Source organism: Mustelus asterias, unplaced genomic scaffold (genome assembly GCF_964213995.1).
Source record: "Mustelus asterias unplaced genomic scaffold, sMusAst1.hap1.1 HAP1_SCAFFOLD_120, whole genome shotgun sequence".
NCBI lineage: Eukaryota > Metazoa > Chordata > Chondrichthyes > Carcharhiniformes > Triakidae > Mustelus > Mustelus asterias.
Window position 1 is genome coordinate 719,152 of NW_027590159.1, and position 126,266 is coordinate 845,417.

General features: G+C 45.9%; 1 protein-coding gene and 1 non-coding gene across 4 annotated transcripts; one reads left to right on the forward strand and one right to left on the reverse strand.

Moving 5' to 3' along the window:
• Positions 1-17,432: 17,432 nt before the first annotated feature.
• On the reverse strand, positions 17,433-89,773 carry LOC144484613 (NACHT, LRR and PYD domains-containing protein 3-like). 3 transcript variants are annotated; one of them, XM_078203088.1, is made up of 10 exons: positions 89,625-89,773; positions 79,643-79,737; positions 78,350-78,513; positions 70,371-70,542; positions 70,216-70,281; positions 52,530-54,267; positions 46,058-46,144; positions 33,818-33,988; positions 27,739-27,906; positions 17,433-19,314 (listed from the first exon to the last, which is right to left on the reverse strand). In XM_078203088.1, exons 2-10 carry the CDS (start codon positions 79,704-79,706, stop codon positions 19,227-19,229), a joined length of 2,718 nt encoding a protein of 905 aa, XP_078059214.1. In that variant the 5' UTR covers positions 79,707-79,737; positions 89,625-89,773; the 3' UTR covers positions 17,433-19,226. The 3 variants fall into 3 exon arrangements, with proteins under 3 accessions (XP_078059214.1, XP_078059213.1, XP_078059216.1); XM_078203087.1 differs by lacking the exon at positions 89,625-89,773 and adding an exon at positions 85,389-85,436; XM_078203090.1 differs by lacking the exons at positions 17,433-19,314; positions 27,739-27,906; positions 33,818-33,988 and adding an exon at positions 39,524-39,703 and having other exon boundaries at positions 89,625-89,769.
• Positions 89,774-113,870: 24,097 nt separating this feature from the next.
• Positions 113,871-114,060, forward strand: LOC144484620 (U2 spliceosomal RNA). Its single transcript, XR_013496098.1, has one exon. It is a non-coding gene; the product is annotated as a U2 spliceosomal RNA (small nuclear RNA).
• The last annotated feature ends 12,206 nt before the right edge of the window (positions 114,061-126,266 follow it).

Here is a 126,266-nt window from a genome sequence, read left to right on the forward strand (position 1 = left end):
GAAAGACAGAGAAAAAGAATCAGGGAGAGAGATAGAGCGGGTGGATGTTGTGTGTTAGAGGCAGAGGGAGAGGTACAAGCTGCTATTGAGGTGCGGGGTTCTAAATGGGGGACAGGGTCTCCATTTAATACTGAGGCTCCCGGGATGTGGATTTCACTGCCCCAGCCTCACTCTGCCTCACTCTGTACCTCTGTATAAAAACTGACCACATTTCAATCACACTCCACACTGTTGACTGCATCTTGTGGGATCTTTCTCAGCAAGATCAGGGGCTTCGTTATAAAAACCGTCATGCTTTTCATGAAGGACGTTTACCCTTTCAGGAATGAAGGGATATACCCAGACTTGAGAAAATGCCCACAGACACAGGGGTGTGTGTGCGTGTGTGTGTTTGTCTGGCTGTTGTCTTGGTGTGTTTCTATGTATGTGCGTGCGTCTGTGTGTGAGTGTTCATGTGTTTGTGTGTGTGCATGCGTGTGTCTATGTCTCAGTTTGTTTTTCTGTGTGTGCAGCTTTGTGTGTTCCATGTGTTTGTGTGTATGTGTGTCTTGTGTGTGCCTATATATGTGTGTGTATGTGTGCGAGCGTGAGTGTATGTGTGTTTGTTTGTCTCAGTGCGTTTGTGTGTGCATGCATGTGTGCATGTGGGTGTGACGGGAGACAGAGTGAGGGAAGACAGTGAGGGGCGACTTTGAGGCATCGCACAGTGCGGGAATAATGCGAAGGGAAAAAGAGTGAGGGGGGAGAGAGTGAGATGGAGAGAGCAAGGCGGAATAGTGCAAGAGGAGGATAGAGCGACGGGCAAAGTGTATAACGGGAAAAGAGTTGGGGAGAATGTGAGGGAAGAGAAAGTGAGGGGGAGAGTGAATGATTGGGAGAAGGGTTTCAGGGTGCGAAGGAATAGTGTGATAGGACAGAGTAAGAGGGGGAAGGAATAAAGGAGTTGAGGGAGTGAGATACTGGGTAAGAGACGAGCAGATGGGGTGAGAGAGAGAGATTGATGAGGTGAGAGGGGAGTTAACAGAAAGCAGAATATACTGGCCAGTTTGAATTTAATCTCAATTCATGAATTCTAACTTTCTATCTGAAGGAATTCACATCTGAGGATTCCAGTTAAAAATCCCAGTGACCCTCCCACTGTGATGTTGCTGAAAATGCTGTATTTAGTAAGTGGAAATATTATATCTCACAATGAGAAAATAAAATTTAATCAGATTTCTAGAGCAAGCAAATCCTAATTGAGGTAAGAAGAACAAAACTGTACACAATGCTCCAGGTCTGGTCTGGCCAAGGTTCTGTGCAATTGCAGCAAGACATCTTTACTGCTTTACACAAATCCCCTTGTGACGAAGGCCAACGGACCATTAACCTTGCTAAATGATTGCAGTCCCTGTATGCTAGCTTTTAGAGTCCCATGAACAAGGACACCCAGAACTTTCTGGACATCATCTATTTCCAATTTTGCACCATTGCATAATTACTTTGTTTCCCTGTATTTTCTACCAAAATTGGAGAACTAGACACTTATCCACGTTATATTCCATCTGCCCTGTCCTTGCCCATTTACACAGCCTGTCCAAATCCCGCTGAAGAACCATCACAAGTGTGTGTGTGTGTGCGTGTGTGTGTGTGAGTGTGTGTGGGTGGGTGGGTGTGTGTTTGTGTGTGTGTGGGTGGGTGGGTGTGTGGGTGGGTGGGTGTGTGTTTGTGTGGCTTCAAGGTGATTTAAACAAGTTGATTAAGTGGGCAAATACACAGGGAATGCAATGTAACGTAGATAAAAATAGTATCATGTAATTAAATGTGAATTTATCCATTTTGGATGGAGAAAGAGAATTGTATAGTATTCTTTAAATGGTGACATAATAAATTTTAGAAAATTCAGAAATCAAATTCACAACAAAGTGTTGGATTGGACATAGAACAAAGAACAACAAAGAACAAAGAACAATACAGCACAGGAACAGGCCCTTCGGCCCTCCAAGCCCGCGCCGCTCCCCGGTCCAGGATTGAATCCTGAATCCAGGATCCCCGCCCAATTTCCCAGCCTATCTACATCCTAATATCCTATCCACCGAGCTGTCCCTCACAGTTACGATGCTTTGTTCATCACAACCTATTAACTCACCCCCACCCCCCCATTCCAGACCATGTGATCTCCAGGGAGAGGCGAAAACCCAGAGTGAAAACCCCAGGGCCAATGTGGGGAAAAGAAAATCTGGGAAATTCCTCTCCGACCCCCTGTGGCGATCGAAACGAGTCCAGGAGATCACACTGGCCCTGATCAGAAAATGCTTCCCAACCCTATTCATTTCCACTTCTGCTTTACGAACACCATCTGAATTCCCTGCCCCCGAGACAGGCTCCCAACTATCCGCAGTCTCGCACTGTACTGGCACCAGCAAGATGATCATAGAATGAAGCCTTGAAACGAGAAACAAAGAACAATTAGCCCGCGCCGCTCCCTGGTCCAAACTAGACCACTCTTTTGTATCCCTCCATTCCCACTCCGTTCATACAGCTGTCTAGATAAGTCGTAAACGTTCCCAGTGTGTCCGCCTCCACAACCTTGCCCGGCAACACATTCCAGGCCCCCACGACCCTTTGTGTAAAATATGTCCTTCTGATATCTGTGTTAAACCTCCCCCCCTTCACCTTAAACCTATGACCCCTCGTGAACGTCACCACCGACCCGGGGAAAAGCTTCCCACCGTTCACCCTATCTATGCCTTTCATAATTTTATACACCTCTATTAAGTCTCCCCTCATCCTCCGTCTTTCCAAGGAGAACAACCCCAGTTCCCCAATCTCTCCTCATAACCAAGCCCCTCCATACCAGGCAACATCCTGGTAAACCTCCTCTGTACTCTCTCCAAAGCCTCCACGTCCTTCTGGTAGTGTGGCGACCTGAACTGGATGCAGTATTCCAAATGCGGCCGAACCAACGTTCTATACATCTGCAACATCAGACCCCAACTTTTATACTCTATGCCCCTTCCTATAAGGCAAGCATGCCATGTGCCTTCTTCACCACCTTCTCCACCTGTGACGTCACCTTCAAAGATCTGTGGACTTGCACACCCAGGTCCCTCTGCGTCTCTACACTCTTTATGGTTCTTCCATTTATCGTGTAGCTCCTCCCTACATTATTCCCACCAAAATGCATCACTTCGCATTTATCAGGATTGAACTCCATCTGCCATTTCTTTGCCCAAATTTCCAGCCTATCTATATCCTTCTGAAGCCTCTGACAATGTTCCTCACTATCTGCAAGTGCTGCCAGTTTTGTGTCGTCCGCAAACTTACTGATCACCCCAGTTACTCCTTCTTCCAGATCATTTATATAAATCACAAACAGCAGAGGTCCCAATACAGAGCCCTGCGGTACACCACTAGTCACAGGCCTCCAGCCGGAAAAAGACTCTTCCACTACCACCCTCTGTCTTCTATGACCAAGCCAGTTCTCCACCCATCTAGCCACCTCCCCCTTTATCCCATGGGATCCAACCTTTTTCACCAGCCTACCATGAGGGACTTTGTCAAACGCTTTACTAAAGTCCATATAGACAACATCCACGGCCCTTCCTTCGTCAACCATTTTGGTCACTTCTTCAAAAAACACCACCAGGTTAGTGAGGCATGACCTCCCTCTCACAAAACCATGCTGACTATCGTTAATGAGTTTATTCCTTTCTAAATGCGCATACATCCTATCTCTAAGAATCTTCTCCAACAACTTCCCCACCACGGACGTCAAGCTCACCGGCCTATAATTACCCGGGTTATCCTTCCTACCCTTCTTAAATAACGGGACCACATTGGCTATCCTCCAATCCTCTGGGACCTCACCTGCGTCCAGTGACGAGACAAAGATTTGCGTCAGAGGCCCAACGATTTCACCTCTCGTCTCCCTGAGCAGCCTTGGATAGATTCCATCAGGCCCTGGGATTTGTCAGTCTTTATATTCTCTAACAAACCTAACACTTCCTCCTTTGTAATGGAGACTTTCTCCAACGGTTCAACACTCCCCTCCGAGACACTCCCAGTCAACACAAGGCTTTCTACAAATATGTCAAGAGTAAAAGGATGAGATGTGAAGGCATAGGACCCTTAAAAGGTGAAGGGAGAAAAGTTTGTGCGGAACCGTTAGAAATGGCGGAGATGCTTAATGAATACTTTACCTCGGTATTCACGGTGGAAAGGGATCTGGGTGGTTGTACTGCTGGTTTGCGGTGGACAGAAAGGATCGAGCATGTGGACATAAAGAAAGAGGATGTGTTGGAACTATTGAATGGCATCAAGGTTGGTAAGTCGCCGGGACCGGATGGGATGTACCCCAGGTTACTGTGGGAGGCGAGGGAGGAGATTGCGGAGCCTTTGGCAATGATCTTTGCATCGTCGATGGAGACGGGAGAGGTTCCAGAGGATTGGAGGATTGCAGATGTGGTCCCTATATTCAAGAAAGGGAACAGGGACAGCCCGGGAAATTACCGACCGGTGAGTCTAACCTCAGTGGTTGGTAAGTTGATGGAGAGGATCCTGAGAGACAGGATTTATGATCATCTAGAGAAGTTTAGTATGATCAAAAGTAGTCAGCACGGCTTTGTCAAGGGCAGGTCGTGCCTTACGAGCCTGGTTGAGTTCTTTGAAAATGTGACCAAACACATTGACGAAGGAAGAGCGGTGGATGTGGTCTATATGGACTTCAGCAAGGCATTCGATAAGGTCCCCCATGCAAGACTTCTTGAGAAAGTGAGCGGGCATGGGATCCAAGGGGTTGTTGCCTTGTGGATCCAGAACTGGCTTGCCTGCAGAAGGCAGAGAGTGGCTGTGGAGGGGTCTTTCTCTGCATGGAGGTCAGTGACCAGTGGAGTGCCCCAGGGATCTGTTCTGGGACCCTTGCTGTTTGTCATTTTCATAAATGACCTGGATGAGGAAGTGGAGGGATGGGTTGGTAAGTTTGCTGACGACACCAAGGTAGGTGGTGTTGTGGATAGTTTGGAGGGATGTCAGAAGTTGCAGCGAGACATAGATAGAATGCAAGACTGGGCGGAGAAGTGGCAGATGGACTTCAACCCGGATAAGTGTGTAGTGATCCATTTTGGCAGATCCAATGGGATGAAGCAGCAGTATAATATGAAGGGTACCATTCTTAGCAGTGTAGAGGATCAGAAGGACCTTGGGGTCCGGGTCCATAGGACTCTTAAATCGGCCTCGCAGGTGGAGGATGCGGTCAAGAAGGCGTACGGAGTACTAGCCTTCATTAATCGAGGGATTGAGTTTAGGAGTCGGGAGATAATGCTGCAGCTTTATAGGACCCTGGTTAGACCCCACTTGGAGTACTGCGCGCAGTTCTGGTCACCTCATTACAGGAAAGATGTTGAAGCCATTGAAAGGGTGCAGAGGAGATTTACAAGGATGTTGCCTGGATTGGGGGGCATGCCTTATGAGGATAGGTTGAGGGAGCTTGGTCTCTTCTCCCTGGAGAGACGAAGGATGAGAGGTGACCTGATAGAGGTTTACAAGATGTTGAGAGGTCTGGATAGGGTAGACTCTCAGAGGCTATTTCCAAGGGCTGAAATGGTTGCTACGAGAGGACACAGGTTTAAGGTGCTGGGGGGTAGGTACAGAGGAGATGTCAGGGGTAAGTTTTTCACTCAGAGGGTGGTGGGTGAGTGGAATCGGCTGACGTCGGTGGTGGTGGAGGCAAACTCGTTGGGGTCTTTTAAGAGACTTCTGGATGAGTACATGGGATTTAAGGGGATTGAGGGCTATAGATAGGCCTAGAGGTAGGGATATGATCGGCGCAACTTGTGGGCCGAAGGGCCTGTTTGTGCTGTGGCTTTCTATGTTCTATGTTCTAACACATCCCTCTCCTTTGTGAATACCGACGCAAAGTATTCATTTAGGATCTCCCCTACTTCTTTGGGCTCCAAGCATAAGTCCCCACTTTTGTCCCTGAGAGGTCCGATTTTTTCCCTAACAACCCTTTTGTTCCTAACGTATGAATAAAATGCCTTGGGATTCTCCTTAATCCTGTCTGCCAAGAACATTTCGTGACCCCTTTTTGCTCTTCTAATTCCCCGTTTGAGTACGTTCCTACTTTCTTTGTACTCCTCCAGAGCCCCCTCCGTTTTTAGCTGCTTGGACCTAACATACGCCTCTCTTTTCTTTTTGACCAGTCCCTCAATTTCCCTGGCTATCCACGGTTCTCTAATCCTACCCTTCCTATCCTTCTTTTTTACAGGCACCTGCTTGTCCTGTAGCCCTAACAACTTTTCCTTAAAAGACTGCCACATACCAGATGTGGATGCACCCTCAAACAGCCTCTCCCAATCAAGAGCTGCCAATTTCTGCCTGATCCCACTAAAGTTAGCCTTCCCCCAATCCAACACCTTACCCTTGGGACACCACTCATCCTTTTCCATCACTATCCTGAAGCTAACAGAATTGTGGTCACTATTTGCCACATGTTCCCCTACCAAAACTTTGAAGACCTGACCGGGCTCATTCCCCAGTACCAGGTCCAGTGTAGCCCCCTCTCTAGTCGGCTGTCTACATATTGTTCCAACGAACCCTCCTGTACACATTTTACGAATTCCTCCCCATCCAGAGTCCCTGCCCTCAGCGATTTCCAGTCTATACCAGGGAAATTGAAGTCTCCCACTACAACAACCCTATTTTTCCTGCACCTATCCAGTATCTCCTGACATATCCATTCTTCCACTTCCCTTGGGCTGTTGGGGGGCCTGTAGTACACATGTTCAATTATAAACCCAGGATTAAAGTTCAAACATACAATATGTTCACACTCTTCATTAGTTTCCTCACAGTTACTTCCCTGCCTACCTTAATATCATTAGCAAATTTATAATTGATTGATATCGTTCCTTCATCCAACTTACAGATATAGGAACAGCAACACTGATCATCGTTACGTATACCATTAAAAAGTGGATAGAGAAAATCACAAGGAACACCAATCAGAGCGAGAACAGGATAATAAAAATACTGAATAACATAAAGTGCGTATTCGATCCGTGTATCCATCCATCTGGCTGTCGTGGCAAGGTGAAGCCACACTGGTAAACCCCTTTCCAATGTTGTAACATTCGAATCTATTGTTCTGAGATCCTGATCCATTGCTTTATCATTCCAAACTATTATTCTCAGATTCTCATCCATTGCTGAACCGTTCCAAATTATTGCTCTCAGAATTGGATCAATTGTTGTCATCTTTCAAACTACAGTTCCAATCCCTCCCATAACTCTCACTTGAGCCACCGTTTCCTGTTGCTGCTGTTACCAGTTCATAACTTATCGAGGTGACTCCCTTATAAATGAAACAATGACGCCCTCCCGTGAGACATAATTGTCACGAATCCATGGAGAATGAAATTAATTTCTGTCACTAAACAAACAGGTTACGTTAACCCGTTTTGATTTTTGGATTCCGGGGCTTCAAAAACAACAATGGTCAGTTGACTGGCCGTGACTAGTTTAACATTATTTAATATAGTTATTGATAACAAACAGTTTGGCTGTAGCAAATTATCTGCATTGCCGAGACAAATCGACAGTTGACAGCTGATCACTGATCCGAGAGGAGCACCGAGAGAGTGGCAAGGAATGCACATTTTTTTCCTGCATTCTCCAGGCTCATCATGTGTCACCACTTTGATATTTGACAGTCAAAACGGTATATTCCCTGAGACAGGTTGGACAGCCAACCGCATTCGGGATCAGCATATTTGAATCATCGACTCTACCCACCATCATGTAGCCCCCACCCCCCAACGTCCCCTCCCACTCCTCCCCCCCCCCTCCCACCCCGCCCCCCCCTCCCCCCAACTCCCCCCCCACGAACAATTACCATTCACTTTCCCCTTGCCCTATCGTATGTCGCCACTCGGGCTGAATCTCTAAGCCTGGTTTGTCGCAAACCTCAATCCAGACATCCATTCACAAAGGTCACCTAAAAATGGGGTGTGGGGTTTCTTTTGGAGGGGGGTCCGAGTGTAAGTGAGTTGATAGAGTGGAAGTAAGATGACAGAGACTGAAAGTGCATGTGCATTAACACAAACTAGCGGAAATGTTCGACGTAGAGGAATATGAGAGGGGCGATTAATTCTGGGGCCGAATGGCAAAACGTTGGAGTGTCAATTTGAGGTGAATTGAGACCAATTGAGACCAGGATCCTTCAGCAAGATAACTGATGAGAGTTCAAATAATTAACAAAAAAAACAGAGTCAATTGCTTCGAGATACGTTGAAGTGAAATTCAATGATATTCAATCCCACAAAGGCCCTATCCCTGTAACCCCATATGTTTACCCTGCTAGTCCCTCTGATATTCAGTGGCAATTGACCATGGCCAATCGTCCTAACTCGCACATCTTTGGCACGTGAGAGGAAACCGGAGCACCCGGAGGTAACCCACGCAGACATGGGGAGAATGTACAGACTCCATACAGACAGTCACCCGAAGCCGATATTGAATACTGTGCGGCAGCAGTGTTATCCACTGTGCCACCGTGCCGCCCATATGAGAATGCAAATCCCAAACTTAACCGGGTGAATGGCTTCCCAAAAGGAAAACCAAATGTGAAACTTCGATTCTGCAAGGACAGAAATATTTTTTGCAATGTATGATCTGGTACATGTAAGGAATTTAGGGGATGGTTCCGATGAGTCCATGGCATTGTTATGAAAGAAAAAAACATGACCAGATTCTTACAAGGCAAATTTCAGGCAAAAGCGCTAAACAGAGAAATATCGAAACCAAAAGTAGGAGTACGCCATTCGGCCCCTTGAGCCTGCCCCGCCATTCATTTCGATCATGGCTGATCATCAAATTCAATATCATGATCCCCTCCCCCGCCCTCCCCCCCTCCCCACCTCCCTCCTCCCCCCTCCCCACCTCCCTACTCCCCCCCACCCTCCTCCCCCCCCTCTACACCTACCACCCCCCGCCCTATCAATATACCTTGTCCCCTTCAGCTGCAAGAGCTGCATCTAATTTCTTCTTGAAATCAGATAAAGTTTTGGTCTCAATTACAATCGGTTGTACTGAACTCCACATGCTCACCACCTTCTGGGTGAAGAAAATCCTCCTCACCTTAGCTCTGAAAGGTTTAAGCCGTATCCACAAACTATGACCCTAGTTCTGGACTCCCCCCGCCATTACAGAGATTCTTTCGGAATCAACCCTGTCTAACGCTATTTGAATTTTATAAATTTCTCTGAGATCCCCTATCACTCGTTTAAATTCAAGGGAATCTAATCCTAACCGGCTTAATCTCTCGTCATACGGCACACCTGTCATAGAGCCATAGAGGTTTACAGAATCGAGACAGGCCCTTGGGCCCAAATTGTCCATGCCGCCAGTTCTTAAACCCCTAAGCTAGTCCCAATTGCCCACATTTGGCCCATATCCCTCTGTACCCATCTTAGCCATGTAACTTCCTAAACGCTTTTTAAAAGACAAAGTTGTACCTGCCTCTACTACTAACTCGGGCAGCTTATTCCAGACACCCACCACCCTCTGTGTCAAAAAAATGTCCATCTGGGCCCTTTTGCATCTCTCCCCTCTCACCTTGAACCTATGCCCTCTAGTTTTAGACTCCCCTACCTTTGGGGAAAGATATTGACTATCCAGCTGATCTATGCCCCTCATTATGTTATAGACTTCTATTAGATCTCCTCTAAGCCTCCTACGCTCCAGAGAGAGAAGTCCCAGTCTAACCAGCCTTTTGTTATAACTGGAAACATCAAGTCCCGTTGCATCCACGTGAGGTTTTTCTGCACTCTTTCCAGTTTAATAATATACTTTCTAGATTTGGGTGACCAGACCTGTACACAGTGTTCCAAGTGTGGCCTTACCAATGTCTTGTCCAACTTCAACAATTCGCCCCAACTCCTGTATTCAATGTTCTGACTAATGCATACTCTGTGACTCCGCTGCCACACACACACTCACTCCCTCATTCCCACACACTGTAACACTCACACACCCACTACAGTATAAACTTACACTCTCCAACCGCCCCCCTTCCCACCAAATACAAACTTACCCGTTCACGCACTCTCTCCCTCACTCCCACACACAGCAACACTCACACCCTCACTCCAGTATAAATTTACACTCTCCAACTCCCCCTCAAAATGCACACTCATCCGCTCTCACATTCGCTCCCTCACTCCCACACACAGCAGCACTCACACTCTCACTACAGTATAAATTTACACTCTCCAACTCCCCCATCAAATTCACACTCACCCGCTCACAAACTCAGTTGCTCTCTTACCCCACACGTAATCACTCACTGTCTGACTCAGACAGATGCACACGAACAATCTAGAGACTCACTCTCTCTTCCAGTTACTGTCACACTCAAGCTTTCTCTGCAACACACTCACTTCCTCAATGCAACACAACCACAAACCGAGTCTCTCATTCCGACACACAAATATAGACTAACCACCTCACTCACTTACATAGATACACTCAAACAAGCACAGACAAAACAGCAAGTCTATATCCCTCTCACATGCATGCATGCACTCCCAATTTCACATGCAAGCCAACATTCACAAACACACGCAAACACTGTCTTTGTCTTTTCCCACGCTCACACACACACACACATTTCTCTCTTGCACACCTTTCTCTCACACGTACAATCACACTCATTTTCACATTCCCACAATCTCTCACCCACACTCGCACATGTCCTGTCGCTGGTCTTTCTGACACAACACAGACACACACACACATGCACGCACACAGGCAGAGTTTATTTTCTTTTGTTCAGGTGCAATATTCCCAGGCAACAGTGAATGGAGCAGTAACGCTGAACGTTAAAGTAACTTTTTAATTCAAGTGTTTACTTTGTTCTATGTCCATTGTCTATGTGACTGTGTATTTCACTTTCTTGCAACTAACCTATTTACTGGTTTGATACTAACACGTGGAACATGTGGTCTCTCCAAATGTGTCACCTGCTAGTTAGTGGCCATGGCAACAGCAGAAATATTTGTCATTATTTTCGACGTGATAATGAAGCAGATTCCGCATGTTTACCTTTTACATTTTTTATTATTTGCTGCACTCTCTCAAAAGGTGCAATATCCACAGTAGAATTCTTCGCACAGCCACGGACTGTTCTGTTTGGTTCACCGTGACTGTCACCTTTGATAGATTTGTGGCCAGATGTTGCAGAAAGCTGAGAAGTAAACACTGCACCGTGAAATCCGCAGCGGTGATTCTGGGAACAGTAACTGGGTTGAGCTGTTTAAAAAACATGTTCTGGTGTTTTACGTTCACAGGTTCATCTGCGTTTATGAAAAGACTATGGCTTTGTAGACTTACAGGCGGCTTTATAAGCTCCCCTATGTGGGCATCAATCGAATTGCGGCAATATATTTTAACACCTTGTATTCCATTTATCCTGATTATAATGCTCAATATCTTCACCGTCAGAAACATTTTAGTGACCAGCAGAGCCCGTAGGAGACTCCGTGCTCAGAGCACTGAGAAGACTCACCTAGACCCAGAAATGGAGAATAGGAGGAAATCCATCATTTTACTGTTTGCTATATCAGCGAATTGTATTCTGTTATGGGGATTGTTGGTGTTTTCTTCGATACAGACACGCATGACATTTCTCCAGATTACGGATATTGCTGTGGGCTATTTTATCATAAAATTGGGCACCATGCTTCAACTCCTTAGTTGCTGCACAAACACTTGCATCTATGCAATAACACAGACAAAGTTCAGGCAGCAGGTGAAAACTATGCTAATATATCCCTTCAGTAGAATTGTGAAATCTATCCAATGATTCAAATAGATGAATAATTGAAATTTCCCATGAAGTCAAGATCTACTTTTACTTGTAAATGGACCAATTCTTTAAAGTTGTAGACAGTGTGTGGTTGGTTCATGTCACTGTCCATGTGCAGCAACTGTCCCTGAACTAATAGAACATGTGGTACATCTTAATCTAGGATAGGAAAGGTTGGCTGGGGGGGCGGGGGGGGGGGATGGTAGGGGAATGACAGAGCGGGGGGTGGGGGGGGTGGTAGTGGGGTGCAGAGCCTGTCATTATGGCAACAGAACTGGCTGAAGAATATCCCTGTTGCAGTAGAGATGGAATGCAGGCAAAATGATGGTAGCAGAGCAGGGCGGAGGATTGCCGCTAATCAAACAAAGCATGGAAGGTGCCAGCACTGTGCTGGCAGAGTATGGGTAAGAGCACTATGTGTTTTCACAGAGCAGGGATGGGACCTATAACTAGGGTAACACATTGATGAGCATCTGTTTTGGGGCACAATTGTAATGATGTTAATCTCTTAGTAACACAATACAAATTGTGCTGCCATTGTGGTGAAACGTGCAGCCATGGGATATCTCTTTAGTTGCAGCGATGTGGTGTGGCAGTTTTCAGCGAGAATTGGAGGATCTGTTTATGTTAGTATGCGTTAACAATATTTCAGTGTCTATGTTAGATTTTCTGCCTCTTATAGAATCATAGAAATCATAGAAACCCTACAGTGCAGAAGGAGGCCATTCGGCCCATCGAGTCTGCACCGACCACAATCCCACCCCACATATTTACCCGCTAATCCCTCTAACCTACACATCCCAGGACTCTAAGGGGCAATTTGCCGCTCTTAGATTCAGGACCCCCATTAATTTCAGGGTCTTTGTCAGTATAAAGGTATCTTTCAGTTGCAGCAACCTTAATTGCAGTCTCACTGAAGAGCCCCCATTCCAGACCCCTCCCCCTTCAATCACTGCAAATCACAAACACTTTTAGAACAGTACAATTGCATCTAATGGGAACTCTCTGCTTGGACATTGTCATGTGATTGTACATTAAAGCAATGTAAATGCCATGCAGCTTACAGCTTCAGCTATGTCATCGGGGAGCTGCAGCTAAGCTGTGGCAGTCGGGTGATAGGGTTCTTTTCCTTTGGGCTTTCAGTTACATTTTTGGAAGCAGTTTATCTGCAAGCTAAGAAGCAGACTGATTTTCTCCCTGTTTTTTTTTCTCTTTGTTTGGTTCTGCCTTAAAGGATCTGTGTTTTGGAAAAATAGATCCGACTACAACCTCTTCTGACTTTCTTCACAAGGAAAACGTGGCAAATAGGAACAGGAGGAGACCATTCAGCCGATCACAGGCCTGCACCGACAACAGTCCCACCTTATCCTGTAACACCTCACACTTACCCTGCTGATCCCCCCGAAACTAGGGTCAATTTGTCATGGCCAATTCACCTAACCCTCACATCTTTTGACTGTGGGTGGGAACTGGAGCACCCGGAGGAAACCATGACCAGCCATGATCACAATGGATGGCATAATGGATCACAATGGATCACAGGCTTTGAATTGAGGCCTAGTCACATCAGCCTTGAATTGAGGACTTGTGACATACAACTGGAATTGAGGCCTAGTCACACAGGCCTTGAATTGAGGCTTAGTAACGCAGGCCTTGAATTGAGGCCAAATAACACACAACTTCAATTGAAGCCTGGTCATACAGGCCTTAAACTGAGGTCTAATCCGCAGGTCTTGTATTGAGGCCTAGTCACACAGAAATTGAATTAAGAACAAGTCACACAGGCCTTGAATTGAGGCCTGGTCACACTGGCCTTGGATTGAGGCCTTGTAACATAGGCCTTGAATTGATGCCTGGCCACACAGGCTTTGAATTGAGGCCCAGTCAGGAAGGCTGTATTATACCTCAGGTACAAAGAACAAGTCCCTTTCCCACTGCCCTCCCCCCCACAGCTCACCCACCCCCAGTGAAACTGAACAATCCTTTCCATCCACAAATCCCACCACCCTGTCTAAAAACACAAGCAGTACTCTGCCTTTCCCCAGGCTCAGGAATGTGAATTTCAGCTCCCTCTCCCTCCCGAGTACTTCGCAGTGAGAGAGGCAGACTGAGAATGTTATAAAGAGAAACTCAGTAAAAGTAGATTGAAGCGCTGCCCTGGGCTCTCACACAGCACCGTGACATTACTGAGAGTAAAGCACAGGCACTGTCCAATTGGCCAATTAAACCGGGTCCCAATCACAGCCTTTTTCATTCCAGGCCCTTGTAAGAACTCGATCAAAATGTCCTCTCTACAGCTCTGTATCACCCTGTTCCTATCTATATCCCACCCTCATTTCCCTCAGTCTTTTATGTTTAAAATATAGACACTGTTGTAGTGTGAGGAATATGGGGCGGGGTTAAGGAGGCACAGAGCATGAGTGCACAGCAAGATCCCACACAGTCTGAACATGTCCAGATACAATGTGATATTTAAGTGAGGATTGAGGTGAAGTCAGTGGGCAATGAGGGACCACACCTCTCCCTCTCTCTCCCTCCCTGCCTCTTCCTTCCACCCCTCCTCAGTTAAAATAAGGGGACATCACTCCAGGTTTGGTGCTGTTTGTACATTTGACATGAACAGGGAACCTTCCACTTCTAGCACAGTCACGCCTCTGATTCCCTCTCTCTTTTACCTCCACCATCCCTGTCCCTATCCACCCCCTCCTCTCTCTCTCTCCTGCACTTGATGATCTATCTCTTTTCTCTCTCTCTCTGTCTGTTTATCCCCCCCCCCCCCCCCTATCTCTGTACGCACCCATCGCCCTCCTCTCTCTCTCTCGCCTGCTCTGGATAATCTCTCTCTCTCTCTCGCCTGCTCTGGATAATCTCTCTCTCGCTCTGACGATGAATCTGGATTGAAATGCTCTCTGAAAGGTTTCTGTCTGACCATTTTAAATCATGTCACCCTGTGACCACTGTTTGTGTTGATCACTGATTCACATCGAGAAACGAGGCTGGGGGCAGTGGTGGGAGATGGAAGCAATAGTGTGTTAGCTTTTATTAACAGGGGGTTGGAGTTTAAGAGCCGTGGGGTTATGCTGCAACTGTACAGGACCTTGGTGAGACCACATTTGGAATATTGTGTGCAGTTCTGGTCACCTCACTATAAGAAGGATGTGGAAGCGCTGGAAAGAGTGCAGAGGAGATTTACCAGGATGCTGCCTGGTTTGGAGGGTAGGTCATATGAGGAAAGGTTGAGGGAGCTAGGGCTGTTCTCTCTGGAGCGGAGGAGGCTGAGGGGAGACTTAATAGAGGTGTATAAAATGATGAAGGGGATAGATAGAGTGAACGTTCAAAGACTATTTCCTCGGGTGGATGGAGCTATTACAAGGGGGCATAACTATAGGGTTCGTGGTGGGAGATACAGGACGGATATCAGAGGTAGGTTCTTTACGCAGAGAGTGGTTGGGGTGTGGAATGGACTGCCTGCAGTGATAGTGGAGTCAGACACTTTAGGAACATTTAAGCGGTTATTGGGTAGGCACATGGAGCACACCAGGATGATAGGGAGTGGGATAGCTTGATCTTGGTTTCAGATAAAGCTCGGCACAACATCGTGGGCCGAAGGGCCTGTTCTGTGCTGTACTGTTCTATGTTCTATGTTCAATCGCAGTCAGTTGTCAGTACACTGAATTTGGGGAGCGGAACCATGGTCTCCCAGCAGGATAGGCTGCAGGGAAAATACACACAGCAAGATCCCACAAGCAAACTGCTCTGTTACCCTCCCCCCACCACCCCCTCACTGTTACCCTCCATTTCCCATTTCTCTCACTGATAACTCACAATCAAAGGAGAACGATGGGAGACACAGAGAGAGCCGGAAAACCCACAATCACATCCTGAATTAAATGAATTATTTTGTTTTTAACCACCGAGTTCTCCCACTTCAGCACAGACACTGTTCGGGAATGAAGCAAATACAAAAGGACATTCTGAGGGCCCTCTGAGATTAGGCCTTGAATTGAGGCCTAGTCACAGAGGCTGCATTAAACCTCGGGGACAGAGAACAGTTTTCTCCCCCCTCCCGCAGTGAATGAGGACAATCCTCTCCAGCCCCGAAACTGTCCCAGACACCACTGGAAGGAGTGAGAGGGAAAAGGGAGCCAGTGATCCCCAGACCCTGCCCCTTCCACCCTCCCCCCACCCTGCCCCTTCCACCCTCCCCCCACCATTAAAACAACAAATCACATTGGGATTTTCCTCGACTTTATTATAAGATGCAACACAGAAGCAAATAGGTGGAGCAACGGGGAAAGATTGCAGGGAAGTGAGTGAAAAAACGCCCTCGCCCTCTCTCTCCCTCCCTCCTCCTCCACCTCATTCTCTCCCCCTACTCTTGCCCTCTCTCTTGCTCCCCACATTCTAGAACCTTTGATCTCACCCCCTTGCACACTCTGCCTCCCTCACACTTTCCCCTCTTTTCCACTCCCTCTCCCACTGATTCTCTTCCCCTCACCCTCTCTTCTCCTCACTCCCTCCCCCTCATGCCCTCCCAGTCACTTTCCTCCTCACTTAATTTCTCCCTCCCCCTCACTCCCTCCCTCAATTCCTTCCCTTTCACTCCCTTCCCCCTCAGCCTCTGCCCTCACACTCTCCCCTTTACTTTCCATCCCTTAGTCTCTCTCCCTTCACACTTCCCCACTCGCCCTCCCCTCTCTCTCCTCCTCACTCTCTCCCTTCCCCCTCAGTCTTTTCCGTCACACTATTCCACCTCAGACACTCCCCTTCACTATCCGTCCCATCAGCCTCTCTCCCGCTTATGCTCTCTCCCCTCAGTCACTCTTCACTTACTCTCCCCTTCTCTCCTCTGACTCTCTCCCCGTCAGTTCCTCTCCCCGTTCTCTCCCTCCTCTCTCTCCCTCATTCTTCACCTTTCTCCCCCTCACTCCGTTCCTTCACTCCATCTCCGCTCACTTTCTCCCCTTCACTCTACCTCTCATTCTCTTCTCTCTCTCCTCACTTTCATCCCCCTCTCTCCCCCTCACTCCCTCCCGTGTATCTCTCCGCTTCACCCTTCTCCTCCCCCTGCGTCCCCCGCACTCCCCTCTCATTCTCTTATCCCTCATGCGCTATCTTCCCGTCACTCTCCCTCCCCTCCTCACAATCTCCCTCCCCCTCACTTTCCCTCCCCCATTCTCTCCCTCACTTTTCACCTATTCTCCCCCTCATTTGACCTCTCATCACGCTCTCCCCTCACACCATCTGCCCTCAACCTCACTCGCTCTTCACCTACTCTCCCCCTCACTCTTTCTGCTCACTCACTCTCTCATTGAGTGTATTTAAGACAGAGATAGATATGTTCTTGATTGGTAAGGGGATCAAATGTTATGGGGGGAAGGCGGGAGAATGGGGTTGGAAACTTATCAGCCGTGATTAAATGGTGGAGGAGACTCGATTAGCAGAATAGCTGAATTCTGCTCCTGTATCTTATGGTCTTTTCAGTTTCACGCTCACTGTTAGCTACAGTATTTACACTAGTCCCCCGCTCTTTATTAGCTTGTGTACGTATTAGTTTCAGCATTCCAATGATTCACAATTAGCATTTAACTAAATAACCAGTATGTATTTAATTGTAAACAACTAGTTATACAGATGATAAAATTAGGAACATTCATTACAATTACAGAGCAGCAGCATTAAGCCTTTCTCTTCCAAGACTCAATAACACAGATCATGTCACATACTGAGCAGTATTCAGTTAAAACTAGCACAGACCAGAAAAGTTAGTTTACATTAATTTACATTGAAATAACAGATAATGCGAGGAGATTGTTCTGACGAAATGATACTAATTTGAAAGTGATTAATTCATAGTCTTTGAAGAATTTCCCTGATTCAATGTGATGCTTTTAATGGTATAGAATATCTACCCACTTTTCAGCGCCGGCATCTGCAACTGTAGATGGATGAAAAGCAACAATCTGACAAACACCAGGTAATATCTGTCATGGTAAAATAAACAGTTTGATAAATAATGGTAATATCTGACATCATGCATCTGTCCTGAGATCTTTGGGATAATCCAAAATAAATCATACATTCAGAAATTAAATAGAGCTGAGGTGAGTGTGCAGGAACAGAGTGAAATTGTGAATTCTAGCTTTCTATGCTCTCGCTCTGCATCTGCTCAGTGAGATATAAGGAACAAGGAAAGAGGAAACTGCATTTCCGAGGCTCCGATCCTGTGCAATGCTGCTCCAGTGTTCCTGTGTTGCTTTCGTTCTAGGGATGACGGTTTCAGAGGAAATGTTATCACTTGTTGCCCAACTTAAATGTTATTTGGTTACAGAGCGCTGCGATTTCATTAACCTCTGCAATGCATGGGTTTGTTGCTTGATAGTGGTTTGTGATGTGCGTTTCTGTGGGTTTATGGCTGCGTGTTGAGAGTATTTAAGAGAGATTCTGTGTTTCTCTCTGTGTCAGTACGTGGATAAGAGTGTACAATTGTCTGCGTTTGTGAGTGTATGGGTGTCAGTTTGTGCCTGTGTGTCTGGAAATATGTGCAGATGTATTATCTTGGAAACAGGAATTACAGAGTGCAGCAGAGTTTACCCACTCCCATTCTGAATGGGATTAGTGTCTGATAACTGCACCAAATGTACACATTACAGTCTGAGATCATCCCCAACTACAATCTCCAGACAATATCTCCCATAGGGAATGAGGGAACAGAGTTCATGTACAGTGTCTGGTGATAAAAGGGTTAATTCACCAGCCGGGGTTCCTGCTACAAACTCCAATCCCTGTCAATATTGTTCAATATTCACGCTGCAGTAACCGGTTCCCAGATGCAGACATGGAACTCACTGAACTTGTCTGAGGCTCACGGAGAGCAGCGCCTGCAGTAGCTGTGAGCCGCTAGCAGATGGTGGCATTGTGTCACTTTAATCACCAGATAGTGAAAGAGGTTTTGAGGAGAGGCTGGTGGAGCCTTTAATTCATTCACAGAGACAGAGAGGAAACTCTGACAAGATTGACCAATCTGCCCTCTGCTGGGTACTGTCAGAATCACACACACACTGTTCTCTCTCTGGGGAATTATCTCTGCTGCTCCATTTTGAAAGGAGGTTGAAGACTCTGTTGCTGAGAACACTGACAACACATTGCTGCTTAAACAATGGTTTGCAGCAATCTTTCCTTCAATGTGGAGACTAAAACTACAACAGTTTTCCAGCTGGGAAACCAGGTAAGCAGGGAAATCAGTGCCAGGCTGGAGGGGCTGATGGAATAGGGAGGGAGAGGGGCAGGAATGAAGGGTTTGGAAGGAGCTGTCGAAGATCTTCACAATTCAGGATTTCACTGTAACCGGTGGAGCAGCAATGTTCATTGGTTGAAATGTTCACACTTTCGCACTCAGTCCCGATCTGGATCCCTGCAGTGACTCCAGATGTCTCTTCCCATTTGGACTGAACTGATTTCGCCACAGCCTGAAACAGATTAAAGATGAAACAGGAAATAAACAGATTGAACAACAGAGTAAATAACAGGAGACTGGAGTTAATGGGACAAATCTTCTGGTCTCTGGATCGCCAGAGGCCAGACACACATCCGAAGATGAGCATCGGGATCCTGTGGATGTCCTGACGCACTGATCTACCTGGGAATTGTCCCAGAGGTATTAACTACTATTGGGGAATTCCCCTGCTGCAGTTAGAGTCAGATACTTGGGACAGATTCACAAAGTTTACCTGGATTATTACTCAGGTAATGTTAGACAGCTCACCACCTGGGCTAATACCTGAATAGCACACCCGAGTCCCCCAATCACTTCCCACTGATCCCCATACTCCACCTCCCACAATCTGACTAGACCCACTCATAGAGTCATAGAGGTTTACAGCATGGAAACAGGCCCAACTTGTCCATGCCACCCTTTTTCTTAAAACCCTAAGCTAATCCCAATTGCCCACATTTGGCCCATAACCCTCTGTAGCCAACGTACCCATGTAACTACCTAAATGTTTTTTGCAAGATAAAATTGTACCCGCCTCTACTACTGCATCTGGCAGCTTGTTCCAGGCACTCACCACTCTCTGTGAAAAAATTGCCCCTCTGGACACTTTTGTATCTCTCCCCTCTCACCTTAAACCTATGCCCTCTACTTTTAGACTCCCCTACCTTTGGGAAAAGATATTGACTATCTCGCTGATCTAAGCCCCTCATTATTTTATAGACCTCTATCAGGTCACCCCTCAGCCTCCTTCGCTCCAAGGAAAAAAGTCCCAATCTATTAGCCTCTCCTTATAACTCAATCCATCAAGTCCCAGTAGCATTCTAGTAAATCTTTTCTGCACTCTTTCTAGTTTCAGAATATTCTTTCTATAATAGGGTGACCAGAACTGTACACAGTATTCCAAGTGTGGCCTTACCAATGTCTTGTACAACTTTAACAAGACATCCCAACTCCTGTATTAAATGTTCTGACCGATGAAACCAAGCATGCTGAATGCCTTCTTCACCACTCTGTCCACCTGTGACTCCACTTTCAAGGAGCTATGAACATGTACCCCGAGATCTTTTTATTCTGTAACTCTCCCCAATGCCCTAGCATTAACTGAGGAAGTCCTGCCCTGGTTCAATCTAGCAAAATGCATTACCTCGCATTTGTCTAAATTAAACTCGAACTGCCATTCGTCAGCCCACTGGCCCAATTGATCAAGATCCCGCTGCAATTGGAGATAACCTTCCTCACTGTCACTATGCCACCAATTTTGGTGTCATCTGCAAACTTACTAACCATGCCCCCTATATCCTCATCCAAATCATTAATATAAATGACAAATAACAGTGGGCCCAGCACTGATCTCTGAGGCACAACGCTGGTCACAGGCCTCCAGTTTGAAAAACAATCCTCTACAACCACCCTCTGGCTTCTGTCAAGGAGCCAATTTTGTATCCATTTAGATACCTCACCCTGGATCCCGTGAGATTTAACTTTATGCAACAATCTGCCATGCAGTACCTTGTCAAACGCCTTGCTAAAGTCCATGTAGACATCAACTGCACTGCCCTCATCTACCTTCTTGGTTACCCCTTCAAAAAACTCAATTAAATTTGTGAGACATGATTTTCCACTCACAAAGTCATGCTGACTGTCCCTAATTAGTCTTTGCGTCTCTAAATGCCTGTAGATAGAACATAGAACATTACAGCACAGTACAGGTCCTTCGGCCCTCGATGTTGCGCCGACCAGTAAAACCAATCTAAAGCCCCTCTAACCTACACTATTCCAATGTCATCCATATGTTTATCCAGAAACCATTTAAATGCCCTTAATGCTGGCGAGTCCACTACTGCTGCAGGCAGGGCATTCCACGCCCTTACTACTCTCTGAGTGAAGAACCCACCTCTAACATCTGTCCTATATCTTTCACCCCTCAATTTAAAGCTATGTCCCGTCGTGCTAGCTATCAAGATCCGAGGAAAAAGGCTCTCACTATCCACCCTATCTAATCCTCTGATCATCTTGTATGCCTCTATTAAGTCACCTCTTAACCTTCTCTCTAACGAAAACAGCCTGAAGTCCCTCAGCCTTTCCTCATAAGACCTTCCCACCATTCCAGGCAACATCCTGGTAAATCTCCTCTGCACCCTTTCCAATGCTTCCACGTCCTTCCTATAATGCAGCGACCACAACTGTACGCAATACTCCAAATGCGGCCACACCAGAGTCTTGTACAGTTGCAACATGACCTCCTGGCTCCGAAACTCAATCCCTCTACCAATAAAAGCTAACACACCGTACGCCTTCTTAACAACCCTATCAACCTGGGTGCCAACTTTCAGGGATCTATGCACACGGACACCCAGATCTCTCTGTTCATCCACACTACCAAGTATCTTACCATTAGCCCAGTACTCTGTAATCCTGTTACTCCTTTCAAAGTGAATCCCCTCACACTTTTCCGCATTGAACTCCATTTGCCACCTCTCAGCCCAGCTCTGCAGCTTATCTATGTCCCTCTGTAACCTGCAACAACCTTCCGCACTGTCCACAACTCCACCGACTTTAGTGTCATCCGCAAATTTACTAACCCATCCTTCTACGCCCTCATCGCATTTATAAAAATGACAAACAGCAGTGGCCCCAAAACAGATCCTTGCGGTACACCACTAGTAACTGAACTCCAGGATGAACATTTCCGATCAACCACCACCCTCTGTCTTGTTACATTTAGCCAATTCCTGATCCAAATCGCTAAATCACCCTCAATCCCATGCGTCCGGATCTTCTGCAATAGCTGACCGTGGGGAACCTTATCAAACGCTTTACTGAAATCCACTGCTTTACCCTCATCCACCTCTTTGGTCACCTTCTCAAAGAACTCAATAAGGTTTGTGAGGCACGACCTACCCTTCACAAAACCGTGCTGACTATCCCTAATCAAATTATTCCTTTCTAGATGATTATAAATCCTATCTCTTATAATCCTTTCCAAAACTTTGCCCACAACAGAAGTAAGGCTCACTGGTCTATAATTACCAGGTTTGTCTCTACTCTCCTTCTTGAACAAGGGGACAACATTTGCTGTCCTCCAGTCTTCTGGCACTATTCCTGTAGACAATGACGACATAAAGATCAAAGCCAAAGGCTCTGCAATCTCCTCCCTAGCCTCCCAGAGAATCCTAGGATAAATCCCATCCGGCCCAGGGGACCTATCTATTTTCACACTTTCCAGAATTGCTAACACCTCCTCCTTATGAACCTCAATCCCGTCTAGTCCAATAGCCTGTATCTCAGTACTCTCCTCGACAACATTGTCTTTTTCCTGCGTGAATACTGACGAAAAATATTCATTTAGCGCCTCTCCTATCTCTTCAGACTCCACGCACAACTTCCCACTACTGTCCTTGACTGGCCCTAATCTTACCCTAGTCATTCTTTTATTGCTGACATACCGAGAGAAAGCTTTAGAGTTTTCCTTGATCCTACCTGCCAAAGACTTCTCATGTCCCCTCCTGGCTCTTCTTAACTCTCTCTTTAGGTCCTTCCTGGCTAACTTGTAACTCTCAAGCGCCGTAACTGAACCTTCACATCTCATCTTTATACAAGTCTCCTTCTTCCTCTTCACAAGAGATTCAACGTCTTTTGTAAGCCACGGTTCCCTCGCTTGACCACTTCCTCCCTGCCTGACAGGTACATGCTTATCAAGGACACGCAGTAGCTGTTCCTTGAGCAAGCTCCACATTTCAATTGTGCCCATCCCCTGCAGTTTCCTTCCCCAACCTATGCATCCTAAATCTCTCCTAATCGCATCATAATTTCCTTTCCCCCAGCTATAACTCTTGCCCTTCGGTATATACCTATCCCTTTCCATCGCTAAAGTAAACGTAACTGAATTGTGGTCACTATCACCAAAGTGCTCACCTACCTCCAAATCTAACACCTGGTCTGGTTCATTACCCAGTACCAAATCCAATGTGGCCTCGCCTCTTGTTGGCCTATCTACATACTGTGTCAGGAAACCCTCCTGCACACATTGGACAAAAACTGACCCCTCTAAAGTACTCGAACTATAGCTTCTCTAGTCAATATTTGCAAAGTTAAAGTGCCCCATAACAAGTACCCTGTTACTTTCGCTCCTATCCAGAATCATCTTTGCAATCCTTTCCTCTACATCTCTGGAACTTTTCGGCGGCCTATAGAAAACTCCCAACAGGTGACCTCTCCTTTCCTGTTTCTAACCTCAGTCCATACTACCTCAGTAGACGAGTCCTCATCGAACGTCCTTTCTGCCACCGTAATACTGTCCTTGACTAACAATGCCACACCTCCACCACTTTTACCACCTTCCCTGCTCTTACTGAAAAATTTAAACCCCGGAACCTGCAACAAGCATTCCTGTCCCTGTTCCATCCATGTCAGCCAGATAGCCACAACATCGAAGTCCCAGGTACCAACCCATGCTACAAGTTCACCCACCTTATTCCGGATGCTCCTGGCGTTGAAGTGTACACACTTCAAACCACCTTCCTGCCTGCCAGTACACTCCCGCGATGTTGAAACCTTTTACCCATGACCTCACTACTCTCAACCTCCTGTACACGGGAGCTACAATTCAGGTTCCCACCCCCCTGCTGAATTAGTTTAAACCCTCCCGAAGAGCATTAGCAAATTTCCCCCCCAGGATATTGGTACCCCTCTGGTTCAGGTGTAGACCATCCTGTTTGTAGAGGTCCCACCTACCCCAGAGTGAGCCCCAATTGTCCAGGTATCAGAATCCCTCCGTCCTGCACCATCCCTGTAGCCACGTGTTCAATTGCTCTCTCTCCCTATTTCTCTCCTCACTATCACGTGGCACGGGAAACAAACCAGAGATACCAAACCCTGTCCCTCAATATATCTTCCAACAATTTACCCACCACAGATGTGAGGCTCATTGGCCTGTAGTTTCCCTGCAGCCCTTTTTAAACAATGGCACAACATTTGCCCCTCTCCAATCTTCAGGCAGCTGACCCATGACCATCGATGATTCAAATATCTCGGCTAGGGGACCCGCAATTTCCTCCCTAGCCTCCCACAACGTCCTGGGATATACCTCACCAGGTCCCGCAGATTTATCGACCTTGATGCGCTTTAAGACTTCCAGCACCTCCTTCTCTGTAATATGTACGCTCCTCAAGACATCAATATTTATTTCCCCAAGTTCCCTAACACCCATGCTTTTTTCAACAGTAAATACAGATGACAAATATTCATTTAGGATCTCACCCATCTCTTGTGGATCCGCACATAGATTAACTTGTTGATCCGTAAGAGGCCCTACTCTCTCCCTTGTTAATCTTTTGCCCTTTATGTATTTGTAGAAGCTCTTTGGATTCTCCTTTGCCGAATCTGCCAAAACAATTTCGTGTCCCCTCTTTGCCCTCCTGATTTCTCTCTTAACTCTACTCCTCCACCCCCTATACTCTTCAAGAGATTCACTTAATCCCAGCTGCACGTCATGTGCCTCTTTCTTCTTCTTGACCAGGGCCTCAATATCCCGAGTCATCCAGGGTTCCCGACTTCTGCCAGCCTTGCCCTTCACTCTAAGAGGAATGTGTTTACCCTGAACCCTGGTTAACACACTTTTGAAAGCATGCCACTTACCAGACGTCCCTCTTCCTTCCCACAGACTCCCCCAATTAACTTTTGAAAGTTCCTGCCTGATACCATCAAAATTGGCCTTGTCCCAGTTTAGAATATTAACTTTTGGGACAGACCTATCATTCTCCATAGCTATCTTAAAACTAATAGAATTATGGTCACTGGTCCCAAAGTGATCCCTCACAAACACTTCTATCACCTGCCCTTCCTTATTTCCCAAGAGGTGGTCAAGTTTTGCCCCCTCTCTCGCTGGGCCATCCACATACTGAATGAGAAATTCCTCCTGAATACACTCAACAAATTTCTCTCCATCCAACCCTCTAATACTATGCCTGTCCCAGTCAATGTTGGGAAAATTAAAATCGCCGACTATTACCGCCCTATTTTTCTTGGAGCTATCTGTAATCTCCTTACATATTTGCTCCTCTGTTTCCCGCTGACTATTTGGGGGCCTATAGTACAACCCTATCAAAGTGATTTCCCCCTTCTTATTTCTCAGTTCTACCCATATAGACTCAGTGGCCGAACCCTCGGATATATCCCCTCTCAGTACAGCCGTGATGCTTTCCCTAATCAAAAGTGCAACTCCCCCTCCTCTCTTACCTCCTGTTCTATCTTTCCTATAGCATCTGTACCCTGGAACATTAAGCTGCCAGTCCTGTCCCTCCCTTAGCCATGTTTCAGTAATTGCTATAATATCCCAGTCCCACGTACCCATCAATGCCCTGAGTTCATCTGCCTTGCCCGTCAGGCCTCTTGCATTGAAATAAATGCAGTTTAATCTGGACTTCCCTTGCTCTGTCTTGCTTCTGTCTGATCTGTCTGGTACTAGGATTACTGACACTGCCTTTACTAATTAATGAGCTCTCTTTAACTTCTGAAACATGGCTAAGGGAGGGACAGGACTGGCAGCTTAATGTTCCAGGGTACAGATGCTATAGGAAAGATAGAACAGGAGGTAAGAGAGGAGGGGGAGTTGCACTTTTGATTAGGGAAAGCATCACGGCCGTACTGAGAGGGGATATATCCGAGGGTTCGGCCACTGAGTCTATATGGGTAGAACTGAGAAATAAGAAAGGGGAAATCACTTTGATACGATTGTACTATAGGCCCCCAAATAGTCGGCGGGAAATTGAGGAGCAAATATGTAAGGAGATTACAGATAGCTCCAAGAAAAATACGTTGGTAATAGTGCTGTCCTCAAACTTCTCTTCTGTCTCCCTACTGCTTTGGATCCCACCCCTCTGCCAAACTAGTTTAAACCCTCCCGAGCGGTACGAGCAAATCTCCCCGCCAGGATGTTAGTCCCCCTCCAATTCAAATGTAACCCATCCCTCTTGAACAGATCAGCCCTTCCCCAGAAAAGATCCCAATGATCCAAAAATCTAAATCCCTGCCCCAGCTCTCAAGCCAGTCATTCATCTGCCTAATCCTCCTATTCCTACTCTCACTAGCACGTGGTACCGATAGTAGTCCTGAAATTACTACCTTCGAGGTCCTACACGTTAGCCTTCTGCCTAACTCACTGTATTCACATTTCAGGACCTCATCCCTTTTCCTACCTATGTCATTGGTACCAATATGTACAACAACCTCCGGTTGCTCACCCTCCCCCTTAAGAATGTCCTGCAATCGCTCAGAGACGTCCTTGACCCTGGCACCAGGGAGGCAACACACCATCCTGGAGTCTCGATTGCAGCCACAGAAACGCCTGTCTGTGCCTCTAACTAGCGAGTCCCCTATTACTCCTGCTGGCTTGCTCTTTGCCCAACCCTGTCCCACAGCAGAACCAGCTGTGGTGTCACAGGCCTGGCTACTGCTGGTATCTCCCCCTGACAGGCTATCACTCCCGTAAATCATCTCTCCCTCCCCTCCAGCCCGACTACCTCCCACTAGCCCTTGAACAAATCTGACTAAACCTCCCAACTTGGCCTCATCCGTCCCAACCTCTCCTGACCTGACATATAAACATGGAAGATAGGAGCAGGAGGCGGCCATTTGGCCCTTTAAGCCTACTCCACCATCCATCACAATCATGGCTGATCGTCCAACTCAAAAGCCTAATCCTGCTTTCGCCCCATAACCTTTGATCCTGTTCGCCCCAAGTGCTATATGCAGCCGCCTCTTGAATACATTCTTGACGATATCTCCGACTTAAACTGATTACTCAAGAACCAAACCCCAACCCACTACTCTCCAAAGCTAGAAACCAATCCCAACCCCCGACCACGCAACCACATCGGACTGGACACCCAACAACATTACCAACTCCCAGCCACCATCCAAACTGCTGATTAACCCTCCAACCCAACACAATACAACTCGACCACCCTCCCGACACCCAGAACTAATCCTTGAACCTCTCCTCAGCTCCCTGACTAACCATTTATCCAGTGACACACCAACCCATTCACTCCCACAATCAACTAACACTTATGGAGCTCCCCGGGGTCACTGTGCTGTAAATAAGGTGTGATCGCTCTACCGCGACTCCACTCTGCTCTGATGGAGATCGCCGGGGTCACTGTGCTGTAAATAGGGTGTGTGCTGTCTTTTCCCCGAATCTTGTCTGCTCTGATGGAGCTCCCAGGGTCGCAGTGCCGAAGATCCTGGGAGAAATATTCAGCAGTTTCAGGTTGGGAGAATTTTAAAACATACCGGCAATCTGCTTACCATTGCTGCTGTTTGGAAGGTTCAGGCCCATTTATATTTTAAATCCATTTATATTTTAATTGTTACACTAAAAATTAGCACAAACACTCACGAGATCCACTCCAGACTCCTGCAGGTCAGTATGAGGCGGCGGAGAGCAGGGACAGATCGATCTGTGAAGGAGTTTAATCCCAGGTCCAGAAACCTCAGTGACTGTTTTGTACAGAGAGCGGAGGCGAGATCCTCAGCACAAGAATCTGTCAGAGCGTTCTCATACAGACTGGAGACCAGAGAGAGAAATAACAGGAATCACGCTCAATCCCCAGTGTTTTAAATAATACCGTTAATAACAATAATAATGTATTGTATCAGACATTCCAAAAACACAACCTGCATTTCTGTAGAATGAGGAAATACTCAATGCTGAAAATGAAATATAAATAAACTGGAAATGCTCAGCAGGTTAGCTAAGTGTTTGTGAAGAGAGAAACAGGGGTAAAGTTTGAGCTTCCATTGGAACTGGGAACAGGCAGTGAATTGACAGGTTTGAAGTGACAGCGGTGGGTGGCTGGGGAAGAAACAAAGAAAGGACAAACTGGAATTACAGGAGTGATTAAATGATAAAAGTGATGATGGGACAGGACCATAATCACAGGATCCCCATGTCCTTACTCGGAGTGGTTCGGGAGGGACATGGGATGGTCAGTGGTTTGGGAATGCAGTTTGTGGCGAGGTTGAAGATAATGGCTGTGACTTTACCAGAAGCTCTGAAGTCCCAGCATGGGGATTGGAAATGGGTGGTGTGTCCGTGTGTGCAGGATAGGCAGAGTTATGAAGGTGATATTGTCAGAGGCGGACAATTAACGGCTGGCAGGCAGGGGGAGGTGCCCACTGAGGCAGCCCGGGCACGGGGCAGTCCCATTTCAGGCAATGCTGGCACCATCTCCAAAGGCAGCAGGACTTTCAAACACAGCAGCTCTGGAGGGAGCAGCGAGGGAGTTCTGCTTATTGAATGAGGGGCTGAAATGTCAGAAAGCAGAGCAAGGCTTGCCCCCCGCCCCCCTCCCCCTCCCTGGAGGGGGTCCTCCCGGGTGCTCAGGCTCAGAGGGAGGTCCTGTTCCCTCAGGATGGGAGGAGATTATCCCATCGGTACAAGCCAGTCTGGATGGAGATTGCTGGGAGGTGAGCAGGTTTCAGACACGTGGTTATAGAGTGGAAAAGGATCAATGTCCTGATGTGTTCTGCCACGGTGAGTGTAGCACAGCCTGATATGTGAATAAGGATGAGAGGGAAATTGTGGAAAGAACATCTCCACCCAGACACTGGCAATGCAAAGCATTTGCAGAATCTCACTGGCTGTCCTGTCTGGAGACAATACACATCTCTGTAACCTGTGCTTAATGCTCCCTTCTCTCACATTATCTGTCTTTTTAAGACCTGGTTGGCTGTAGAGATTCGCATTCTAATCAGTATTCTGTAACTTGATTTTGTGTCTCTGTGTCCTGTTTGAGAGCAGATTTCCACTCCATCTGACGAAGGAGCAGCGCTCTGAAAGCTAATGGTATTTGCTACCAAATAAACCTGTTGGACTTTAACCTGGTGTTGTTAAAACTCTTACAATGCAAAGGCAGCAGCATTGACTGTCAGAGACATGTCCGTTAGGCTGGCACCAGCATAGGCTCGAGCAGGGCTGACCAACATATTCACTGGGCAAACACACGTCAATGTTTTTCTCACTCAAGGGGCCGATGAGTAAATTTCAGAATGATAAAGTTTGGCACAGCAGAAATTTCAATTAAAAACTAAACTGAGGTATGAAAAGAAACAACTTGCTGAGCACAATAATGAGTAATAAATAAAGATGATTATTAGAGTTTAATCCTCATCAATCACAAATTGTTTCTCTCCCACATTTGCTGCAGGTTGGCTCAAAAACCCAGCAGCAGCAAACATGGGAAAGAAACGGGATGTGATTGGAGGAGCAGCTCCATGCAGATTCTTCCATTCAAACTGAACTGTGTGACTGAGATTCTGGAAACTCGCTCCGGGGGCCGCATTGAGGGGCTTCGAGGGTCACATTCGCCCCTTGGTCCACACGTTGGACAACCCTGGGCTCATGCATGTGTTTGATGAGTGAGTAACAATTTATGTGTTTGGAAAGAGAGCAAACATCATCAGGGAATGAGTGAAGAAGAGTGGAGACATCCAGGTCTTGCCATCCTTACACCAATGGACGATGAAGTGCTGGATCAGGAAGGCCTGGGGGCAGAGTGGGTAATTACTGCTGGTGAGATGGGTTGAGTGGGTGGCCTAATGAATGGACACAGGAGAGCGTCTGGTGAGGACAAAACATAGAGCTTGTTTATCCATCACTGGTCACAGAGAGCAGTCTGAAGGACATATTGGGATAAGAACAAAATACCTAGGAGCAGCAGAAAGCCATTCAGCCCCTCGAGCATACTCCATCACGGCTGATCTAATTATAGTCTCAACTCTTTTCCCTATCGCTCCCCCGGAACCCTTGATTCGCTTCTCAATCCAATATCATTCTTAACTCAGCCTTGAATATATTCAATGACTCTGCCGCCACTAGTCTCCAGGGAAGAGAATTCCACTGACCAGCCACCAACTAAAAAAATAAATTTCTCCTCATCTCAGTCTTAAGGGACTGACAATTACATTTTAAAATTGTCCCCTTGTTCTGGTCTCTCTTACAAGAAGAAACAGCCTCTCAGCAACCACCCTGTTTCATCCCCTCAATGCGATCACCTTTTAATCTTCTGAACTTTCATAGATATTGCTCCAATCTGCTCACATTTTCCTCGTAAAATAAACCTCTCCATCCCAGGAATCAGCCGAGTGAACTTTCTCTGAACTGGTTCCAGTACAATTCTATCCTTTTTTAAGTAAAGAGCTCAACATTATACACATTACTCCAGTTGTGATCTAATGAAGGTCGTGTAAAACTGCAGCAAAACCTTCTTACTCTTACCTTCCATTCCTATTGCAATAAGAACGTTAAGAAACAGGAGCAGGAGTCATCCATTCTGTCCTTCAAATCCACTCCATCATTCAATGTGACCATGGCTGATCCTCTGCTTCAACACCATTTCCAGCATTATCCCTGCATTCCTTGATTCACCAGCATTCTAATGGGAAACAAATACTCCTCATCTGAGCTTAAATAACTGCCCCTTATTCTCAGACTGTGTCCCAGATTTCGGACCCTCCAGCAAGGGGAAACATCCTTTCTACATCTGGCCTATTGAACCCCGTAAAATAGTGTAGGTTTGAAAGTGACCCTTCTTTACATGCCAAGTACATCTTTGCTTCGGTCAGGAGACCAAAACTGTACACAATACTCCAGGTTGGTCTCAGCAAGGCTGCATATAATTGCAGGAAGACATATTTTCCCTCAACTCAAACCACTTAGAATAATGGCTAACATACCATTTGTTATCTTAATTGCTCGCATCTTAGCTTTCAGTGCCTCATGAACAAGGACATCAAAATATCTTTGGAATTATCTTAATTTCCGTTTTTTCTACAAAATTAGCTAACCTCACATTTTTCCACCTTGTAGTCCAGCTGGCAATCCTTTGGCCGCTCCCTGAGCCTCTCCACATCCCCTTGAAACATCTTTGCATCCTCCTCACAATTCAGATTTCCACCTAGTTTTCCATTTGATCCCCACATCCATATCATTGATATAGATTCTGAATAGCTGAGACCCAAACACTGATCCCTGCCGTACTCCACTAGTTAGAGGCTGTCAACCCAAAAGTAACCCATTTATTCCAACTCCATGTTTCTGTCCATTAATCAGTTCTCAATCCATGCTGGTATATTCCTCCCAATCCCACGTGCTCCAATTATCTTTATAAACTCTTGTGTGTGAATCATGCAGCTATAGAATCCCTAGTGTAGGGGGTCGTCATTCGGCCCATCGAGACACTCTGACAGAGTAACTTACCAAGGTCCGCTCCCCGTGACATCACAAATTTACTAGGGCTAATCCACCTAACCTACACATCTTGGGACACGAAGGGCAATTTTACCATGACCAATCCATTTACCATCCATATCTTTGGAGTGTGGGAGGAAACCGGAGCACCCAGAGGAAACACACACAGACACGGGGAGAATGTAGAAACTCCACACAGTCACCCAAGGCTGGAATTGAACCCGGGCCCCTGGCTGGAATGCAACAATGTTAACCACTGTGTCACCGTGCCAGCCTTTCATAAATACATGTTGGCCCTGTCTAATCCTGCCATTAATTTCGAAGTGTTCTGTTATCACTTCCTTTATTATAGATTATTATAGGATTTCCATGCCATCAATGTCAGACTAATAGATCTGCAGTTGCCCGGTTTCCCGTAACCCCACATATTTACGCCGCTAATCCACCTAAACTACACATCTTGGACACTAACTGGCAATTTAGCATGGCCAATGCACCCAACCTGCACAGTTTTTTTGGACTATGGGAAGAAACAGGCGCAGCCAAAGGAAACCCACACAGACACGGGGTGAACGTGAAAACTCCACAGTCGCCCAAAGCTGGAATGAATCCGGGTCCCTGACGCTGTGAGGCAGCAGTGCCAACCCCGGTGCCACATCTTCACTTAATCTAATACAGTCCTTGAATTAGCAACGGTTGGAACACTTCTGCTGCTGTTTTTCAAATGAAAGGAATCTATTTTTGTTGGAAACGCCACACATTTGCACATCACCATGTCTAAAACAGCTTGTTGTGTGATTGGCACTGGAACGTGCTTCTCCAAGAAATTGCTTGAATACATTCTGTGAACGAATCTTCTATTCAACTTTTGACAATCTGAGCGATTTATACAGTAAATGGAAGAAGCCACAGGAGCATTGACCTACAGAGGGATCTGTGTGTACAAGTCTACAGATCCCTGAAAGTGGCAACACAGGTGGATGAGGTGGTCAAGAAGGCAGACAACATGCTTGTCTTCATCGACCGGAGCATCAATTATAAAAGTTGTCAAGTTATGTTACAGCTGGATGAAACTTCAGTTGGCCACATTTGAATATTGCTTGCAGTTCCGTTTGCGACACTACCAGAATGATGTGGATGCTTTGGAGAGGGTGCAAGGAAGGTTTACCAGAATGTTGCCTGGTCAAGGACGGTTAGGTTATGAGGAGACGATGTATAAACACAGATTGTTTCACTACAAAAAGGGAGGCTGAGGGGTGACCTGATGGAGGTGTCCACAATTATGAGAAGCATCAATATGGTGGATAATCAGAGACTTTTCTCCAGGGTGGAATGGTCAACTACAAGAGGGCACAGGTTGAAGGTGAGAGGAGCAAAGTTTGAAGGGAGGTGTGTGGGGTAAGTTTTCACCCAGAGGGTGGTGGGTGCCTGGAAGGCACTGTCAATGGAGGTGGCAGAAGCAGGCACGTTTCCAATGTCCAAGGTGCATCTTGGTAGATACATGAACAAGAGACAAACAGAGGAATAGAAACCGCAAATTGGCAGTAAGTTCTGGGTCTGAATAAGCGTTAGGAGGCGCCACAGGCTTGGTGGGCTGAAGGGCCTGTTACTGTGCTGAGCGGTTCTTTGTTCTTCTTTGTATATGAAGATTAAAGTCACCCGTGGTTATTGCAATATGTTTTTACAAAGGCCCCATTATTTTTCCTGTGTATTGTGTCGGAGATTGTGACTGTTGTTAGGAGCCTATCAATGATTCCCACAAGAGAACTTTTAACTTTGTTAAATCTTATCTCTATCCAAACTGATTCTGCATCTTGAACTAAGTTCACCTCTCGCTACTGTACTGACATCTGTTACTAACAGAGTGACTCCACCACCATGTCCTGTCCTCCATTTCCTGTCATCTATTCACTCTCCCCCTTTTCACAGATCAATGGATGCTGTGTCCTGGGAGAGCTGTGAACATCTGAGGAGGAGGAGAGGACCTCAGAGGGTGAACCATAACATTATTCCCCCACTCCCTCAACATAAGGATTTGTGGGACTGACATCCCATTGCTCAGGGATCAGAGAGAGAAGCAACAGGAGTCAGAGGAAAAGCAGTTTTCCTTATTCATAACTGACGCCAATAGTGATGGGCAGTGTTTTTTATACAAATACCAGTGGTGAAATTATATTTTTGAACATTCAGTTATTATAAACACAATCTCTCACAGTCTGCTACTTACTCCAGTTTCTGTATTTTACAATCTGAATTCCTCAGAGCCACAGACAGCAGTTTCACTCCAGAAGCTCCCAGTTTATTGCCACCCAGATACAGATGTATCAGTGAGCGGTTTGTACTGAGAGCAGAGGCCAGGTCCTCGGCACAAGAATCTGAGAGATCATTATCATGGAGACTGGAGATCAGAGAGAGAAAAATAACAGGAATCAGGGTAAATCCACAGTGTTTTTAAGAATAAGATCATTAACAATAATAATGTACAGCGCGGGACATTCAAGAAACACAACTTCAGTTGATACAGAAGGCAAAATTATGTTGATGCTATCAGTCTGAAATGTGAATAAAATATGTGGAAAATCGCAGCAGGTCAGGCAGTATCTGTGAAGAGAGAAACAGATTTAGTTCCAGTTCAATTCGCTAAAATTAAAACTTGGGAGGAGCAGTGAATTAAATTGTTTTAAGTGACAGGGAGCTGGGGATGGACGGGTGACAAGGAAAGAACAAAATGGAAGTGCCGGAGTGTTTAAATGACAAAAAGGATGATGGTGAAAAGAGAAAAGTACAGGATTCCCATGTCCTTATCCTGAGGGAGGGACATGGGATGGTCAGTGGCTCAGGAATGGATTCAGTGGTTTTGTTGAAGATGATGTGCGAGAAACTTTTTTCACAATGCCAGTGGTTCGGGTCTGGAATGTACAGTCTGGAAGTGTGTTGGAGGCAGGCTGATTCGAGGCATCACAGAGGGCAATCGATGAACAATCGAATGAAACAATGTGCAAAGATACGAGGAGAAGGCAGTAGAATGAGACAAATTCCTAATCCTAGCTTGGTGAGCCGGTGCAGACACATTTCGCCTCGTGGTATTCCGCAATAATTCTGTGAAGATAATTGTTGGAAATGTATCGAGATTTTAACTGGAAGCTGGTGATGTTGCAGTGTCAACAGGGTTAGGTTATTTAGCCAGTGTCCACAAAGGGCCATTGGTATCTCTCTCAGATAGAATCAGAGAATTGTTACAGAGCAGAAGGAGACCATTCGGCCCATGCTCTCTGCACTGACTCTCTGAATGAGCAATTTACTCAGTGTCATTCCCCCAAATTCTCCCCGTAACCCTGCACAATCTTCCTTTTCAGGTAATAATCCAATTCCCTTTGGAAATTTTCAACTGAATGTGTCTCCACCACACTCCCAGACAGTGAACTCCAGCCCATAACCACTGGCACGGGCAGCACTTTGATAGGCGGCAGTGCTGGAGAGACCAGTGAGGAAGACCTGGTTAAGAACACAGGGCTGGAATGGGAGGAGAATGATGCACTTGGCAACACTTGTTACTCTTCCCCAAGGCTACGTGAGTTTGGAGCAAATTTCTGTTCTCTCAGGACTGGACAGTATCTGCCACATCAATCCAAGTATATCGGGATGGAGATTACTGGAGACCTGAGTAGGCATGGGTTATATGGTTGCATGAGGCAAAAGGATGAATAACTTGCCAAGTTCTGACAAGGCGGTGAACCATTTTATAGCATATAATCCAAGGCATATGGGGTTGAATGAGAATGAAAGTGAAATGGTCGAAAGGTAATTCCCACACAGACACAGGCAATGCCCAGAAAGCAGCATCAACATGTCAGAGACATGTGAGCCTCTCTCTGCAGGGTTCTGGTTTTAACAACACCAGGCTAAAGTCCAACAGGTTTATTTGGTAGCAAATGCCATTAGCTTTCGGAGCGCTGCTCCTTCGTCAGGTGGAGTGGATATCTACCCTCAAACAGGTTCTGGTTAGTCAGATAACTCTAGCACTGAGAGAATGGGATGGTCAAAGGCAAGAGTTTTCCTTGCGTAGACATGGTGGTCAGTCAGGTTGTCACCAGCATAGGCTTGTGTCTTTGATGGGAGAGTAACAATGGAACTTTATGTGTCTGTTGAAGAGAGCACGAAACGTCAGGAAATGAACTAAAAATCGTGACAGCGTCCAGATTTTGTAATCCTCACACCGAGAATTAGCAGCTCTGCAGTTAGGAGAACAGCACATAGTGTGGGAAATCGCTGATTGTGACACTGGTTTTAGAGCTGAGAGTGTGCGGTCGAATGGATGGACACAGGAGACTCTCTGGCAACACAGAGCTTGTTTGCCCATCACTGGTCACATGGAACCGTCTGAAGGACGTGTTGGAATCTATACTTCATTACAAGCTATGCCTTGAAGAAATATACTGAATATTGAAGGATATTGAATTCGATGACCAGCCATAAACAAAATGAATGGTGGATCAGGCTCGAAGGGCCGAATGGCCGACTCCTGCTTCTAGTTTCTATTTTAATCATGTTTCTATGCAGGTTATGTTGTCGGCACCGTGCTATCTGTAGCCGGTTTCCTTTATTGTTACTGAAGCAGTATAATTGACATCATGTTGATTTTAATCTGAACTAATGCAGTGTTCTGTTGTTTCAGTGTTTCCCCTGGGATGGCAGAGTCGAGCTTGATTGCGGGTGATTGACAGGTTATGTCATGTGACTGAGGGACAGCTATTTTTCACAGAACATTCTAGTTTCAATTCTGCTTTCAGAAGCTGCTTGAAGTTAAGACAAACAGCAGTGCTGTTTCCCTCTCTGAAGTTGGAGTTTTTGCTGTTTAAGTGTTGCTGTGTTGGAAGCTGTCAGAGACTGGGGTGACCTCTCTGCGGTTGGACTGTTCGGAGGCGACGTCCTTCTCTGAAAACAATTGTCTGTTGGCACTCCGGAAGTGGTAACAAGCTGGAAATCGGCATCACGTGAGCATACTTGTTTTTGTGCTAACTAATGTTGGAGAAGGGTGTATGTCTGTGGGTATTGCTTTATATTGGAACAACAGAGATAGCTAGCTGTTAAGAGTTATATTGTGTCATGTCTAAGTCTTGCAATTGGTAAAGTTTATGCCAATTCTTGTTGTTATATTCTAACTGCATTCTTAAATAAACTGTGTTTGATAAAAGCATCCTAGTGGGTCACTTCATTCATACCTGGAGTGAAACACCTCATGCTCATCAATGCCAAAATCAAATGTAAAACCAAGGGTCCAGGCTAACTTCACAAAACACCTTGGAGTTTCTGGTCTGCATCTTAACAATTGCCTCCATTCACTCTGTACTCTTCCTCACAAATCAAGGGTTGTGTGACTGGGTGACGTGTGTCCCCCTGTAAGCATGTGAACGGGTCCTCAGAGTCACCATCACATTATTCCCCTACACCCAGAGCACAAAAATCAATGTGATTGACATTCCACTGCATTGGGATCAGAGAGAGAGAAATAACAGGAATCAGTGAAAATTCAGGTTCTGGTTCATAACTTCCAACCCCTGGGCCTTTATAGAGATTTTCAGCACAGAAAGAGGCCCTTCAGCCCATCCTGTCTGTGTCAGCCATCAAGCAGCAATCTATTCTAATACATTTCCAGCACTTGCTCCATAGCCTTGTATGCTGCGACATTTCAAGTGTTCGTCTAACTGCTTCTCAAATGTTGTGAGTGTTCCTGACTCCACCACCCTTTCAGATAGCGAGATTCAGATTTCCATCACACTCTGGGTGAAAAAGCGTTTCCATAGAACCATAGAATCCCTACCTGGACATTTACCATGGCAAATCCAACGCCACTACACATCTTGGGACACTAAGTGACAATTTAGCATGGTCGATCCACCTAACCTACACATCTTTGGACTGTGGCAGGAAACCAGAGTACCTGACAGAAACCCGCACACACAGGAAGAACATTCAAACTCCACAGGCAGTCACCCGAGGCTGGAATTGAACAAAGGTCCCAATGTTCAAGGTTTATCTTGATAGAAACATGAACGGGAGACGAACAGAGGAATAGAAACCGCATACGAGCAATAAGTACTGGGTCTGAATAAGAATGAGGAGTCGCTGCAGGCTTGGTGGGCCGAAGCGCCTGTTACTGTGCTGCATGACTCTTTGTTCTTCTTTGTCCATGAATGTTAAAATCACCTGTGATTATTGCAGAATGTTTTTACAAGACCCCATTATTTTTCCTGTGTACTATGTCGGAGATTCTGAATATTTTTAGGGGCCTATTAATGATTCCCACAAGTGATCATTTAAGTTTGATAATTCTTATCTCTACCCAAGCTGATTCTGCATCTTGATCATTGGAACTAAGTTCACCTCTCGCTACTGTACTGACATCTGTGACTAACAGCGAGACTCCACCACCATGTCCTGTCCTCCATTTACTGTCATCTATTCACTCTCCCCCTTTTCCCAAATCAATGGATGCTGTGCACATCTGAGGAGGAGGAGAGAACCTCAGAGGGTGCACCATAACATTATTCCCCCACTCCCTCAACATAAGGATTTGTGGGACTGACATCCCATTGCTCAGGGATCAGAGAGAGAAGGTAGGGCAGTTGATGTCATATACATGGATTTTAGTGAGGCGTTTGATAAGGTCCCCCATGGTCGGCTTATGATGAAAGTAAGGAGGTGTGGGATAGAGGGAAAGTTGACCGATTGGATAGGTAACTGGCTGTCTGATCGAAGACAGAGGGTGGTGGTGGATGGAAAAGTTTCGGATTGGAGGCAGGTTGCTAGCGGAGTGCCACAGAGATCAGTGCTTGGTCCTCTGCTCTTTGTGATTTTTATTAATGACTTCGAGAAGGGGGCTGAAGGGTGGATCAGTAAATTTGCTGATGACACCAAGATTGGTGGAGTAGTGGATGAGGTGGAGGGCTGTTGTAGGCTGCAAAGAGACATAGATAGGATGCAAAGCTGGGCTGAAAAATGGCAAATGGAGTTTAACCCTGTTAAATGTGAGGTGATTCATTTTGGTAGGACTAATTTAAATGTGGATTACAGGGTCAAAGGTAGGTTTCTGAAGACTGTGGAGGAACAGAGAGATCTTGGGGTCCATATCCACAGATCTCTAAAGGTTGCCACTCAAGTGGATAGAGCTGTGAAGAAGGCCAATAGTGTGTTAGCTTTTATTAACAGGGGGTTGGAGTTTAAGAGCCGTGGGGTTATGCTGCAACTGTACAGGAACTTGGCGAGACCACATTTGGAATATTGTGTGCAGTTCTGGTCACCTCACTATAAGAAGGATGTGGAAGCGCTGGAAAGAGTGCAGAGGAGATTTACCAGGATGCTGCCTGGTTTGGAGGGTAGGTCTCATGAGGAAAGGTTGACAGAGCTCGGGCTGTTCTTTCTGGAGCGGAGGAGGCTGAGGGGAGACTTAATAGAGGTTTATAAAATGATGAAGGGGATAGATAGAGTGAACGTTCAAAGACTATTTCCTCGGGTGGATGGAGCTATTACAAGGGGGCATAACTATAGGGTTCGTGGTGGGAGATATAGGAAGGATATCAGAGGTAGGTTCTTTACGCAGAGAGTGGTTGGGGTGTGGAATGGACTGCCTGCAGTGATAGTGGAGTCAGACACTTTAGGAACATTTAAGCGGTTATTGGATAGGCACGTGGAGCACACCAGGATGATAGGGAGTGGGATAGCGTGATCTTGGTTTCAGATAAAGCTCGGCACAACATCGAGGCCCGAAGGGCCTGTTCTGTGCTGTACTGTTCTATGTTCTAGAAGCAACAGGAGTCAGAGCTTATTCATAACTGACGCCAATAGTAATGGGCAGTGTTTTTTATACACATACCAGTGGTCAAATTATATTGTTGAATATTCAGTTATTATAAACACCATCTCACACAAAATAACAGGAATCAGGGTAAATCCCCAGTGTTTTTAAGAATAAGATCATTAACAATAATAATGTACAGCGCGGGACATTCAAAAAACACAACTTCAGTTCATACAGAAGGCAAAATTCTATTGATGCTGTAAATCTGAAATATAAATAAAATATGTTGGAAACTCTCAGCAGGACAGGCAGCATCTGTGAAGAGAGAAACCGATTTAGTTTCAGTTCAATTAGCTAAAATCAGAAATTGGAAATTAAATTGTTTTAAGTGACAGGGAGCTGGTTGGACGGGTGACAAGGAAAGAACAAAATGGAAGTGCCGGAGTGATTAAATGACAAAAAGGATGATGGTGAAAGGGAAGAGCACAGGATTCCCACGTCCTTACCCTGAGTCACAGGGAGGGACATGGGATGGTCAGTGGCTCAGGAATGGAGTGTGTGGTGGGGATGAAGATGATGAGAGAGAAACCTTTTTCACACTGCCAGTGGTTCAGGTCTGGAATTCACAGCCGGGAAGTGTGGTGGAGGTCGGCTGAATCGAAGCAGTCAAAAAGGAATTAGATGATTATTTGAATATAAACAATGAGCGAGGATACGAGAAAAAGGCTGGAGAATGACACAAATTCCTAATGCTAATTTGATGAGCTGGTGCAGACACGATGGGCCAAATGGCCTCATTGTGCACCGTAAGAATTCTGTGAAGATATTGGTTGGAAATGTATCGATATTTCAACTGGAAGTTGGTGGTGTTGCAGTGTGGACAGTGTTAGAAGCCATAGTCCTCAATGAAATATTAATATTTCTCTCCAATAGAGAGAGACAATTTGTTACATGTAGCTTCAGGGACACAACTTAGTAAATGTGGGGCAATGGGAGGAGGTGGGACTCCATGAACCCCACAGCGGTAAGAGGACCAAACCCTCAACATTAGCGTCATTCTACATCACACTCGAGACACCGAGCCAACTGAACTAACCAACTCCACACTATTGCCAGAACGGGCACATAAATATCTGACAGGTGAGGGGAATCCGTCCACTCAGGCAGCACAGGCAGAATCACAGAATTGTTACAGAGCAGGAGGAGGCCATTCGGCCCATTGTGTCTGCACTGACTCTCCGAATGGGCAACTCACTAAGTGTCATTCCCCCACCTTCCCCCAAAACCCTGTGCATTCCAGAGCTTAACCACTGTCTGCAGGGGAAGGCCCCATTCAGGCAAAGCTGGCACCAGATTTAAAGGCAGACAGCAGCACTTTTAAAGGCTCTGAAGGGAGCAGTGAGGGAGCCCTGGTTAATGAACAAAGGGCTGAAATGGCAGAAGGCAGATTAAACCCAATACGCTGACACTTCCCTGGAAATTCTCACGGCTATATCGGTTTGGAGGGAGGTTCTGTTCCCTCAGGACTGGAGGAGGAGGAGACCGGTCACATCAACCCATGCAACTCTGGATAGAAACTGCCGAGGGCCAGAGCAGGCAGCACGTGGCTGCAGTGAGGCAAAAGGATCAATAACCTGATATGTTCTGACAAGGTGAGCGTTAAACTTACAGGCTGATGTGTGAATAAGGATGAAAGAGAAATTGTGGAAAGAACATCTCCACCCAGACACTGGCAATGTCTAAACAGCAGCATCAATCTTCAGGAACATGTCAGCCTCTCTGAGAAGGGTTCCGGTCGGTCAGAGATGACTGCTGCACTGCCGACCCTGAGTGACCATTCTGGTGGTCCCATGATGGGCAGTCTGGCAGCACCATAGGCTTGTGTGTGTCTCTGATGGGTGAGTAACAATGGAAATTTATGTGCTTGTAAAAGAGGGAACACAGCGTCAGAGAAGGAGCCAAGAGTGACAGTGTCTGGATTGTGTCATCCTTATGCCAATGGAAGATGCAGTGCTGGAGCTGGGAGACCTGGAGGCTGGGTGGGCAATCGCTGATGGTGAGATGGGTTGTGGATCCAGAGAGAGAGTGAGTGAGTGAATGGATAGGCACAGGAGAGACTCTGCTGCTCTAGTCCATAATTTGGCAATTGTTTTTTTCACCATTGATCACATGGAGCTCTGGATGAGGAACAGTCTCCAGGACATGTTGGAATGTGCATTACCCGCTAACATTCTTCACTCTCTCACAAATCAACAGCTGCTGCGAGAGGGAGACAAGTGTCCACCTTGGAAGAAGAGGAGGTGTTCACAGAGGGTGCTCTGTCACATTATTCCCCATAACCTCCACCAGAGCTGATACTGCCTCACACGATTAGCGAAGAGATTGCAATCTGGCAGCACAGAGCAGTACACACAAACCCGAGCAGCTGATGGAGGCAGCAATAGCTGAGTTCTCTCACACTCTTGAATGGACAGGTCATTGTCAGCTTCAGGTCGATGAAATGTGACTGGAGTCTTTAACAAGGTGGCAGATACTGGAGCTGCAGTGTAAGATATTTTAACATCCAGTGGAGTTTCCAAAGGCTCTGTGTATCCACACACAAAGGATGGAGTCAATCCAGGCCAGCAGTGTTACCATGTCTCAGGTATGAGCACAAATAGCATCCTCCACAGAGAGATTGGTGACCTTCATGGAGAGTCACATCCAGCCTATCACCCACAGGAAATACACATGAACCTGCAGGTTCTCACCAACTCCATGAGCTCTGTGGAACACGGTCTGCGGGAGGGGTGGGAAAATGTGCCTGGAGTCACTGTCAGGACCTCCCCAGCTGAGCAGGGAGGGTCCAGTTTGCCCTGAATGGATAGAGGAGCGGCTGCCTGCAGCATTGGGGAGCTCCTCTCAGGATGCCCCTGGTGTGGGCAGTGGGTCCTCTTCTGCTCCGACTGGAGGTCTGTGACCAGTGATTGTCGAGCGGTGTTCATTCATCCGTTGTCTCAGCGTCTGCATAGTTTCCCCAATGTACATTGTACAGCGTCTGCATAGTTTCCCCAATGTACATTGGGGAAACTATGCAGACGCTGTGACAACGGATGAATGAACACTGCTCGACAATCACCAGGCAAGACTGTTCTCTTCCTGTTGGGGAGCACTTCAGCGGTCACGGGCATTCGGCCTCTGATATTCGGGTAAGCGTTCTCCAAGGCGGCCTTCGCGACACACGACAGCGTAGAGTCGCTGAGCAGAAACTGATAGCCAAGTTCCGCACACACGAGGGCGGCCTCAACCGGGATATTGGGTTCATGTCACACTATTTGTAACTCCCACAGTTGCGTGGACCTGCAGAGTTTCACTGGCTGTCTTGTCTGGAGACAATACACATCTTTTTAGCCTGTCTTGATGCTCTCTCCACTCCCATTGTTTTGTTTCTTAAAGACTTGATTAGTTGTAAGTATTCACATTCCAACCATTGTTCATGTAAATTGAGTCTGTGTCTTTATAAGCTCTGTTTGTGAACAGAATTCCCACTCACCTGAAGAAGGGGCTTGGAGCTCCGAAAGCTTGTGTGGCTTTTGCTACCAAATAAACCTGTTGGACTTTAACCTGGTGTTGTTAAACTTCTTACTGTGTTTACCCCAGTCCAACGCCGGCATCTCCACATAATGCAAACACTTGCAGCCCATCCCCAATTGCCTTTGAGAAGGAGGTGGTGAGCCATCTTCTTAAATTCTGCAGAACATCTGGTACAAAACCGTTAGGAAGGGACATCCGGGATTATGATCAATGATGGAAAAGCAATATATTCCAAGTCAGAATGGTGTGTGGTTTGGAAAGAAATCTGAAGCTGGTTGGTGTTCCATCCTTCTGATATCCTTGCCCATCTCGGTGATGGATAGTGCCTGTTTGGATGATGCTGGCTCAGGAACCTTGGTGAGCTGCTACATTCCATCTTGTATGTGGTAAAATACTGCCACTGTGCGTCAGTGGTAGAGACAGTCAATGCTTAGTTTGGTGAATAGCCAGCTGATCCAGTGGGCTCCTTTTCCATGGATGAGCTTCTTCAGTGTTTTTGAAGCTGCAGTCAATCCAGCAAGATGAGCAGATTCCATCACACTGCTGACTTGTGCCTTGGAGATGGTGGGCAAAAATTTGGGAGATAGGACGCGAGTTCCTCATGTCCGAATTCCCAGACTGTGATCTACCCTTGGAGCCATAGTGTTTAGAGTTCAGTGACTGTTCAATGGTCCCAGTGCGCCCCCACCACTCGGGATGGACGAGGATTCAGCGATGGTGCTGACATTCAATGTAAAGGGAATATATTTAGATTCCCGTCTGTTGGAGATGGTCCTTGGCTGGCATTTGTGTCGTGAAACATTACTTGCCATTCATCAGGTTAAGCCTGAACGTTCTTCAGACCTTAAGACGCCTGCTCTGTTGAAGAGTCATCCTGATTCGAAGGGTTAGCTGTTCTCTCTCCACAGAAGCTGTCAAACATGCTGAGCCTTTCCAGAATTTTCTGTTTTGTTCAGATCTTGCTGTTTATGGGCATGGACTGCTTCAGTCTCTGAGGAATTGTGAACAGTACTGAGCATCGTGCAATCATTAGTGAGCATCCTCACTTCTGACATTATAATGGAAGGAGGGTCATTTATAAAGCAAATTAAAGGTGGTTGGGCTTTGGACATCACCCTGAGGAACTCCTGCAGTGATGTTCATGAGGCACTGGAAGGATGACACCTTTTCTGACGATCAAGAGCAGACTGATGGAGTAGCAATTCATCAGATTGGATTTGCCCTGCTTTGTTCCACATTGTCCGGTAGATCCAGTGTTGTAGCTGTACTGGAACAGTTTGGCCAGGGGAATGGCTAGTTATGGAGCACAATTCTTCAGTACCATTGCTGGGCTACTGCCAGGCTGACAGATTTTGCAGTACGCGGTGCCTTCAGTCATTTCCTAACCTCACATGCAGTGAATTAAATTATCATCTGTAATGTTGGGGACCTCAGGAGGAGGCTGAGATTAATCATTCTACTCAGCACTTCTGGCTGAAGATGGCACTGATGCTCTGGGTTCCCTCATCAGTAATGATGGAATTCTTGTGGCATGTTTATAGAATCATAGAATTCCCACAGTGTAGAAGGCGGCCCTTTGGCCCATCGCGTCTTCACCAATTCGTTGAAAGAATATCTTACTCAGGCCCTATCTCTGTAACTCCACATATATGGCCCACTAATCCCCTAACCTACACACCCTGACACACCTAGGGACAACTTAGTGTAGCCAATCAACCGAACGTGCACATCTTTGGACTGTGGGAGAAAATAAGAGGACCCTGAGGAAACCCACACAGACACTGGGAGAACGTGCAAGCTCTACACATAAAGTCACCCAAGGCCGGAATTGAACCCTGGTCCCTGGCGCTGTGAGTCAGCAGTGCTAACCACTGTGCCACCTTGTCACCTAATGTAACCGGCATGTCCAATATTTGTGGCATGTCTAACACTACTTATGACTGGATATGGCAAGACAGCAGATCTCTGATCTGATCCATTGGTTTTGGTGTGATTGAGCTCGGTCTATCACATGCTCCGTCCGGTCTGTGGTCTGGTGGCCGTGTGCTGGAGCTTCACCAGGTTCACATCTCATTTTTAGATAAACCCAAGTCTAATTTGTTAGTATATATAAAGAAAATTAGTTGTAGTAACACAGTACTGGTTGCTGGAGAAAGCCACTGTCAGCTTCCTATAAATGAAAAGGTACAGTTCACCTCTCCTGCCGGTTTCCTGTCACTTCGATAACTTCATATCCAGGCTGCCTTTGTCTCTTTTATTTCATGGTCTCCAACTTTGCTGCCAAGCTTATTATGTGTCTACTAATCGCGGACAGTGTTTTTAATAACAGGAATACTGATAGCAATGGTATATTTAGTATCATTATTTGTGTTCTTAAAAACAATGTCCATTATTAATAGGGACATCATTCAGACTATTCTGCACTGTGATTATTGCCATTGCCAGCTGAGCCTTGAACTGCTGAGCTGTAAGCTCTGGAATTCTCTTCATAAACCTCCCCACCTCGATCGCTGCATTCTCTTTTAAGATGCTCCTTAAGCTCCGTTTAACACAAATTTGAGTGTGGATCCCTCGGGATAAAACTCATCAGAATTCCATGTAATTTGTAATCTGCCTCACCGATATACTGCAGTTTTCCATGTTTAATCAAACTGAGAAGCCGACAGACATAAACATCGATAATCTGAATGACAAATTAAACTAAACTGAACATGCGACCAGCCATGTCGGTTAATTCTATAAACATTTAATTGTTTTGTCCATCTTTTTTATTCTCATGAATGGTTTTGAGAATAATTATAACTGATTAGTTAATTCTTTCACTCCTGAATCTCACAGTTTATTGTAACTCAGGTTCAGACACATGACTGGTTTGTACTGAGAGCAGAGATGAGAATATCTGAGGCTGTTACTCTCCAAACTGGAGATCAGAAAGAGAAAGATTTCAGGAATCAGAGTGAATCCGTGGTGTTTAACACGCACACTGACAGGAATGATGTGGAATGGTTATTAATGACACTATTACTGACACTGATAATAATTTACAGTGTCAGACATCAACTGATTATTAACAATCTCGCACAGTCTGATACTTACTGCAGTTTCTGTGTTTTACATTCTGGATTCCTCAGAGCCGCAGACAATAGTTTCACTCCTGAATCTCCCACTTTATTGACACCCAGACTAAATGGAGAAAGTGGGAAACACATTAAATTCAGATTAATGTTCAGCAGAAAAAATAGCTGGATCTATTTTTGTGTCAGAAACGTAGCACCAGTGGTGACCTGATTCAAGTTACGATATTATATCTCACCCAAGTTGATCTTTCTCTACACCCCAGCTGTGACTGTAACACTGCATTCTGGACTCTTTCCTTTCCTTCCCTATGTACGGTATGTTTTGGCACTAATAAATGTGACAATATATTAGACAATATCAAACCCTTTCTGTTGAATGGAAAAGGCAATAGTCAGCATTGAAAAATGATGAACAATTAACTCCCACTGGTTTGCCTACTGGGGGAAACCACTTTTACACCTCTCAAAATGTATATTTTGTTTAATTGTCCATGGGATATGGGTGTCGCTGGCTAGACCAGCATTTATTTCCCACTGCTAATGGCCCAAGAGGAGGTGATGCCGACATCCTGTGAACAAGCAAGGAACGTTTAAACATGTCCCACATTCTGGTCTCATTTCCTGATCATCAGAATTACCCTCCTGAATCTCACTGACCCTGCCAAGTTTCTGGAAATTCAAATCATTTCTGCTGTTACATAAATCCAGGATTTTATGAGAATTGTACATTTTACTGAGAGTTAAATGATAAAGCTGTGAGAGTGGATCCCTCGGGATTCCCTGCACTTCTTAACTATTGACATTATAACATCTGTATAATATCTCAGGGTGAGTTAAAGTGTGAAACTGTGCTAACTGTTGCTTTAAGATCCATCCCCTAGATTTTATACAACCAGGAAAGATTATTCTCCCATTTGAAAGTTGAAATGTTTCTGTTTGATTAGTTTATAGGGGAGGGGTGTCTCCCGCTACATTCCACAGTAAACAGGCTCTACATTTTCTGCAGGTATGGCTAGTGTTCTATCTCCGGGAAATACCGGGAGTTCCCTCTTCCCAGTAGATCCTCACATAGGAAAAGGATTATCCGAAAATCCTGTTTCATATCACTGACGGGTTGACTGGAGATTTTCCAGCAACAGGTTTCCTCATTCAGGAAATTCTGGTTTCCTCGGCTCAGATGTAAGCTCTGCAGTCCTGCCACATTTAGTTGTGAATGATAGTGGACGATGAAACAACAGAAGGAGGAGGCTCCACAAATATCCCATCCTCATGATGGAGGAGACTCGCACATCAGTGCAAAAGATATGGTTCAAATATGAGTAACTAACTTCAGTGGCTGAACCATCCAAAGGGCCACAACATCACAGATATCAGCTCATTCCATTCACTCCACGTCAAGAAATAGTTAAAGATAATGGATACTGCAAAGACCACAGATCTTGACAATATTCCAGTAACTGTACTGAAGATTACTGCTCCAGAAGTTGCTCTGTTCCTCGCCAAGCTGTTCCAGTAGAGCTACAACACTGATGTTTACCCAAAATAGTGGGAAATTGCCCAGATATGACCGTAAACAAAAAGGAGAGAACAAATCCAATCTGTCCATTTACCACCCCACCAGTCTACTCTCGATCATCAACAGAGGAAGGCGTCATCGAGACTATCAAGCAGCACTTAATTAGCAATGACCTGCTATCTGACTTGAAGCTAGTGCTTAATCAGGGTCACTCAGTCCCCTACCTCATTACAGCCTTGATGCAAACACGGACAACAGAGGTGAACTCAGGATGTGAGATGAGAGTGTCTGCCCTTGACATCAAGGCAGCAAATGGCTACATGTAGCAAAAAGGAGCCAGAGGAAAACTGAGGTCAATGGAAATGAGAGAAAAAACCTCCCTGCCGGTTGGAGCAACACCAGCACAAAGGAAGTTAGTTATGGTTGTTGGACCATCTACAAGATGCAGTGCAACAACTCACCATGGCTCGTTACACAGCACTGTCCAGTCTTGTGATGATTTCTATCCCTGGAAGGACAAGGGCAGCAGATGAATGGAAACATCACCTGGAAGTTCCCTTCCAAGATACACACCATCCTGACTTGGAAACATATCACCGTTCCTTCACAGTGACCGGGTCAAAATCTTGGGACTCTCTTTCTCACAGCACTGTGGGTGCACCTACACCACAGGAGTCCCGAAATGCAATTCTAGTGATATAATTGTGAGCATAGTTGCTTTCCAAGCAGTTGATAGGGGTTTAATTCCCAGATATTTCTGTTTGTTGGAGTGTGTGAAGAGAGGGTCATCTCAATTCCAGGAAATCACAGCAGGAATTTCTCAGGGCAGTGTCCTCGGCCCAACCATCTTCAGCTACTTCATCAATTAAATTTCATCCATCATAAAGTCAGAAGTGTAGATGTTTGCTGATGTCTGCACAACGTTCAGCACCATTCTCAACTCCGCAAGACAGTGATGCAGGACCTGTCCATATTTAGCAAGGCTTGAACAATATTCAAGGAACGCTGACAAGTGCCAGGCGATGACCATCTCCACCAAGAATGAATACAATCAACTCCCTTTACATTCAATGGGATTATCATCACCTGAATCCTGACGATCAGCACCTTCGATGCTACCATTGGCCAGAAACAGACTAGACATATCATTACTGTGGATTTTAGAGAAGATTAAAGGCCAGGAACTCTGCGCAGAGTAACTCACCTCCTGACTTCCAAATACATTTCCACCATCTACAAGACACACGTCAGGAATTTAATTAAATACCATCCACTTGTCTGCATGAGTGCAGCTCAAGATTCAGGAAGCTCGCCACCATCCAGGATAACTCTGCTTGTTGACTGGTGCTCCACGCTCAACATTCATTCCATCCACCAGAGAGGTACAGAGCGAGCAGTGTGTACCATATATAAGATGCAGTGCAACAACTCACCATGGCTCATTACACAGCACCTTCCAAACTTGTGATTTCTATCCCTAAGGACAAGGGCAGCAGATGAATGGAAACATCTCCACCTGGAAGTTTCCTTCCAAGATACACACCATCCTGACTTGGAAATATAGCACCATTCCCTCACAGTGACTGGGCCAACATTCTGGAACTCTCTTTCTCACAGCTCTGTGGGTGCACCTACACAGTAAGAAGTTTAACAACACCAGGTTAAAGTCCAACAGGTTTATTTGGTAGCAAAAGCCACACAAGCTTTCGAGGCTCTGAGCCCCTTCTTCAGGCCTACACCACAGGAGTCATTAAATGCAATGACAGTGATATAATAATGAGCATAGTTGCTTTCCAAGCAGTTGATACGGGTTTAATTCCCAGCTATCTCAGTTTGTTGGAGTGGATGAAGAGAGGGCCAGGAGGTAGTAACCACAACATAAAAGATTGGGTCAATCCAATTTAGTCAAGTCTGCGGCTCCAGCCTGGAGCAGTAGTGTGAAACTGAGCTGAGGGTCCGAGAGTCAGTTGTTCATTTAACTACTCTGAGCCGGCCCACGCTGAGTTCTAAAGGGAAATGGTGAATCTAATAGCGACACAGAGGAAACAAAATTCATTGGTTGGTTAAAAAAAATGCCGTTTGTGACTGGCTTTATATTGCTGTGAATTGGAGGAAGCAACAGAAAGGGTCAATGATGGTTCTGCTGTTGATGTGGTGCACATGGATATTCAAAAATCATCTGATGCAGTGACGCAACAGACTTGTGGCATAAGCTCATAAAATAAATGGGAAAGTCGCAATGTGGATACAAAATTGGATGAACAATGAATAATGGGTATTTTTCAGGCTGGAGGATGTCAGTAGTGGAGAACCCGAGAGGTCAGTATTGGGATCCTTGCTTTTCCCTGATATATATGAATGATCTAGGTAACTGCAGTATAGAGGAAAATTTCAAAGTTTGTTGATCACAGAAACCTTTGAGGCGTCGTAAACTGTGAGGAGGAGAGCTTGGGACTGAAAAACAGACAATAGTGGAGTGTACAGATAGGTGGCAGATTAAGTTCAATGCAGAGACATGCGAGGTGATACTTTCTGCTAACATGCACGAGGAAGGAATATAAAATAATCGGTAGAATAGTTAACAGAGTGCAGGAGCAGAGGGACTGGACGTATATGCACATTGATCATTGCTGTTAGCAGGCAAGTGTAGGTAGCAGTTAATAAAGAATACAGCATCTTGGGCTTTACTGCTGTGAAATAGTTTATGTTTGTAGGCATCAGATAATAATTCATGAGTTTAAGTTGAATTTGTGCTTGTGTGTTAAGAAAGAGCCAAAACTTTAATTTCACTTTGTGTTAAACAAAGCTGCCTGCCTGCGGGTTTTTTGTGTCCCTGCATTTTAATTTAAGGTTTACGACATTGTCAGAGTTATAGAGGTTAAAAAAATGGTTGCTTATATTCAGAAGTCCACAATGAATGATAGAAACACTGAGTTTCAGTTGCAACCTGTTAACCCAAGAAGCAAGATGGAGTTCACAGAGGCTGCCAGTAGAGGCAGCGCAATGCAGGGACTCAGAAAGCAGGACCCACAAGATAAATCACCGTCAGAAACCAAGGAGGAAAAGAGGAGTGCCAGGAAGGCAGAAGTCAAAGAGACAAAAATACCTGAATCTGAACAAGCGACTGCTCCCTGAAGTTAAAGAGAGGAGCAGAGAGAGGCTCCCAGTTAAAGACAGAGCTGTGAGATGCAGACATTGTAAAGTTTGCTCACGAGAATCCAGATATCTGATATATTCCTAAAGTTGGTGACACCTTCATACAGACTATGAGGCACTGGTGTCTGATGGCATGGCTGAGTATGGAGGAATAATGAAAGGAAACATTGAAATATTGGACAGGGATCCTTGGTGAAGGCATCTGAGAGAAAGCATTGAAAAGATTCCAAAAGCTGCTTTTTTTTTCTAGAGTGGAGCTTCTGGAGCGGAAGCATCAGTCCCAGTGAGACGGGTTTTCTCACATTGTTACAAACCTTTGGGGGGGATTTGAAGAAGAATCCACTGAAGTTACTTTGGGTGGCATCTGTCAATGAGTTTCAGAGAGTGGTATTTCTGAACCACAGGTGGATTGTTGGTTTACATTAACTGTGTACTTACTGAGAACATTAAAGCATAAGATCTATTTTGTAACACGTGTCATCCTTACAGATCTGCAGACATCTGTGAAGTTAGATGGGGTGGTGCATTGCAGTTATTTTTTTAACGAAGGTTTTAGTCTTTTGTTAAAAGTTAATCGACTACCTTGTTATTCTGTTCATCTACATTTCTAAACAATAAAACAATAAATAAAAGTTATGATTTACTGAGCCGGGTTTCTGCTCTTCGACCTGACTGTCCAGAAATCAGCTGGGATCATAACATTGTCAATAGGGGCATAGGGTACAAGAGCAAGGAGGCTGTGCTGAACCTGCAAAAGACATCAGTTAGATCTCAGTTCAGTGCGTCATACTTTAGGAAGGCTTAGAACACAGTGGAGAGAGCACTGAACATGTTTAAAAGATTGGCTGCAGGGATGTGAAACTTCAGACACGAGGATCGATAGGAGAGGTTGTTCACCTTGGAAGGAAGAATGCTGAGAGGACATTTGATAGAAATGTTCAAAATAGTGATGGTGCTGGAGAGAACAGGGAGCAAATCAAAATGTTGCTGCTCGGACAAGGATCAACAACAAGATTTAAAGTGATTTGCAAAAGATGCAAATACAATGTGAATAAAGCTATTTTTTTTAAAAACACAGCAAGTGATTCAGGTTTTATGAGGCTGCAGTCAGAACCATGGAACAGAAACATCGTGGGCTGCTGTAACCTAAGGGAGGTTTCTTTTCATAACTGCACACTGTGAGGTTTAATACAAGACTGAACCTCCACTGCGACCCTGACTGATGTTACCAGTTATCACATGACTTATAAAAGGACACTGTCCCGATAAAACACACACCAACTATAATACATAACAGAGGCAGCGTGCAGGAAAATAATCCTGACAATAATTAGCCCAAACTGTCAGCTGTACCGAACACAAGAGAAACAGATTTCTTTCTAGCATCATACATAATCAGATGGTTTCTGTTGGGAGAGTGAAATATCCTTTTTTAAAATTTTGTAACGAGGCCTTTACACCTCTAATTATTTAAAATTTATCCCAATAATGCTTTTATTCACTCAAGGAATGTGATCATCGCTGGTTATGCCAACATTTATTGCCCATGCCTATTTGCCCACGAGAATCTGCCTTCTTGAACCGCTGTAGTTTTATCAGAGAATCAGATTTATTACAGGTTCAGAAGGAGGCCAATCGGCCCATCATATCTGCATCTGCTCTCAAATGAGCTTTATGACTTTATGCCATTTTCCCACACTTTGTGACCATTGGACATTGTTCCAAATAAAACAGAGGCATGTTCAGTTGAGGAAGTCAAGAGGGAAACAAAGGAAATGGCTTCTCAATGAAAATATCAGGGACGAGACCAAACAGTTACCTCAATTCCTGACACTTGTGCAGAACGGGTCCCAGCCGCCGGATCCCTTCACACTGAATGTAGCATTGCTGTAGATTGAGGTGTTTTATTGTATCACAGAGTCCAATGACATGAGACAGGACCGCACAGTCAATCGGGGTCAGTCGCAATTCACTAAATGAAAGTGTTTCCACAGATCCCACTGTGTTCCGAGCCAGTGCTTTATTCTGAGACTCAAACAGGTAGTGGAATGTGTTCAGGAGCTTCCTCTTCCCAGGTGCAGTCTCTGTGTCTCCAATCTGCCCTTCAACCTTCTCCTTCACCCAGTCAATGACTCGGCAGGTTGTTTGATGAAGAAATGGACCCAGAAACTCCACCAGGGGTCGAGCTGACTGTGGGGAGGACAGACCAGCAACAAAACGGAGAAATATCTCAAATCGCCCATCTTCCTTGCTGTGGGCTTCACTGAGGAGTTTCCCGATCTCCCCGGGATCTGGAGTCAGGAATTGTGTGAGTGCAGCTACAAACTCTTGGATGGTGAGGTGTGGGAATGTGTAAACCACACTCTGGGCAGAAACATCTCTCTCCAAAAGCTCCATCAGGAACCCAGACAGGAACTGGGAAGGTTGTAGATTGTACTCAATCAAATCTTCATCTCTAAACACAATCTTCTTCTCGGAGACTCCTGTGAAGGCCATCTCACCAAGCTTCTGTAACACATCACGGGGGTTTTCAATCTCTCGGCCATGGTTTTTCAGAATGTTGTAAATATAGTACGAATATAGTTGGGTGATGGTCTTGGGAACTTGCTGCCGTTTCCTGTCTCTTTGCGTAAAGAAGGGACCCAGTGACAGAGCGAGGATCCAGCAGTAGGAAGGGTTGTAACACATGGTGTACAGGATCTCGTTCTCCTCCACGTGTTTGAAAACAGCTGCTGCCACCGTCTGATCTTCAAAAGCCTTGTTGAAATATTCCTTCCGTTCATCACCAACAAGTCCCAGGATTTCAGCCCGGACACTGATCTCAGCCTTTTCCAATAAATGTAGTGCAGTGGGGCGGCTGGTCACGAGCACTGAACATCCTGGGAGCAGCTTGTGCTGTATTAAACTGTACACAATGTCAGACACTTCACACCAGCATTCGGGATCTGTGCACATGGACTGGGGTTCTGTATTTCTCCGATTGTCAGCAAAATCAATCCTGTCCTTGAATTCATCCAAACCATCGAATATAAACAGCAATCCCTCTGGGTTCCTCCAGAGCTCTCCCAGAATATTCCCAAAGTAAGGATACTGATCCAGTATCAGATTCCTCAGATTTATTCTACAGTTAATAGTGTTCAAATCCCGGAATTTAAAATTGAAAACAAATTGAAAGTGTGGGTATATTTTCCCACTGGCCCAGTCATAAACAATCTTTTGTACCATTGTTGTTTTTCCAATTCCCGGCACTCCGCTCACTGCTGCTGAACTCCCAGATTTAAATTTTCTCTGGGAAAAGCTGCTCTGAAACAATTGATCAGTTCGGATTTTTTCCAGTTCTTTCCGGAGATCTTTCTCTCTCCATTCTTCATGGTCTTGGCCTCTTGCCAGCAGTTCATGTTCGACAAGTGTCCGATCTCGAACAGTAGAAATAACCGTTAGCTCAGCGTATCGACCAACCAGCTGGAAAATCTTAACCTTCTCCTTTATGAGGATAGTGTTCACTCTCAGTGTTTCAGTTTGTACCCGGAGTGTCTCCTTGTGTTTCTGTTGGAGATCTTCAATAAGAACGGAGAGAAAGTTAGTTCTATTGGCATTTTACAAACATCCCGGTGAAATTGACCAATCCATTAAATATTGCAGGCATTAGTTCAGTTCCAACATAGATTTTTGTACAACTGGCTTTTACAACTAATGGCCCATGGGCCAAATTCAGCCACTGAACTGTTTGTATTCAGCCTAATAAATATGGCTGGACAGCTCAGCTCTGCAGAAGTCAAATCTGATCCAAACACCGGTCTCCCTTTCTGCCTCTGCAGATCTGCAGAGTTTTTCCGCAATTTTCTCTTTTTATGTCATTTGTCATGCAACAGAATTAGCCCACAAATAAAGAAAATATGGCGAGAAAGGAGGCTGTGATTGGACAAGCAGCAAAGTGTTGAAAACTCCACTTTTCTATTTCAATTTGAACCTTACAGAGCTCGTATCACGACAGCGAATAGCAGGGTTCAGGTCAGGGCAGAGAAAGGGCGAGAATCCTGAGGAACAATTACCGCACGTGAGTGGGGTGTTTGCGTGTGCATAGATATGTGTGAGTGAGTGCACAGAGAGAGAGAGATGGAGAAAGACAGAAGCAGAGTGTGTGCGAGAGAGTGTGTGTGAGATTATGTGAGAGTGACAGAGAAGGAGAACAACTGACAGAGAGTGTGTGGGAGGGAACATGAGAGTGAAAAATTGCCTGAGACTGTGGGTGTTAAACAGAATGCGATAATAACAGAGGAAAGGTTGAGGGATAAAGGTTGTGAGACTGTGTTAGGGAGAATGACAGAGGAAGCGATGAAGAGGGAGATAGTGTGAGTGAGAAAAGGCGAGAGGATAATATTGTGAGACTGAGTAGGTGAGAGTGAGAATGTCGATGTATGTAAGATAAAGAGAGAAAATGTGAGAGCAAAACACAGAGTTATCGATGTGTGTTTGAGAAACACACAGCGTGTATGGAAGAGAGTGCGTGTGAGAGGAAGAATGAGGGTGTTGTGGGTGGACATAAGAAAGAGATTGTGAGAGTATGTGAGAAATATGAGAGAGGAAGACCATGCGAGAGATTATGTGACAGAGAATCTGTGTGTGACTGAGTGACGATGAGTCTGAGAATGTGTGTATGAGTGCATGTGTGTGAGTCTCTGTGAGGGATAGAGTGTGAGAGTGTGTGCGCAAGTGAGTGACAGTGAGTATGAGAATGTGTATGTGAGAACATGTATATAACTGTATGTGGGACAGCGTGTGTGTGTGTGTGAGAGAGAGTGTACTGTGACAGAAATTGTGCGAGAGAGTTTGTGGGAGAGGGTCCGTTGAAGAGGTTTTTTTTAATCATTTACTGGATCCAGATGTCACTGGCAAGGGTAGCATATATTGCCCATTGCCGATTGCCTTTACGATTGTGGCGATGAGCTGCCTTCTTGAAGTCAAGGAACCGAACAGCACGTCTTTCGGGCTATGGGAGAAAAACGGAGCACCCGGAGGAAAACCATGCAGGCGCAGGGAGAACGTGCAGACTCCACATAGACAGTAACCCAAACCAGGAAAAGAACCCGTGTCCCTCGCCTGTGAGGCAGCATAGAGGGAGCAGCTGGAAAATGCAAGGTTAAAACAGAAGTTTAGTGAAGCAAAACTTGAAACTGACATGTGGCCTTAGAAGTTGAACAATATAATGATATGCAAGTGTCACGGGTGAGTCACTTTCATACACACTGTGAGAAGGACGATAATGAGAAAGAGAGCTGTGATAGAGAGGGATGCAGCTAACAAGAATTTGGGGAGATAGTGCAGAAATATAGTAAATTCGAGGCAACTGTGAAGTGAAACACAGAACACAATCAAAAACTGTCTAACGACACAACATGTCAGAAGGAGATAGAGGCTGACATAGAGAGTGATAAATTGGTGTCTCTATTCTCAGCTCAAATGGTATGATGTGCAGTTTTGAGAACCATGGGGTGGATGGAATCAGTGATAAATTGAATTATTGAATTTGCTACTGTCGCCTATGGTGGGTTGTTTTACACATTTGGGAACATAGAGCTGGATGAAGACAGCGACAGGGGCGGAGATATGGTGTGCATTCGGTGGAACCATCAGGTCCACTTGCACCGATGATCACGACCCTCACATAGACCACAAATAAACCCAAGGGGCCATTTGCACCAAAACAAATAAGTGAGCAAGTGATTGCACGATGTTACAGGACTGGGAGGGGAAGGAACTATGTCCCTACACATCATCTGGAAATGTTGTAAACAAATTGGCAAGAGGCAAATGCTAGGGTAGGTTCATACCGATCCACTGCTGTGCTGGAAATTGGTGGGAGGCTCAGGTCATAGATAAAACAGATCACGGCTGTATGGCTAAGCTAACTAACAATCTGGAAAAAGGCTTTGAATCACAGCATTCTGAATGCACATTTAAAACACAATATGCTTTGATAAGGAAACTTGTGTTTGAGTAAGTTTCTGTGTTGTGTGACAGGTCCGTGTGATTTTTCTTGCCAGCAAATCTGTGCCTCCTGTCTGTGGCATTGAATTGTGCTGGTTAACCCTCTGTGATTTGGTTCCATTAGCTGGTTTCAAGTTTCTTGGTAAATGCCTGCAGTTATATGTCGAAATAGGTTGAGTCAGGAGAAGATAATTGTGATAAAATGATACAGGAGTTTTTGAAGCACCTGCTTTGTTTTGGCGGGTGAGTGGTGATGATGGGACAATAAATATAATTATTTACACTTTGGTTTAACTTCAAAGACTATCTATGGCTTAGAGAGATTGACTATTAAACCAGAAAGGCATTGTTTATAATTTCTTCAGAATTTACCTTTAGCTTTGAGGATAATTGCAGTTTTTGTAGAAAGAAGAATGATGACTCCTGTCTGAACCTATTCCCTTATTTTATTTTAATATTCTATTTTCAGTTATAAATCGTTAACAATGAATGAAAGCAAAGTTTAATGCTGTGCAGAGGATATGTGAATGCGAGGCATCCATGCTCGATGAGTCTGTGTGTCTAATAAAACACTGGTATGGATTTTACTTTGCTGTCTTGGTAGCTTTAATGTTTTGTTTCCCTTAATTACGATTTTGTAATAAAAGTTTCAATAAACAGTTTATAATCAAATGTGGGTCATGAGTAGAATGAAAAATGAAATTTATAACCAGGCAAAACTTTGAAATTCCTTAATCCTGGGCACGGTTGCTGATAACTTATTTGTATTTTTTTTAAACGGGCAGTGATGATGTAACTACTTTTGAAAACTTTTGTTCTTTTTTCATTTCCAACGAGCAAAAACTTAACAATTCTCTGTTTAAATTTATTGCACATCTCATATACGGATTGCGATTTTTTATTGAGAGCAGATTTTAGCTTTCAGTTTTTCTCAAATGGACAGATATATCTGGACTGTATTAGCTAACTTGGCTCCAAGCCAAATGTATATTTTGTGTTTTCTTCAAATATATAGCTCATGAAGCACAAGACAATAAGGAAGTCGACCAGCTTCAAGACTTCAAGACTGTTTATCACAACATAATGATAATTGGGGATGCAAAGGCTTTGTCTTTTTGCAGAAAAGGTGAACACATTTAAACTAATTTGTTACCCTTTGAATTAAAGTATTTGTGATTAAATTCACTTAACTTCCATTTCAACTCGGGCACTGCTGCATCTGATAATTTAACCCTTCTCTTAAAACTGCCATCCCTGGATATTTAACTGTTTAAATAAATTGATTGTATGGATATTAGCAACTCGTATTTAAGAAGTTACATACTGTTTAAGAGGCTAATAAGCATTTTTTAAAATTGTTTTTAAGGAACAAAGAGTAATATGATTTAGTCTATAGGTTTTGTTTTTGAGTTTCGAGACCTTTTTGTTGTTCGAAAAGTGATGAGTTAAACATATTCTCAGCTTATGGTCAATTTGAATCTTGGCCTCAATTTCTAAAGGTAATATGAAGTGTTTTGTGTGTTATGCATGCGGAGTAATGTTAATGTAAACTCAGCTAACATATACAGAGGCATGAAAAATATGTTGCTGAATTTATACTCAATTAAATGCTAATATGTCAGAAATTAATGACTGTAAAGTAATTTTACAATAACACTTTAGGGCTGTTATGTGTTCAGGAACGAGGTGATCTGCAGATAGGAAGACAAAGTTAAATATTGGGAATGACAATGAAGTTGCAACAGATGATAAGATTTTTCCATCATTTAATTGTCTGCAGTTATGGAATGGAATTCAAAAGCTTAAAAGAAGAATAAAATACAGAGTTTGCGCCAATCACGCTATTCACGAACTAAAGGAAAAACAGTTAAGGACAGTAGAAGGGAAAGCTGGTGGGTACCACATTAGCAGAATTCTATCAAAGAGACAAGATAATTGCTTGCTCCTTCCCCATATGCCAATGTGCCACCCCTATTCAAAAAGGGATGGAGGCAAAAAGCAGGTAGCTATCGGCCGAATAGCCGAACATCTATTGTGGAAAAAGATTGGAATCAATTATTATGGAAGCAATAGCAGCAGATTTGTAAAATTATAATCTAATTAAACAGCATCACCATGGCTTCATGAAAGGGAAATATGTCTGACTAATTTATTAGACTTTTTCGAGGAATTCTCAACCAGAGTGGAGAGAGGGGCAGCAGTAGATGTGTTGTATTAGGACTTCCAGAAGGCGTTTTACAAGGTAAGTCAAAAAAGTTCAAGATATTAGATATGAGCCCATGATGTTTGAGGCAGTGTATTGGTATGGATCGAGGACTGGATAATGGGCAGGAAACCGCGAGTGGCATAAAGGGTTCCTTTTCAGGTTGGTGACCTATCAACAGTGGGTTTACACAAGGATCAGTGCGGGACTGCAAATCTTTACAATATATAATAATGACTTGGATGAAGGAAATTAATGTTTTGTAGCCAAATTTACAGACAATACAAAAATAGGTGGAAAGGCAAGATGCAAGATGGATTCAAATAACCTATAAATATTTTATTGTCAGCTAAGTTAAGCTAAGCTAAGTTAAGCTAAGCTAAGTTAAGCTAAGCTAAGTTAAGCTAAGCTAAGCTAAGTTAAGCTAAGCTAAGTTAAGCTAAGCTAAGTTAAGCTAAGCTAAGTTAAGCTAAGCTAAATTAAGCTAAGCTAAGCCCCTTAAGAATGAGAACTCATTTCATTGAGACAGATAGGATTCTTAAGGGGCTTGTCAGGCTAAATGCTGAGAGAAGGTTTCCAGTCATGGGAGACTCTAGGACAAGAATGCATAGACTTCGAATAAAGGGACGCCAATTAAAGACTCTTCTCCCACAGGGCTGTGAGTCTTTGGAACTCTTTTCCAGAGAGAGCTGTGGCGGAAGAATTATTGCGTATTTTTAAGGCTGAGAAACATATTTTTGATCAGCAAGGGAATCAAGGGTTCTGGCAAATGGCGGGTAAGTAGACATGAGGAATGTCAGATCAGATGATTCTATTGAATGGCTGAGCAGGCCCAAGGAGCTGAACAACCGACGTCTGTTTTTCTTATGGTCTTATGTTCTCATGATCTTATGAGGGGCAGCACGGTGGCACAGTAGTTAGCACTGCTGCCTCACAGCACTAGGGATCCGGGTTCGATTCCCAGCTTGGGTCACTGTGTGCGTGGAGTTTGCACATTCTCCCTGTGTCTGCGTGAGTTTCCTCTGGGTGCTCCGGTTTCCTTTCACAGTCCAAATATGTGGGTGAAGTGGATTGGCCTTGCTAAATTGCCAATTAGTGTCAGGGTGCGTAACTAGTGTAAGTGCATGGGGTTATGGGGATAGGACCTGGGTGGGATTGAGGTCGGTGCAGACTCGATGGGCCGAATGGCCTCCTTCTGCACTGTAGGATTCTATGATCTATGATGTATGATCTTGTATATCCCAGCGTAAAAGCCTTGTGTGGATTTAAAACAGACAAACATCTGAATTGTACAATGGAAATCCGAACCCTCGATATTGACAGTGTCCAAGTTCCTTATAAGGGAAACGGGGAATATTGTATTACCAGCTAATTGAAAGAATAGGAATATGGCTGTGAGAGTTTTTCCCATTGCTAACACCATCCCTTGCTTTAAAACCCAGATCCCATCATGCTGAGGCCACCTCAAGCTGGTCGACAGAGATAAACTGGAAGAAAACATTGGTAATGTCACTGAAGAATCAAACAGTACTTTGGGCAATTACGATGATAAGTGTGAAACTAACATTGTAATTTTACATAAAGACTGGCAATGGATCAAGAAACAAATACAATTCACCAAACTATTGCCCAAGTCATTCAACAAAGAGGGGAAACCAGGCAACTGATTGCAGCAACAAACGGAACCAACTGGTGAGAGGAATTTTGGAATTGGGGTGCGAAAGTACAAATACATCAATGGATAAGAATTACTTTCCATGTTGCAATTATTGTTGTAGTTTCGACGCTAAAGTAACAAATACATACTTTGATCATTTGAATTCTGGAGAGATGAAATGGAAAATAAGTTAGAAACACAATTGTACATCAGAAAGCCCGAACTACTGATCAATATACTTCGAATGTAACATGACATGGATTTAAGTATCTGCTTAAACAGGGTGTGGACGGAGAAAGAACGGCTACGACAATGACTTAACAAGAATAATGGCAACAGTGACTGTTAAAAGGGTATTCTCGCTGGGAGAGAAGCATGCTGGGATTTTTATTCAACATATAGATTAAAACCAGGTTTCGGTCGTAAAGAGACTGTGGTCTGGGAGCTGTGTTCTGAAATTCCTGTATTGGCCCAGATAAGGGAAGTTGTTTACATTAACAGAAACACTGCGTCACTGATTTATATAGCTGCTATGTATGGGATATATAAAATGAACTAAGCGTAAAGGTGTCTTTCAAAAGTGATTTCAGTGGATGTTCGAGCCATGTGATCGGTTTCTGGTTACACAATTGGCTGGATGACAGAATCTTCCGGAGGCGAACGGAGAATTGTGGATAAAAAGCCATGTGGGTCCTTTGTTTGGCAGCGATAACTCAAAGAGACCGACCATCGCAAGTAGACTTGTACCCTGAAGGATGCTTCAGAGAAGGGGAAAATAGATTCTACATCGAGGATATTTCTTGGCCAATGTTTTCCTCAACTGGGTAGTATCTATTTTCAGTTTAATAGTTAAAGTTGACGTTTAGTTAAAGTTGATGTTCAGTTAAAGTTAAAGTGCAGTTTAAGAATTAAAGTTCAGTTGAAAGTTGATGTTCAGTTAGTTAAAGTAGAGTGAAGATTTAATGAGTTGCAACTGTTTATGTTTGAATTGGTACGAGAAGTGTAAAATAAAGCAATAATTGAATTGCTGTCCTGGTTTGTCTCATTAAATGAAATGCTTGGAATGTGTTTATATTAAAGCTGCATGACAAGAGTGAGGTTTGATGAGGCGCAACTGTGCTCCAGTTCGCTAATGCTCAATTGATCAAAGAGGGACTAACAGCGAAATGTCTGCAGAGCATGATGGGAAAAAGGTCAACTTTGCGCAAACCAGAAAACTGCTGCAATTAAGGAACACGAGCAATAAACAGAGGCCGTCAGGATCTATAATTGGGTAATACAGGTAAGACAAGAGCATTTTACGGGACAAGTGGATCCTTAATGAGAGAGAGTATGCGAGCGAGAGCGAGTGAGCAGAATGTGTGGGTGTGACTTAGAAGTGGTGAGAAACATAGTTTGAAAAATGGTATGAGAGAATGAACATGAGAAAGTAAGTTTGAGAGAGAGAGAAAACCTGTGAGAGAGGTGATGAAGGTGTGAGGGAAAGTGTGAAAGAGTGAGTGAGTTTGAAAGTGCGTGAATGTGTGTGAGATGGAGGATGTGATAGAGAGAGTGAGTGAATGAGTTAAGGAGTGAGAGTGTGAGAGAGAAAGTGATGGAGATTGTGAAGGAATCAACAGGAGAGGGCGCGCGTGACAGAGAGAGGGCGCGCGTGACAGAGAGAGGGCCCGCGTGACAGAGAGAGGGCGCGCGTGTGAGAGAGGGCGCGCGTGTGAGAGAGAGAGGGCGCGCGTGTGAGAGAGAGAGGGCGCGCGTGTGAGAGAGAGAGGGCCCGCGTGTGAGAGAGGAGAGGGCGCGCGTGTGAGAGAGGAGAGGGCGCGCGTGACAGAGGAGAGGGCGCGCGTGACAGAGGAGAGGGCGCGCGTGACAGAGGAGAGGGCGCGCGTGTGAGAGGAGAGGGCGCGCGTGTGAGAGGAGAGGGCGCGCGTGTGAGAGGAGAGGGCGCGCGTGTGAGAGGAGAGGGCGCGCGTGTGAGAGGAGAGGGCGCGCGTGTGAGAGGAGAGGGCGCGCGTGAGAGAGGAGAGGGCGCGCGTGAGAGAGGAGAGGGCGCGCGTGAGAGAGGAGAGGGCGCGCGTGACAGAGAGAGGGCGCGCGTGACAGAGAGAGGGCGCGCGTGTGAGAGAGGGCGCGCGTGTGAGAGAGAGAGGGCGCGCGTGTGAGAGAGAGAGGGCGCGCGTGTGAGAGAGAGAGGGCCCGCGTGTGAGAGAGGAGAGGGCGCGCGTGTGAGAGAGGAGAGGGCGCGCGTGACAGAGGAGAGGGCGCGCGTGACAGAGGAGAGGGCGCGCGTGACAGAGGAGAGGGCGCGCGTGTGAGAGGAGAGGGCGCGCGTGTGAGAGGAGAGGGCGCGCGTGTGAGAGGAGAGGGCGCGCGTGTGAGAGGAGAGGGCGCGCGTGTGAGAGGAGAGGGCGCGCGTGTGAGAGGAGAGGGCGCGCGTGAGAGAGGAGAGGGCGCGCGTGAGAGAGGAGAGGGCGCGCGTGAGAGAGGAGAGGGCGCGCGTGACAGAGAGAGGGCGCGCGTGACAGAGAGAGGGCGCGCGTGTGAGAGGAGAGGGCGCGCGTGTGAGAGGAGAGGGCACGCGTGTGAGAGGAGAGGGCGCGCGCGCGTGCCAGGAGAGGGCGCGCACCCGCGCGCCAGGAGAGGGCGCGCCCGCGCGCCAGGAGAGGGCGCGCCCGCGCGCCAGGAGAGGGCGCGCCCGCGCGCCAGGAGAGGGCGCGCCCGCGCGCCAGGAGAGGGCGCGCCCGCGCGCCAGGAGAGGGCGCGCCCGCGCGCCAGGAGAGGGCGCGCCCGCGCGCCAGGAGAGGGCGCGCCAGGAGGGGGCGCGCCCGCGAGCCAGGAGAGGGGGCGCCCGCGCGCGCCAGGAGAGGGGGCGCCCGCGCGCGCCAGGAGAGGGGGCGCCCGCGCGCGCCAGGAGAGGGGGCGCCCCCGCGCGCCAGGAGAGGGCGCGCGCGCGCGCCAGGAGAGGGCGCGCGCCAGGAGAGGGGGCGTCCGCGCGCGCCAGGAGAGGGGGCGCCCCCGCGCGCCAGGAGAGGGCGCGCGCCAGGAGAGGGGGCGCGCACGCGCGCGCCAGGAGAGGGGGCGCGCGCGCGCGCACCAGGAGAGGGCGCGCGCGCACCAGGAGAGGGCGCGCGCGCCAGGAGAGGGCGCGCGCGCGCGCCAGGAGAGGGCGTGCGCCAGGAGAGGGCGCGCGTGCCAGGAGGGGGCGCGCGCGCGCGGAGAGGGCGTGCGCCAGGAGGGGGCGCGCGTGCCAGGAGGGGGCGCGCGCGCGCCAGGAGAGGGCGCACGCGCGCCAGGAGAGGGCGCGCCCGCGCGCCAGGAAAGGGCGCGCCAGGAGGGGGCGCCCGCGCGCGCCAGGAGAGGGGGCGCCCGCGCGCGCCAGGAGAGGGTGCGCCCGCGCGCCAGGAGAGGGCGCGCCCGCGCGCCAGGAGGGGGCGCGCCGGCGAGCCAGGAGAGAGGTGCCCGCGCGCGCCAGGAGAGGGGGCGCCCGCGCGCGCCAGGAGAGGGGGCGCGAGGGGGCGCGCGCCAGAAGAGGGCGCGGGCGCGCGCGCGCCAGGAGGGGGCGCGCGTGCCAGGAGGGGGCGCGCGTGCCAGGAGGGGGCGCGCGTGCCAGGAGGGGGCGCGCGTGCCAGGAGGCGGCGCGCGTGCCAGGAGGGGGCGCGCGTGCCAGGAGGGGGCGGCGCGTGCCAGGAGGGGGCGCGCCCGCGCGCCAGGAGAGGGGGCGCGCGCCCGCGCGCCAGGAGAGGGCGCGCACCCGCGCGCCAGGAGAGGGCGCGCCCGCGCGCCAGGAGAGGGCGCGCCAGGAGGGGGCGCGCCCGCGCGCCAGGAGAGGGGGCGCCCGCGCGCGCGCCAGGAGAGGGGGCGCGCGCGCGCGCGCCAGGAGAGGGGGCGCGCGCGCGCGCGCCAGGAGAGGGGGCGCGCGCGCGCGCGCCAGGAGAGGGGGCGCGCGCGCGCGCGCCAGGAGAGGGGGCGCGCGCGCGCGCGCCAGGAGAGGGGGCGCGCGCGCGCCAGGAGAGGGAGGGCGCGCGCGCCCCAAGGAGAGGGCGCGCGCGCGCGCCAGGAGAGGGCGCGAGGGCGCCCGCGCGCCAGGAGAGGGCGCGAGGGCGCCCGCGCGCCAGGAGAGGGCGCGCCAGGAGGGGGCGCCCGCGCGCGCCAGGAGAGGGGGCGCCCGCGCGCGCCAGGAGAGGGGGCGCCCGCGCGCGCCAGGAGAGGGGGCGCCCGCGCCGCCAGGAGGGGGCGCCCCCGCGCGCGCCAGGAGAGGGCGCGCGCCCGCGCGCCAGGAGAGGGCGCGCGCCCGCGCGCCAGGAGAGGGTGCGCCCGCGCGCCAGGAGGGGGCGCGCCCGCGAGCCAGGAGAGGGGGCGCCCCCGCGCGCCAGGAGAGGGGGCGCCCCCGCGCGCCAGGAGAGGGGGCGCCCCCGCGCGCCAGGAGAGGGGGCGCCCCCGCGCGCCAGGAGAGGGGGCGCCCCCGCGCGCCAGGAGAGGGGGCGCCCCCGCGCGCCAGGAGAGGGGGCGCCCCCGCGCGCCAGGAGAGGGGGCGACCCCGCGCGCGCGCCAGGAGAGGGGGCGCGCGCGCGCGCGCGCCAGTAGAGGGGGGGCGCGCGCGCCAGGAGGGGGAGGGCGCGCGCGCGCGCCAGGAGAGGGCGCCCGCGCGCCAGGAGAGGGCGCGCCAGGAGGGGGCGCCCGCGCGCGCCAGGAGAGGGGGCGCCCGCGCGCGCCAGGAGAGGGGGCGCCCGCGCGCGCCAGGAGAGGGGACGCGCCCGCGCGCCAGGGGAGGGCGCGCCAGGAGGGGGCGCGCCCGCGAGCCAGGAGAGGGGGCGCGCGCGCGCGCCAGGAGAGGGGGCGCGCGCGCGCGCCAGGAGGGGGCGCGCGCCAGGAGGGGGCGCGCGTGCCAGGAGAGGGCGCGCGTGCCAGGAGAGGGCGCGCGTGCCAGGAGAGGACGCGCGTGCCAGGAGAGGACGCGCGTGCCAGGAGAGGACGCGCGTGCCAGGAGAGGACGCGCGTGCCAGGAGAGGACGCGCGTGCCAGGAGAGGACGCGCGTGCCAGGAGAGGACGCGCGTGCCAGGAGAGGACGCGCGTGCCAGGAGAGGACGCGCGTGCCAGGAGAGGACGCGCGTGCCAGGAGAGGACGCGCGTGCCAGGAGAGGACGCGCGTGCCAGGAGACGATTTGTGCGACAAAGTCGATGTGAGATATAATGCAAGACATGAAGCATTTTTTTTGGGAGTGGAGTTTGGAAACTCGCAAATGACAAGCATCTGACCGGATTCGGAGGAGAAATAGCAAACATTTTTTTTTCTTTTTAAAAGTTGCAATCCTTTGAGCCAGAGTTTAATTCTGGGATCATCCCATCCCGTTATAACATCGACTGGAATTGTTACAGAAGTGGGGACCTGCCTGGAATTTCAAAACGTTGAGAAAGGGTAATTGGATTCTTAGTAAAATTCAGTGGAAATTTTCACACGTGGAAGGCCTGTTACTGGATGCTGAACGGTAAAATTATTTTGGTGTTTATTGTACCACAGTTGGAATGCAAAATCCCATTGGAAATTGCGAAGACGTTCCTGAAAATGGAAGGTGTAACACTGATGGGTTTACAGAAAGTAACTAAGACTTGGTTAACTGAATTGGCAGATAATTTGGAATGAGAGTGACTTGTAGGGGAAAGGAAAGGTGAAATTATTGAAAGTCTCGCGAATCATTTAAAATTGCAAGGGTTGCCTGACAGCCAAGTTCTTCAAAAAGTGGGGAAATTGGACACAAGAGGGAGCTGGAGAAATTAATCGCTGTCGACTGCATATTTCTCTGTTCAAGAGAAACACAGATCCATCACCATCCAGTTATTAAATAACCTCCACACAATTACCACTTATAGATATAGACACAAGAGCCAAACTGTGAGACAGGAGAGAGAAGAATGCAAAGTGTTTAAGGAAGATTGAAACAAAGAAGTGAGAATTCGCCACCCCTCTCCACATGGCAGCATCAGGGCTGCTGAGCACCACATGCAGTATTGAGAAGTCTGAGCTGAACCCCATGCTGATTGATCTGAGAAAAGTCAGGTATGGAAAGGTCTGGGCTGAGCACTTTCCTGAACTGAGAACATTCAGAAATTCCGTAAATGAGGTCCTTGAGAAAAGCCTTAATTCAATCTCAGAACTGGAACAAACTGTCAGCGGGTTTTCAAAGCAGTTACTGGAGTCTGAGAACAGAATTAGAAAGTTTGAGGATAACAGCATAAGCAACGACAAACTACTCTTTCATTTACTCTATCGAAATAGGCAGTTAGAGGAAAGATGTGAGTACCTCGAAAAATTCAGGAGACAGAATCCCCTGTGAGTTTATGGGGTAAGCACAGTAAGAAGTCTCACAACACCAGGTTAAAGTCCAACAGGTTTATTTGGTAGCAAATACCATAAGCTTTCGGAGCAATGCTCCTTTCGGAGCAATGCTCCTTTCGGAGCATTGCTCCGAAAGCTTATGGTATTTGTTACCAAATAAACCTGTTGGACTTTAACCTGGTGTTGTGAGACTTCTTACTGTGCTTACCCCAGTCCAACGCCGGCATCTCCACCTCAGTTTATGGGGTGCCAGAAATCTCAGAAGGCGGGGACATTATCCATTTGGTCAAAAGCTCTTTCAATGAGCTACAGAAACTGCCAGTCGATGTTCTACATAAGCCAACCCTCTCAACTCCAGAATCAACCTAGTGAATCTCCTCTGCACCCCCTCCAGTGCCAGTATATCCTTTCTCAAGTAAGGAGACCAAAACTGTACACAGTACTCCAGGTGTGGCCTCACCAGCACCTGAGACAGTGGCAACATAACCTCGCTGTTTTTAAAGGTGTCAGCCATAGCTCAGTGGGTAGCCCTCTCGCCTGTTAGAAAATCTGTCAGCTCAAACCCACTCCAGAGAAATGGATGCAAAAATCTGGACTAACAGTCAGTGCAGCACAGAGAGAGAGTTCTAACGGTGCAGGGAGCTCTCCAGATGCCCCAGCCAACATTCAATCAAAATCAGACAGATCAACTGACCATTCCTCCCAGTGCTGTTGGAAGATTTTAGTGCATGAAAAACATTGATGCCGACAAATAATGTTCTACTACAACTAGAGCGGGTTCATAGATCGCTGCAACAAAATCCGTTGAATACTAATACACCCGGAGATAATCGGTGGTAAAATTGCTCAGATTCCGAACACAAAAGAGTATATTCTCACCAAGGCAAGAGGTGAGAAAAATCTCCAATTGAAAGGAAGGTGATTCATGCTCGATAACGACGACTCACCACATCTGGAGTGGTAAACATGTGAATATACAGCTATTAAAAAGCAGTTTAGGGAGAAAAGCATAAGGTTTCAAAACATTAACCGGTGAGGCTGAGAGTCCACCTCAAGGATGCAAGCAAATCCTTTTCATCTGCATTGGAGGCTGCAGAGGATTTGCAACATCTGGGCATCAGTGCGAGCCGATTGGAGGGTAACAGCTGGAGCGAACCTTGCACCACATGGCATGTTATTTGCTGATATTATTTTCCAAGTGGCAGAGATGTATTTTTTATATGCACTTTGCTTTATTCAGTGATTTTCAGAAAGTTTTAGCTAGTTCACATAACGGGTGGGGATATGAACACTTTGATGGGCGGGGTGGAGCAGTCTCAGCTGACCGTATCCATGGACACGGGTGCGCTTGTTGAGACGGGAGAGTTAACTCATGTGGCTTATCACCAATGGAGCTGTAGGCCTCAGTCGGAACATCTGCTCTGGAGAAATATAGTTATTATACTCAAGTAGACATTTGTTGGTTTAAGCACATTTGGTTTTCAGCACTTGGAAATGAATCAAATTTGCAGTTAAACTTTTGATGTATATAGTTTTTATCTCAGTAATTGGCAGTACATTTTTCTTTCTTTTTCTCCTTCCCCCCCTCTCTCAATGCTTTCTTCTCTGATATCAGGCTACTTGCCTAGCTAGATACTCCAGTCAGATCAATTAAATGCAGATTATTATGGATGTGTTCAAGGTTATTAGCTAGAATGTAAACCTGATATAAACCTCTTAAGGGAAAAATGCTCTCTCAGCTAAAACATCAAAGCTGCAAAATTGCATTTTTAAAGGAAACACATTTGTCAGATAAAGAACATAGTAGCTGGGCAGATCTTGGGCAAACCAGGTCTTCTTTTCCTCTCACCCATCAGGGGGAATAAGGGGTTTAACAATCTTATTTCACAGACTGTTGAAGATTTGTGTCCACTCACAACATACGGACAATGAAGGCAAATTCGCATTGCATGATGGAACAGGAGAAGGCACGGAACTGCCCCAAATGAGAATGACCCACAATTCATGAAAATATTCTTCAACCTTATCTCAGCTAAAAGTACAGGATTGTTCTAACTGGGTGAGATTCGAATTGTGTTCTGTTCCAAATGGGAGACTGGCTCTCAGCATCATCAAACCCGTGCTCCAATACAAGCAAATCACTGAGAAATCATGTTACTGAAGCTGGGCTGCTGGACATATGGAAGCTTCTGCACCCGAGTAACAGAGACTTTATATTTTACTCCAAAACTCACTGCTTTCACTCTCGCATTGACGATTTATTTACAATTGAGTCAGAGTCTCATAGAATCATTGACAGTGACATTCTCGCTATAACTCTCTCTGATCATAAGTCCATAGGCTTGTGACCTGGGTCAAAAATCTACTGCAAAGAGATGATGCTTGAATGCATCTTTCTTAAATGATGATGAGAAAATAATTACAACGTTGTCTATAACTTAATACTGTCCCTGACCCTATGAAACAGCGTGAAGGAACATTTAAGGGGCCGCATCATATCATTAATTTATTCTTCTTCCTTTTGGAACAAGTAAAAGTGATCAAATGTAAAAAGGTAATTCATAATTTAGAACAGCAACACAATAAGCAGCACTCATTAGCTTTGATGGTCACCCTCAAAAAGGCTCGCCGAGCTCCCGATACTTGACTTTCAGAACAAGTTGAAGGGTGTTTATGAGTTGCAAAACAGAGACATTACGAGCATGTTAACAAGGCGAGCCTTGATAGTGGGGAAGGAAGCCACCAGGTCCATAGAGTCTCTACCGACTCTACGACAGAACATCCCACCCAAGCACTTTCCCATAACTCCACATATTTACTCCCGCTAATCCCCCGAAATGGATGAGTTAACTGAGGATTTGAACTATTTAAAGAATAAACTTGAAAAAACAAACTTGGCAGCGGTTCAGTGAAGTTCAGGCATTCGAAGTATTTATGGACTATGGTGGAAAATACGCAGAACAAGAAAATGAGGTTCTGGTAATTTAGAGTTGGTTCAGTGAAAAAATATAAAGCACAACAGACAAAAGATGATTGGGAAAAACAGGAATGCAGTGTGAAGGTTGTGATGCGATCAGCCATGGACTTGTTCAATGGTGGAGCAGTTTAGAGGGACCGAGAGGTCAACATTTGCTCCTAATGTGTATGGTCGGATGAATTGCAAACTTGAAACTGTGCAGAACAGATGAGGATGGACGACAAATTCAAACAATATTTAACCCTGATTCCGAGACTTCGATTTTCTGATTTCTAAATTCTGACAACTAATTATTCAGACTCTTAGAAGTGAAATAATTAGTTTGCAATCTTCATTGTCATCACTTACCTTTTAGGTTACGGGGTACTTCCGATAAACCTTGTGGGATGTTCATGTAAACAAATGCATCAGGACCTGATTAAAGGAATTACAATCATGAAATCAGCTATGTGCAATATCAGAAAAATCTGCAATGTTTAATTCACTGCGCGATTTTACTGTACCAAGTGTCGGTAATTCTCTCAGTATTTTCTCCAACTTGGGTAACCCACGGTGCATTTCCACAAAGGATTCCCACATCACCCTGAGAGCCCGAGAGCCTTTCTCTATCACCAGATTTAGGAGAAGTTTGGAACAGTCCGCGAGGTTCCCACTGTCTGTGATTTCATTTACTTTCTGTAAAGAAAAATAAGGAACGTATTGGAAAACAGAGTGAAAGGTAAGCACTGGGAATGAGAAGGAAAGGATCTGTTCAGGGATTTCCCAGGTGTTTTGAGGACAGGAGGCAGTCCCTGGACTGGGTTCTGAACACTGAATAAAGATCACATTTTGATTCCGTCCTTAATTTAAACGACATACAAATAAACCAAATTTTTAATTTTATATAATTTTCAAAGAGAGTGAGAAATCCCAGAGAACCAGCAATAATTTCAATGGGATTAATTTCATCTGATCTTCCGTGCCCAACATGACATCAGATTACTGTTAGACTATATGATCCACTTTTTAATTATGTTGTGGCAGTGTATCATGTAAATGGCAGACACCGCTGCCATGCGTGTCGATAGTGGAGGGCGTGAATGCTGATGTTGGTGAGATGGGGTGTCAATCAGGTGGCTGTTTTGTCCGGGATGCTGTCGAGCGTCTTGAAAGTTGTTGGAACTGCGCACATCCAGGCAAGTGGAGACGATTCCATCACACTCTGACTGTGCCTTTTAGACGATGAATAGGTCTTGGGGAGTGAGGAAGTGTGTCATTCTCCACAGAATCTCCAGAATCTGACCTGCTCTCGTCACCAGTATTTTGTGCCTGGTACAGTTCAGTTTCAGGTCAGCTCCGATCACTTTGACCATGTGCATCTGGAACAGACAGCCTGATAAGCAGGAGGTCAAATAAGTTAAACCTTTTGTTGATTCACTCACCGCCTGCCACAGACCCAGTGCAGCAGCTATGCACTTTAGGACGTTGCTTGCTCATTCAATGGTGGCGCTACTGAGCATGACTTGTTGATGGATATTTCAGTCGCCACCCAGAGTATATTTCCTGCCCTTGCCATCCTCAGTGCTTCCTCCAAACACTGTCACATGGAGGAGCACTTGTTCATCAGATAGTGGGCATGGTAGGATGAAACCAGCAGGCAATTTCATTGCCACGCTTCCAACCGGATTAATGAGACTTCAGGGAGTTCAGACTCAATGTTGAGAATATCCAGGGCAATCCGCTCCCCACTGCATGTCAAGGTGCTATCACCTCTTGTGGGTCTTTCCTGTCAGCGGGACAGGTCATACCCAACAATGATGAAGCTGGTATTTGGGACATTGTCTGCAAGTATGATGTTAAGAGTTTCATTGTTTCAGGGTACTGGTTGACTAGTCAGTGGGATCGCTTTCGGAGCCTTAGCACTGGCCCCACATAATGAGATTTGTAGGGTCGACAGGGTTGGAAATGTAATTTTAATTTCCGGATGAATCTTTCAGTTTCAATACTTTTAGAGTTTGCAGCCTTTTAATCAAACTGAGTTGCCTCTTAGACTCTTCAAGAGATAATCACACTGTTTTAGAGCTGGGGTCACACGTAGTCCAGGCAAGGACAGCAGATCTCAGTCTACAAACGGCATTATTGGTTGGTATGGGTTTTTACATCAATGGATAATGTTTTCATGGTCAGCATTACCGAAACTAGATTTCAATTCAAGATGTATTAGTTGATTTTCATTTCCAAAATATTCCATACTGGGATTTTGAAAGCATGTGCCCAGAGTATTCGCCCGCATTATTAGTCAACAATGTTATCTACATTGGGGCAGGGGTGTGCTGGTAATTTGGCAACAAGTGCAGGTTAGAGGCTGCAAATTCTGCAGCGATTACCTGTGCATATGTAGAAACATGGAAAACAGGAGCAGAAGTAGAACATTTATCCTCCGATCATGCTCCGTCATTTATTGAGATAGATGGTCATAGCTGACCATCTATCTCAATGCCACATTCTCGCGTTCTTTCAGTATTTTTAAAAATGCATTTCTTTCTTGAACATATTCAGTGACTTGGCCTCCACAACCTTCAATGGCAGATAATTCCACAGGTCCACTACCCTTTAAGTGAAAAAATTCTCCTCCTCTCCTCAATAGTCTCCCATATCCTGAGACTGTGCCCCCTGGTTCTAGATTCCCCAACCATGGAAAACTTACGTATGTAGTCTGTCCAGTGCTGTTAGACTTTTATACATTTCAATCAGATCTCCTCTCATCCTTCTGAACTGTAGTGAAACTGGCAAACTTGAAAAAATCCCTCCTCTTCGGACAATGCGGCCAACTCTTGTGCCAGCCTCCGCTATATTTTCTCGATGGCAAACACATCCTTTCAAACCTGCACGCAATATGACAGCTGTGGTCTTGCCAAGGCGCTGTGAGGCTGCAGGTGGACATGTCTAATTATGATCAGAAATCCTTTTGCAACGAAGACAACATTCCATTTGCCTTCCGAGTTGCTTGAGGCATCTGCCTGTGCACTTTCACTGATTGGTGTACAAGGGCACCCAAATCCCTCTGGCTGTTTACGCTTCCGATTATTTTGCCATTTGAATAATACTCTCTGTTTTTCCACACCACAGTGTATAACCTTACATTTAGTGGCATTCTACTGCATCTGACACTCACTTACCTGCTCACCCACTCACCTTGTCCAAACCACTTTGACAACTCCTTGTATCCTCCATTCCCTTCATCCCACCCAGTATTGTTTCATCAGTAAATTTGAAACTGTTACATTTGGTTCCCTCATCCTGATCATTTATATGTTTTGAGAAAAGCTGGGTGTGAAGCCCTGATACCGAACAAGTCACTGCCCGTCATTTATTCGCACTCTCTTTTTCTTGTGTATAAATCAATTTGGATCCACACTAACAAATTACCGCCTGACCCATGTACTTTAACTTTGCCCACTGACTTGTTATGAGGAATCATATCTGAAAGCACAAAAACGATTCTTCTACTGGTTCTCTCTTAACTATTCTACTAATTACATCCTCAGAAAACTCCTGCCGATTTTTTAAGCATTATTTGCCTTTTATAAACCCATGCTGGCTTTTTTCGTTCCCGTTAATGTTTTCGAACTAGTTTTTAAAATTTTTCTGGCAACTTTCCCACTACCGATGTCCGGCTAATTGGTGTGTAACGCTCTTTTTTCTCTTCCTACATTTTTAAATAGTGGGGTTACATTTACAACCCTCAATTCCGTAGGAACTGCTTCAGGGGCTCATATAATTTTGGACAATGACCATCAGTGCATCCAATATTTTCAGAGCCACTTCCTTTAATACTGAGATGTCGAGTATCAGGTGCTGGTGATTTGCCACTCTTTCAACCCATTAATATCCCCATCACATTTTTCTTACAAATACAGATTTAGTTCAATTCCGTCTATTCATTTGGTTCCCGAACATATTTGGAAGTTGCTTTTTCCTTTTCTGTGCCCTCTTTTGTGACGACAGAATGAAAGTTTACGTTCAATTCTTCTGCCATTTCTTTATTTTCCATTGCAAATTTCCTTGCTTCTGATAAGGAGGGACCTCCATCGTCTTTATTTATTTTTTTCTCTTCGCATACTTACAGAAGCTTTTACTGTTAGTTTCGACTAGTCTGCAATTTTAATCTCAATCTAATTCCTGCGCTGGATCATTTTTTAATCTTCTTTTGCTGAATTCAAAACATTTCCCATCATCAGCCTTGCTGCCTTTCTATGCCAATTTTATATGGCTCCACGTTGGTTTTAATATTATCCCTAGTTTATTGAAAAAGCCACGTTTGAGCCACATTTCATCAGGTTTTTTTGCGCCAGACAGGAAGTCAGCACTATTGTAATTCATGAAAACGTTGTTTAAAAATAAACCATTTCCTATCCACCATCAACCACGTTAGTAAGGTTCCACCATCTATCCTTGATAATTCGCTTCACATACACGCTTAGTTTCATTTGTTTAGATTCAGAGCCCTAGTTTCAGATTCAAATATTTAACTCTCGAACTGAATGAAACATTGTCATTTAATAGGTGCTCTTCTCCAAGGGAACGGCACAGGATTGTGAATTAATCCTTCATTACTCATTGCACAGTATCTGGTTTAGAATAGCCTGTTCGCTGGTTGGCTTCTCAATGCATTTGTCTAAAGAGAACACTCCAGGAACGCCTCCTCTACTATACCATTGCTAGTTCGGTTTGTCCAATCTAGGTGTAAATTTAAGTCATCCATGATTTCAGTTGGACCCTTATTGCATGAATTCTGGATTTCGTGTTTAACACCTTAACTTCTACACCCCACATAGGCTGCAGCACTCCATGACGTCAGATCATCAACACTGTCAATTAGGAATAAATAAATCCTGGCCTGGATGGTGACACGCACATCCAGGAAAGTATAAATTAAAGAAAGAGAAGCTCAACTTGTTGATGTTGGGGATTGAGGAGAAAGGGGTAAGGAACTTTACCTGGTTGTATGCAGTTTTAACATTTTAATATTAAGTTGTCATGCAGTCAAAACAAGGATGTTATGAGAGTTGAGCAATTATTGTTAATGTGAGAATTTGTGAATGTTGGAATAATTCCACTCAGGCGGAGCAGAATATGGGATGTGTTGGTGCAAGTTTTCAAGATGCTGAAAGCAAGTAATGAAATCAATGTACAGCAACAATGGGGAGCAGTTGGGTTTTTCGTTCCCAAAGTTTTCATTTGTGTCCCTTTCCCAGTTTTTGTTTGACACATTTCCATCATTCCAACTCTTTTGTGCTTTAAGCTGCTTTTCTCCCACCTGCCTTTGTTACCTCTCACTCTACTTTTATCACTGCCACTAACACCATTTTCTTTTTTTTTCAGAATTATACCCAAACCGTTTCCTTTTTACAGATGCTGACAGATCCTTTGGCTATTTTCACCTCGGCAGATCGTTTTGAGATCACACTATTTACTATGTGTCTCCTTTTCTTTCCTATTTTCCAGTTTCCTTCCTGTCAAATTCTACAAAGATGTTGTTGCATTCATTATCATGAGTAGCGTGGGAATAAAATTATGCGGTATTGTGTATTTAACAACGAAATACTTATTTGAATCAGTGAGATAATCCTTCCTCATCCTGCAATCAGATCTTTTGTTTGAGACGCAGAAGTTAGGTTTACACTCGACCACAGTAGTGAGGAGGATTACATTTTTGGAAGTGCTGTCTTTCAGATGAGACGTTTACACAAGATACAATCTGCCCATTGCAGTGGATGAAAAATGTCGCACAGCACCATTTCAGAAAAGAGTCAGAGTTATGCCCCAATCAACATCGTAAGAAGATACATTATATGTTCAGTATCACATTGTTACCTATGGGAATTTGATGTACGAAAATTGCCTGACATGTTTCCTATAATACAACGACAGCAACTCAAACTACTTCATTGAATACAAGGAGTTTGGAGATGCTTGGTAGACATGAAAAACAATTTTTAAACACAAAATATTTTTATACGATTGTGTAATTGAAGATGCCTCAGTACAAAATAATTATTGAAGGAAGCAATTAGATGGAGGGACTAGATGAGTAGCTATTGGGTACACCGGACCTATCTTTCACCCATTGTCCTTCAAGGTGGTAGAGGCGTAGGCTTTGGACGTTCTGTTAAGGGAGTGTTAGTGATTTGCTACAGTGCATCTTTTACGAGGTGCACATGCTGACATTGTGACGTGGGAGGAAATATTTTTAAGAACAAATTCCATGCAAATCAAGTGGGCAGCTTTATTCTAGATGGCGTCGAGCTGCTTAGATAATGTTGGACACAATAATCCATGATTGTGGAGTGTATTCCGTCACGTTGCCCATTTTTGTCTTGTGGATTATTTGCAGACTTTGGGAATTCAGGAAGTGAGCCTTGCAGCAAAATTCCCAGCCTCTGACTCTTCTAGTTGAGTTTGTTTTCAATTTTAACTCTCATGGTTGTTGAAGGGGGTTTCCGCAATGGTAATGTGACTTAGTGTCAAACAGGGATGGAGTTGTGTGGCAGGAATATCACTGACCATTTACTAGACTGGATATTGTCCAGCTCCTGATATCTGAGGAGTTACACATTAAGTTGTACATTTTAAAATCAATACTAAAACACCTCCACTTCTGACCAATTGATAGCAGATAGGTCATGAAACAGCTGGATATATTTTCAGAGAACACAGGACGTTAAGGAACTCTAGTATCAGGGCCATGGGTCTGCCATGATTGACCTCAAACAATCACAACTATCATTGTGCTAGGTATGACTGCAGCCATTGCAGAGATTTAGCGCAGTTCCCATTCATTTCTATCGCCTTAGCATTCCATGACAGAGTTCAATCAAATAATGTTGTGATGTCAGAGGCAGACACTCGTGTTGGTCCATGAATGGACCAAGGGTTTAATGAGATCAGGAGGCAAGTGATACTGGCAGTACCTAAAAGAAACTTCAATTATCATGTTATTAAATGCTTAAAGTGTATTTATTCATGTTACAAAGAGGCTTGCATTAAGAATGCAATGTAGTGACCGAGGCAATCCCGTCGTTGTCATGCTCCAGCGCCTGTTCAGGTACATTGAGGGAGAATTTCGCATGGTCAATGCACCTAACCATCATGTCTTTCAGGCAGTAGGAGGAAAGCTGAACACCCGACAGAAATGCACACAAAAACTCGGCAGCACGGTTCCAAAGTAGTTAGCAGTGCTGCCTCATAGCGCCAGGGACCTGGGTTCAATTCCCGGCTTGGGTCACTGAGTGGAATCTGCACAGTCTCCCCGTGTCTGCGTGGGTTTCTTCCGGGTGCTCTGGTTAGGTACATTGGCCATGCTAAATTCACCCTCAGTGTTCCCGAAAAGGCGCTGAAGTATGGCAACTAGGGGATTTCACAGTCACATCTTTGCAGTGTTAATGCAAGCCTACTTTTCACAATAATAAATAAACTTTAAAACGTGGAGAACATGCAGACACCATGAAGAAAATGACTCAAACCAGGAATCGAACCCAGGTTCCCAGCGCTGTGAGGCAGTAATGCTAACCACTGTGCCACTTTGCCGTCCCATACTGCAAAGTATCTGCAACTTTAAGTCACTGGCAATGACTCATTTTATCTCTGCCACTTAATGGGAGGAGGCTTGTGGGGTGCAAATTTTCCATATGGATTTGTCCTGTTTTGGGCAAATGGGATAGACATTTTTTACACGTTGTTGGGTAGATGCATTGTAGCTGTACAAAGAACAAAGAACAAAGAACAATACAGCACAGGAACAGGCCCTTCGGCCCTCCAAGCCCGCGCCGCTCCCCGGTCCAGGAACGAATCCTGAATCCAGGATCCCCGCCCAATTTTCCAGCCTATCTACATACCAATATCCTATCCACCGAGCTGTCCCTCACAGCTCCGATGCTTTGTTCATTACAACCTATTAACTCACCCCCACCCCCCCATTCCAGACCATGTGATCTCTAGGGAGAGGCGAAAACCCAGAGTGAAAAACCCCAGGGCCAATATGGGGAAAAAAAAAAATCTGGGAAATTCCTCTCCGACCCCCTGAGGCGATCGAAACGAGTCCAGGAGATCACAATGGCCCTGATCGGAAAATGCTTCCCAACCCTAGTCATTTCCACTTCCACGAACACCATATGAATTCCCTGCCCCCGAGACAGGCTCCCAACTATCCGCAGTCTCGCTCTGTACTGGCACCAGCAAGATGATCATAGAATGAAGCCTTAAAACGAGAAACAAGGAACAATTAGCCCGCGCCGCTCCCTGGTCCAAACTAGTCCACTCTTTTGTATCCCTCCATTCCCACTCCGTTCATATAGCTAAACTGGAACAGTTGTCTTTTTAGGAGAGCAGCAAGAGAGACCATAGCTTCTTATTGTTCAGCAAATTATTCTTCCTCTAATTTCATCAGGTCTGCGATGTGAAAATGGACAAAATCACTAAACCCACTATATCCTGGACTTACATGACTTTCTTTCACACCAATATGATCGCATGCTGCAAACATCAGACAGAGTCTCGCCACTCCTTCAATCGCCTGTTCTAGTCTGTCCCGGTAGAATTTGGTCAAAACCAACAGTTGGTTATCTTTACAGTTTGTCAAGAACTCAGTGATTTTAGAGTTTGGATCTGTGAACAGAAATTGAAAAAAAATGAAACACAATGAGTTCCTATCTGGACTGTTTTAATTTCCCGTAAACTTAAAACAACCCACTGAAATGTCATGTGAGCCATGTTATCAACTATCTTTCAGAAAACATTCGTGATATTTATCTCATTTGTGAATAAAACCTATATACCCAGCTGGGCTCCAAATCACTTCATACCCCTGGTTAGTAAGAAGCAATTCACATCAAATTACCAATATCAATTACCTTTTTTGCAGGAAATGTTTTTGCGTTTAGAAGCATTTTCCAATTTCATTCCTGAAAGGTTTTGCCTTTATTTTAACTGCAATCGCCACAGCCGGGATTGGTCTATTCAGGAGCTTGTCTCGCTTGTAACATAACTTCTATCCCTACATGCTCTTGTTCTCTGGACATAAAATCCAACATTAAATTGTTTGTTTTACTTTTTGCTCCCTTTTCATGATATTTTAACAATCTATATTCAGGGATTCTCAAGGTTCTGTAGAGCTTCCAAGTTTCTAGGTTTTCCACATTTGGAAAGGGCCCTGTTCTATCCCTTATTGCAAGTGAAGGACCTGATGTTTGTCTGCATTTTAATCTATTTGCCACAAACGTGCCAATTCACTTAATTTACTGATATTTCATTGCATATTGCCACTATATTGACTACGATGTTTCAATAACTTTGTGTCATAATCAGTTTTATAAATCCAATTTTTTATTCCATCATCTAGGCTGTCAATAAATTTGATCAGTAGTTGTGAGCCTAACACAGATGCTTCTGGAACACAGCAAGTTGCATCCTGACAGTCAGCCTAAATCACCATTTACCTCATCTCTATCCCTTGCTTTTCCACCAATTTCATAATGAGGTCACAAATTTGCCTTCAATCGCATGACAGAAATTTTAAGAAACTCTGTCCAAATTCCTTCTGAATGTCCATGTAAACAATGCCTATCGACATGCACGAGACATTGCTTTCAGCACAACTTCATTATATCAGTTTTACTGGTTTATAATTTGCTGCCACTATATTCTTCTCTGCTCCTTGTGTGAACTGCAGGTTCATGAATGAGGTCTGGATTCATTAACAGGACGGTGAAAACTTGGGAGTATTTTCTGAACCTACCATTGTCCAAAGTCAATCTTTTTGAAGATATTGGATATACTCCGCTGTTGAAACCTTCAGCCATTTTTGTGACAGGTGTTTTCGATTCTGGTGCTCTAAAATAAACAAATCCAGAGCAGGGTTAAATGGAAACTGTGAAGTGAAAATGCCTTGTTTGTATCTTTAAGCAGCAATATGATTTCCAAAATTTATATGGGGACTATCTTTTGGTATTTACAATCTCACAAACACCATGTAGATATATATATACCTGGTAGATCTGACGGTGATCCCACAACCTTGGTACTGTTGGTACTGCCTCTTCAAAAAATCATCTTGATCTCATTTGCCCTTGAAAATCCCTGGTCCATGTCCAGCCTCCTTTTCTCCAAAACACATGATGATAACTTTACCTGCTAAATGTGGACACAACTTTCTTGGAACTTGTTTGAATACATCTAACTAGGTTTCCACCTATGCCACAATACTGAAACAGCTCTTGTCAAAGTCAAACATTACATTCTAGCAGAAATAAAATGGTCAGTGAAGTATCTTCAGCCGACTCTACGTCTCTGAAGCCTTTGGCACAGTTGATCACATGATCATCCTCTTCACTGCCTTCCAGCTGGGTGGAAATTATCCCAGTCTTTTTGTTTATCCAGTAAATCGCACAGCACATATCACTGGCATTGGTTTATCTTCCCAATCCCATTCTCTGGAGTCCCACCAGTGGGCTATCTGTTTCTCATAAATATATTGCTTGTCAGCAAATAAAAAATAGTGTTACACATAAAAGATGATCTTATGAACTGCCCTGAAACTTGTTTCTCGTATCTTAACTTGCACTGCATCTCATTAACCCTAGATCCTTGTACACCATCTGGAACCTCAATCGAGCTTTTCAAATATATCCACTGACTCACATTTCCCAGTCAGATATTATAGTCCGGCCTTAGATGTTGGCAATATTTCCGCACTCCTGAAAGTTTGACCAGCCCTTATTTGGATTGTTCTACACATGGGCCCCTTGCCTTCAGCTGCCAAGAGACTACGCTGTGGAATACTCATCCCAAACATCTTCCAGCCTGTGGAACCCTTTCTTTAATTAAGATACTCATTAAGAGCTTTGGATCTGAACAAACTGGTTTAGCATTGGGAGACATAGTGGCAGAGTGGTTAGCACGACTGTCTCACATCTCCAAGGACCTGCCTTCGATTCCCAGCTTGGTCACTGTCTGTGTGGAGTTTGCACATTCTCCCCGTATCATTGTGGGTTTCCTCAGGCTGCTCCGGTTTCCTCCCACAGGTTGATTAGTCATGCAAGATTGTCCCTTAGTGTGGCAGGATGTGTTAGTTAGAGTGATTAATGGGGTAACTGCGTGGGGTTGTGGGGATAAGTCCAACATGCGATTGTTGTTGGTGCAGACTCTATGGGCCGAATGGCCTCGTTCTGCACTGTAGGGTTTCTATTATTTCTGAGAGGTTTCTGGGTGTCCTTCCTTGTACTTCTTTTGTATTTTGGGATACGACATCAAGTAGGCAGACTACCAGGGGAAAATTGAAACATCAAAACATAATCTCTGTAAAGAGATTCAATCTCTATCCCAGACCTTGCAATGCTCTCCAGGTAAGGAATTTCTCGCTCATGCCGGCGGACATGGCATGCTCCCCTTCCAGGGAAACCAGCAGTAAACCTGGCCACAGAAAATGAGTAAATTGTCTGAAGGAGAACCCTATCGAATCTGGTCTTCCTGGAGCCAATAATAGCCTACAAGGCCAAAGCAGGTACGGGAGGGGCTTCCCTCCTGTTACCGCACATCCTCCCCATCTTCACTTCCACCACTCCCCCCTTTCGCTTCATCTACTGCGGGTGCACTGAGATCGGAAACGGGGGGCAGAACTGCAAAAATTAAGTTCCATGCTTTTCAGAAAACCAAAAAAGGTGTGTAGTCAAGGAGAACTTCCCGTAAAAGTGTTCCATGGAATCCTAAATGCCTCAAAAGAAGCAAGAACTGCGAATGTGTGTGAACAGAAGCAACTGACAGCTCTAAGTGATTGCTCCTTGCAACATCCCTCCAACGCAAGTCCACATGGTGAGGAGGATTCCGATATTTTGAACCCTCAACCTGGGATTGTGTCTGTCTGAATGATAACGATGGGCTCTATCCTCCTCGGGTTGGACACTGTCTGATCTCAATCACTACATCTTGCCTAGTTAACAAACTCTCTGATCTTACTGGCTCCATCTAACCCGGGTCACATAATGTCTGATCTCACTGACTCCATCCTCCTCAGGTTAAACACTATCTGGTCTCACTGACTCCATCCTCCCCGGGTTACACACTGTCTGATCTCACTGACTCCATCCTCCCCGGGTTACACACTGTCTGATCTCACTGACCCCATCCTCCCCGGGTTACACACTGTCTGATCTCACTGACCCCATCCTCCCCGGGTTACACACTGTCTGATCTCACTGACTCCATCCTCCCCGGGTTACACACTGTCTGATCTCACTGACTCCATCCTCCCCGGGTTACACACTGTCTGATCTCACTGACTCCATCCTCCCCGGGTTACACACTGTCTGATCTCACTGGCCCCATCCTCCCCGGGTTACACACTGTCTGATCTCACTGACTCCATCCTCCTCGGGTTACACACTGTCTGATCTCACTGACTCCATCCTCCCCGGGTTACACACTGTCTGATCTCACTGACTCCATCCTCCCCGGGTTACACACTGTCTGATCTCACTGACCCCATCCTCCCCGGGTTACACACTGTCTGATCTCACTGACCCCATCCTCCCCGGGTTACACACTGTCTGATCTCACTGACTCCATCCTCCCCGGGTTACACACTGTCTGATCTCACTGACTCCATCCTCCCCGGGTTACACACTGTCTGATCTCACTGACTCCATCCTCCCCGGGTTACACACTGTCTGATCTCACTGACTCCATCCGCCCCGGGTTACACACTGTCTGATCTCACTGACTCCATCCGCCCCGGGTTACACACTGTCTGATCTCACTGACTCCATCCTCCCCGGGTTACACACTGTCTGATCTCACTGACTCCATCCGCCCCGGGTTACACACTGTCTGATCTCACTGACTCCATCCTCCCCGGGTTACACACTGTCTGATCTCACTGACTCCATCCTCCCCGGGTTACACACCGTCTGATGTTTTACTACTTTCCCCATGTTTCTGTCCCGGGTCTGTTCACATTTTGGGTGAAAAGTGGAAATTGGCCATTTGCTCTCCCAGCTGAGGATATATGTGCAGAAACAGCGTGTGTTTGAAAAGTGTAACAGTAACAGGAGGTATACTCAGTGTTATAATGCTGTGCCTATTCGGACTAGAATCACCCAGAAACACAGTTTTGATGCTGTCTGTGTTCAGACTAGAATCACCCTGATATACTCTGTAATAATGCTGTCCGTATTCAGACCAGAATCTGCATGGTGGCACAGTGGTTAGCACAGCTGTCGATGTCCATCATGGTTTTAAACAGAAATTGATAAAGCCTCACCTTTTCACTGTCCTTGTGCCAAGATCCACTGGTGTCCATGGGACCAAGGAATTCCTCCCTCCTTTCCTTCCAAACACCTTGTGACTGACTCCCTCCCTATCTCTTCAATCTTCCCCATTCACTTTTCCTATTCTCCACTGCTCTGACCAATTGTGTGGGACAATATTACTTTTCATTGATCAGACTCTGTTCCAACATCAGCAGGAGTTAATTGAGGAACCTCACCCCATCAAGGAACCACACCAGGGATTTACAAACTTACAGGGACAGGGGTAAGTGAACATTCATTTTCATTCAATGAGATGATTGTTCACCCGTTACTGAATACAATCTACCAGGTGGATAATTCACCGAACATCCACTGCTCAGTTTGCTGAAAACTATTACAAATTTCAGAAACCATAAATTTGCACAGTGTTTTTTGAACCACTCAAAACCACAATTGGTTCCCACCTCCTCTCACTCCCTCTCTCCCTTTCACTTCTTCTCCCATCTTTTCCCTCTCCCTATTCTCCCTCCCAGGGGTGCAGCAGCAGCTGAAACAGAAAACCAACCTTCTGCTCTTTGCTAAAATGAGGGGGACATTTCTGCAAGGTGACTTAGACTGTGGGGCGCTGGCATGCGAGGGAAAAGCTCAGATTTAGAATCATAGAAACCCTACAGTGCAGAAGGAGGCCATTCGGCCCATCGAGTCTGCACCGACCACAATCCCACCCAGGCCCTACCCCCACATATTTACCCACTAATCCCTCCAACCTACGCATCTCAGGACTCTAAGGGGCAATTTTTAACCTGGCCAATCAACCTAACCCGCACATCTTTGGACTGTGGGAGGAAACCGGAGCACCCGGAGGAAACCCACGCAGACACGAGGAGAATGTGCAAACTCCACACAGACAGTGACCCGAGCCGGGAATCGAACCCAGGACCCTGGAGCTGTGAAGCAGCAGTGCTAACCACTGTGCTACCAGTGAAATTCTGCATCTTGCAACATGCATCTTAACAAAATAGACCAGATCAACAAAGGGATAACTTCAAATGTGGCTTCTTAAAAATGAGCAGAATCTCATAGAAAAGTTAAACAAAGCAAAATATGATGAAATGAGTTCAAACACACACCGGTCCCCGCAGTCCCCACCAGGTAAGGAAAGCTTTTATGTTTCAGGGAGATATCGCATTCTCCCATTCTGGGCACACCTGGCAGGGAACATAGCTGTCAGGTCACTAATGTCAAGATGGCTATGGCAGGTGAGGACCTACAAACTACCATTGTCACAAAAGAGGTATGTTGGGCAAACTAATTGGTTAAGGGCAGGCAGGTCTCCTGGCCCTGATGGAATGCATCGCAGGGTACTAAAACAGATGGTGGGGAAAATAGCAAATGCATTATGTGGTCGGGAAAATGCTTGAATCTATCAGGGAAGAAATGGCGAGACAACTGGATAGAAATTGTCCCATTGGAAAAATGCAGCATGGGTTCATGAAAGGCAGGTCATGTTTGACTAATTTGGTGGTATTCTTTGAGAACATTACATGCTCAGTGGACAATGAGGAACCTGTGGATGTGGTGTATCCGGATTTCCAGAAGAAATTTGACAAGGTGCCGCGCCAAAGGCTGCTGCATGAGATAAAGGTGTGCGGTGTTACGGGTAATGTAATGGATAGAGGATTGGTTAATGAACAGAAAGCAAAGAGTGTGGATAAATGGGTGTTTTTCTGGTTGGCGATCTGTGACTAGTGATGTGCCTCAGGGATCAGTGTTGGGACCGCAATTGTTTACGATTTACATTGATGATTTGGAGTTGGGGACCGTGTAGTGTGTCAAAATTCACAGCTGACACTATGGTGAGTGGCAGAGCAAAGTGCGCAGGGGACGCTGAAAGTCTACAAAGGCATATAGATAGTCTAAGTGAGTTGCCGAGGGTCTGGCAGATGGAGTACAATGTTGGTAAATGTGAGGTCATCCATTTGGATAGGAATAACCGCAAAATAGACTCTTGTTTAAATGGTAAAAAATTGCAGCATGCTGCTGTGCAGAGGGACCTGGGTGTCCTTGTGCAAGATTCACAAGCAGTTGGTTTGCAGATGCAGCAGGTAATTAAGGCAAATGGAATTTTGTCTTTCATTGCTGAAGGGATGGAGTTTAAAAACAATGAGATTATGTTGCAGCTGTATAAGGTGCTGGTGAGGCCACACCGAGAACACTGTACAGTTTTGGTCTCCTTACTTGAGGAAGGACATACTGACAGGGTGCAGAGGAGATTCACGAGGTTGATTCCAGAGTTGAGAGGGTTGGCTTATGAGGATAGACTGAGTAGACTGGAGTTGTACTCATTGGAATTCTGAAGAATGATCTTGTAGAAACATATAAGATTATGAAGAGAATAGATAAAATAGAAGCAGGGAAGTTGGTTCCACTGGCAGGTGAAACTAGAACTAGGGGACATGGCCTCAAAATAAGGGGCGCAGATTTAGGACTGAGTGGAGGAGAAACTCCTTCACACAAAGCGTTGTGAATCTGTGTAATTCCCTGCCCAGTGAAGCAGTTGAGGCTGACTCATTGAATGTTTTTAAGGCAGGGATAGAAAGATTTTTGAATAAAAGGAATTAAGGGCTATGGTGAGCAAATTCAGCTGAGACCACGAAAAGATCAGCCATGATCTTATTGAATGGCGGAGCAGGCTCGATTGGCCAGATGGCCTATTCCTGATCCTAGTTCTCATGTTCTTATAGCTGCAGTAGATGGGTAACTGGACGACCCACTCGAACTCAAGTTGCCTGGACCTAGATTAGCCCACCTACCTGACATCAAAAGAAGATTCAACAGGAGTGTTAGAAGTGTTTCAATTACTGTATTCTCATCAGAAACATTAATAAAGTTCACAAACTATCTGATCTCAGAGGCTCCATCCTCTCTGGGTTACACACTGTCTGATTGCACTGACTCCATACTCTCCGGGTTAGACACTATCATCTCATTGGCTCCATCCTCCCCGGGATACGCACTGTCTGATCTCACTGCCTCCATCCTCCCCAGGTAATACACCGTCTGATCTTAATGGCTCCATCCTCCCCGGATGACACACTGTCCGATCTCGCTGACTCCATCTTAGCCAGAATGAAAGTGGAAATTCCCTATTTTTAAACAAGCTCTTTACAATACAGGGGAAAATGCAATTTTCCTTCTTAACTCCTCACTTAACTGTGCAGAAGGAGGCCATTCAGCCTATGAAGTCTGCACCAATCACAATCCCACCCAGACCCTATCCTTGTAACCCCAGGTATTTTCCCTGCTGATCCCCTTGACACGAAGGGGCAATTTAGCATGACCAATCAACAGAACCTGCACATCTTTGGAGTGTGGGAAGGAACTGGAGCACTAGGAGGAAACACCTGCAGACCCGAGGAGAACGTACAAATTCTGCATAGACAGTCACACAAGCCGGGAATCGAACCTGGTTCCTTGGTGCTGAGGCAGCAGTGTTATAACCATTATACCAGCTGTATCTGAGGTCATCATTGCAGATTAGAGAGCAGCTTCCTCGATGGTCAACTGATGGAATGTGACTGGGCCGGATGGGGTACCCGGACAAGCACTCCGATCATGCTCAGATCAGCTGGCAGGGGTATTCGCAGACATTTTCAACATCTCTTTACAACAATCTGAGGTCCCTATTTGCTTAAAGAAAACGACCATTACCCAATACCAAAGAAAAGCCTCACAGCCTGCCTTAATGACTATTATTCGGTGGCTCTGAAGTATTTCGAAAGGCGAGTCATGGCATTAATCAATTCCAGCCTCCCGACTGCATGGATCACAACAGTTCGCCTACCGCCACAACTGGTTCACAGCAAACCCCATCTCCCTGGCCCCGCACTCAACGCTGGAACACTAGATAACAAATACACCTATGTCAGACTCCTATTGATTGACTGCAGCTCAGTCTCCAACACCACTATTCCTACGAAACCCATTTCCAAACTCAGTTGCCTGGGCCTCGGCTCCTCCCTCTGCGACTGGATCCTGAACTTCTTAACCAAGAGACCACAATCAGTAAGGATAGGCAACAACACTTCCTCCACAATCTTCATCAACACCTGTGCCCCACAAGGCTGTGTTCTCGGCCCCCTACTATATTGATTATACACCTGTGACTGTGTGGCCAAATTCCCCTCCAACTCGATTTTCAAACAATGACAAGACTGAGTACAGGAATGAGATAGAAAGTCTGGTGAACAGGTGCAGCAACAATAATCTCTCCCTCAATGTCAACAAAACAAAGGAGATTGTCATCGACTTCAGGAGGCGTAGAGGAGAACGTGCCGCTGTCTACAGCAACCGGGGCAAAGTAGAAAGGATCCTGAGGTTCAATTTTTCAGGTGTCCAGATCTGCAACAACCTATCCTGGTTCCCTTCTGCCAACACTATAGTTAAGAAAGTCCACCACGCCTTGTCAGAAGACGAAGGAAATTTGGCATGTCAGCTGCAACTCTCACGAACTTTTACAATTGCACCACAGAAAGCATTCTTTCTGGCTGTATCAAAGCTTGGTTTGACTCCTGCTCTGCCTAAGACCACAAGAAACTTCAAAAGGTCGTGAATAAAGCCGAATCCATCACACAAACCAGCCTCCTATCCATTGACTCTGCCTACACTTCCTGCTGCCTCGGCAAAGCAGCCAGCACAATTAAGGACCCCACTGCACCACAGACATTCTCTCTTCCACCTTCTTCCTTCCAGAAAAAGATACAAAAGACTGAGGTCACGTACCAACTGACTCAAGAACAGCTTCATCCCTGCTGCCATGACTTTTGAATGGACATTGCATTAAATTGATCTTTCTCTGCACCCAAGCCATGCCTGGAACACACCATTCTGCACTCTTTCATTTCCTTCTCTATACAATACTTTTTACTGTATGTTAATACATGTGACAATAATAAATCAAATCAAAACCGTGTTGCCCCTTGCTGGACATGCCAGCTACCTTTTTGTGATTCATGCAATGAAACACCTGGATCTCTCTGTACTTTACTCACCTGCAGTCTGCCTCCTTTTAAAGAACCATCTGCCTTTTGATTCCACCTACTTGAAGTGCATGACCTCACACTTGCCCACATTAAATTCCACTTGCCATGTTTTCGCCCCGTCACCCAGTCTATCCATATCCCTTTGCAGCATCACAATATCCTCATCACAACATGCCCTTCCAATGAACTTGGTATCATCGGCAAATTTGGAAACCGTACATTGTTTCTTCTGCCAGGTCACAAAACAATTGTCAGCCAAGAATTGATCCCATCGGTGCTACCCTTCCAGTCTGAAAAGAAGCTATTTATTCCAACTCTGTTTTCTCCTGACAGTTTTCAATCCACGCTAACACACTTCCTCCAATTCCATGAGCTTTACCGTGATGCACCATCCTGTTATGCATCACCTTGTCAAATGCTCATACAGGGCTCAGACTGAAATAATGAAGAGAGATCTGGTGCTGTGTTTACTCAGACAAGTGCTTGATTGCAGTAATTTAGATGGTGCAGCACAGTGTTTACACAGACACGGCCTAGATTGTAATAACAGATCTTTCTATGAAACATCGAATCATCCAATTGCTGCAGTACAGGAGGAGGCCATTTGGTCCATCCAGTCTGTACCGCCCACAATCCCACCCAGACCCCATACCCGTGTTTACCCTGCTAATCCCCCTGACACTGAGCAGCAACTTAGCATGGCCAGTGCCCCTGTGCTGCTGATGTTTGGAGAGTGTGAGGAAAGGGCCGCAGACACGGGGAGAATGTGCAGACTCCACACAGTGAGCCAAGGCCGGGAATTGAAGCCGGCTCCCTGGCGCTGTGAGACTGCAGCACCAACCACTGAGCCACCGCGCCGCCCACAATGTAACTGACCGTCCCCGCTCTGTTAATATGATACAAAGACAGGCTGTATTTACACAGGAAACCGACATTTTAATCCTCAGGCTGAATGTTGTTGAAGTTGAAACTTTTTCTGGGCCGTTAATTCCTCACCGTGATTCACAAACCCGGCCCCGGAAATACCCGGATACGCAGCGACAAACCGCAATGCGCCTGCGCGCAGGCTCACTCCAGTCGGCGGCCGCTGCTTTCCGGCTCGCGGATTGGTCAGCTCCAGGTCACGTGCTGTGAGCGGGCAGTGACTTCAGACCCCAGCAGAAACCGTTAACGGCCGCACCACGCGACCGCGAGCCGCTCTCACTGAGTGGGCGGGACCGCACGGCACCCTCATTCTCCATTGGTGCATTCTGCTGTCCGTCAAATGACCACAGCCAATAGGAACCCGCTCCAGCAGAATGATTGGCAGCCAGTGTGGGCGCACTCGGGCAGCTTGTGATGAAGCAGCGACTCGCTGCCACTGGGGACAACCCCAGTCAGCGAGAGTCGGCGCCGCTGAAGTGGAGACTTTTTCTCTTATTTAATTCCTTACCGTTATTCAAAAATTCGGTATGAACGCCACTGGGAAAGCCCCGCACACGCAGTGAGAAACGGCACGGCGCCTGAAGTCCGCACTCGAGGCGGCGGCGGCTGATTTTCCGCTCGCCGATTGGCCAGATCCAGGTCACGTGCTGTGCGTCGGCAGTGACGTCAGAACGCCCCCTCCAGCCGCGCGCGGAAACCGTTTAACGGCCGTTTCCAGCCACGTCACTGAGTGGGCGGCACCTCATTGAGTATTCATTCAGATTTACATACAGCATGGAAACAGGCCCTTCAGCCCAACTTGTCCAGGCTGCCCCTGTTTTTAAACCCCTAAACACGTCCCAATTGCCCACATTTGGCCCATATCCCTCGATACCCATCTAACTAAATGCTTTTTAAAAGACAAAATTGTCCCCACCTCTACTACTCCCTCTGACAGCTCGTTCCAGACACTCACCACCCTCTGTGTGAAATAATTGCCCCTCTCACCTTCAACCTCTGCCCTCTAAGGTTTAGACTCCCCGACATTTGGGAAAAGACATGAACTATCCAGCTGATCTGTGCCCCTTTTTATTTTGTAGACCTCTATCACCCCTCAGCCTCCTATGCTCCAAAGGAAACAAGTCCCAGTCTATTCAACTCCTCCTTAGAACTCAATCCATCAAGTCCCGGTAGCATCCCAGTAAATCTTTTCTGTACCTTTCTAGTTTAATAATATCCTTTCTATAATAGGGTGACCAGAACTGCACACAGTATTCCAAGTGGGGCCTTACCAATGTCTTGTACAACTTCAACAAGACATCCCAACTCCTGTATTCAATGTTCTGACCGATGAAACCAGGCATGCCGAATGTCTTCTTCACCACTCTGACCACCTGTGACCCCACTTTCAAGGAGCCATGAACCCGTACCCGAGATCTCTTTGTTCTGTAACTCTCCCCAACACCCTACCATTAACTGAGTAAGTCCTGCCCTGGATCAATCTACCAAAATGCATCACCTCGCATTTGTCCAAATTAAACTCCATCTGCGATTCGTCAGCCCACTGGCCCAATTGATCAAGATCCTGCTGCAATCCGAGATAACTTTCTTCACTGTCCACTGTGCGACCAATCTTGGTGTCATCTGCAAACTTACCAACCATGCCTCCTATATTCTCATCCAAATCATTAATATAAATGACAAATATCAGTGGACCCAGCACTGATCCCAGAGGACACCGCTGGTCACAGGCCTCCAGTTTGAAAAACAACCCTGGACAACCATTCACTGGCTTCTGTCATCAAGCCAATTTTGTACACATTTAACTACCTCACCCTGGGTCCCATGATGTAGGTTGTGCAACAACCTACCATGTGGTACCTTGTCAAAAGCCTCATTGATTCATTGCACAATCCATCACTGCACCTCATTCTCCATTGGTGCATTCTGCTGTCCAGCAGCTGAACACAGCCAATAGGAAGCCGCTCCAGCAGAGTGATTGACAGCCAGTGTGGGTGGAGTCGGGCAGATTGTGATGAAGCAGCGACTCGCTGTGGATTCACTGCCATTGGGGACAATCCCAGCCAGCAAGAGGCAGCAAGGGCGGCACCTTCCGTCCCCAAGCGCAGTATTCGCACCATCCCACTTTCTCTTCCATTTGGGCAGCACCACAAACAGCTTCTTGTTGTTTCTTCCATTGGCAGCACCCCCGGGTGCTCTTGGTGCTCCCGTTCCAGCACCTTTCATCTTAATGATGGGGGAATGAGGCTCTCATAGCCCAGAATAAACATCCAGCAACACCGCCAACTCCCAGCTTCCGCACATTTACCGTCGTAACTCCAGGTGCTTTCTACTCATCCTCCCTCTCTGGACAAGTTCCACTCCCTGCCTCATAACCGGATCACTCCAGGTGGCTTTCCATACCTGGTTAGCGGTTACCGGAACTTTATCTTCTTGTGTGAAATGCATTATCTGCACATTCCAGCGGGAACATCTTTATCTCCAGGCAAAGGCAGCCTTGACAGAGCATCCGCATTGCCGTGTTTCTCACTGACAGCACCAACACCCACCTCTACAATCAAACTGCTGCCATGGACAGTATCCCATTGAATGGTCCAAGGATGGAAGATAAAATATAGGAATTATGAATGGGAGTCAGTAATTCAGCCCTTCGAGCTCCGTCACAACATCATCATGGCAGAGCTTTTAATTTCTTGACATAAAGACGATGCCGAAGCCTTCTTTTTCCACCCGAGCAAACTTTTCCTCAGCTTTCGTCAATGATCTAGAAGCGAATACTATGGATCTTCCTCTCCGTTTGACATAACATTTGACAGGACAGCCTCAATCCCATTGGGCAAGGCTTCACATGTAAGCTACAGCGGTAACTTTTTAAAATTGAACTCGCATTTCCAATCTCTTCAAAGCCTCCTTTACCGCCAGGGAGGCCTCCTTTTGTTCACTTCCACGGCTCTCCTTTCACCAGCAACTGGAGCATCAGTTTCAATGCTGTCGCCAGGTCTGGATTGAGCTTGTTGTCATAGTAATTGATTAGACCCAAAAACAACCTGAATTGGGACACATTGTCTGGTCTTGGGGCCTTCATGATGACCTCCATCTTAGGCTTTGTGCAATCCATTTCATGACCCAGGCGTTCAATGGAGTCCTTGAAGAACTCATATTTCTCTCTTGATTTGCAGGCCGTGCTCCTGCAACCTCTAAGGTATTCTCCAAGTTCTTGGGAAAGAGTCGAATCCATGAGCAAGATGTCATCCAGGTAAGTCTGGATTCCTGTCATTCCACTCAGGATTTGGTGCATGGCCTTCTAATCGAGAAAAGGGCGCATGTAATCAAGATGGGGGCACTCCAAACCGAAATTGGGGGCACTTGTAATTCACCTGGGCACTCCTCATTGACAGGAGCACTGCGAGCTGATATGCGGGCACTCAGAATTGAAACTGTCACTGCTCTAAATCTAAATGGGAGCACACCTAATCGGGATAGAAGTCTCTCTTATTCGAGATACGGCGTGCTCCCAATCGAGACAGGGGGGCACTGCTAACGGTGGGGAGGGGGGGGGGGGATGACTGCTAACGGCGATGGTGGGGGGGTGGGTACTGCCAACAGCGACGGGGAGGGGGCACTGCTAACGGCGACGGGGGGGGGGCACTGCTAAGGGTGACGGGGGGGGGGGCACTGCTAATGGCAACAGGGGAGGGCACTGCTAACGGCGACCAGGAGGGGGCACTGCTAACGGCAACAGGGGGGGCACTGCTAACAACGATGGTGGGGGGGGGCACTGTTAACGGCGATGGAGGGGGGACTGCTAATTGAATTAGTCGCTGCTCCAAATCTAAATAGGAGGCACCCCGAACTGATAAAGAAGGCTCCATTATTCGAGATATGGGACACTCCTAATCGAGGGAGGGACAGACCTAATCGAGGTAGGCAGCATTCCTAATTGACCGGGGACACTCAGAAATGACGGGGGGCACTCCCCACTGAAATAGTCACTGGTCCAAATCTAAACAGGGGGGCATTCCTAATCGAGATAGAAGGCTCCCTTATTGCAGATAGGGTCACTCCAAATCAAGATGGGACACTCCTAATCGTTAGAGGGTCACTCGCAATCGAGATAGGGGGCACTCCAAATTGAGATAGTTGGGACTTCAAATCGAGGTAGAGGGAACTACTAATTGACACGGGCACTCCTGTGAACCTGGCAGTGAACCCAGCCAGGCCTGTGACACTGAATCTCAAAGCACACAGTGAATCCAGCCAGGCCTGTGGGACTGTATCTCAAGCGACAGACAAAACCCAGCCAGGCTTGTGACACTGAATCTCAAAGGACACAGTGAATCCAGCCAGGCCTGTGGGACTGTACCTCAAATGACAGACAGAACCCAGCAATGCCTGTGACACTGAATCTCTAAGGATAGAGTGATCCCAGCCAGGCTTGTGACACTGAATCTCAAAGGACACAGTGAACACAGCCAGGCCTGTGAGACTGAATCTGAAAGGACAGAGTGAATCCAGCGAGGCCACTGTTCGACCACCCCTAAGCCTCCTATGCTCCCAGGGAAAATGTCCCAGTCTATGCACCCTCTGCTTATAACTCAAACCATCAAGACCCTGCAGTATCCCAGTAGTTCTTTTCTGCACACTTCCGAGTTTAATAATATCCTTTGTATAATAGGGTGACCAGAACAGTACACAGTATTCCAAGTGTGGCCTTACCAATGTCTTGTACAACTTCAACATGATGTCCCAAATCCCATTCAGTATTCTGACCAATGAAACCAAGCATGTGGAATGCCTTCTTCACCACTCTATCCACTGTGACTCCACTTTCAAGGAGCTATGAATCTGTACCCCTAGATCTCTGTTCTATAACTCTCACCAATGCCCTACCACTAACTAAGTAGTGCGCTGGTTCGATCTACCAAAGTGCATCACCTTGCGTTTATCTAAATTAAACTCCATCCACCATTCATCAGCCCACTCGATCAAATGATCAAGATCCCGTTGCAATCCGAGATAACCTTCTTCACTGTCCACTATGCCACAAATCCTGGTGTCATCAGCAAACTTACTAACCATGCCTCCTAAATTCTCATCTAAATTATTAATATAAATTACAAATAGCAGGGGACCCAGCACCGATCCCTGAGGCACCCCGCTGGTCACAGGTCTCCAGTTTGAAAATAGAACAACCCTCCACAACCACCCTCTGTCTTCTGTCATCAACCAATTTTGTATCCATTTGGCCACCTCATCCTGGATCCCATGAGATTTAACCAAATCCAGCCTAGTTTTGCTTTTAAATGTTTACATTTTCAAACACTGAAACCCCTTGCCCTTGTTGGGAATATCAATGTGGTTTGAGAAAAGCAAACACTGATCCCACACTCAACACCCCCCAACACAGGACTGAGCAGAGAGTGTGAAATGTGACTGGTGTGAGTGTGGATTATCTTTTAAAAGTGGGTAAGAAACACTCCTCCATTTTCAAATCTTTACCTTGTTTATGTAGCATCTCGGACTCCCCTGACACTCACTATCCATCTGAATTAATCTCTATTCCTCACTGTCTAACTGTTACTCTCTGCATTGCTCCCTCTCTCTCTTCCTCTCCCTCTCTATCCCTCTCATCCACTATGTTGTTTACCGTTAAGGAGTCTAATCACGGAGAATTCAAACACTCTTTCTGTTTCTGTCTTGGCAGAATTAGCAACATGAGTGCAAATTTCAAGATTGGATTCACACAATACAGAGAACGGTATTTATATAATGGCTTCTGCAATGCTGGTGAGCTTAGTACATGTGGTACCGAATGTTACAATAAGATAGAATCTGTATTCAGACAACTGTTACTCTCTGCATTGCTCTCTCTCATTCTCCCTACCTCTCTGTTACTCTGTATCTCTTCCTCTCTCTCTCTATCCCTCTCATCCACCATGTTGTTTATCATTAAGGGGTCTAATCACGGAGAATTCAAACACTCTGTTTCTGTTTTGGCAGAATTAGCAATATTAGTGAATATTTCAAGACTGGATTCACACAATGCAGACAGAACGCTGGTGAGCTCAGTACACGTGGTACCTGAATGTTACAATAAGATAGAATCTGTATTCAGACAACTGTCACCCCACAGAGTCCAAACTTCACCGTGTTAATTTGATTTGATTTGATTGATTTGTATTGGGATGCAGTGAAAAGTATTGTTTCTTGTGCGCTATACAGACAAAACATACCGTTCATAGAGTACACAGGGGAGAAGGAGAGGAAAGGGTGCAGAATATAGTGTTGCAGTTACCGATAGTGTGTAGTGAAAGATCAGCTTAATATATGGTAGGTCCATTCAGAAGTTGACATTCTCCCCAAGCACTAAAGCTTTCCACAAAGCAAGGCTCACAAATTCAACACCAATTTCTTTGTCCGCTCTCCCATCATGCTGTGTTCGGAGTCTCTGATCGATGCTGAGGGCCTAGTATTTGAGGCTCTGAGCTGAACCCACAATCTGTCTGATTCTGAGAGAAGATTACTGCCCACTCATATATATACCCTTGAAATATATCTGTTGTGTACAGAGTCACTTCTTTTCTCCCTGTGTCTGCTACCCTTAAAGAACTATTGAATAATCTTTAAACATCTGTATTATCACAGAACAGGGCCAACATGGGGGAATCTAGTATCAGGGGGGGGGGCACAGTTTAAAATTCATACAGCTCCCATTAAAGATGGAGATGAGGAGGAGTAATTTGTTCTCTCAGGGGGTGGTTAGTGTTTAGAATTCAAAGTTAAAATTCATTTATTGGTCACAAGTCAGTCTTACATTAACACTGCAATGAAGTTACTGTGAAATTCCTCTAGTTGGCGCCTGTTCGGATCAATGCACCGAACCAGCACGTCTTTCAGAATATGGGAGGAAACTGGAGCACCCGGAGGAAACCCACGCAGACACAGGGAGAACATGCAAACCCCGCACAGACAGTGACCCAAGCCGGGAATCAAATCCAGGTCCTCGGCGCTGTGAAGCAGCAGTGCTAACCACTTTCCCCAGAGAGTGAGTTGAGCATTATGGGGAGACAGGCAGCAAAGTAGAGTTCAGGCCACAGTCAGATCAGCCATGATCTTATCAATGGGAGGAGCAGCCTCAAGGGGCAGAATGGCCCACTTCTGCTCCTATTTGTTGTGTTCTGCGTGGTACTTTAAAAGGCCATTGTACTCAGCATTGCAGGAACTCTGCCGAACACACTCTATCTCAATCACTTCCTCTCCCTCTCTGTGACTCTCACTCCATTCCTTTCCTTCCCTCTGTTATTCTCTCTCTATCTTGTTATAGGGAAAAGTCCCTTGTACCAGTGCATTCAAGGAAGTCGAGTTGCAAGGCAAGGTTCAAAGCGTTTTTCTTTAATGTACAATTACTGGGAACCCCTGTAGCCAGCTTAGAAACAGTGCTTGGCCACGTTGATCTCAATAGTTACACATTTGCTCTGGATATTTATAGGAATCCAAATTCGAGCAGGAACATTTGCTCATACATTTTTACAATACTTATAAAGTGGCCTGTCTGGTCAGGAAGTTCCCGGAGAGACTTGTCAATTTGCATCTGTATGGTGTGTGTCCGTGTTAATGGGACTGCCTGTTCTTGCCCCGGTGTTTTAATGTGTTTCCCATTATCCTCTCGATGTGTCCCCTTATCTAAATTGACCTCTACTGTTTTGTGTCTGTATTCTATGCTTGCGAGATTAGGTGTTAATGTCATTTTGTCCTGCTGTGTGTAGGGGGATTTAATCTAATCTTTTATTCTTTTTATCCTAGTTTATTAAGTTTCTTTGCCTGCCTTGGCCATTTTATTCCTGTAATATTTTATTGACAGTCCGGTTGTGCCATATAACCCACTCTAGGTCTTGACTCGCAGATATCCCGATCTTCTGGCCAAGGGCCGATTTAAAATGCAGCTTCGTGCTGTTGCTGGGCAGAATAAGGATCTTTTGTCGGCTTTGAAATTAAAGGTCTCTCAGCTGTGCAGAGGGGGATTTAAACGAATGTCCATTCGGTGTTCCCCTCTGCATTGTGGGCACGTTATGAATGGTGCCAATCAGTCCAATAAATGAATATGTTTAATGAGGTGAATATTGATGAGATAATAAAAATATGGCTTTTGGAAAATGGCCTACTTCAGTCCCTCCTCTCGTCCAGGGGGTCCCATTCATGGCTGACCCCCCATGGACGATCTTCAGAGGTACAGTGACTTGTACAGATGTCGTCCTTGCCGTTGTTCCTCTTCCTCTGTGGCGTGGTTAAATTCTTGCATCTGGATACTGGCAGTGGGTAGCATTCTTGATGCAATATTTGCACATATCACTTTAATACAGGTTAGGCCCAGGCAGAGTGTGAACAGGATGGCTACGACTAAAATTAATCCCTTCATAATGTATGCTCCCCAAACTGTGTTAAACAGCCACCCTAACCACCCATCAGTCCCTGTAAATCCCTGTTTAAAGCTATCCAATTGCTTTTGTATCCCGGACATGGCTGCTGTTATGTTTAATGTCTCGTCATGTACATATGTGATGCATTTTCCTTTGATGATGGTGCATACCCCTCCTTGTCTGGCTAGCTGATAGTCTACTGCATATCTCGTTTGCTGTGTGTATAGTCTGAGTTCTGCGAGTTCTTGGTCAATTGCACCCAGTGCTTGTAGGGTGTTGTTTCCTAAGATGGTAAGTCCACATATGAAGAAATTCCTATTACTGGCACTGATCACCCCTGCGATGCCCCCTAGGGATAGTGTCCCCAGAAATTCATACCCCAAAGAAGATCCTAATGTGACAGGGGCCTGCCAGTCTTGACCCACACTTGACCCTGACTGCACAGAGCTGTGCTGAGGTGGTTCATGGGAGTGGGGCAATTCTGTCTGAACTTAGCTCCTGTAACTAAATGCACTGGAACTACTGAATTAGAACGCAGCTAACTGTGCACTGGAACATCAGAATGCACTTAGCTGTGTACTAGAACATCAGAACTGAAGTGGATGGCCTCACACTGACTATTCATAGATTTGCAGGTTTTTTTTGTGCTGTAGCTTTACCAACTCACTTAGTCTCTCTGTGTTCCTGATTTCTAAGAATTAAATACAGTCAAATTCTAATTCAATTACAGCTAGTAGGTCAGGAAACTTAAACATAGAAACATAGAAAACTGCAGCACAAAACAGGCCCTTCGGCCCCACAAGTTGTGCCGAACATATCCCTACCTTTTAGGCCTACCTATAACCCTCCATCCTATTAAGTCCCATGTACTCATCCAGGAGTTTCTTAAAAGACCCTATTGAGTTTGCCTCCACCACCACTGACGGCAGCCGATTCCACTCGCCCACCACCCTCTGTGTGAAAAACTTCCCCCTAACATTTCCCCTGTACCTACCCCCCAGCACCGTGAACCTGTGTCCTCTCGTAGCAGACATTTCCACCCTGGGAAAAAGCCTCTGAGAGTTCACCCGATCTATGCCTCTCAACATCTTATATACCTCTATTAGGTCTCCTCTCATCCTACGTCTCTCCAAGGAGAAAAGACTGAGCTCCCTCAGCCTATCCTCATAAGGCATGCCACTCAATCCAGGCAACATCCTTGTAAATCGCCTCTGCACCCTTTCAATCTTTTCCACATCCTTCCCATAGTGAGGCGACCAGAATTGAGCACAGTACTCCAAGTGGGGTCTGACGAGGGTCTTATATAGCTGCATCATTATCCCCGGACTCCTAAACTCAATCCCTTGATTGATAAAGGCCAGCACACCATACGCCTTCTTAACCACCTCCTCCACCTGCAGGGCCGATTTTAGAGTCCTATGGACCCGGATCCCAAGGTCCTTCTGATCCTCCACAGTACTAAGAGTCTTTCCCTTAATATTGTACTCCTTCATCCAATTTGACCTGCCAAAATGGACCACGACGCATTTATCTGGGTTGAAGTCCATCTGCCACTTCTCCGCCCAGTCTTGCATCTTATCTATGTCCCTCTGTAACTTCTGACATCCCTCCAGACTATCCACAACCCCACCAACCTTCATGTCATCGGCAAACTTACCAACCCATCCCTCCGCTTCCTCATCCAGGTCATTTATGAAAATGACAAACAGCAAGGGTCCCAGAACAGATCCCTGGGGATCACCACTGGTGACCGACCTCCATTTAGAAAAAGACCCATCCATACACACTCTCTGCCTCCTTTGGGCAAGCCAGTTCTGGATCCACAGGGCAGCAGCCCCTTGGATCCCATGCCCTCTCACTTTTTCTAGAAGCCTTGCATGGGGGACCTTATTGAACGCCTTGCTAAAATCCATATAAACCACATCTACCGCTTTCCCTTTGTCAATGTGTTTAGTCACATTTTTGAAGAACTCCACCAGGCTCGTAAGGCACGATCTGCCTTTGACAAAGCCATGCTGAGTATTCTTGAGCATACTAAACCTCTCCAAAGCTCATAAATCTTGTCCCTCAGGATCTTCTCCATCAGCTTACCAACCACTGAGGTTAGACTCACCGGTCGGTAATTTCCTGGGCTATCCCTATTCCCCTTCTTGAAAATAGGAACCACATCCGCAATCCTCCAATCCTCCGGCACCTCTCCCGTCTCCATCGACGACGCAAAGATCATCGCCAGAGGCTCTGCAATCTCTTCCCTCGCCTCCCACAGTGACCTGGGGTACATCCCATCCGGACCCAGCGACTTATCTATCTTGATGCCATTCAAAGATTCCAGCACAACCTCTTTATTAAAGTCCACATACTCAATCTTTTCAGTCCACCGCAAGCCCGCAGTACATCCACCCAGGTCCTTCTCCTCTGTGAAAACTGAGACAAAATTCTCATTAAGCACCTCTGCCATTTCTACTGGTTCGTACTAATTTTCCCACCTTCACGTTTTATAGGCCCTATTCCTTCATGTCTCATCCTTTTACTCTTCACATATTTATAGAACGCCTTAGGGTGTTAAAGTATGAGCTAAAATAAAAGTTCTGATGAAGGGTCATCCTGACTCAAAACTTTGGCTCGATTCTCTTTTCATTTGGAGGCCCACACTGTCTGTAATTTCCACACAGTAAAACAACAACCTGAGTTGTTGTCTTGTCCTGCCAAGTGGGTGCAGGAGAACCAGTGGGACTCGCCCAACAGAGATGGAGAGTTGGAAGCAGTGTTAGAGAGCACACTGCTCTCACCTGTCTTACTGTTATCAATTTGACATTAAAATTGATATTTAACCTCGTGGATCCGATCTAGAATCCTCAGCATATTGGATCAGGTTATAAATCAGTAATTTCCAAATATGTATATATAAAACCACTCGATAGCAAATCTCTTGTTCAGAGATTTTGGTTGAACACAGAATAAAACTATCAGTAAATTTAGGGGCTTGATTCTATAAATGGCACAGGATGGAACATTGCAAGTGTTTTTGCCAAACAAGGGCGGCACGGTAGCACAGTGGTTAGCATTGCTGCTTCACAGCTCCAGGGTCCTGGGTTCGGTTCCCGGCTCGGGTCACTGTCTGTGTGGAGTTTGCACATTCTCCTTGTGTCTGCGTGGGTTTCCTCCGGGTGCTCCGGTTTCCTCCCACAGTCCAAAGATGTGCGGGTTAGGTTGATTGGCCAGTTAAAAATTGCCCCTTAGAGTCCTGAGATGCGTAGGTTAGAGGGATTAGTGGGTAAATATGTGGGGGCAGGGCCTGGGTGGGATTGTGGTCGGTGCAGACTCAATGGGCCGAATGGCCTCCTTCTGCACTGTAGGGTTTCTATGATTTCTATGATTCTATGGTTTCTAAAGTTTGCCCTTTGAAACCGATTATCTGATCATTCTCTGAATAAAAATGTTGCACCATCTGAAATAAACAATCCAAGATCAACTAATTAAATGTGAGGTGCAAATCCTCCAGAAGTTTCACACTCCATTATTCAACCAACATTTAAATACAGTAACAGGAGGCAATTACTCTGCCCCTTGAGCCTATTCCTCTATTTAATTAAATTTTGCCTAATCTGCATCTTAACTCCATTTACTCTGAGTAGATGTCATCCTCGATAAGGACAGTTGACGATGACCTGCCATAGATTCACTTCACTTGTCATCCTGAGTTAATGAAATTCTGAGCATCTTCTTGAGTAACTCCATTGGGTCACAATCCACCCTGTTTGGTGTCTCTGTTGCTGGTTTACAATAATAAATGTAACTGGAGTGTTCGTGCTCATTGCCCAGCAGCTGCAGCCATTGTTGCTCAGAGATCATTCAGTTTGGAAGTTAAATGGTTAATCTCCATGTACAGAAACAGTCCTTCTCTCAGCTCATTGACAAGGAACTGGCTCCTGGGCTCTGGGGTGAAACCACAAATATCAGGAAATCAATATTTGCTCAAAATTCCGAAGTCCCAGTTGGAATTTGTTTCTTATCATTTGACTGATTTACTGAACATCTCTGGAACAAGAAGAGTTAAAGTAAAATTTCAAATGAAACTTGTTGACAGTTGAATTAGCCGCAGGTTGTCAAACTGGTTGAATTTGATGCCTGGAATGGGGCCGCTCCCTTCTCTGCAGTAAGTGGGGAATGTTTAAATTGAATTCCATGCTGAGGATGGGCAGCAGCTTTCACACAGAGGGTAAAGCTGTGAGCCTCACTGAAAAGGGAAACAATCACATTTCCAATTTGTTTCATTTCAGCAAGTTGCAAGAAATTTCTATCTCATTGATGCAGAGGATCAGGGAGAGAACTGACACCCACGACACTGAAATGAAGAGACAGGGATTTTTTGCAGACAGAAGATAAGATTAATGTAACTTCTTACATTTGATGCCTTGACCAATATTCTGTACATGCACCTTGTCCTGGATTCCAACATATCTCTGTTTCGTTGGTCTCTCTTTCCCCAATCCATCCATTTATTGTGTATTTCATCAGCTTATTTGCCTTTTCTAAATGCATTACCTCCCACTACTCTGGATTAATTTTATTTGACACTTTTCTGCCCAGCTGTTCAGTCCACAGACTTCTTCCTTCATTCTAAAGCTTTCTGTCTCACTGTTAACTACTCAACCAATTTTCATATAACTTGCAAACTTCTTAATCATGGCTCCTATATTTAAGTGTAGCAGGATCATTTGCAACCTCAGGAAGGTTTTTCTTCTGCAATTCACTCCAGCCCCAATTAAGTCTCCCATGTGGGGTTTACGCGTCATGGCCAATGGTGGTGGAACCAGTAAATGTTTGATGGCAATATTGGAAGTGCTGGAACCCCGAGGTACAATGGCTGCTTATGGGTGGAGCACTCTTCAGGAAGAGGACTTGTGTTTAGTTTACAGGAAGTCAGGAAACTTCTTCACTCCTTTCGCTCGGATTATTGCTCATTGAAGTTGGAAATGGGAGGCTCTGACGAATAACTACAGAGGAATGTTCAGAACTGTGAAGAGTGGAGAAATAAGCAGAGGACCTTCCTTGTGCCGATCACTACTATATTTAGGACTGAATTATTGATATTTACCACAAACAGCAAGGCACCGAGTACTGAGTCCTCACTGGATAATCGTTCAATTACAAAAAATATCATCCACTATTACAATTTGATTCTAGCCATTGAGCCAGTTTTGGTTCCAAATGACCACTTTCTTTCCCTTGGATCCAATGGCTTTTACTTTTCTGACCAGTTGTCAGAAAAAACCTCACTAAAACCCACGTAGACTGCATCAAACAAGTGTCTCTCTAATCTGAGAAAAATCAGTGAGGTTCGTCAGACATCACCTTTCTTTAACGAATTGATGCCTTTCCAAAAGATCATTTATAATAACTGTCCGAAGGTCTTTGAATAATTTGTCCACCAAGATCTACCTGACTGACCTGTAATTACCCCTTGCTGCTTTTTAAATAACTGTACAACATTAGCAGTTCCCCAATCTGACAACATCACGCTGTAGCCAAAGAGCACTGGAAAGTGATGGTTAAAGCTTCTTCTTTTTATTCCCTTACTCATCTTGGCAGCCCGAGATATATTTATAAAATACATTTTGTCTTTCCTTTTTTACTGCCCTCTTATTGTTTCCTGCCCTCTCTTTGCTTTTCCAAGTTCCTTTTTAATTCCACCTCTGTAATTGCAGACTGACACATTCCCAGGTTCAGGATAACGCACTGGGGGCCACAGTAAAATCTGGGGCAGCTCCCACAAAGGGAAAAGGCTGCTTTTTAAGACCCCTCAGCGAGAGAATGAAAACTCAAAATAAACCCTCAGGCTACATGTTTGACATATGTTCATGCTAAATGTTAACTGTGATTGTGAATGGAGTGAGTAACATACAGAATTGGAAGAAACTTATTTGTTTTGCACTTTGTGTGCTGTCAGCTTTGAGTAGTCTTGTAATATACTTTTATAAACCTAATGTATAGAGTATATTGCTGGACAAATACATTTTAATTGCTCTTTGCCCCCTAACCTCAATTCATCTCAGTTAATTTTGGGACAGTTGAAATCCACTTTGATCGCTGCCATTTTGTTTCTGTATTTGGAAAGGCCAGGCCTATTCGGGAAAGTCAGCATGGGCTTGTGTGGGACAGGTCATGTCTTACTAACTTGATTGTTTTTTTTGAGGGGTCGTGAAGGTGATCGATGAAAGTAGAGTAGTGGATGTTGTCTACATGGACTTTAGAGAAGGTCCCACATGGGAGGCTCATCCAGAAGATTAAGATGCATGGGATCCACGGTGACTTGGCCACTTGGATTCCGAATTGACTTGCCCAAAGAAGTCAGAGAGTTGTGGTAGAAGGGTGTTTCTCTGGCTGGAGGTCCATGACAGGCATCCGCAGTGGGACCTATCGCCTTGAGATATATATAAATGACTTGGGTGATAACATGAGTGGGTCAGTAAATTTGCATACAATCCTAGATAGGTGGAGTTCTGGATCGTGTAGAAGGTTGTCAAAGGATACAGCGGGATATTGATCAGTTGCAGATATTTGAGGAGAAATGGCAGATGGAGTTTAATCCGGGCAAGTGTGAAGTGCCGCACTTCGGGAGGTCAAATGTTAAGGGTAAGTACACAGTTAATGGCAGGACCCTGGACAGCATAGATGCAGTAAGAAGTCTTACAACACCAGGTTAAAGTCCAAGTTAGACTTCTCACTGTGTTTACCCAAGTCCAACACCGGCATCTCCACATCATAGCATTGATGTACAAAGGGATCTTGGGGTTCAAGTCCATTGCTAACTGAAAGTGGCTACACAAGTAGATATGGTGGGAAAGAAAGCGTATGGCATGCTTGCCTTTATTGGTCGGGGCATTGAGTTTAAGAGTTAGGCTGTCCTTTTGCAGCTTTATAAAACTTTGGTTAGGCTGCACTTCGAGTATTGTATTCAATTCTGGTTGCCACATTACAGGAGGGGTGTGGAGGCTTCAGAGAGGGTGCAGAAGAGGTTTATCTGAATGGTGCCTAGATTAGGGGATATGAGCTATGAGGAGAGGATGGACAAACTAGGGTTCTTTTCTCTGCAGCGGCAGAGGCTGAGGGGAGACCTGGTAGGAATCTATAAAATGATCACAGGGTTGACAGTCAGAATTTTCTATCGAGAGTTACTACTCGGGGGCATGCACTTAACGTGAGAGGGGGAATGTTCAACAGAGATGTGAGAGGCACGTTTTTTACTCAGTGGTAGGTGTCCGGAACGTGTTGCCAGGAGTGGTGGTGGTAGGTGTCTGGAATGCGTTGCCAGGGGTGGTGGTGGTAGGTGTCTGGAACACGTTGCCAGAGATTTTGGTGGTAGGTGTCTGGATCATGCTGCCAGTGGTGGCGGTTGTAGGTGTCTGGATCACGTTGCCAGGGGTGATGGTGGACGGTGTCTGGATCGCGTTGCCAGGGGTGGCGGTGGTAGGTGTCTGGATCACATTGCCAGGGGTGGCGGTGGTAGGTGTCTGGATCGCGTTGCCAGGGGTGGCGGTGGTAGGTGTCTGGATCACGTTGCCAGGGGTGATGGTGGACGGTGTCTGGATCGCGTTGCCAGGGGTGGCGGTGGTAGGTGTCTGGATCACGCTGCCAGTGGTGGCGGTGGTTGGTGTCTAGAACACGTTGCCAGGGGTGATACAATCGGTGAATTTAATAGGCTTTTAGAGAAGCACATGAATATGCAGAGAAGAGAGGGATGTGGACCAGGGGCAGGCAGAAGGGATTAGTTTAATTTGGTGTCATGTTCAGCACAAAATCGTGGGCTGAAGGGCCGTTTCCTGTGCTATGTTCTATGGATAGAAACATAGAAGATAGGAGCAGGAGGAGGCCATTTAGCCCTTTGAGCTGCTCCGCCTTTCACTACGATCTTGGCTGATCATCCAACTCAATCGCCTCATCCTGCTTTCTCCCAAGAACCTTTGATCCCATTTGCCCCAAATGCAATATCCAGCTGCCTCTTGAATACATTCTTCTCAGCAATTTCACTACATATTTGCTCTTTGACTTCCTTTTGACTGTCTGGGGTCGATGTTAGACTCCCAGAACTGTCAGTGTCCCTTTCTTGTTCTTCAGTTCAATCCATATGACCTTATTTGATGATACCTTTATGAATGAAAATATTATACATTGATGTTAATATTAGTAGAAGAGTGGTAACTACTTTCACCTCCTACAGTGTTCATTGGTCAACTGCTGACACAATGAGAAATTTGGTAACTATATTCATGTTAGAGCTTCAACCAGGGCACTCATCTCATGGAGATTGTCACTGTCCAGAGGAATCATATCCACTTATAATGTATAAGTGCAGAGATATAATTCATACATTACCAGAGCTTAATATCAAAACTCCATCAAATCAAACACATCAAACATAAATGTTAACATAATACAACCCTGCCAGACTGTTAGAAACCAAGTGAAGGATCATTTAATTCACCATTGATCACCAAACTCCACATTTCCCTTGAGAATATTCTCTACCACGGGAATCAGTCTGGTTTCACCCTGCACTGGGAGTAAATCTTTAACCAATGGGATTTCCCAGTGCGGAGTCTCAGTGAACAGGATCCCACCTGGATCCAGGTTGTGGAGATCAGTGGGACTCTCTGGATTTCACTGGGCAGCTGTCTGTGTCACATCTGATGTGGAGAGTTAATGATAACTCTTGGGAAATGCCTGATCCCAGAGCTAACAGATGTTGTGTGATGGAGAGGTGGATTTATTCACTGGTTCGGCTAAAGGCAACACTTCAGTCAAATTGATCTTAATCGTGCTTATCTCCAGATGAATGTGGATCCAGATTCACAACAACATTTGACTATTGTGACATACCAAGGGCTATTCAGATATACAAGACTTCCATTTGGCATCACGTCTGCACCTGTGCTGTTCCAATGTGCCATGGATCAAACTCTAATCGGATTAGAAAGAGTCCAGTGTTTCATAGGCCGTATCTAAGTTACTGGAAAGAATGAGGAAGAAAACTCCACAACCTAGATGCCACACTCCAGAGACTAGAAGATCATGGATTAAGAGTACGGAAAGATAAATACGGAAGATTTCCAATCTTCTATAGATGCAAAGAGACTGCACAAATTGCCTTCAAAAGTCAAAGCCATTTCTGACGCACCTGCACCTCAACATCAATCATCTTAGTTCTCTTTGGGCTTATTAACGTATTACTCATGAAAGGGTTGTCACTAATCTAGTGACTATTCTTCAACATTTACACAACTTTTTGTGTCATAAGATGAAATGGAAATGGGTGGATCTGTGTGAGAAAGCCTTCATACAAGCTAAAGAGGTACCAGTAAAGTCAGAAGTCCTGACACACTTTAATCCAAATTTACCTTTGCAACTGGCAAGTAATGCATCACCTTATGGGATGGAGGCAGCAGTTTCTCACAGAATGCCCGATGGGAAAGAGAAGCCGATAGCTTTTGCACCAAGACCTTGAACAGAGCAGGAATGAACTATGCACACAAACAAAAGGAAGCTCCAGGAATCATTTTCAGAATCAGGCCAACACCGATGTGGAAGGAAATTTACTGAATTCATGGATAATCGGTCACTAACAATGTTTTTTGGGCCTCATACTGGGATTCCATTTCTCACAGTCAGCCGGACATACCATAAAATATCGTAAATCAAGTTTCCATAGGCAAGCTGAGTTATTAAAGAAATTATTTTTGGTGGTCAGGGCTCGATACCCAAATCGAGGAGAGAGCATCGATGTGTTTGTCTTGTGCAAAAGTTCAGAGCCTGTTGCCACGAGCTCCATTTCACCGAGGGGAATGCCCGCAAGGACCATGGTCAGCTCTGCTGAGGGCCGTTTGGCTCTATTCACTCTCCACAGATGCTGTCAGACCTGCTGAGATTTTCCAGTGTTTTCTGTTTAAGTTTATTTATTAGTGTCACAAGTAGGCTTACATTAACACTGCAATGAAGTTACTGTGAAAATCCCCAAGTCGACACACTCCAGCGCCTGTTCGGGTTACACTGAGGGAGAATTTAGCACGGCCAATGCACCTAAGCAGCACGTCTTTCGGACTGTGGGAGGAAACCGGAACAACGGAGGAAACCCAGGTAAACACGGGTTGAACGTGCAAAGTCCACACACAGTGATCCAAGCCGGGAATCGAACCCTGGTCTCTAGCACTGAGAGTCACCGATGCTAACCACTGGGCCACCCGTGCCACCCTTTGTTTCACATTCCAGCATCCACAGTATTTTGCCTTTATTTCAACAAAAGCAATTTGCATTCTTATAGCTCCTTTAATGCTATAAAATATTCCAAAGTCCTTCACTGGAGCAAAATGAGGCAAGTTTATTGTCTTACTGTCCTTACTGGGCAGGAGAGTAAAAGCTTGATAAAAGAGGCAGATTTGTAAAAGATTTCTAAGGGACAGAAGGGAGTAAATTCTGGAGCTCTGGACCCAGGCAGATGAAGGCACGGCTGACAATGAAGGGATGAAAGAAATGAGGGACGCAGAATTGAAAGAACGCTGAAACTTTGGATGGTTCCAGCGTTGGAGAATGTTAAAGATATCGGAAGGGGTGAGATCATTCAGAAAATTGAAGATGGGAAGGAGAACTTTAAAATCAAGGCAATTCCGGACTGACTCCCAATGTCGCTCAGTAAGCACAGGATGCAGGGTCGACAGGCAGCCTGGAGTGAATAAGATCCAGTTTCATAATATGAGTGAGCATGGGGAACATCTGTGGTGGGTAAATTGTTGGAAGTTATTTTGAGAGACAGGATCAACAGGCAGTTAGCTTGGCTTTGTGAGTGGAAAATCATGTCTCACAAATTTAATTGAGTTTCTTGAAGGGGTAACCAAGAAGGTAGATGAGGGCAGTACATTTGATGTTGTCTACATGGACTTTAGCAAGGCCTTTGACAAGGTACCGCATGGTAGGTTGTTGCAGAAGTTTAAATCTCACGGGATCCAGGGTGAGGTATCTAAATGGATACAAAACTGGCTTCTTGACAGAAGCCAGAGGGTGGTTGTCGAGAATTGTTTTTCAAACTGGAGGCTTTGACCAGCGGTGTGCCTCAGGGATCAGTGCTGGGCCTACTGTTATTTGTCATTTATATTCATGATTTGGATGAGAATATAGGAGGCATGATTAGTAAGTTTGCAGATGACACTAAGATTAGTGGCATGGTGGACAGTGAAGAAAGTTATCTCCAATTGCAACGGGATCTTGATCAATTGGGCCAGTGGGCTGACGAATGGCAGATGGAGTTTAATTTAGACAAATGCGAAGTGATGCATTTTGGTAGATTGAACCAGGGCAGGACTTACTCAGTTAATGGTAGGGCGTTGGGGAGAGTTACAGAACAAAGAGATCGAGGGGTACATGTTCATAGCTCCTTGAAAGTGGAGTCACAGGTGGACAGAGTGGTGAAGAAGGCATTCCGCATGCTTGGTTTCATCGGTCAGAACATTGAATACAGGAGTTGGAATGTCTTGTTGAAGTTGTACAAGACATTGGTAAGACCACACTTGGAATATTGTGTGCAGTTCTGGTCACCCTATTAGAGAAAGGATATTATTAAGCTAGAAAGAGTGCAGAAAAGATTTACTGGGATGCTACCGGGACTTGATGGATTGAGTTATAAGGAGAGGCTGGATAGACTGGGACTGTTTTCTCTGGAGTGCAGGAGGCTGAGGGGTGATCATATAGAGGTCAATAAAATAATGAGGGGCACCAATCAGCTAGATAGTTTATATATTTTCCCAAAGGTAGGGGAGTCTAAAACTAGAGGGCATAGGTTTAGGGTGAGGGGGAGAGATATAAAAGTGTCCAGAGGGGCATTTTTCTCACACAGAGGGTGGTGAGTGTCTGGAACAAGCTGCCAGAGGTAGTAGTGGAGGCGAGTACAATTCTGTCTTTTAAAAAGCATTTAGATAGTTACAGGGGTACGATGGGTATAGAGGGATATGGGCCAAATGCGGGCAATTGGGATTAGCTTAGGGGTTTAAAGAAAAAGGGGCGGCATGGACAAGTTGGGCCGAAGGGCCTGTTTCCATGCTCTCAACCTCTATGACCTCTGTGACTCCTATTGAACTCACTGTGTGACGGCAATTAATTCCAAATTGTTTGGAAATAACTTTGTTCATAGCTCAAAGAGTTTTTAAACTGGCTCAATTATATATTTTCTAAATCGCAACGACCAGTCGGAGGACGGAGACAGAGTCAGAGTCGTTTCAGCACTGCAGGAACCATTCAACCCATCGAGATGTAATACAAATCTCAGATTACAGAGACCAGATCCAATTACTGAACTGTGATTTGCTGAAAGAAAACCAGGAACAACATTACGTTTGGTCGCAAAGAGCTTACAAAGAGAAAACTAGCAGACTCGACACGGAAGCAGAGAATCTGCAGGTCAAGGTAAGATTTGTCTGCTCCTGTACTTTATGTATTTCTTTATTTTAAAGCATTTTCTCAGTCAGACTATGTTACATGGGCAGTTGTAGCCATTCCCTTTCCTTGTGGTTTTATACAGTGACTGAGCTGGAGCAGTGATGAAGGTGATCTGTTTAACAGTGAGGCTCCCAGAATCAGACCACTCCTGTTCCACACCATTATTTTTCATTTTTAAGAGGGATGGAATGAGGTGAATCAGAACATTCCCACATCCCAGTTCAGACGGGGCTGGGCCCTGGACCTTCCTCGATATGGGTTTTACCATAACATTTACTGTATCATATGGGGAATGTTTCATTTTTGAAATTACAGGGAATTAATTTTAGGAGTTTTGGCGCCGTCAACATACAGAGTTTAGCTGCACAGTCTGCATCTCCCTGCTCCAACCAATACTGAATTATTATTATGTAATGAATGCATGCTCAAGTGTTTGGCTAAAAGTTAAAATGTCAGGTGAACACTGTGACTTTTTGTAATGTTACAGATAGAAATTCACTGCACTTACTGATTTGGAAATGATAACCTTTCTAACCAGCCTTAAACATTGCTTCCAGCTGAATTGGGTGCGTACTTGTCAAACTGGTTCAATTGGTTTCTCTCTCCCATTTAATAGAAACTCTAAATATCTCATAACAGCTTTTACCAGAGGGTGAAACCCAGACACAGGTATTATAAACAGGGCCAGCTCAGATGATCGGTATCATTTCTACTGAGATAACCAGGAATTGGCTGCAGTGAATTAACAAAGACAGGATATGCACAGTGACAGTAAAGCCGGTGTGATTGAGGTAAAGTAGAAATGTAGTTTCTGAACTGATTGTGAAGTGTCTCTTTCTTCCTTCCATTTAAATGTGTTGCCTCCCAGGGAGATTATTCTGGGCTGGGCTGAAAAATGGCAAATGGAGTTTAACCCTGATAAATGTGAGGTGATTCATTTTGGTAGGACAAATTTAAATGTGGATTACAGGGTCAAAGGTAGGGTTCTGAAGACTGTGGAGGAACAGAGAGATCTTGGGGTCCATATCCACAGATCTCTAAAGGTTGCCAGTCAAGTGGATAGAGCTGTGAAGAAGGCCTATAGTGTGTTAGCTTTTATTAACAGGGGGTTGGAGTTTAAGAACCGTGGGGTTATGCTGCAACTGTACAGGACCTTGGTGAGACCACATTTGGAATATTGTGTGCAGTTCTGGTCACCTCACTATAGGAAGGATGTGGAAGCGCTGGAAGGAGTGCAGAGGAGATTTACCAGGATGCTGCCTGGTTTGGAGGGTAGGTCATATGAGGAAAGGTTGAGGGAGCTAGGGCTGTTCTCTCTGGAGCGGAGGAGGCTGAGGGGAGACTTAATAGAGGTGTATAAAATGATGAAGGGGATAGATAGAGTGAACGTTCAAAGACTATTTCCTCGGGTGGATGGAGCTATTACAAGGCGGCATAACTATAGGGTTCGTGGTGGGAGATACAGGACGGATATCAGAGGTAGGTTCTTTACGCAGAGAGTGGTTGGGGTGTGGAATGGACTGCCTGCAGTGATAGTGGAGTCAGACACTTTAGAAACATTTAAGCGGTTATTGGATAGGCACATGGAGCACACCAGGATGATAGGGAGTGGGATAGCTTGATCTTGGTTTCAGATAAAGCTCGGCACAACATCGTGGGCCGAAGGGCCTGTTCTGTGCTGTACTGTTCTATGTTCTATGTTCTATGTCCTCCGCTCCCTGCAGTGAATCCATCCTTTGTGGCTGTAGCTATTATCTAACTGTGAGCTCCCGCAGTGAATCCATCCTTTGCGGCTGTAGCTATGATCTAACTGTGAGCTCCCAGCAGTGAATCCATCCTTTGCGGCTGTAGCTATTATCTAACTGTGAGCTCCCCACAGTGAATCCATCCTTTGCGGCTGTAGCTATTATTTAACTGTGAGCTCCCTGCAGTGAATCCATCCTTTGCGGCTGTAGCTATTATCTAACTGTGAGCTCCCTGCAGTGAATCCATCCTTTGCGGCTGTAGCTATTGTCTAACTGTGAGCTCCCTGCAGTGAATCCATCCTTTGCAGCTGTAGCTATTATCTAACTGTGAGCTCCCTGCAGTCAATCCATCCTATGCGGCTGTAGCTATTATCTCACTGTGAGCTCCCTGCAGTGAATCCATCCTTTGCGGCTGTAGCTATTATCTCACTGTGAGCTCCCTGCAGTGAATCCATCCTTTGCGGCTGTAGCTATTATTTAACTGTGAGCTCCCAGCAGTGAATCCATCCTTTGCAGCTGTAGCTATTATCTAACTGTGAGCTCCCTGCAGTCAATCCATCCTTTGCGGTTATAGCTATTATCTAACTGTGAGCTCCCCGCAGTGAATCCATCCTTTGCGGCTGTAGCTATTATCTAACTGTGAGCTCCCCGCAGTGAATCCATCCTTTGTGGCTGTAGCTATTATCTAACTGTGAGCTCCCGGCAGTCAATCCATCCTATGCGGCTGTAGCTATTATCTAACTGTGAGCTCCCTGCAGTCAATCCATCCTTTGCAGCTGTAGCTATTATCTAACTGTGAGCTCCCTGCAGTGAATCCATCCTTTGCAGCTGTAGCTATTATCTAACTGTGAGCTCCCTGCAGTGAATCCATCCTTTGTGGCTGTAGCTATTATCTAACTGTGAGCTCCCTGCAGTGAATCCATCCTTTGCAGCTGTAGCTATTATCTAACTGTGAGCTCCCCGCAGTGAATCCATCCTTTGTGGCTGTAGCTATTATCTAACTGTGAGCTCCCTGCAGTGAATCCATCCTTTGCGGCTTTTGCTATTATCTAACTGTGAGCTCCCTGCAGTGAATCCATCCTTTGCGGCTTTTGCTATTATCTAACTGCAAGCTCCCTGCAGTGAATCTATCCTTTGCAGCTGTCGCTATTATCTAACTGTGAGCTCCCCACAGTGAATCCATCCTTTGTGGCTGTAGCTATGATCTAACTGTGAGCTCCCCGCAGTGAATCCATCCTTTGCGGCTGTAGCTATTATCTAACTGTGAGCTCCCCGCAGTGAATCCATCCTTTGCGGCTGTAGCTATTATCTAACTGTGAGCTCCCGCAGTGAATCCATCCTTTGCAGCTGTAGCTATTATCTAACTGTGAGCTCCCGCAGTGAATCCATCCTTTGCAGCTGTAGCTATTATCTAACTGTGAGCTCCCGCAGTGAATCCATCCTTTGCAGCTGTAGCTATTATCTAACTGTGAGCTCCCCACATTGAATCCATCCTTTGCAGCTGTAGCTATTATCTAACTGTGAGCTCCCCGCAGTGAATCCATCCTTTGCAGTTATAGCTATTATCTAACTGTGAGCTCCCTGCAGTGAATCCATCCTTTGCGGCTGTAGCTATTGTCGAACTATGAGCTCCCTGCAGTGAATCCATCCTTTGTGGCTGTAGCTGTTATCTCACTGTGAGCTCAGACAGTGACTGAGAAACAGTTTATTCAACACTGGGACCCCTCACAGCTCAACTTCTTTCTATTCTCCACCAACCTCTCATTTTAAATAAGAGGTGATGCGATTAACCAGGGACAGGGAGCACAGGGTCTCCACAGACAGTGACGAGATTGTGGAAGGAGCTTCTTGGGGCACAATGTGAGATAATACACTTTGGATTTAAAAGCGACAGATTTGAATCGAGTAGGACATTAATGACAGATGGTCATGCTGAGACTGATTCTTGATACAGAAATCAGTAAATGTTGGATTCAGTTTGAATATGTTTTTACAGGCCGCTATAATGAGGTTAGTTGGAGCTCAGTGTGTTCAGCTTTGAATTCCTTTCCAGCCGCCCACAATGGCTCCAGATGGAGCTGCGCTGTAATTGTTAGGCTAATACCTGAGATCGCTTCTCGGCCTTTTGGCTAAGATCAAGTGTAGTATCGTCATGCTGTACTTGGTTGAAGTCATTAGGTTACATTTTAGCTTCATTTGAAGCAATTTTTAAAAGCGGCATCTCGGCCTTTTGGCTCAGATGCAAATGACATCAAGCCGTGGAGGAGGTGCAATGCCTACTCCAATCAGCTTGGCTCATGTAGATCAAGCCCAAGACAGGAGGTGAGAGCCCTGTCTTGTCAGCTTGGATCGGGAATGTCTCAACTTGTTGAGACTCTGAATTGGACTTGATTTGATTGTATTGGATTTTTAAAAAATGCCTGAGATGAAAGGACTGAGCTGCTGATAGACTAGTTCAACTGGTTATATTTCTGAGACTAAATCAGCATTGGGTATAATTTAATATGCTGCCCCCATTTGTTGATTTACCTCAACTGATAATTCCTTCTCTATAAGATCCTGTCAATTCCATTCATTAAAATGATAATAAATCCTGTTAAAGGAAAGAAAGCACTGTTCATGTTCTGAAGGATTGTGTGGTTAGGAAACAAATACCCATTCAGTAACACACAACGGGTTACTTGTGGTACCATCAGGATTGAATTGTTGGATCAAACAGTGCGTTAAACTGGGAGGGGATGGTTTGGGCAGCGGGTCAGAACAGACCCCACATCCTTCAATGGAATTAGATAAATGATTGAAGAAAGAAGACGCAGAGTGAGAAAACTTTAACCTTGTTCTCATAAAAAGCCAGTGCAGATATCGGAGCCTGCTCATTGAATTTAAAACTATTTTAATATCCATGAAAATAAATAATATCAAGGTGTAGTAATCTTACCAAGGCCAGTTTTCCATCACCAAGCACCCATTTATTTACAGTGGCAATTGAGTGCCGCTCGACTGCTGTAGAGTGTAAATAGGCCCTGAGTCAACAACTGCTGGCCTGAGTGGAGCCAACTGATTTTCAACCCCCCCCCCCCCCCCCCCCCCCCCCCCCCCGGCTGATCTCCATCTGTGGCTCGTCGCTGGCAATGGCCATGCCTGTGACTGGTACTGACGCCTGTACTGACACAGGTTCCCTATTCCGGTGATGGTTCATCTGTTTCCTGATTATCTTGACCTGCACTTGGACTTTGTACAACATGGGCCCTGTCTTTTCTGTTATAATCTTGAGGACCCAATGGATGCTGTCCTTCAAGTTCCTGACATGGACTGGGCCACAGGTCTTAAATGCTCTTTCTGTTTGCACAGAATCCTGGTTCTTTTTCTGGGTCTTCTGTTGGGACTCCACCCATGCTGCCAGGTTTGGGAAAAGTAAACTTTGTCTTGTTTGAAGCCTCCGTCCCATTAATAATTCCACTGGGGCGATTCCAGTTGTTGTATGAGAGGTTGGCCTGTTGTTGAATAGAAATCGCACCAGTTTGGTCTCTATGGACACCGCAGGTTGCTTCTTAATGCCCAGATTAAAACTCTGCACCATTTGATAGGGGGCTGTCCTAATGTGTTTGATGCCATTGAAAAGCATGAAGGTGTGAGAGTCGATGCTTGTGAAGGTAGTGCCATTGTCAGAGAGCAGGATTTCAGGTATCCTGTGCGTGCTGAAACTTTGTCGTAGATTCTCAGTGGTAGCCTGGGAAGTGGTGGAGTTCATCTGATGTATCTCCAACCATTTGGAATGTGCTTTGACCATGATCGGAAACATAGAGCCCAATTCAGTGATTCTGCCTGTGCTGCCTGAGTGGATGGAATCCCCTCACCTGTCAGATATTAATGTGCCGGTTCTGGCAATAGTGTGGAGTTGGTTAGTTCAGTTGTTTCGGTGTCTCGAGTGTGATGTAGAATGACGCTAATGTTGAGGGTTTGGTCCTCTTACCGCTGTGGGGTTCATGGAATCCCATCTCCTCCCATTGCCCCACATTTACTAAGTTGTGTCCCTGAAGCTACATGTAACTAATTGTCTCTCTCTATTGGAGAGAAATATTAATATTTCATTGAGGACTATGGCTACTAACACTGTCCACACTGCAACACCACCAACTTCCAGTTGAAACACCGAAATATTTCCAACCAATATCTTCACAGAATTCTTACGGTGCACAATGAGGCCATTTGGCCCATCGTGTCTGCACCAGCTCACCAAATTAGCATGAGGAATTTGTGTCATTCTCCAGCCTTTTTCTCGTATCCTCGCTCATTGTTTATATTCAAATAATCATCTAATTCCTTTTTGACTGTTTCGATGCAGCCGACCTCCACCACACTTCCTGGCTGTGAATTCCAGACCTGAACCACTGGCAGTGTGAGAAAGGTTTCTCTCACATCATCTTCAACCCCACCACACACTCCATTCCTGAGCCACTGACCATCCCATGTCCCCTCCCTGTGACTCAGGGTAAGGACATGGGAATCCTGTGCTCTTCCCTTTCACCATCACCCTTTTTGTCATTTAAACGCTCCGGCTCTTCCATTTTGTTCTTTCCTTGTCACCCACCCATCCCCAGCTCCCTGTCACTTAAAACAATTTAATTCACTGCTATTTCCAATTTCTAATTTTTGCTAATTGAACTGAAACTAAATCTGTTTCTATCTTCACAGATGCTGCCTGACCTGATGAGAGTTTCCAACATATTTATTTATATTTCAGATTTACAGCATTAATAGAATTTTGCCTTCTGTATCAACTGAAGTTGTGTTTCTTGAGTGTCCCGCGCTGTACATTATTATTGTTAATGATCTTATTCTTAAAAACACTGTTGATTTACCCTGATTCCTGTTATTTTCCTCTCTCTGATCTCCAGTCTGAATGGTAATGATCTCTCCGATTCTTGTGCCGAGGACCTGGCCTCTGCTCTCAGTACAAACCGCTCACTGATAGATCTGAATCTGAGTTACAATAAACTGGGAGATTCAGGAGTGAAACTGCTGTCTGTGGCTCTGAGGAATCCGGACTGTAAAATACAGAAACTGGAATAAGTACCAGATTGTATGAGATTGTGTTTATAATAACTGAATATTCAACAATATAATTTGACCACTGGTATTTATATAAAATACTCTGCCCATTACTATTGGTGTCAGTTATGAATAAGGAAAATTGCTTTTCCTTTGACTCCTGTTGCTTCTCTCTCTGATCCCTGAGCAATGGCACGTCAGTCCCACAGATCCTTATTTTGAGGGTGTGGGGGAATAATGTTATGGTTCAACCTCTGAGGTCCTCTCCTCCTCCTCAGATGTGCACAGCTCTCCCCGGACACAGCATCCATTGATTTGTGAAAGGGGGGAGAGTGAGTGGATGACAGTAAATGGAGGACAGGACATGGTGGTGGAGTCTCACTGTTAGTAACAGATGTCAGTACAGCAGCGAGAGGTGAACTGAGTTCAAATGATCAAGAAGCAGAATCAGCTTGGATAGAGATAAGAATTAGCAAAGTTAAAAGATCACTTGTGGGAATCATTTATAGGCCCCTAACAATATTCAGAATCTCTGACAAAATATACAGGAAAAATAATGGGGTCTTGTAAAAACATACTGCAATAATCACGGGTGATTTTAATCTCCATATACAAAGAAGAACAAAGAACTGTACAGCACAGTAACCAGCCAACAGGCCTGTGGCGACTCCTAATCCTTATTCAGACCCAGAACTTACTGCCCATACGCAGTTGCTATTCCTCTGTTTGTCTCTTGTTCATGTGTCTATCAAGGTACACCTTGGACATTGGTAATATGCCTGCTTCTGCCACCTCCATTGGCAGTGCCTTCCTGGCACCCACCACCCTTTGTGTGAAAACTTACCCCACACACCTCCCCCCAAACTTTGCTCCTCTCATCTTCATCCTGTGCCCTCTTGTAGTTGACCATTCGACTCTGGAGAAAAGTCTCTGACTATCCACCATATTGATGCCTCTCATAATTGTGTAAACCTCCATCAGGTCACCCCTCAGCCTCCCCTTTTGTAGTGAAAACAATCTGTGTTTATGTAACCTCTCCTCATAACTTAACCCTCCTTGACAAGGCAATGTTCTGGTAAACCTTCTTTGCACCCTCTCCAAAGCATCCACATCTTTCTGGTAGTGTGGCGAACACAACTGCACGCAATTTTCAAATGTGGCCAACTAAAGTTTCATACAGCTGTAACATAACTTGCCAACTTTTATACTCCATGTCCCGGTCGATGAACACAAGCATGATGTCTACCTTCTTGACCACCTCATCCACCTGGGTTGCCACTTTTACGGATCTGTAGACTTGTACACACAGATCCCTCTGTAGGTCAATATTCCGATGGGTTCTTCCATTTACTGTATAAATCGCTCAGATTGTCAAAAGTTGACGAGAAGATTAGTTGACAGAATGTATTCAAGTCCCCCCCCGCCCCCCCCCCCCCCCCCCCCCCCCCCCCCCCCCCTGTCTGAACCCGGAGTGCCTCCCTGCTGTCTGAACTGAGCGTGCCCCCGCCCCACCCCCACCCCTCCCCCCGGTCTGAACCGGGCGTGCCCCTCCCCCCCCCCCCCCCCACCATCTGAACCGGGCGTGCCCCCCCCCCCCCTGTCTGAACCGGGCGTGCCCCCATCTTGATTACGTGTGCCCTTATCTCGATTAGAAGGCCATGGACCAAATCCTGAGTGGAATGACAGGAGTCCAGACTTACCTGGATGAGATCTTGCTCATGGATTCGACTATTTTCCAAGTACTTGGAGAATACCTTAGAGGTTGCAGGAGCACGGCCTGCAAATCAAGAGAGAAATATGAGTTCTTCAAGGACTCCATTGAACGCCTGGGTCATGAAATTGACGGCAATGAATTACACAAGGCCCAAGATGGAGGAAATCATGAAGGCCCCAAGACCAGACAATGTGTCCCAATTCAGGTTGTTTTTGGGTCTAATCAATTACTATGACAACAAGCTCAATCCGGAGCTGGTGACAACATTGAAACTGATGCTCCAGTTGCTGGTGAAAGGAGAGCCGTGGAAGTGAATTTAAAAAAGGAGGCTTCTCTGGCGGTAAAGCAGGCTTTGAATAGATTGGAAATGCTAGTTCAATTTAACCCAAAGTTACCCCTGCAGCTTAAATGCGACTCCTCGCCCAATGGGATTGGGGCTGTCCTGTCTAATGTTATGTCAAACGGAGAGGAAGATCCATAGTATTCGCTTCTAGATCATTGACGAAAGCTGAGGAAACGTTTGCTCGGGTGGAAAAAGAAGGCTTAGGCATCGTCTTTATGTCAAGAAATTAAAAGCTCTGCCATGATGATGTTGTGACGGAGCTCGAAGGGCTGAATTACTGACTCCCATTCATAATTCCTATATTTTATCTTCCATCCTTGGACCATTCACTGGGATACTGTCCATGGCAGCAGTTTGATTGCAGAGTTGGGTGTTGGTGCTGTCAGTCAGAGAGACACATCTATACAGATGCTCTGTCAAGGCTGCCTTTGCCTGGAGATAAAGATGTTCCCGCTGGAATGTGAAGATAATGTATTTCACACGAGAAGATAATGTTCCGGTAACCGCTAACCAGGTATGGAAAGCCACCGGAATGATCCGGTTATGAGGCAGGGAGTGGAACTTGTCCAGAGAGGGAGGATGAGTAGAAAGCACCCGGAGTTACGGCGATAAGTGTGTGGAAGCTGGGAGTTGTCGGTGTTGCTGGATGTTTATTCTGGGCTATGAGAGCCTCATTCCCCCATCATTAAGAGGAAAGGTGCTGGAACGGGAGCACCAAGAGCACCCGGGGGTGCTGCCAAAGGAAGAAACAACAAGAAGCTGTTTGTAGTGCTGCCCAAATGTAAGAGAAAGTGGGATGGTGCGAATGCTGCGCTTGGGGACGGAAGGTGCTGCCCTTGCTGCCTCTTGCTGGCTGGGATTGTCCCCAATGGCAGTGAATCCACAGCAAGTCGCTGCTTCATCACAATCTTGATGTGGAGATGTCGGCGTTGGACTGGGGTGGGCACAGTACGATGTCTCACAACACCTGGCTAAAGTCCAACAGGTTTATTTGGCAGTACAAGCTTTTGGAGTGTCGCTCCTTCTTCAGATTTTCCATCTCATTCCTGCACTCAGTCTTGTCATTGACACCACTGCGGTGGTGTCATCAGTAAACCTGAAAATCGAGTTGGAGGGGAATTTGTCCACACAGTCATAGGTGTATAATCAATATAGTAGGGGGCCGAGAACACAGCCTTGTGGGGCACTGGTGTTGATGAAGATCGTGGAGAAGGTGTTGTTGCCTATCCTTACTGATTGTAGTCTCTTGGTTAAGAAGTTCAGGATCCAGTCGCAGAGGGAGGAGCCGAGGCCCAGGCAACTGAGTTTGGAAATGGGTTTCGTAGGAATAGTGGTGTTGGAGACTGAGCTGCAGTCAATCAATAGGAGTCTGACATAGGTGTATTTGTTACCTAGTGTTCCAGCGTTGAGAGCAGGGCCAGGGAGATGGTGTTTACTGCGGACCAGTTGTGGTGGTAGGCGAACTGTTGTGATCCACGCAGTCGGGAGGCTGGAATTGATTAATGCCATGACTCGCCTTTCGAAACATTTCATAATGATGGATGTCAGAGCCACTGAATAATAGTCATTAAGCATGCTGCTAGGCTTTTCTTTGGTATTGGGATAATGGTCGTTTTCTTTAAGCAGATAGGGACCTCAGATTGTTGTGAAGGGATGTTGAAAATGTCTGCGAATACCCCCACCAGCTGATCTGAGCATGATCTGAGTGCTTGTCTGGGTACCCCATCCGGCCCAGTCGCATTCCATCAGTTGACCATCGAGGAAGCTGCTCTCTAATCTGCAATGATGACCTCAGATACAGGTGGTACAATGGTTATAACACTGCTGCCTCATAGCACCAAGGAATCAGGTTCGATTTCCGGCTTGTGTGACTGTGCGAAATTTGTACATTCTCCTCGGGTCTGCATGGGTTTCCTCCGAGTGCTCCAGTTCTTCCCACACTCCAAAGATGTGCAGGTTCTGTTGATTGGTCATGCTAAATTGCCCCTTCGTGTCAAGGGGATCAGCAGGGAAAATACCTGGGGTTACAAGGATAGGGCCTGGGTGGGATTGTGATTGGTGCAGACTTGATGGGTTGAATGGCCTCCTTCTGCACAGTAGGGATTCTATGAGGAGTTAAGAAGGAAAATGGCATTTTTCCCTGTATTGTGAAGAGCTTGTTTAAAAATAGGGAATTTCCACTTTCTTTCTGGCTAAGATGGAGTCAGCGAGATCGGACAGTGTGTCATCCGGGGAGGATGGAGCCATTAAGATCAGACGGTGTATTACCTGGGGAGGATGGAGGCAGTGAGATCAGACAGTGCGTATCCCGGGGAGGATGGAGCCAATGAGATGATAGTGTCTAACCCGGAGAGTATGGAGTCAGTGCAATCAGACAGTGTGTAACCCAGAGAGGATGGAGCCTCTGAGATCAGATAGTTTGTGAACTTTATTAATGTTTCTGATGAGAATACAGTAATTGAAACACTTCTAACACTCCTGTTGAATCTTCTTTTGATGTCAGGTAGGTGGGCTAATCTAGGTCCAGGCAACGGGAGTTCGAGTGGGTCGTCCAGTTACCCATCTCCTGCAGCTATAAGAACATGAGAACTAGGATCAGGAATAGGCCATCTGGCCAATCGAGCCTGCTCCGCCATTCAATAAGATCATGGCTGATCTTTTCGTGGTCTCAGCTGAATTTGCTCACCATAGCCCTTAATTCCTTTTATTCAGAAATGTATCTATCCCTGCCTTAAAAACATTCAATGAGTCAGCCTCAACTGCTTCACTGAGCAGGGAATTACACAGATTCACAACGCTTTGTGTGAAGGAGTTTCTCCTCAACTCAGTCCTAAATCTGCTCCCCTTATTTTCAGGCCATGCCCCCTAGTTCTAGTTTCACCTGCCAGTGGAACCAACTTCCCTGCTTCTATTTTATCTATTCTCTTCATAATCTTATATGTTTCTACAAGATCATTCTTCAGAATTCCAATGAGTACAGCCCCAGTCTACTCGGTCTATCCTCATAAGCCAACCCTCAACTCTGGAATCAACCTAGTGAATCTCCTCTGCAGCCTGTCAATATGTTCTTCCTCAAGTAAGGAGACCAAAACTGTACGAGGTGTGGCCTCACCAGCACCTTATACAGCTGCAACGTAATCTCATTGTTTTTAAACTCCATCCCTCCAGCAATGAAAGACAAAATTCCATTTGCCTTAATTACCTTTTGCACCTGCAAACCAACTGCTTGTGAATCTTGCACAAGGACACCCAGGTCCCTCTACACAGCAGCATGCTGCAATTTTTTACCATTTAAACAAGAGTCTATTTTGCGGTTATTCCTATCCAAATGGATGACCTCACATTTACCAACATTGTACTGCATCTGCCAGACCCTCGCCCACTCATTTAGACTATCTATATGCCTTTGCAGACTTTCAGCGTCCTCTGCGCACTTTGCTCTGCCACTCATCATAGTGTCATCTGTGAATTTTGACACACTACACGGTCCCCAACTCTAAATCATCAATGTAAATCGTAAACAATTGCGGTCCCAACACTGATCCCTGAGGCACACCACTAGTCACTGATCGCCAACCAGAAAAACACCCATTTACCCGCACTCTTTTCTTTCTGTTAGTTAACCAATCCTCTATCCATGACATTACCCGTAACACCGCACACCTTTATCTCATGCAGCAGCCTTTGGTGCGGCACCTTGTCAAATTTCTTCTGGAAATCCGGATACACCACATCCACAGGTTCCTCATTGTCCACTGAGCATGTAATGTTCTCAAAGAATACCACCAAATTAGTCAAACATGACCTGCCTTTCATGAACCCATGCTGTGTTTTTCCAATGGGACAATTTCTATCCAGATGCCTCGCTATTTCTTCCTTGATAGATCCAAACATTTTCCCGACCACATAATGCATTTGCTATTTTTGCCACCATCTGTTTTAGTACCCTGCGATGCATTCCATCAGGGCCAGGAGACTTGTCTGCCTTTAACCCATTAGTTTGCCCAACATACCTCTTTTGTGATAATGGTAGTTTGTAGGTCCTCACCTGCCATAGCCATCTTGATATTAGTGATCTGGCAGCTATGTTCCCTGCCAGGTGTGCCCAGAATGGGAGAATGCGATATCTCCCTGAAACATAAAAGCTTTCCTTACCTGGTGGGGACTGAGAGGACCAGAGGGTGTTTGAACTCATTTCATCATATTTTGCTTTGTTTAAGTTTTCTTTGAGATTTTGCTCATTTTTAAGAAGCCACATTTGAAGTTATCCCTTTGTTGATCTGGTCTATTTTGTTAAGATGCATGTTGCAAGATGCAGAATATCACTGGCATTTCAATCTCTGAGCTTTTCCCTCGCATGCCAGCGCCCCACAGTCTCAGTCACCTTGCAGAAATGTCCCCCTCATTTTAGCAAAGAACAGAAGGTTTTCCTGTGTCAGCAGCTGCTGCACCCCTGGGAGGGAGAATAGGGGGAGGGAAAAGGCGGGAGAAGAAGGGAAAAGGAAAGAGGGAGTGAGAGATGGAGGTGGGAACCAATTGTGGTTTTGAGCGGTTAGAAAAAACAAATTGTGCAAATTTATGGTTTCTGAAATTTGTAATAATTTTCAGCAAACTGAGCAGCAGATGTTCGATGAATTATCAACCTGGCAGCTTGTGTTCAGTAACGGGTGAGTAATCATCTCATTGAATGAAAATGAATGTTCACTTACTCCTCTTCCTGTAAGTTTGTAAATCCCTGGTGTGGTTCCTTGATGGGGTGAGGTTCCTCAATTAACTCCTGCTGATGTTGGAACAGAGTCTGATCAATGAAAAGTAATGTTGTCCCACACAATTGGTCAGAGCAGTGGAGAATAGGAAAAGTGAATGGGGAAGATTGAAGAGATAGGGAGGGAGTCAGTCACAAGGTGTTTGGAAGGAAAGGAGGGAGGAATTCCTTGGTGCCATGGACACCAATGGATCTTGGCACAAGGACAGTGAAAGATGAGGCTTTATCAATTTCCGTTTAAAACTTTCCTCTTTCTCTCTCTATCTCTCCGCCTGAACTGTTGCCTGTTTCTTTCTCCTTTTCCTATTTTTTTTTCTGCTTTTGTCTCTAATATTTTCTGGATTTTATTTTGTGTCAATCGGTGACCATAATGAGACTGAGCTTCCTCGCTGTTTAAGGGAGGGTGATTGACACTAGATCCACCAATCAGAGAAGGGGAAGCATCGAAGCCCCGGCCTTGGTGTTAATGGATGTGCACGGACCATCATGACCAGCACTATGCGTGTGCATGACCAGAGTGCGGCTCCTCTCTCTGCGCATGCATCGGCCTGCCGCCTGAGCACAAGAGGAAACAGTTAGAAAATAGACACGGAAAAAAAGAACAAAGAAAATTATAGCAGAGACACAGGCCCTTCGGCCCTCCAAGCTTGCACCGACCATGCTGCCTGAACTAAAAAAAAACCTACTCTTCTGGGGGCCATATCCCTCTATCCCCATCCTATTCGTGTATTTGTCAAGATGCCCCTTGAAAGTCACTGTCGTATCTGCTTGAACTTCCTCCCCCGGCAGCGGGTTCCAGGCACCCACCACCTGTGCAAAAAAAAACTTGCCTCATACATCTCTTTTAAACCCTGCCCCTCGCCCTAAAACCTATAGCCCCTAGTAATTGACTCTTCCACCCTGGGAAAAAGCTTCCGACGCAGCATCAACACTGAGTATATCTGGGTGATTATAGAATCATAGAATCCTACAGTGCAGAAGAAGGCCATTTGGCCCATCGAGTCTGCACTGACCACTATCCCCACAACCCCATGCATCTATCATAGCCAGTCCCTCTGACACTAAGGAGTAATTTAATTGCAATTGTAATTTTGTAATTGTAAATTTAATTGTAACTGGATTACAGAGTTCTGGGCTAATGGTAAGATACTTGGTAGTGCGGATGAACAGAGAGATCTCGGTGTCCATGTGCATAGATCCCTGAAAGTTGGCACCCAGGTTGATAGGGTTGTTAAGAAGGCGTACTGAGTGTTAGCTTTTATTGGGAGAGGGATTGAGTTTCGGAGCCAGGAAGTCATGTTGCAGCTATACAAAACTCTGGTGCGGCCACACTTGGAGTATTGCGTACAGTTCTGGTCGCCGCATTTTAGGAAGGATGTGGAAGTGTTGGAAAGGGTGCAGAGGAGATTTACCAGGATGTTGCCTGGTATGGTGGGAAGGTCTTATGAGGAAAGGCTGAGGGACTTGAGGTTGTTTTTTTTAGAGAGAAGAAGGTTAAGAGGTAACTTAATACAGGCATACAAGATGATCAGAGGATTAGATAGGGTGGATAGTGAGAGCCTTTTTCCTCGGATGGTGATAGCTAGTACGAGGGGACATAGCTCTAAATTGAGGGATGATAGATATAGGACAGGTGTCAGAGGGAGGTTCTTCACTCAGAGTAGTAAGGGCGTGGAATGCCCTGCCTGCAGCAGTAGTGGACTCGCCATCATTAAGGGCATTTAAATGGTCATTGGATAAACATATGGATGACATTGGAATAGTGTAGGTTAGATGGGCTTTAGATTGGTTTCATTGGTCGGCGCAACATCGAGGGCCGAAGGGCCTGTACTGCGCTGTAATGTTCTATGTTCAATTTAGCATGGCCAATGCACCTCACCCGCACATCTTTGGGTTGTGGGAGGAAACCGGAGCGCCCGGAGTAAACCCAGGTGGACATGGGGAGAATTGTACAAACTACATACAGACAGTGACCCAAGCTGGGAATTGAACTCTGGTCCCTGGCACTGTGAGGCAGCGGTGCTAACCACTGCCACCGTGCAGATTCTGGTCTGAATACGGACAGCATCAAACCTGAGTGTTTCTGGGTGATTCTAGTCCGAATAGGCACAGCATTATAACACTGAGTATACCTCCTGTTACTGTTACACTTTTCAAACACGCGCTGTTTCTGCACATATATCCTCAGCTCGGAGAGCAAATAGCCAATTTCCGCTTTTCACCCAAAATGTGAACAGACCCGGGACAGAAACATGGGGAAAGTAGTAAAACATCAGACAGTGTGTAACCCGGGGAGGATGGAGTCAGTGAGATCAGACAGTGTGTAACCCGGGGAGGATGGAGTCAGTGAGATCAGACAGTGTGTAACCCGGGGCGGATGGAGTCAGTGAGATCAGACAGTGTGTAACCCGGGGAGGATGGAGTCAGTGAGATCAGACAGTGTGTAACCCGGGGAGGATGGAGTCAGTGAGATCAGACAGTGTGTAACCCGGGGCGGATGGAGTCAGTGAGATGAGACAGTGTGTAACCCGGGGAGGATGGAGTCAGTGAGATCAGACAGTGTGTAACCCGGGGAGGATGGAGTCAGTGAGATCAGACAGTGTGTAACCCGGGGAGGATGGAGTCAGTGAG

Bases quoted from the DNA above. Each gene is read 5' to 3' on its own strand.
- LOC144484613 (XM_078203087.1), bottom strand. The intron at 78,514-79,642 runs GTAGGTTCAGAA...TTCTGTTCACAG, and splicing joins AAGATTGACTTTGGACAATG to ATCCAAACTCTAAAATCACT. The intron at 70,543-78,349 runs GTAAGTCCAGGA...TTTTCTTTACAG, and splicing joins TTGGTGTGAAAGAAAGTCAT to AAAGTAAATGAAATCACAGA.